General features: G+C 47.0%; 2 protein-coding genes across 6 annotated transcripts in view; one reads left to right on the forward strand and one right to left on the reverse strand.

Annotated features, from left to right (window-relative positions):
• Positions 1–11,392: 11,392 nt before the first annotated feature.
• SKIC2 (SKI2 subunit of superkiller complex) lies at positions 11,393–94,086 on the reverse strand. Of its 2 annotated transcripts, none has more exons than XM_068117951.2 (29): positions 93,788–94,086; positions 90,174–90,307; positions 89,693–89,802; positions 89,345–89,462; positions 86,550–86,664; positions 86,244–86,318; positions 81,040–81,093; positions 80,551–80,729; positions 76,458–76,652; positions 74,534–74,679; positions 74,064–74,210; positions 73,766–73,850; positions 66,004–66,110; positions 65,628–65,774; positions 65,228–65,324; positions 52,578–52,790; positions 47,289–47,399; positions 37,659–37,770; positions 36,759–36,877; positions 35,528–35,665; positions 35,222–35,359; positions 34,569–34,673; positions 34,243–34,396; positions 33,817–33,943; positions 28,574–28,784; positions 28,287–28,397; positions 26,752–26,970; positions 20,814–20,954; positions 11,393–11,879 (listed from the first exon to the last, which is right to left on the reverse strand). In XM_068117951.2, exons 1-29 carry the CDS (start codon positions 93,828–93,830, stop codon positions 11,679–11,681), a joined length of 3,852 nt encoding a protein of 1,283 aa, XP_067974052.2. In that variant the 5' UTR covers positions 93,831–94,086; the 3' UTR covers positions 11,393–11,678. The 2 variants fall into 2 exon arrangements, with proteins under 2 accessions (XP_067974052.2, XP_067974053.2); XM_068117952.2 differs by having other exon boundaries at positions 89,693–89,833.
• Positions 94,087–116,963: 22,877 nt separating this feature from the next.
• LOC137428029 (acetylcholine receptor subunit delta) overlaps positions 116,964–117,149 on the forward strand; it is a 69,479-nt gene continuing 69,293 nt past the window's right edge. For 3 of the 4 annotated variants that reach the window (XM_068117949.2, XM_068117948.2, XM_078777503.1), the window contains exon 1: positions 116,971–117,149. This exon is cut by the window's right edge and continues 99 nt beyond it. The gene's annotated coding sequence lies outside the window, so the exon portion shown is untranslated. The other variant, XM_068117946.2, reaches the window with a different exon arrangement.

Consider the following 117,149-nt stretch of genomic DNA (forward strand, 5'->3'; position numbering starts at 1 on the left):
CTCCCCTCCAAAACTCCCCCCTCACACATCTCCTCCTAAACTCCCCTCTCACTCCTCCCCTCCAAAACTCCCCCCTCACACATCTCCTCCTAAACTCCCCCCTCACACATCCCCTCCTAAACTCCCCTCTCACTCCTCCCCTCCAAAACTCCCTCCTCGCACTTCTCCACCGAAACTCCCCTCTCCCTCCTCCACTCCGAAACTCCCCCCTCACTCCTCCCCTCCTAAACTCTCCTCTCACTCCTCCACTCCTAAACTCCCCCCTTAGCCCCTCCACTGCTAAACTCCCCCCTTTCTCCTCCCCTCCTAAACTCCCCCCCTCCCCTCCAAAACTCCCCTCACCCCTCCCCTACAAACTCCCCCTTCACTCCTCCCTTTCAATTATCCACCCTTGCCCCACCCCTCCTAAACTCCCCCCTTTCCCCTCCCCTCCAAATCTCCCCCTCACTCCTCTTCAAATCTCCCCCATCACCCCTCCTCTTCAAAACTCCCCCCTCACCCCTCCCCTTCAAAACTCCCCCCTCACCCCTCCCCTTCAAAACTCCCCACCCCTGCCCTTCAAAACTCCCCCCTCACCTCTCCCCTCCAAAACTCCCCTCACCCCTCCCTTTTAATTCCCCTCCTCACCCCTCCCCTCATAAACTCCTCTCGCCCCTCCCCTCCGAAACTTCCCTCTCCCCTCAAACTCCCCCCTTTCCCCTCCCCTTCAAATCTCCCCCCAACCCCCCCCCCCTGCAAAACTCCCTCCTCACGCCTCCCCTTCAAAACTCCCCCCTCACACCTCCCCTCCTAAACCCCCCCTCACACCTCCCCTCCTAGACTCCCCCTCACACCTCTGCTCCGTAACTCCCCCCTCACACCTCCCATCCTAAACTCCCCCCTCACACCTCCCCTCCTAAACTCCCCCCTTCCACCTCTCCTAAACTCCCCCTCACACCTCTGCTCCGTAACTCCCCCCTCACCCTCCCCTCCTAAACTCCCCCCTCACACCTCCCCTCCTAAACTCCCCCTCACACCTCTCCTCCTAAACTCCCCTCACACCTCTGCTCCGTAACTCCCCCCTCCCCTCCTAAACTCCCCCCTCACACTTCCCCTCCAAAACTCCCCCTCTCACCCCTCATCTTACCCTACCCCTCCCCTCCTCGCCTGTAACTTACCCTACTCCTCCCCTCCTCTGTTCTGCACCCGATGCTCCCCCTCCCTCTTCCCTAACGGTATGGACCTCAAACATCCGGGGCCTTCGCTCGAACCTAGTTGATCTCTCCATACAGGTTGCTTCTGACAACCCAGACGTAATCTGCTTAACAGAAACTTTCCTCCTTCAAGATGTCTCTGATTCTTTAATTTATCTTCCTGGTTACTCCCTCCTCCGGTATGATAGACCTGAGCCTCGACCTGGAGGTGGGGTTGCTATCTTTATCAAAAACTCTCTTCCTCACTCTCCCTGCACTGCCCTCTCTCCCCCTCATCCCCAGGAGTACCTCTGGCTGCGGCTTCCTCTCCGCTCCCACCTTTTGTTCATATGTGTTGTGTACCGTCCTCCAAAGAGCGACGACTCCATTTACATCTCGCTGTCTGACAACATGGACCAACTTCTATCCACTCGTCCTAACTCTCTCTTCCTCATTTGTGGCGACTTAAACTGTCATAATGCCAGCTGGCTTGGTGTGGGTACCTCTCTCACCAGCCATGGCACCTCAGTAAAGGACTTCTGCGACTCACTGGGAATGATGATCTGTAAATTTCCCTACCCGGATCTCAGTCAACGGAGTATCTTCTCTTCTAGACTTGGTTATGACTAACTTCCCTGCAAATGTCTGCTGCTCTTCATCTGCTCCAATTGGCTCATGTGATCATGTGCTTATTGAAGTGGACATCTCCCGGACCATTCTCAGAGAGCCTCCTCAGCGTCGACGAGTCTGGCATTTCACTCAGACCAAATGGCATGGTCTTCAAGCAGCCATCAATCATCTGGACTGGTCTCCCATCTCTTCTGTCTCTGACATCAACTCTTCCTGGGAATTCTTCCAAACCAAATTGCTCTTTCTCTCATGCACATATTTATCCCATCTTGTTTTCAGTTGTCTTACCCTTCCTCCCGTCCATGGTACACTGAATCTTGTGGTGAGGCAGTTGCCCTGAAACAACTTGCCTTTGCCTCATGGAAGGCTAATCCAACTGAATGTAATCTCAGTTCCTTTCACAAAGCTGGGAACAAGTGTGTGTCCACCCTCAGGAGAGCAAGGAAACAATATCTCTCCACTCTCAAGACTGAGCTCTCAAACCTGTCTCTCTCCTCCGAATCCTTGTGGTGTCTGGTCAAATCTGTTTCTGTTGTTTGTTCCCCCTCCATCCCCTCCCTTACCTCAAACGGCTACACAGCTGACTCCGCACGTGACAAAGCCGAATGCCTCAACTCTGTGTTTGCCTCAAAATCTTGTGTCCCAAACGCATCCCTCTCTCTACCCACCGTACCCAGTCGTACCCAGCTGCTCCTGGACTCTGTGTCCTTCTCCCCTGACGAGGTGGAGAAGTTTCTGTCAATCCTCGACTCTGATTCTGCAACTGGACCAGATGGCATCAGCCCACGGGTCCTAAAACCCTGTTCTGCTGCTCTTTCACACCCTGTCTCTATTCTCTTCACCCTCTCTTTTGCTCAAGGTCTTCTGCCATCATCTTGGAAATCAGCCAACATTGCCGCTTTACACAAAAAAGGTGCAAAAACAGATCCTTGCAACTACAGACCAATCAGCCTGCTCCCAATAATTGTTGGGTTTGCCCCCCAAAGAATGATCATCTGACCAAGCTCGGACTGTTGCAAAATAATTTATTATAGGAATATATCTATATTGTTGCGGTTTTGCCATAAAGGCAAACCCCCTATTGTTAATTGCACGACAACATGTAGCCTGCAGTAGTTAGTTATTTCTTATTGAATGTAAAGATAAGCCCCTTTCCATTGTGTAATAATCGAGACCAATATGCGTTGATTTAGGCAGGATTTCAAACCTCCGTCTGGTGGAGGGAAGACATTTTTATGTAAAGGAGGGCGTGGCCAAAAGCTAAGCACACGTGACCAATGAGGGGTCGGTGACACGTCACCAGCAAGCGACCAATGGGTTGTGAAACCTCCCCGAATGAAAGAGGGAAGGAGGACTGAAACCTTCCTCGGGGGAGGGGGGATTGAATTCCATCCAGCACATGACCAACCTCAGCCAATGGGAGGATGTGGAACATTCTGGAAGCTTTTCGGGTCTGATAAAAACCCCCGCCCATCGCATTTTGACCCTCTTGCTCTTGCTCTTGCTTTTTGCTTCGCCGACGCCCTCATCAGCTTTGACTTCGCAGACGCCCTTTGTCTATCTGATCCGACCTGCAAGTGTTGAACCATCGCTCTTCGCCGATCCCTCGCTCTGATCCGGCTGACCTGCGAGCGTTGGCCCCTCCCGCGACTCATCTTGAAGCTGGTCGTCCAACCTGCGTTGAAGCTCGTCTGACCTGCGTTGAAGTTCGTCGTTCGTGCTGACTTTGAGGTGGCGGTTCGTCCTTCGGACCTTACCTCAACCAGGCTGCATGTCTGGATCAAGGATCGAACTGCGCATTGCGCACACCAAGCGGCCACCCTCGAATCAGTCCCTGCAAACCACCATCGGTACGAGAATAACCGGTGTGTCATTCCCTGTGTGAGTGTGTGAAGGCGCCTGTGGGGTTTATTATAGGTAAGGAATTAATAAGGCTGCATCTTCGTCTCTTTCTATTGCATTGTAAATAAAAGGCTGTACATTTTGTTGTTACTTTCAAACCTATTTGGGTACGTCTTTTCGCCATTGGCCTAGCATCATCCGAGACCGAATTTGGCTTGAATCAGGTCCGTAAATCACCCCAGGCAACGCCGCTTTCCACACCGTGCAAATCCACTGGTTTGGCGCATGTGTGTGTTGGTTTGGCGCATGTGTGTGTTGGTTTGGCCCTTTTTTTTCTTGGTTTGGCGCATGTGTGTGTTGGTTTGGCCCTTTTTTTTCTTGGTTTGGCGCATGTGTGTGTTGGTTTGGCGCATGTGTGTGTTCTGTGTTGTGGTCCACCAGCTCCCCCTGGTCCACCAGCAACCCCCCCCCCCCTGGTCCACCAGCAACCCCCTCCCCCTGGTCCAACCCCCCCCCTGGTCCACCAGCAACCCCCTCCCCCTGGTCCAACCCCCCCCCCTGGTCCACCAGCAACCCCCTCCCCCTGGTCCAACCCCCCCCCTGGTCCAACCGCCCCCCCTCCGCCTGGTCCACCAGCAACACCCTTCTGGTGAAATTGCCTAAATCCAGAACCACTGCTAACCTCCATTCATTTATTATTCTCTTTTTCCACCTGTGGAACCGCCTTCCACATCCTATTCAATTCAATTCTTCCTCCAGGTCTTCAAGACAGCTGTTCCCCACCATCTCAGGTCATCCCCTATTCAAAGCCATGATATTTTATATACCTATTAAACCACCCCAACCCTCTCAACACCTTGCTTATGCATCCCTATCATGTCCACCACTTGTGTTCTCCCCTGCCCCTCATCGTTACCTGCACCCCCTGTGTTCTCCTCTACCTATCATCATTACCTGCACCCCCTGTGTTCTCCTCTACCTATCATCATTACCTGCACCCCTTGTGTTCTCCCCTACCTGTCATCATTACCTGCACCCCCTGTGTTCTCCCCTACCCCTCATCATTATCTGCACCCCTTGTGGTCTCCCCTACCTGTCATCGTTACCTGCACCCCTTGTGTTCTCCCCTACCTGTCATCGTTACCTGCACCCCTTGTTTGTCCGTCTGTCTATCTTATTTTTCTCCGTCTGCTTTTGGCGTTTCCTGCTGTTCTCTTTGTTTTGTTGTGTCTTGATCTGTTCTGTGTTGCTCTTCCATGAGCCTCGACAATGTATACAAAGAATGGGGGCGCTCACCTGGTAGAATAAACAGTATGCTCCACCGACTATAGGTATTTTAACCAATTTCAATGGTTGCTTGGAGACACGGCAACGTAGAGAATCAGACTGACGTCATCATAAGACTTTAAATAAACAAACAAAAAGATACCTATTTTGGGCCCTAAACTCCCTTTGGTCCCGATGTTTTTCTCATGTCGTGAACAAACGTTGGTACCGTATATATTGTTACGGTACGCGGTTAAGGATGTTATATTTGCCGAGCGGAGGCTCCGCGACCGAACAGTTGTTCCCCGACTAAACCCGATTTACCCAAACGTTGGCCGTATCGCGCCACCGCTATTCAATGAGGGAAAAGACTAAGACGACGGATGTGAAGAAAAGGAAGACGAAGGCAAAGAAAGGTTTGAAATACGATTACTATTTATTACTATTTACAGGCTCAAAGTAACCAAGGAAAAGGAAAGATAATAAAATAATATACAGAAGCTTTTAGAGACACAGGGAAAATACTAGCTTATACAGACTTAGTTACTACCCAGGACAGCACGAACAAAACAAACTCACGTACGCAAATGGGGAACTTGCAGGCAGGAATGGCTGGAAAGGATGAGCAGGTGGGATCACAGGGCACAGCGAGCAGGTCCACTCCGGGCGGGAAGCGGGGAGCCGGCAGCTCCTTGTAATCCGCTTTACAGCGCACGCCGGCAGCTCCTGGTATTCGGCTTTACAGCGCACGCCGGCAGGGTCACTCGCTGCTCCGTCAGGGCTTCACGCGGCTGGTTGAAACGGGGCTGCACTCATCTGCCGTATCTCTTTGCAACTCGTTCGTAAAAGTTCCTCTGCTTTCTCTTGGACCCTTTCTTTGTCGTGTACCTCTCCACGCAGCTCAGCTCGTATTCCCTTCCTCTCACTTCTCTCCAGCGCAGGACTGACACGCCCTCTCACGCACCTGGACTCATCTGCCGTATCCCTCGTGTAGCTTGTCTCCTTATTTGGGCATGGCGCCGACGGCACGCCCCTCGTGGCGAGCCACGGGCTTGTTTCCTTATTTGGGCATGGGGCTGAACAGCCCCGCCCTTCGTGGCGCGCCCTGGGCTTGCCTCTCCCGGGCGACCCCGCCCCTCCTGTTCAAACAGAGCACGGAGCACATATTCACTATAGCAGCGAAATGAGAGGGCGTGCACCCCACGCTTGTGAACTGCTTTACCCGCAGATGGAGAGTTTGGCTGGGAAATGGAAGTATCGAAGGGGAGCTATTCTTAATTGATTCGGTGCAATGGAGTATTATTCTAATGGAAGACAAGGCCTTACTCTAAAACACATAATAAGATATAAGGTACTGAACAAGGGTTTTATCGGGTCCTGCAATGTGGTGTTTCATGGAATAACTACCGGGACGCCCTTTTTACCTTTACACAACTCTGGAGGCAGGAGGGGCCATATTCAACCAAGGTTACACAACAATTTACCACTACAATACACACAATAAAAAAAATGCAATCCTCATATCCGCAACAATATTATATCATGAACGAAGAAGGTTGTGGACAAATATCACAATCAAAATGAAATCAAACAATCAAATTCGTGTGTGTGGGTTAAGAGAAGAAAGCAATACCTATTTTGAGGGGTCACACCTGCACCCACTTTGACCCCTGGTCGGCCCATTTAGACACCGATTGTTTTAATGAAGCAAACTTGATTGTAACATTTCAAATATAATTTTAGACAAATTTGTTCACAATCCCATCAGAAGTTTCGGAGAAGAAGTTGCAAAGTGTTTACGAGCGAACAGACTGCTGGACGGACTGACTGACTGATGGACGGACGGATGGATGGACTGACTGACTGACTGACGGATGGATTGACTGACTGACTGACTGATGGATGGGTGGACTGACTGACTGACTGATGGATTGACTGACTGACTGATGGATGGATTGACTGACTGACTGATGGATGGACTGACTGACTGACGGATGGATAGACTGACTGACGGATGGATGGATTGACTGCCTGACTGATGGACTGACTGACTGATGGACGGACAGACGGATGGATGGATGGATGGACTGATGGACGGATGGATAGATGGACTGACTGATGGATGGATGGATGGATTGACTGACTGGCTGACTGACTGATGGATTGACTGACTGATGGATGGACGGGTGGATGGATGGATGGACTGACTGATGGATGGATGGATGGATGGACTGACTGACTTATGGATGGACTGCCTGACTGACAGACAGATGGGTGGATGGATGGACTGACTGACTGTCGGATGGACTGACTGACTGCGTGACGGATGAACGAACAGATGGACTGATGGACAGACTGACGGATGAACGAACAGACGGACTTTTTCTTTCTTTTTTTCGATTTTTTCCAAGATGGCGTCTGTACCACGTGACCTATGACGTTGTAATTATCATTTAAAAATCCACAAGAGGCGCTCATATTCTGAAAATTTAGTGTCCATCGGTCTAACAGTTGCAGAGGAGTTTTTGTTTTATTGATACTGATCAGATCAATCGTTGAACTTGTCGAATTATGACGTCATAACGAAGGCACCGATGACATCACCATCAACATATCTTATTGCCCATGGTGAGTACTTGACACTGAGCCATATTTCCATTGAGTGGTTTGGGAGATATGGAGGTGTAACATTTTTGCAAGATGGCGTCCGTACCACGTGACCTATGACATCATTATGAATAAAAAATTATACAGGCGGAGGCGCTTCTCTGGTAAAATTTCGTGTCAATCGGACCAACGGTTGCCGAGAAAATTAATTTTTAAAATGCAAACACGTACAGCACATGGCACACGTACGCACATGAATGCTTAACCCCGCTTTTCCCTTTGCGAGCGCAGGGTAAAAATGGAACCATGAGGTCATGGGGCCCGCAAGGCTAACCCCCCCTTTGCGGGGAAAAATGGCCTGAAAATGATCATTCATATTATTCATTCATTCATATATATGGGCAGGAAGAAGGGGAGCATCGATGAGATAAGATGGACTTGTGCATCTTTGGTTGCACATTGAGGAGATAAGATGGACTTGTGCATCTTTGGTTGCACATTGAGGAGATAAGATGGACTTGTGCATCTTTGGTTGCACATCGATGAGATAAGATGGACTTGTGCATCTTTGGTTGCACATTGAGGAGATAAGATGGACTTGTGCATCTTTGGTTGCACATCGATGAGATAAGATGGACTTGTGCATCTTTGGTTGCACATTGAGGAGATAAGATGGACTTGTGCATCTTTAGTTGCACATTGAGGAGATAAGATGGACTTGTGCATCTTTGGTTGCACATTGAGGAGATAAGATGGACTTGTGCATCTTTGGTTGCACATTGAGGAGATAAGATGGACTTGTGCATCTTTGGTTGCACATCGATGAGATAAGATGGACTTGTGCATCTTTGGTTGCACATTGAGGAGATAAGATGGACTTGTGCATCTTTAGTTGCACATTGAGGAGATAAGATGGACTTGTGCATCTTTGGTTGCACATTGAGGAGATAAGATGGACTTGTGCATATGTGAGACTGAGAGTACGTTTCTGTGGAAGAATTCCCAGGCTGAGTTGATATCAGGGGCAGCAGATCTTGGAGACCATCCTAAAGAAAGATGGCTGCTTGCAATCACTCACACTCATCAGTGCTGAGGTGACTCTCTGATAATGGGTAGAAAGATATTGACTCTCACAAGCAAATGATTAGATGAACCAATTGGAGCAGACGAAGAGCAGGAGACATTTGTGGGAAAGTTAGTCATCACCAAGTTCATAAGGCAGGATTTGCCATTGGGAGACATCCGGGTTGGAAAGTTCACAGATCAAATCAGTCCCATGGACTTCACAGAGGTCCTTTCCTGAAGTGCCATGGCTGGTGAGAGAGGTACCAACACCCAGCCAATTAGCATGGGGACAACTGAAATCGCCACATATGAGGAGGAGAGCGTTGGTTGTTGTTGTTTTAAATGCAGCCTGTGACTGCTGGTTGCATCATTTTTCCAGGGGCATGGCCGAGATGCTTATGCAGTGCCCCTGTTACCAGAAAGCTGATACTATAATTCTGCCAACTTCTGAAGGATGGCAGGCTTAGTAAACCCACCTGGTGTTATTTCAGGCACTACAGGAGCTCAAACTCAGGACCATGATATTTTAAGCCAATTGCCTTAACCCTTAAACCAACACCAGGTTTAGATCGTTCGTTTGGGCGAGTTAAAAGTTGGTCCATGTTATCTGAGAGAGAGATGTAAATTGAGGTGTCATTGTTTGGAGCAGGTACAACACAAAGACAAACAACAGATGCAGGTTGTTGCGGAGTTTGGAGCAGGTACAACACAAAGACAAATTACGCCTCGGTCCCCCGGTCGGTGAAGTGATGTGTTGACAAAGTGGAAGACGCACGGCGGCCATCTTGGATTTTGACGTGGCGACCCAATTTTCAATAGCGTTCTTCTTTATGCCTAGATACACCCACATACCAGATTAGAAGTTGGTACTTCGCTTATGTTTCAAGATATTCTGCTCACAAGGTTCAACGCACGCATGCACCGACGCACATACGGACGGAGGGGAAAAACCATAGTCACCCTTTCACTCCGCGGTGCGACGGGGGACAACAACGGATGCAGGTTGTTGCGGAGTTTGGAGCAGGTACAACACAAATACAAACAACGGATGCAGGTTGGTGCGGAGGGGAAATTGGCACCAAAGTTACTGTTGGGGGTTCAGAGGCATAAGAGCAATACACCCACAGTGAGAAATGATGTTCTTGTTTTAGAGTGCAACTCTGCCACCAGGAAGGGGCTCGGGCCTATCAAACCAGGGGAGACAGAAGCCAGGGAGAAACACGATAAGGAGTTAGCAACATCTTGTGGAAGGAAAGATTCTGTTAAACAGATGATGTCCCCTTTATCATCTGCATTGACATCTGTAAGGTTGGACCAGATGCCTTGCATGTTTGAGGTGCACACATTTGGGGACAGGGAAGGTGGTGCTGTTGGAAGGGTGCAGGAATGTATAAATAAGCTACCAGAGATGGTGCGGAAGGGCGGGGGCAGGGCTGGTGGGGAAGCTAGGAGAAGGTGGTGGTGGAGAGGGAGGGTACAACTCGGGGTTGGGGTGAGGGTAAAGAAGGGAGAGGGTCAGGTGTTGGCGAAGATGGAGTGAGGAGAAGACGGGAGGATGCGAGGAGGAACGTTGTGTACATTTCTATGAATCTGTTATTTTACACTGATTTCAATTGGTGAGTTATCATATCACACAAAATCAGGTCAGGTGTATTGGGTGCTCCAACATGGATGCAACATGTAACCCAGTGCTACCTGATGCACGTGTGGAGGTCCTTTTTCACAGACTTCCTTATTATTGAGAGATCAATAATGTCCCTGTGAGAGTTTTTATTCACAGCTAAAATTGTAAATTGTGCTTGGAGCTTTGTTTAATGCAGAGTACTAACAGAGACATGGATATTGTTTGTATAATAATTACTAAGATGCTATAATCTTTAGAAATATGAAATGCCAATACAACTACATTTGAATTATATGAATATGTGAATTGGGAAGGGAGGTAAAGAATGGAGCCCATGCAGTGACCTATGACCTCGGTGTGGAGGTCAGCATTTGGAGATTGCAGACTCAGCTCTTGCCTCCAACCAAGAACCTTTGATCTGAGACAAGGTCCAGATGACTCCATGCCCCCACTTCTTCTCCTCGTGAGACCTGAAGATAAGAATGACTACCAGCCTGGATATACAAACATACGTCTTGTGGCGTCGGGCTGGCGGCAATTTCAATGACCTTTTAATTACTTTACTGCCCTGGCATGGACTTCAGATAGCTACAGAAAGTATAAAGAGAGCTGTATCCTTGAATCGGGGAAGAAACTCATTCGACGTCTTGTGTGCTGTATATTCAATGAAGTATTTTGTTCTGAAAAGGAATTGAGTTTGTTCCAGCAAGTTTGATTAAATCGTTCACAAGAAAGTGATGGTCTCTGTGTCTCAGTTATCTTAAAAGAGTGGAGATTTGACCTACAACACATGGTCGGGTTGTCGGCGACTAAACCGACACCGCTCACTGGCTTTGCAAGTGGGGATGGTGCCTGTGACACCTGCCAGAACCAAAAACAACACCTGGCAAAGGGGGATGAGCTCCCTTTTGAGAGCCAATGGCCACCCATTAAGGACATGGTGTCCCATAAAAAACACCCTTCCGGATTGGATCGGTTTGTGGCAAATCAGGTAGCTGATATGGGTAGTTGGAACCATTATAAGCACAAGGGTACACCCGTAGCGAAGAGGGTGGTACACGGTGTCGCTGCTGTGGAAGGCATGTTTCTCGTCCGGTGGATGACACTGCAGTCCAATTATTCCCCAACTTTTGTTCATACAAAATGGTTTGATGGTTGAGAAAGTACAAAGCATTGAAGAAGCACATTGTTTGAGGGCCATCTACCACGATGATCTCCACTTCATTGTTTCATCAAAATACAAGTCATTTCACAATTGCCCACAAGGTGCAAACATAATTCATATTAATCCTCCTTTTAGAGATAATGCAAACATATCAAAGAAAGTTTTATTTTTGACTTTTTTGGTGGAATCGATGATATCTTGTATGGAAAGTTCCAGAACTCCACTGCAACCAAAAATAAAATGGCCAAAAGTTGATGCGAAACAGGAAGCCATAACTCCCAGGGCAGAGTATACAGGAAGTGACCACTCAATGGGTGTACAAGCTGGCAGCAAAAACAATATCGCGGCGCAGAGCTTCCGAAGCCGCTTCCATCTTTGTGTAGAGTCCAGGGTCTCCCACGACCCTTGCTGCTTTACGCACGGCTCTGCAGGCCTCATCCAGCCTTTGCATGCACCGCACCACGATGCCCTCCTGCACGTCCGTAAGCTTTGCGATCTTCTCGAAAGGCTGCGGAATGGCAACGGTAAACCCCCGTAAGAAACAGCGGAACGACCGAACAAGCCTCCAGAAACAAATTAAACAAGAAAAAGAGCAATCAGAAATTGCAAACCCTCACCACCAGGATGTATTTTCACTGGTTTTAAAGGCTTTTGGGTTAAAACAAATATGGTGACCGAACCACGTGACCGATGACGTCATCATTATTTTTCTTCTCCACCAATTTATCCCTAGATTATGCTCAATAAATTTCATCTTGATCGGATGAAGTTTTGTACTTGTTGAATTATGACATCATTGACAATGTTATTCCACATGGAGAGTTCTTTACAATGAGCCGTCTCAATTTTTTCTATGCAACACTAAGATATAGAGGTGCAATTTTTCCCGTTTATTGAAGATGGCGGCCGAACCACGTGGCCGATGACATCATTCTTTTTTTTTTTCTCCACCAGTTTATGCCTACATGGCGCTCAAGAAATTTCATCTTGATCGGATGAAGTTTTGTACTTTTCGAATTATGACGTCATAATGGAGGCACCAATGACATCATCATTAACATATGTTATTCCCCATGGAGAGTTCTTTCCAATGAGCCATGTCTCAATTTTTTATATTCGGCGCTTTCCGAGATATAGAGGTGCAAAGTTTTTCGCTTTTTCCAAGATGGCAGCCGAACCACGTGGCCGATGACGTCATAATTGTCATTAAAAAATTCTACAGGTGGTCCTATGGTGAAAATTTCCTGTCAACGGTTGCAGAGAAAATCATATTTATTCTGTGCGGACATAACAGACAAACAGACAACCAAACAAGAAGACGTCATGCAGAGCACGATACTTGCAAAATCCGCTCCCACCCCCAAGAAAAAAATTCCATTGATTCAGCAAATTGTCCATTTCATCAAGATTAAAATTGACAATCTTGATCAAAGCTCGGGTCAATAGGAAGAAAAGTGACGATTTTTCAGATGAAAAATGATGATTTTGGAAGGTTTACCTTGAGTTGACCTTTGACCTTTTGACCTCAAAAATAGTTCGTTTCCCTATTTAGTGACTCAATTTGCAAATGCTGTTCAATTTTCAAGTTAATTCTATGAAAATTGAGCATTTTCGAAATTTGGCCTATGTTGACCTTTTGGCCTATGTTGACCTCAAGTATACTTGGTGGCTGAATTCAGTGACCAGATATGCAAGTCCTCTTCAAATTTCAAGTCAATCAGATGAAAATTGAGGATTTTAGAAATGTGGCCCATGTTGACCTTTTGGCCGATGTTGACCTCAAAAATACTTGGTGGTTGAATTCAACAACAACAACAACATGCATTTTAAAAGGCCATTTTCCCTGCTAGAGCGGGGGTTAGCCTTGCAGTCCCCATGACAATCTTCTCCACTTTGCCCTATTTTCTGCATCTCTCCTTGTTAACCCCCTTGCCCGCATTTCTTCTTCCACCATCTTTAGCCAAGTCTTTCTCGGTCTTCCCCGTCTTCTACTTCCTTCTACATTCATTTCCATCACTCTTCTCAACCAGTCACTTTCATCCTTCCTCAACACATGACCAAACCATCTCAACCTGTTCCTCTTCACAGCATCAATCACAGGCTCTATTCCCATCATCTTTCGCAATTCATTTGTCTTCCTCTCTCTCAACGATACTCCGCACATCCGTCGAACCATTCGCATTTCCACCCTTTCCAGCCTTCGTTGCTGCTCTACGTTCATTACCCATGTCTCGCTCCCATAAATCATAACACTTCTCACACATGCAGCATACACCTTTCCCTTCAGCTTCAACGACACTCCCCTCCTCGTCAGCACGCCACTCAATTCCCGAAACTTCTTCCATGCACATCTCACTCGAGCAACCGTTGCCGAGTCTGATCCACCTTCTCCAACGGACTCTCAATGATGAGATATGCAAGGCCTCTTCAAATTTCAAGTTAATTGGATGAAAATTGAGGATTTTAGAAATTTGGCCTATGCTCACCTAAAATATAATTTGTGGTTGAATTCAGTGACCAGATATGCAAGTCATCTTCAAATTTCAAGTCAATTGGATGAAAATTGAGGATTTTTAAAATTTGGCCTATGTTGACCTTTTGGCCTATGTTGACCTCAAAAATACTGGGTGGTTGAATTCAGTGACCAGATATGCAAGTGGTCTTCAAATGTCAAGTCAATCGGATGAAAATTGAGGATTTTAGAAATTTAGCAAAGTTGGTGACCTTTGGCCTATGTTGACCTTTTGACCTTTTGACCCCAAAAACAATAGGCTTCTTGCTTTTGACCAACTCTACCATTCGGTGAAGTTTCGTGAAGATCGGTTGAAAATTGTGACCTGTAGGCCGGTGACAAACAAACAAACAGACAGAAAAACAGACAAACGGACTCAAATGCAATACCCTCTCCTCAGGCGAGGGTAACAACTTTGTTGTATGATGCGGTGGCCCCGACTCGACTCGGTGAATTGATCACACCTGTAAGCTATTTCCCCCAAATAGTAAGCAATTGCGAAATTGTCACATCATTCGTACTCTTTTCTAATGAGGTGAACAGAGTCTCGTTTATCATGTCTCTTCGTGTTGGTAAAATGCATTTCCTCCTCCAGTCATTCCTCACAAAGCAGTTCGACCTCCAATTTGACGTCCATTACAACAACGTAAAATGTCACCACACGTTTCTGTTTCACACAACACAGCAGGTTTCCAACAACAACAACAACAACACAGTCACACAGTCGCTAGATTAGAGGACATCAGCATAATCGACAATAATGGTTGTAATTCTCAATGTTCAAACAGAACTCTCATGTGACAATTATGTTTTCATCTCCAATTAAAATAAAACTAGAGGTTCCAGGGAACCTGAACTCAACTGGTCTATATCAATATGGTTAGAATATGCATAATAGAACCACAAACTATATAGTTTATATGTGCTAAAAATATATGACAAAAATTGATTTTTAATATGGCCGTCCTGCCACGCCCATTTTTGGGCGTGCAACGCCCCAATGCAATCCCAAACTAGTTTATGTCTTAAAGATGCTGCATAACAAGTTTCATCAAATTTCATCAATATTTGTGACTTTTAGAGCGTCGCCGTCAAATTGTTTACAGACGACAGACAGACAGACGACAGACGGACGACGGACACCGGGTGTCGACGAAAACTCAGCTGGACATAGTCCAGTTGAGTTAATAAACTGAAAACATTCAAGGCCTTCCTAATCATTACAACCTCAAGGTAGAATGTGCATGCCCAGAGACTCTCCCAACAGTGTACAAGTTTCATATCTGGCCTTGCTCCTCCTGCAATCACCTACCTCTGCCCTACCGACGACACCACAGGTAACCCGTGTTCTTCTTGAAACCTTCATCCGCTCACTGTTCCAGAGTCCAGACTGACTCCCCACCTGCACTCATTCATCCCCCTATTCTCCCAACTGTAGAATAGTCACATTGTGTCTGTTGCCTTGTCCTTTTTACTCCATAATGTTAAACGTGCTGTCAATCACGACCTCATGCGCTCACGCACATTCTCGATCCCTGCATGCACATTCTCGATCCCTGCATGCACATTCCCGATCCCTGCATGCACATTCCCGATCTCTGCATGCACATTCCCGATCTCTGCATGCACATTCCCGATCTCTGCATGCACATTCTCGATCCCTGCGTGCACATTCCCGATCTCTGCGTGCACATTCCCGATCTCTGCATGCACATTCCCGATCTCTGCATGCACATTCCCGATCTCTGCATGCACATTCCCGATCTCTGCATGCACATTCCCGAGCTCTGCATGCACATTCCCGATCTCTGCATGCACATTCCCGATCTCTGCATGCACATTCCCGATCTCTGCATGCACATTCCCGATCTCTGCATGCACATTCCCGATCTCTGCATGCACATTCCCGATCTCTGCATGCACATTCCCGATCTCGCTTCCACACTCGCTCATCTATTACTAGAGTAGCATGTATCCGTCCGTCCGTGTGTGCCATGCTTTATTCAAAAAGGTCCCTACTGTCATAGCAAAATAGACATGGTGCCATTGGCAATACTAATAATTGATTTACTGAGTTAGAAAGTTAATAAACAATTTACTTGGAACAAAATTTTCAAATTTCCAAAAAGTGGTGTTCGTTTAATCAAATAAATGCCTTTTATCAGCACTTGGAGCTAGAAGCAGCGTTATCATTTTTATCATTCTAAGACAGCAGGAACCCTTTAGAGTAAAGTGGGACGGACACAGGAGGAGCACAGAATTATATGTAGTAATTCTTCTCGAAAAATATAAAAACACAGGAGGAATATACAAATATATATATATATATACACATAAATATATATATATATATACACACACACTACATGACCAAAAGTATGTGGACACCCAAACATCGAACATCTCATTCCAAAATCATGGGCACCAATAAGGAGTTGGTCCCCCCTTTGCTGCTATAAGCTTTAACAGCCTCCACTCTTCTGGGAAGGCTTTCCACTAGATGTTGGAACATTGCTGCGGGGATTTGCTCCCATTCAGCCACAAGAGCATAAGAGAGGCCCGGCACTGATGTTGGGCGATTAGGCCTGGCTCGCAGTCGGTGTTCCAATTCATCCCAAAGGTGTTTGATGGTGTTGAGGTCAGGGCTCTGTGCAGGCCAGTCAAGTTCTTCCACACCGATCTCAACAAACCATTTCTGTATGGAACTTGCTTTGTGCACAGGGGCAGTCATGATGAAACGGGGAAGTACCTTCCGCAAACTGTTGCCACAAAGTTGGAAGCACACAATCGTCTAGAATGTCATTGTATGCTGTAGCATTAAGATTTCCCTTCACTGGAACTAAGGGGCCGAGCCCGAACCATGAAAAACAGCCCCAGACCATTATTCCCCGTCCACCAACCTTTACAGTTGGCACTATGTATTTGGGCAGGTAGCGTTCTCCTGGCATCTGTCAAACCCAGATTCGTCCGTCGGATTGCCAGATGGTGAAGCATGATTCATCTCTAAAGAACGCGTTTCCACTGCTCCAGAGTCCAATAGCGCCGAGCTTTATACCACTCCAGCCGACGCTTGGCATTGCACATGGTGATCTTAGGCTTGTGTGCGGCTGCTTGGCCATGGAAACCCATAACATGAAGCTCCCGACAAACAGTAGTTGTGCTGACGTTGCTTCCAGATGCAGTTTGGAACTCGGTAGTGAGTGTTGCAACCGAGGACAGACGATTTTTACGCGCTACACGCTTCAGTACTCAGCGGTCCCGTTCTGTGAACTTGTGTGGCCTACCACTTCGCAGCTGAGCTGTTGTTGCTCCTAGACGTTTCCAGTTCACAATAACAGCACTTACAGTTGACCGGGGCAGCTTTTGCAGGGCAGAAATTTGACGAATTGACGTGTTGGAAAAGTGGCAACCTTTGACGGTGCCACGTTGAAAGTCACTTAGCTCTTCAGTACGGCCCATTCTCCTGCCAATGTTTGTCTGTGGAGATTGCACGGCTGTGTGCTTGATTATATATACCTGTCAGCAATGGGTGTGGCTGAAACAGCCGAATCCACTAATTAGAATAGGTGTCCGCATACTTTTGGTCATGTAGTGTATATATTGTTGTGTGTCTACCCTGTAGTGAACACCGCAGGGCGACATGGATGACCAAACGAGCTTTAACTCCATGGCATTCAATCTAATGGCGAACCTTCGTTATACGCACGGGAAAGGAGAATGATGAACTTACCTGGACGGCTTCCACCAGACGTCTTCGCACCTGCGATAATTAACTCAAACCGACACGGAATTTAAAATGTACAAAAATACCTGCTTTATTGAAGAAATGGTGGTAACAAAATACAACACGGCAAAATACGATTCCTAAATGGGACGTCCTCAAACAGACCCGTATACAGACAATGGGGGAAAATAACTGGAAAATAAATATGTGTGTGTGGTTCTCAACTCGGCACTTAGCTCTGAGTGTCTCTTGAACCTCGTCAGGAATCGTCCTGGATTGTCGCAGGCCTTCACATCCTTGCACGGGAACCACAGGCTGCACTGCCGCGAGCGGAAACTAGGCCTCGCTGTGCAGTCCGCTCCTCTCCCGCAGAGTGCGAAGTCAGCAGCCCGCGCCCGTTCCACTCGACCCCGCTCGTCCCCGTCGATCTTGTTCACCAACACCGATGTGCCAAGGAAAAGAAAATGAGACCGTGCCTTCAATCGGAACCCCGCACAAAGAGAGCACGCAAATGCGTTCGCCTTCCACCAACACCTTCAAGTTCAGCTCAAAAGGCACCGTATGTGTGACCATTTGCTATGGACCAGCCCGGAGAGAGAAAAGCCACGAGAAGACAAAATGTCGGGGAGACGACCGCTCGCCACCAAACCCAGAAAACGAGAGACAAAATGTCTGCCCTCCAACTCCTTTGTACTCAAGGCTCTGACATCATTCCGATGACGTCTGCGTATCCACTCTTATCAGCTAGTATCCATCTCATCGTCCTTGGTGTCCTGACCAATCGCTGCTCTTCGGGGCGTGGCCTTACGGGCCTGCCTGCTTGATGTGGTGATGTGGCTGCTGGCAGCGCCAGCAGTATTGGTCAATGTCTTGTTCCGGTCACTTTTATTTGGTGTCATAAATGCACTATTTCTTAGCTTGTGTGTGTGCTGCATTGTCATGAGGAACAGAGGAAAAATAACAGAGGCCATTACATACAGAGGATGAATTACCCATAATCCCTACCTAATTAACATAACCCCACCCCTCGTGATGGGAACGAAGATACGCGCTTGCACGACATCTGGTCTAAACAAATTTCCTACTTATGATACATGAGGTTTCTTCTTCTTCACAACAGTTGGAGCACACGACCTATACAATTCTACCTGGCTCTAAGATATTGCATTGTCTACCCCCATAAATGTAACAATATATATATAAATATACCACCAAGTTTGGTGCGAGACCTTTAAAAAATAATACCGAAAGTCTAACAGCGGCGTAGCCTGGCTTGTAAAATATTATAAACGACAAACACGCATTATTAGCTTTTTAAAGTCGCTAATGCTGTTTATAACATTAACAAGCGTTACGCCTAGGTCCCCCGTCGGTGAAGGGATGCGAGTTGACAAAGTGGAAGACGCAAGGCGGCCATCTTGGATTTTGACGTGGCGACCCAATTTTCAATAGCGTTCTTCCTTTTGCCTAGATACACCCACACACCAGATTAGAAGTTGGTACTTCGCTTATTTTTCAAGATATTCCGCTCACAATGTTCAGACAAACATGATGTCAGACATACATGGTGGCGGCCATCTTGGATTTTGACGTGGGTTGCACCCACACACCAAATTAGAATTCGGTCCTTCGCTTACGCACGCACGTACGTACGCACGCACGCACGGGAAAACCATAGTCCCCCTTTCGCTCCGCGGGTGCGACGGGGGACAAAAAAAGACATTTGGAGGAATCCCGACATCCGTGAGGGAAGTTTTACTTGCATAACTGAGGGAAGATATACTGTAATCTATATACCCCTGAATGGTTGGGTTAATAACATGCTATAAAAAACCAAGGCGAATTCCTTACTTTCGCGGTTGTTAGTACTGTGCATCGCTTATCATCGATTCATGAACAATACACCGCTTCAACCCATTAACTTTGTATTCACGACATTGGGAATAAAGTGTTATGGTCATATTTACTCTATTATTATTATTATTACTATTACGAAAACGATACTACTGAACCGATACAGTACTGTATTAACCCTTTGAGTACGGGATTTTTTTTTGATAAAAATACCCCCGGTACGGGATTAATTTGGCATTACGGGAATGCAACCACGTACTGATGATCTATTTATAGGTATAGTCATGACGTGTAGTAACGTCATCCGTACACAAAACTTTTTCACGGGTTGCGGCACTGGACGTCATCCGTACTCAAAAGGTTAAGAAACCTGGGCTTGATTTGTCCGAAGCGGTCTGAAGGGTAGGAATGAAGCCGAAGGCCTATACGTACCATTTTGATGGAAGTTCCGTAACATCTCTGGTTTTGATATTTGATGGTCATAAAGGTAGAGCATGGCGATTGTGATACATGACAGTTTCGACGATATGTTCGGCCTGAACGACATTGGAATCAAAATGCCGGAGTGTGGAGAGTCAGCCGTAATGACATCAGGCGTAATGACATCTCGCTGTCATGTGACCAGATCCTCAGCTCTGATTGGTATACGTTTGAGGAGACATACATACATACATACATATGGACGGACAAACGGTTCTAGACTGCTTTACCCTACAGGCTATGCCTTAAAAAAAGGTTTTGAGAATTTTTTCTGAAAAGCCCATAAAATTTGGTAAAAGTCCATGAATGAATAAAGGTGAAAACACGAGGGGGGAAGAAAAAAAAAGAATAATCTGTACAGAACCACTCGGGAACCTCATAAAAGCATGATATAAATAAAAACGTAACATGCAAGGTTAAATGGAGTACTCTACGTACTGACTGATGATGATCGTGGATGAAGCTTGTAGAGGTAGTGTGTGAGGAAAAATGGTGCGAGAGTACGCTGTTGTGAGGAGGAGGATAATGGAACAGAACCCACCTACCACAACGGCTCTATATCGTGACGTTTAGCAAAATTTCACTTCACAATAAAAGAGTAAGTAAGTTCACCGGGTGGATGCTGAACAAAGACAAAAGCTTAGCGGAATTTCACTTCACAATAAAAACATACTGAAGGGAACCAACGATGTTATATGGAAACGTAGCGACATTGTTAGAAAAGTGTTTACCCTATGTTATAGCAAAACGACATTGTCAGAGGCGACGACGCAGGTAGAACTTATAGACCAATTAACTTAAAAGCCATGATGGTAAATTAATAAATGGATTGTACGGATATGTATGAGAAAAATCACTCTATCTCGACTCACCACACCATTGGCCCATTCAAACACGACCTCAATCAGTCCAAACTTGAACTGATGCACATAATCTTCAACCGACTCGGCCAAACCGCATTCTCTCTGCACCACAGCAATGTGCTCAGCCAACTTCCTCAGTCGATCAACTCCCTGCGTGCATAGACAAAATATAATACACACATTACTATACATTACCATACACATCACAAAATATACGACACATTACTATACATTACCATACACATCACAAAATATAATACTGTTGCGTTCCTGGAAATTAAAATCTTTCCAAGGAACGGATAGCCGAACAAGCTGTTACTCCGAGGCGTTCAATCAAAAATACAGCGTAGAATACGCAAGGGGGAGCAAGCGGGAGGGCGGAAACCGGAGCTTACCTTTTCGGATCCCACTAGAGTCCTCGACCCTGCAATAAATTAACTCAAACAAAAACGGAATTAAACTGTATAAAAATAATGGTTTTATCTATCTATAATTCCAGTAATCTCTGTCTGTACGTTTGTCTGTGACCGCTGTTTCTCGACAACCACGGGTCCGATATACTTTTAACTTGCCAGGTATATTGCTGGGGACCCGAGGATGTGCCTTTTCAAGGTTTCATATTAATCGGACAATTACTTACCGAGCTATGTCCAAAAAACGATTCAACCAATCAGAGAGCAGCGAACGATCGCGTGTGCCGGCGTTGCGAATGGACCAAACCATTCCATGTAAATAGAGGGGGGGGGGGGGGTTCTGTGGTCGTTGCGAATGGACGAAACCATTTCATGTAAATAGAGGGGGGGGATTGTCACTGTACTCGCAAGCCGTTCGCCGTTCGCTTTGGCGTTGCGAATGGACCAAACCATTTCATGTAAATAGAGGGGGGGGATATAATTTTAGATAGATATATAGTACGGGCATATATATAGTACGGGCATGCCCTAGTTAAAGAAAATGCCGGTAACAAAGAAATTGCATGATCAATAAAAGTAAAATCCTAAACTGGGACGTCCCCACAAACTTACCTAAAGACAGACGAAAGGGAAGGATAACTGAAAATAAATATGCGTCTGCATGCACTTAACGCTGATGGTGTCCTAAATCTCGTCAGGATCGTCCAGGCCCCCCCACCCGAGCACGTAGTCCGGACGCGGCTCTGGTGTTGGCGGGAAATGCACTCGCTCGCACGCTGCTTGGTCTCACCGCACGTCCGTTCACTCCTGGCCTCGTCACACTGCAGCAAGCAAGCAGCACTCGTTGTTCTCGCTTAGAAAACCCAGCTCTTCTTCATCACAACCACCAGCAAGATTTTACAACACTGCCGCTCGTGGCGGCGTCCAAATCAGAAGGGGCAACAGCGGCAACAACGACCCTTCGCTATTGGTGTCCAGAACGAGAAGAGCAAGAGAGAATCACGGCCGTTCACGATGGTCTCCAGCACCAGAAGGAAAAAATGTCTGCCACTCCAACTACAGACTTGGCATTTAATATGGAATATTTTTTTTGTGGGGGTGAACTTACTTTTCAAGACGACTTAGAACCAAAAGTTCATTGGAATTATGTTGAAATTATTCGAGATTTTGTTGATGTGACCTTTAAAAGAAACAAAAACCACATTTGACATTTCGAAGCAAATAAATTGATCCTTGAAAGTGATGTAAACTGATATCGAACTCAATTCACGGACAGTACTGTGTTAAACTTCTGTACGTTTTCCAGAAGTATCTCTTTATTTTACACATGAGCCAAAAAAAATTTCAACAAAAACAAAAGCTAAATTATGACTGGGATTACGGACAGTAAAATTACAGTTCAGTACTTCGTGTAACCCCCACGAGCATTCAGGAGAGCACGCACACGTTGAGGCATGCTGTTCACGAGATTTGCCAAGGTTTGGACAGGAATCGCTTGCCATGCAGTGACAATAGTCTGCTGCAATTCACGCACAGAGGTAGGCTGCTGGTCCAAGTTGTCGATTTGACGCGTTAATTCTGCCCACAAGTTCTCTATCTGATTCATATCCGGGGACATGGCAGGCCACTCCATATGCTCTACACCACGGTCAGCAAGAAAGTGTTGGATCATGCGAGCACGATGAGGCCGTGCATTGTCATCTTGGAAGACAAAGTTTCCTCGAAAGGCTGCACGAGCAAATGGAAGCAATGTTTCTTCCAGAATGACCCAGTACTTGAACTGGTTTAGGTTTCCATTCAGAACAACCAGGTCAGTTTTGCCCCCTGCATGAAAAGGAGCCCAAATGGTAACCCCACCACCTCCAGCTTGGACTCTTGGCACTATACAATCTTCATTGTGGGCTTCATGCACTTGTCTGCGCACTCGGACGTGGCCATCTTGACGATAGACCAGAAATCTAGACTTGTCACTGAAGGTCACGTGATTCCAGTGTCCTGGCTGCCATTGACGGTGCTCTCTGGCCCACTGCAATCGGCGCTGGCTGTGTTGTCTGGTCAGGCGTGGCTTTCTCAGGGGATGCATGGCACGATAGCCTGCTTGAACCAGTCGTTGGTTGACTAGCCTTCTGGATACAGGCACATTTGTCAGTTGCTGCCACTCAGCCCTAAGCCGATTAGCTGACTTGGTACGGCCATTGCAGACTAACCGGTGAAGCTGGCGATCATCTCTCCTTGTGGTTCTGCGTGGGCGTCCTGGCCTCGGTATTGGAGTAGGGACACCCCTCTGAGCATTTCGTTTCAGGATCTTTGACACCTGACCTTGAGTGATGCCATACTGCCGAGCAACAGCACGCTGTTTCATGCCAGAATTTCGTAAAGCCACCACTCCATGACAAACAGCATTGTCAAGTTGACGGACCATCTCCAGAGGAAGCGGCAATAGCTTTTGTAGACGTGCAGCAGTTGTTTTCCAATACAGAACGCAACAACCCTTATATACCTGATTGTGAAGCCAATCGTCAAATGTACCTGTCTTTACATTTTGTCACGCCACCTGTGATATAATCCTGTTATTGACTTCTTGCTGCGAACGACAATCAGTGACATGGTTCTTTCAACAAAGACATCACCGAAGGGTAAAAGAAACTCACCAGATTGATATACTGAGTTCAGAAAGTAAACCCAAGTCAAGAAAAAAAAAATTCCATATTAAATGCCAAGTCTGTATTTTGTACACGCCGCTCTGACGTCATCTGTCATGCTTCACCAACCAGCGTGGGCCACCTCTTTGTAGTCCATCTCTGCTCCTATCAGCAAGTCCCATCTTACGTGGGCTTGTACCAATCAAATCCCCCCCCCCACCCAATTACGGCTTTTCGGGCCTTGCCCGTTCTGTGTCTCTTTCCAGTTGGGGTAATCAGCATGAGTGTTTCATCTGGGTTTCTGGTGGCTGTTTAATTTGTGAGCTTAATGGGGAGTCGATTGCGTCGCTTGTGCCTATGGTGTGGTGCCAAAAGGGACATAGGAATACAGTACAGAGGTAACAACATTAAAAAAACCAATTTAAAAAACCACCTTTAGAGGCCATTTTTCCCCGCAAGCGGGGGTTGGCCTTTTTCGGGCACCGTGGTTGTTGTTGTTTTTTGGTCCCCTTTTTGAAGCAATGTTTTACGGCCGGATGCCCTTCCTGCCACCAACCCTTTTTGTCGCCTTTTTACGACAAACAGGGAATTACCAGTGAACTGGTACTCAATTAGCCGACCTCGGAAGGATGACAGGCTGAGTCAACCCCCCTGGCGTTAATTCAGCGATCGACCGGGATTCGAACCCAGGATCCTAGGATCCTAAGCTGGCACCCTAGCCGCTAGCCCAACACCAGAGAGGTAACAACATACAAGGGATAAATTACCCATCATCCCTAAGCTAATTAACATACCCCACTCCTCCGATGGGGATGAAGATACACTTAATCCGAACACACAGAGCTGACTTATTTACATCAAGGTTTCTACACGACATTCGGAGCACCTACCTATATATTCTACCTGCACTAAGGTATATCTACTGTTACGGATTCGGCCCTAATTATTGTTGGTACTATTATTATTGTTGGTTCTCAGTAAGGGTTATTGTGGTTAAAAGGTTTAAAAGCGCTCCTGGTAAAATGTGACCGGAAATCGGATCGTGACCCGGAAGACCAAGGGAGCGAGGAAGAAGCGCGCGTGAGGCAGAGGTGAAACGAGGCGTTTGGTAACAGCTCCGCACCCAGCGTGGTCGAGCGTCCATGGAGAGGGAACTTTGAGTCTTGGAAAGGAATCTCGTGCGATCGTTGATATCGCTGGTCGCGGGGAAAAGCCTGCGAAGCCAGGTACAGGTGAGAGATTCCGGAGAATCTTCGCCTAGCGGCTGCGGCCCGAGGAAGAACCGACCGCCATTTCGGGGACCTCGTGCGTCGTTGGTCCAGCCCTCTGGTGGTTTGCCGAGGATGTGTGTGCGCGACAGCGGCCTTTGAAGAATACGGTGTGGTTCGCGACTGCACGGTGTATGTGCACGTCTGGATAGCGTCTTTGGGATTCCTCTTTCCACCGCCAATTGGGGTTGGCTGGGACCACGTGACGGTCCCCGCCTTACCTACATCTCCATACCCGCCTCATCGCCATCGCCTCTTCGCTGGGAGCACCGTTGTGTTCTAGAGACATTGAGAAGGGCTCTGCTTCAGTCCCTGGGGGTGCCGTGAGTCTGAGCTAGGGTACCATCTTAAGATTGGATTGCAGGGTTGATTGCCCCCATTGTTGTATGGTGCTTTTTGTGTGCTTTTAATATATTGTTTGTTCATAACCCTTGGTGTGGTTTCATTATTGGTTAATTTCAACCAAGGATAACATATCTTTCTGCCGGGGACCCTCTCGGGGTTCGGCGGTTTACCGAGACCAGGGGATAGGGGAGGACCCCGTAACGCGTAACACTACCCCCGACAAACGTAACAATACACACATTACTATACATTCCCATACACATCACAAAATATAATACACACATTACTATACATTACAATACACATCACAAAATATAATATACACATTACTATACACATCACAAAATATAATATGGTACTGTAGCGGTTCCCGCTGAATGTACACAATCGCCTTGCACCTGCCAGGACGCGGCCAGGGCGCGATCGCCATGCCGGGCTCGTCCGGACGGGCCCAGACGCGCCTCTCCTGGGCATGCCCGGACTCGCTGTTCTCGGGCACGCCCGAACCTCCCGGGCACGCCCGGTCTCGTCTTTCCCGGGCATGCCCGCTCTCGCCTTTCCAGGGCTCGCCCAGAGCGCCCGGGCACGCCCAGCCTCGACTTGCCAGGCCGCGTCCAGGATGCCCGGGCATGTCCAGACTCGCCTTTCCAGGGCTCGCCCAGAGCGTCCAGGCATGCCCGCTCTCGCCTTTCCAGGGCTCGCCCAGAGCGCTCGGGCACGCCCAGCCTCGACTTGCCTGGCCGCGTCCAGGACGCCCGGGCATGTCCAGACTCGCCTTTCCAGGACTCGCCCTTGACACCCGGGCATGCCCGGTCTCGGTTTTCCCGGGCAAACGCCCCGGCATAAATGTGTATATATATTGCTGCCCGATAAACGGGCTTTGGAGAATACCTGAGCTGTTTTGTTTCAATAAAGCAACTCGGACGAATTCCGTCTTTGGTCGCGTCAATTCTTTCGACTCGCGTTGGAGCGCAGCTCCTTCAGTACTTTATACATATCAAACGTCACAAAATATAATGCTTTACCCTGCCGGTGCCCGGGATGCCCTGTGCACATTAAAAGGACAAAATGAGACTACATCACAATGGAAAATGAGACTACATCTGTGGCTGCTCAATATGTTTCTCTTTGAATGTTGTATGTGGTGTGTACATGATTCATGCCAATTGACGTTTGGAGCTCAATGATGGATTCATCACTTTCACAATGGAATACTTCAGGGAGTTTAGCGTGAACGTAACTACCGTGTTAAACATCGGCCTGACGTGCTCCTCATCACCTTGGTCAGGTTTTCGCCCATCTTGGGCTCCACATTGGTTTTCTGCGTAAAGACGAAGCAAGAGAGGAGAGCAGCCGCTTCTGCCGGGCTCAGGGGGCCGAGCATGCCATCAAACAACAACTCGGTGAGTAACAGTTCGTGGTTCGTCAACTCACATGCCACACGGCCTTTCAGCTGCACTGCTCCGCTCTCATCCACGTAACCCAGTGTGCGAAGCACCTGGAAATCGGAAACAGCAAACTGAAATTTGCATCACCTGTTCACATTTTACATCATTGAAACAGTAGCCTCAGTGTTTGTGTGCAGAGGTTCAGTGCGGGATGTTTGTGTACACGTTGGTTCAGTGCGGGCTGTTTGTGTACACGTTGGTTCAGTGCGGGCTGTTTGTGTACACGTTGGTTCAGTGCGGGCTGTTTGTGTACACGTTGGTTCAGTGCGGGCTGTTTGTGTACACGTTGGTTCAGTGCGGGCTGTTTGTGTACACGTTGGTTCAGTGCGGGCTGTTTGTGTACACGTTGGTTCAGTGCGGGCTGTTTGTGTACACGTTGGTTCAGTGCGGGCTGTTTGTGTACACGTTGGTTCCGTGCGGGCTGTTTGTGTACACGTTGGTTCAGTGGTGGATGTTTGTTTGTGTGGAGGTTCATTCAATTGGTCATTGTTACGTCCACCACCAAAGGTGGATGGAGGTTATGTTTTCACCCCTGTCCGTTTGTCTGTGAACAAAATATCTCAGAAAGTTGTGGACGTATTCAGACGAAATTTGGCACAGATGTAGCGTATGTGACAAGACGAAATTATTAGATTTTGGTAAAGATTCGGATTCGTATCCGGCTACTAGAATTTTTTAATTGATTCTTCACCATTGGGAGATAGGGCCAAAAACTATACATAGCAGGATATCTCAAAAAATAATGGACGGATTTGGACGAAAATTTGTGGACAGGTTGGGTGTCTGACAAAGACGATTCTATTCGACTTTGGTGAAGATCTGAATATTGATTCGGATATGAGAATTATTTAATTTTTAAAGTGATTCTTCACCATTGGGAGATAGGGCCAAAAAGGATACAGAGCGGGATATCTCAAAACGTTATGGACAGATTTGGACGAAATTTGGTGGAGAGGTTGGGTGTCTGACAAGGACGATTCGATTTTGGTGAAGATCCGGATTCAGATCTGGATCCAGCTAGTATAATTTTTAAAGTGATTCTTCACCAATGAGTGATATGGCCAACCAGGTGGAGGTATGTTCTCTACTGAGTGCCGTTCTAGTATTAAATATGCATTTATTTACTTGAACATATAATTCTCACCTCAATTGTGTTTTGTTTGAGATTATTCAGTTAATATAACGAGAGATTTGTCTTCTACTTTCATTTTTAAAAACTTGTTGCTGTCCACCTTTTCCTCTTTCCAGATTTGATTATCCCAGGATGATCCCAAACACTCCCACCACTCCCTTTCCCGTCCCCTCCCCATTTTCACACTCATCCTCTCCTCCATAAGAACTCGGATGCGAGTTATACTTCACACACCTGAATGCGCTGTTGGTAGTCAGGTAGCAGCTGTAAACTACGGTCAGACAACAGGAAGCGCAGAGAACCGATCTCTGTCTGCAGGTCTGAACGACAAGCAAGCCTGGAGAACTGCATCACGTGACAAGCAAATGGGGCACAAACAGCACAACCATTTATTTACTTATCGTTACACTTGGGTGTCATATGGGTGTTTAAGCAGCATGTAATACTCACATGAAGGCAACTACTGCACTTGTTTTTCGGAAAAATAAAAAGCCTTTCGGATGCTCTACGGTGTAATTTACCTGTGTGTTAAGCTTGGGACTATGCAAGCAGGTAAAGCCGGGAAGAATATCGGTCAAGGAACGCAAACGAATAGCCATCTCCATGGCAACAACATCCTTCAGCTGAAACGACTTGATGGGGTTGAGGGGCACGAAACATTGAACACCTCCTTCTGCGAGTCTCAGTAACTCCTGTGTCACGGCAACTGTCGACGGACCTGGAGGATCTTGTCTGGGGCACAAATATTAAACACATTAGCATAATTAGCCCCCTTTCCATGCTCCCACCGCAAAGCGGGATATGGGGTTTTGCATTCCTTTCTGTGCGTCTGTCTGTCTGTCTGTCCAGGCCATAACGTTTTTACCATTTTGGGTTTTGTCTTCAAATCTTCAACAAACCCTTATCTATCTATAATTCCAGTAATCTCTGTGTGTTTGTATGTGTGTATGTGTGTGTGTATGTTTGTCTGTGACCGCTGTTTCTCGACAACTACCGGTCCGATATACTTGAAACTTGCCAGGTATATTGCTGGGGACCCGAGGATGTGCCTTTTCAAGGTTTGAAATTAATCGGACAAGTAGTTACCGAGCTATGGCGATTTCTTTACCAAACACTGCAAGCCGTTCGCTTTGGACCAAACCATTTCATGTAAATAGAGGGGGGGGGGGGGTTCTGTGGTCGTTGCGAATGGACCAAACCATTCATGTAAATAGAGGGGGGGGTTCTGTGGTCGTTACTGCCACGTGGTTTCAAAGTTTTTTTTTGTTGTTGTTGTTTGCACGCATGTTTTTTTGCACCCACGTACGGGCACGCCCTAGGATGTTTACACACACACACCCCTACACAAATTTTTTTTTTTTTTTTTTTTTGGCAAGGAACGGGCACCCACGTACGGGCACGTCCTAGCTTATATATAGTACGGGCATGCCCTAGTAATGATAATACAACCACCTTTAGAGGCCATTTTTCCCCGCAAGCGGGGGTTGGCCTTTTTCGGGAACCGTGGTTGTTGTTGTTTTTCGGTCCCCTTTTTGAAGCAATGTTTTACGGCCGGATGTCCTTCCTGACGCCAACCCTTTTTGCCGCCTTTAACGACAAACAGGGAATTACCAGTGAACTGGTACTCAATTAGCCGACCTCGGAAGGATGACAGGCTGAGTCAACCCCCCTGGCGTTAATTCAGCGATCGACCGGGATTCGAACCCAGGATCCTAGGATCCTAAGCTGACACCCTAGCCGCTAGCCCAACACCAGGGCCCTTATAATGATAATATGAATAATAATTGAAAAGTGGGTCCAAATGTCAAAGGGAAAAGTCACAGTGAGCACAAATCAGCATAATCAGCCCTTCCTCGTTTTCTTTATTTATTTAACATTGAGTTTCAGTGTGTTTGTCCAGAATAAAAGCATATTTACCTATTGAGCTTTTGTCTTCAAATCTTCAACAAACCCTTATTTATGAGAATATGGAGAAAACAAATGAATAAAATGTACAATTTTTTGAACCGTAGTTAGCATCAAGTTGAGTTTTTTTGGGGGGGTTTTTCTGTATACAAGATCAAGGCTCATGTAAGAGCTAACATTAATCACAAAAAAAAACACATAAAACATATAATAAGGGGAGCGGTAGACAAGATGGGGACAGAGGGGGAAGCACACAAACACAACATTTGAGAGCAGGAACATCGGAAGATCTGTGGGAGGGAGAGGGCTTGTGGGGAGGAGGCGTGGGAAAGGGGGGGGCAGGGGGTTGGAGAAGTATAAAACACAAGGACACTGCAAGGACTTCCAGGAAAGAAGTTGGTATTTCAAAAAAGTGGATCTGGGGTGAATTAGCGGGGGTAGAAAAGATCAAGGTTTTGGATGGGGGAAGACAAGAGATGGTGGTGAACAGCTATTTTAAAGACCTGGAGGGATGAGAGGGATTGAAGATAGTGAGGGAGTTTGTTCCAGAGGCGGAAGAAAAGAGGAATGAAAGAGTGAAGATGAGCAGAGAGCCTCAATTTTGGCAATTTCACCAGAAGAGGGTTGCTGGCAGATCTTGTGCGACCTGCATGAATATTTGGGGGATAGAGCACAGACAGAACAGGGGGAGCAAGGCCGGAGAGGACTCGGTAGAAGACAGAAAGACCACCAACCTGCCTGCGGTGAGTAAGTGAAAGACCCTCAGAATAAGCTTCATCGCGGGAAATTCCAATGATTCTGAATGCTTTGGCTTCAACCGTGTGAAGCCGAGCTCGGTGTGCGGCAGCAGCACCGGCCCAGAGGGAAGACCAGTGTTCCATTGAGCTGCGGATGAAAGCCTTGTATGTGGTGAGGAGGGCAGGTGTGCTAAGGAAGGACTTCGCACGACGGAGGATGCCCAGTCGGCGACTGGCTTTGGAGGCCAGCTTGGAAATGTGGTTTTCCCAGGAAAGATCATGGCAGATAGTGAGACCCAAAAGCTTGAGTGACAGAACTTCTTCAAGAGGATTGTTCAGAAAGTAGATGGGAGGGATGTCCAGACAGTCTTTTCGGAGAGACAAAGTGAGAGTGTAAGATGTCAGGGTTGAAAGACATGTTCCACGTGTTTGACCAGTTTGTGATGTTATCCAGGTCTGCAGAGAGTTAAGAGGCTGCAGACTGCCGATCTGAGGGTTGAGATATGGAGCTGCAGATAGTGGAGTCATCAGCAAAGAGACAGAGGGGATTTGCCAGAGATCATTTTCCGGAGAGTCGGAGAGATCATTAATGAAGACTAGAAAAATCACAGCGCCCAGAACACTGCCTTGTGGAACTCCAGCCTGAACAGGAAGGGGAGATGAGAGAATTCCATTCAGGGCCACACGTTGACTGTGACCATTGAGGAAGTCGGCAAGCCATGCATGGAGATTTCCATGGATACCACAGGGGGAGAGTTTTGTGAGCAGGGCTGGGTGCCAGACCATATCGAAGGCACGTGAAATGTCAAGGGAGACAACTCTGATTTCCTGTTTGGCATTGAGAGCCTTCATCCATTGTTGAGCCAGCAGAAGCAGCATGTCCAGAGTAGTGACCTGGTCTGAATCCAAATTGATGATCCGAGATCAGGCCATTGGAGAAGAGGAAGGATTTGATGTCAGATGCGATGATTGATTCCATGACCTTGCTGATTATTGGGAGCAGGCTGATTGGTCTGTAGTTGCACGGATCTGCTTTTGCACCTTTTTTGTGTAAAGCGGTGATGTTGGCTGATTTCCAAGCAGATGGCAGCTGACCTTGAGCAAAAGAGAGGGTGAAGAGAACAGAGAGAGGGAGTGAAAGAGCGGAAGAACAGGATTTTAGGACCCGTGGGCTGATGCTGTCAGGTCCAGTTGCAGAATCAGAGTCGAGGGTTGACAGAAACTTTTCCACCTTGTCAGGAGAGGACACAAGAGTCCAGGAGCAGCTGGGTACGACTGGGTACGGTGGTTACAGAGAGGTATGGGTTTGGGACACAAGATTTAGAGGCAAACACAGAGTTGAGGCATTCAGCTTTTTCACGTGCGGAGTCAGCCATGTGGCCGTTTGAGGTGAGGGAGGGGATGGAGGGGGAACAAACACCAGAAACAGATTTGACCAGACGCCACCAGGATTTGGAAGAGGGAGACAGATAAGAGAGTTCGGTCTTGAGAACGGAGAGTTATTGTTTCCTGGCTCTCCTGAGGGTGGACACACACTTGTTTCGGGCTTTGTGAAAGGAAATGAGATTTCCCTCCGTTGGATTTGCTTTCCAGGAGACGAAGGCAAGTTGTTTCTGGGCAACAGCCTCACCACAAGATTCCGTGTACCACGGTGACCCAGTGCACTATGACACGGTGACCCAGTGCACTATGACACGGTGACCCAGTGCACTATGACACGGTGACCCAGTGCACTATGACACGGTGACCCAGTGCACTATGACACGGTGACCCAGGGCACAATGACACGGTGACCCAGTGCACTATGACACGGTGACCCAGGGCACAATGACACGGTGACCCAGTGCACTATGACACGGTGACCCAGGGCACAATGACACGGTGACCCGTGCACTATGACCCAGTGCAATGACAATGGTGACCCAATGCACTATGACACGGTGACCCAGTGCACAATGGCACGGTGACCCAGTGCACAATGACACGGTGACCCAGTGCACAATGACCCCGCACACTATGACACGGTGACCCAGCGCACTATGACACGGTGACACAGTGACCCAGTGCACTATGACACGGTGACCCAGTGCACTATGACATGGTGACCCAGCGCACTATGACACAGTGACCCAGTGCACTATGACATGGTGACCCAGCGCACTATGACACAGTGACCCAGTGCACTATGACAGTGACCCAGCACACTATGACACAGTGACCCAGCGCACTATGACACGGTGACCCAGTGCACAATGACACGGTGACCCAGTGCACTATGACCCAGCACACTATGACACGGTGACCCAGTGCAATATGACCCAGCGCACTATGACACGGTGACCCAGCGCACTATGACACTGTGACCCAGCGCACTATGACCCAGTGCACAATGACACGGTGACCCAGTGCACCATGACACGGTGACCCAGTGCACAATGACACAGTGACCCAGTGCACTATGACACGGTGACCCAGTGCACAATGACACGGTGACCCAGTGCACTATGACACGGTGACCCAGTGCACTATGACACGGTGACCCAGTGCACTATGACACGGTGGACCCAGTGCACTATGACACGGTGACCCAGTGCACTATGACACGGTGACCCAGCCCACTACGACACGGTGACCCGGCGCACTATGACACGGTGACCCAGTGCACTACGATACGGTGACCCGGTACACTACGATACGGTGACCCGGTACACTATGATACGGTGACCCGGTACACTATGATACGGTGACCCGGTACACTATGATACGGTGACCCGGTACACTACGATACGGTGATCCGGTACACTATGATACGGTGACCCGGTACACTATGACACTAACGAGGAACGAATACGGTTTTGATCTGAATAACAACGAATCAGAGCCCTTGATGACGAGCAAAATCACCTTATCGATTAATTTGGAAGTGAACATGTTCTTATTGGCCAAAAGTACAAATAAAGTTAAACAAATGCAATTAACATGAGACATATTATAATGGAGATATATGAAACATAATCATTCATTAATATAATGTTGATCTCAATATTTAGCTTCTTCTTCATCCCCCTTGAGTTGATCAAAATGCTGCATAGAAACGTACAATTTTGAGAGCTCAAGATTACCTGAATCTTGGAATCTGCCGCTTGTTCCAATCATCAAGGATGCGCTCACTGGAAATCTTGAACGTATGATCCACAATCATCACAATATCTTCTGGTTTCACTTTCAGCACAACATGACCACATGGACCTGCATACATAAAGCATGTTATATCTCCGGCTTAGTGTGGAGGAAATACTCGGTTCACTCCGGCATTGTCCATCATGACCTCTCATTTTTCTCCTGAACCCACATTCGATCTCATTCTGTCACAGAGCCACGCCTTCATGTTAATTTATTTTCCTCCCTCTTCTGTTCAACTACTCACGTGCATTGTGTTCTGCATTTTTTTCGGTCTGCCTGTTACCATGTTACCATCTGTGAGTGAGCTGTTACTCGTGCATTGTGCTCCTCCATGAGCTAAGACTTTTGTTGCGAAATAAACTTACCTTCTGGAACAAAAACCATTGTGCCGAGCAGCTCGTCCAGTCTAGGGGCGTCGTACTCGGAGTGAGAGTTTGAAGCAGAGTCTTTTTCCCTCACTTCAGTGTCGCTTAAGGCCAAAACCATGAACGTCTTTGCACGGGAAGATTCACTTAGAGCCTGCAGAAAGAACACCACTGTGTTACAACAGAAAGTGAGACCACATTTACCTGCAGAAAGAACGTAGGTCGTCAGAAAATGAATAAATTAATGCACAACTCCAACGACATCGGAAATGTCAAAAAACCAGTTGCTAGAAAAGGAGTTTGGACCACGGTAAGATCAACATTACCTGCAAGATAACCGCGGGGGCACATGGATGGTGTGTCGTCACGACAATGAGTACACGACCAGGTGACAGCACCTTCGCACTCGCAGCGGAATCCACAATGGTGCGCTAAATGGAGAGATCGAGATTTATCTCTACCAAATAATATGTCTGGAGAGAAAGAAGGCCGGAAGATGACGTCGTGCACATGAAGGAAGAATTTTCAGACGGCACATTCCAAAGCAAAAGATAATTTCCCTTTTTGGACGGAAAATCCTCCACGAGATGAAAATGGTGGTTTCATCCCCACCTTGATGACCTTGTATTGTTTCCGGCATTTTATCTCCTCTCTTACCACAGTTAATGTCTATCTCCCGATTTATTCTCCGATTCGGCCATCTCTCCCACAGCATATTTATCCACTGCATTACCATTTAAGCTTTTGTCATCAAATTTGCAACAAACCTTAATAATGAAAACATGGAGAACACCGATCAACAAATTGCACATTTAAAAAAAAAAGAATATTTCGCTGTTGATTTCGTTGTGTTTCGTTTGCGTACAAAGTGGATTTTGCATTTGCATTTGCATTTGGAGATGCTTTGCAGCTTATCTTGTTTTGCATTCAGCGCGGTACAGGGTTCAGTTATAGTGAAAAAAATGGAACGAAGCTCCACCTGAAAGCGAGCGTGAAGAGTACGATATTCGGTGATGGCAGCATGGTATTCTGGAAGATCGGAGAGCAAGCCGGAGGTTTCTGGTGCTGGTGCGGAGGACAGCTGGGACACCAAATGTGCCACGCGCTTCTCCTTTTCCTGAACCGGACAAAACATGCATGGCTGTGTCAATGTTTAATTTCCTGTTGAACGTCAATATCGAAGATATAAACGACTGCGATGACATTTGGTTCATAACTAATTTCCTCAAAGGTTCAGGGTAAGAAATAGAGCACATTGATCACGACGAACGCGATTATATAGCACCTTGGCGTCCTTGCGGAAATGGAACTCAGAAAAGCTTCTCCTCATCATATCCTCCACGCGAAGGGACTCCACTCGGAGGAGATTAAGGATCATGGAGTATGTAAGACGGAAGCGAGACTCCAGCTTCGTAGGTTTTCCCTATGTAACACAAGCAGCTGTTACACACTCCATCGTATCATGTTACGTAATGTACATTGTGGCGCTTGTAACAAGTGGGATGGCTTGTTTAGTGTTCTCAACTGAACCGATGGCTCATGGTGTTCAGTGCTCAGATGGAGATTCCAAATATTAATAAATGTTTCTCCATGACGAACAATCATTGGAACTCGCATTAAAGTACAATGTTGTCTCCTCATGTTTATATTCTGCATGTGATTGATGCACATGCTCCTCCGGGAGACTAAGATAAAACAATGACATGAGGGCTCAACGGATCCTGGAGTAGTGCTCAAGCAGGAGAGACAGACACAGAGAGACAGAGAGGAGACAGAGAGGAAACAGAAGAGAGACAGAGGAGAGAGACAGAGGAGAGAGACAGAGGAGAGAGACAGAGACAGAGGAGAGAGACAGAGACAGATACAGATACAGAGAGACAGAGACAGATAGAGACACAGATACAGATGGAGAGAGAGATAGAGAGAGACTTTGACAGGGAAAAGAGAGACAGAGAGAGACAGGGACAGAGAAACAGAGACAGAGAAAGACAGAGAGCAAGACAGAGACAGAGAAACAGACAGGGACAGAGAAACAGACAGGGACAGAGAAACACAGACAGGGACAGAGAAACAGACAGGGACAGAGAAACAGACAGGGACAGAGAAACAGACAGGGACAGAGAAACAGACAGGGACAGAGAAACAGACAGAGACAGAGAAACAGACAGAGACAGAGAAACAGACAGAGACAGAGAAACAGACAGAGACAGAGACAGAGAAACAGACAGAGACAGAGAAACAGACAGAGACAGAGAAACAGACAGAGACAGAGAAACAGACAGAGAGCAAGAGAGACCGAGACACAGAGAGAGACAGAGAGAGACAGGGACAGAGAAACAGAGACAGAGACAGAGAGGGACAGAGAAACAGACAGGGACAGAGAAACAGACAGGGACAGAGAAAGAGACAGAGACAGAGACAGAGACAGAGAGAGAGAGAGAGAGAGAGAGAGAGAGAGAGAGAGAGAGAGAGAGAGAGAGACGGAGAGAGAGAGAGAGAGAGGTCGTGCCTTTTACCAACATCATCTTGTGCAGATCAGACATTTCTGGCACAGCACTCTTGCAAAGGATGATGACTGTACCAGTACAGTCCAGACCCCGACGCCCTGCACGGCCAGCCATCTGCACATACTCTCCTGATGGATGATAGTGTCAAAATAAACAAGGACCAGGGACAGTGGGGGTGTGGAGGGGTGGGGAGAGGAGTGTGAAGAAATAAGGAAAAGGATGTATGGAGAATATCAGAGAAAAAGGAGGTAATTTGCAAAATGCTCGAGATATTCAAGGGCAGGGGCAGGACTGCCAGAGATTCCAAAACAGAGGGTCTGTTGGCCTATAACACACGTAGAAGGCCCACATCCTTGCACTCCCACCTACTGCAGGCCGTACAACTGCAGCTTATTCCAAAGAGGAAATTTGGTCAAGTACAAGAAAATATGTGACTAACCTTTTCAATATACACTGGGAGACCTTCCACGTACATAACCTGGTGACCAAACAGCCTACTTCCTTTCGGCATTCAAAGGATGCTGTGTAATGAGATGCAGCACCCCCTGTAGGTTAAGGCAGGAATTTAGAATTCATTCACGGTGCCACCGATAACTCGCCTACTCTTGCTGAAGGCCATTGTGGGGTCTTTAACATCCATCAACTAATGTCGGCAAACGGGACTCCCAGTTTAACATGCCCTGAAGGACGGCACATCCATCGATGCCTCCACCTCCATGAAAAACACCAGGATAAGAGTTTATAGTTGGGTCAGGATTTGAACCTAAGCTAGACAGCCCAGAGGTGAGTGTGGGTTCCTCTAGGATACTCCACCTACACTCTCAATTTGATGGTCGTGTTTCCCAGTGCATCATAATCCAGTGATACAGATGTTCTGCAAGCTTTCACCAAAGTTAAATGAAAACTTACCAGGTAGCAGGTCACGGAATGCGACACCATCGTGCTTCCGGGTGGAGTCAAAGACCACGGTACGAGCTGGCATGTTCACTCCCATCGCAAACGTCTCGGTGGCAAACAAGAGCTGGGACCAGAAAAATAAAAGCACGCCTAATCGGTGAACTTCTACAAGACCACCAAGATTCAAACGATCAATTCACTAGCAAGGTACCCGTGCTGTGCACAGGTGGGAGCTCAACATCTCAAAAACGAAGTGCTGTGAGAAATTTCATGAGAACACCCACCCACTTTACGACATGTGTACGAACCCCAAAAGGTGCACGGAAAATGTTGTGACGCAGGCCTCAAAACTGTGGGGGTAGTAACAATGATGACGTTGGCTGGGGAGAGGGGATTGGCTTTCATGTACCATGATGAAGAAAATGGGTTACTACAGAGACGCAGCAAAAAAAATCTCAAGTGATGGTGATGTCGACGGAGAAGTCGAGACTCGAATAATGCGGAAATCGTGAAACTGCTAAATGCCGAAACCGTGAATGCAAGTTCTCCTCAACCCGATGTGAGACGATTGAAGAAGAATTTTTTTTTCTTATATACAGAGTCGAGGCTCATGTAAGAACTAACAAATGCAACACAAAAACAGAAACAGAAACAGAAGCACACATAAAACAAATAATAAAGGGAGCGGGAGACAAGAGGTGGAGAGAAAGGCAAGCACAACAACAGTATAGAACAGGGACATCGGGAGATCTGTGGAAGGGAGAGGGCTGGTGCAGGGTACACGGGATAAACAAGATGGCTACTACTAAGACTTTCAGGAGAGAAAACAGAATTTGAAGGAGAAGGATTTGGGTTGAATTAACGGGAGTAGAAAAGATTAAGGTTTTGGATGGGGGAAGAAAAGAGATGGTGGTGAACAGCTGTTTTAAAGACCTGGAGGGAGGAGTGGGATTGAAGGAGTGAGGGAGTTTGTTCCAGCGGTGGGAGAAAAGAGGAATGAAGGAGTGAAGGTGAGCAGGGAGTCTTGATTTTGATAGTTTCACCAGAAGAGTTGCTGGCAGATCTTGTACATCCTGAAGGAATATTTGGGGGGCAGAGCACAGAAAGAGCTGGCGGAGCTAGGCTGGAGAGGAGTCGGTAGAAGACAAAAAGACCACCCCACCAACCTGCCTGCGGTGAGTGAGTGAAAGGCCCACAGAATCAGCTTCATCGCGGGAGATTCCAATGATTCAGAAAGCTTTGGTCTCAAACGCGTGAAGCCGAGCTAGGTGTGAGGCAGGAGCACCAGCCCAGAGAAGAGAGCAGTATTCCATCAAGCTGTGGATGAAAGCCTTGTAAGTGATGTGGAGCTCAGAAGTGCCCAGAAAGTACTTCGCATTACGGAGGATGTCCAGTCGGTGACTGGATTTGGAGGCCAGCTTGGAAATGTGGTTTTCCCAGGAAAGATCATGGCAGATAGTGAGACCCAAGAGATGGAGTGACAGAACTTCTTGGAGAGGATTGTTGAGAAAATAGATGGGAAGGTTTTTGAGATGGTCTTTTCAGAGAGACAAAGTGAGCATGTCAGATATGTCAGGATTGAAAGACATGTTCCACTTGATTGACCAGTCTGTGATGTTATCTAAGTCTGCAGAGAGTGAAGAGGCTGCAGACTGCCAATCTGAGGGTTGAGATATGAAGCGGAAGAGAGTGGTGGAGGCATCAGCAAAGAGAAAGAGAGTATCTGCAGCATCAGATCAGATCATCAGAAAAGAGATTTCGAAAGAGTTGGAGATCATTAATGAAGATTAGAAAAATCACAGGGCCCAGAACACTGCCTTCAGGAACTCCAGCCTGGACAGGAGAGGAAATGAGAGAATTCCATTTAGAGCCACACGTTGACTCCAACGGGAGAGGAAGTCCGCAAGCCATGCATGGAGATTTCCATGGATACCATAGGAGGAGAGTTTTGTGAGCAGGGCTGGGTGCCAGACCATATCGAAGGCACATGATATGTCAAGGGAGACAGCTCTGATTTCCTGTTTGGCATTCAGGACCTCCATCCATTGTGGAGACAGCAGAAGCAGCATGTCCAGAGTAGAGTGACCTGGTCTGAATCTAAATTGATGATCCGAGATCAAGCCATTGGAGAAGAGGAAGGATTTGATGTCAGATGCGATGATTGTTTCCATGACGTTGCCGATTATTGGGAGCAGGCTGATTGGTCTGTAGTTGCGAGGATCTGTTTTTGCACATTTTTTATGTAAAGCGGTAATGTTTGCTGATTTCCAAGATGCTGGCAGATGACCTTGAGCAAAAGAGAGGCTGAAGAGAACAGAGAGAGGGTGAGATCGAGTAGCAGAGCAGGATTTCAGGACCCGTGGGCTGATGCCGTCTGGTCTCGTTGCAGAATCAGTCGAGGTTTGACAAAAACGTATCCACCTTGTCGGGAGAGAAAGACACAAGAGTCCAGGAGCAGCTGGATTTGACTGGGTACGGAGGGTACAGAGAGAGATAGGTTTTGGACACAAGATTTTGAGGTAAACACAGAGTTGAGGCATTCAGCTTTGTCACGTGCGGTGTCAACTGTGTAGCCATTTGAGGGAAGGGAGGGGATGGAGGGGGAACAAACACCAGAAACTGATTTGACGAGACACCACCAGGATTTGGAGGAGGGAGACAGGTTTGAGAGTTCATTCTTGAGTGTGCAGTCTTGAGAGTAGAGAGATATAGTTTCCTGGCTTTCCTGAGGGTAAACACACTTGTTCCGAGCTTTGTGAAAGGAACTGAGATTGCCTTCAGTTGCATTATCCTTCCATGAGGAGAGGGAAAGTCGTTTCACGGCAACTGCCTCTCCACAAGAGTCAGTGTACCATGGAGGGAAGGAAGGGTAAGACAACTGAAGACCAGTTGGGATAAATCTGTGCATGAGAGAGAGCAATTTACTTTGGAAGAATTCCCAGGAAGAATTGATGTCAGAGGCAGTAGAGATGGGAGACCAGTCCAGATGATTGATGGCTGCTTGAAGACCGTGCCACTGTGCCAGTCAGCCTGAGTGAAATGCCAGACTCGTCAACGCTGAGGAGGCTCTCTGTGAATGGCCACAGAGATGTCCACTTTAACAAGCACATGATCAGAAGAACCGATTGGAGCAGAAGAAGAGCAGCAGACATTAGCAGGGAAGTTAATCATCACCAAGTCGAGAAGAGAAGATACTCCATTGACTGAGATCTGGGTCGGGAAATTGACAGATTGTGTCAGTCCCAATGAGTGGCAGAAGTCCTTTGCTGAGGTGCCATGGCTGGTGAGAGAGGAACCCACACCCAGCCAGCTGGCATGATGACAGATTAAGTCGCCACATATGAGGAAGAGAGAGTTTGGATGAGTTGCTAGAAGTTGGTCCATGTTGTCAGACATGGAGATGTAAATGGAGTCATCACTGTTTGGTGGATGGTAGAACACATATGAACAAAAGGTGGGAGCGGAGAGGAAGCCGTAGCCAGAGGTACACCTGGGGGTGGGGTGGAGAGAGGGTAGTGCAAGGAGAATAAGGAAGAGAGTTTTTGATAAAGAGGGCAACCCCACCACCAGGACGAGGCTCAGGTCTGTCATACCGGAGGAGGGAGAAACCAGGGAGAGATATTGAGGAATCAGAGACATCTTGAAGGAGGAAAGTTTCTGTTAAGCAGATCAAGTCTGGATTGTCAGAAGCAACTTGCATGGAGAGATCAATCAGGTTTGAGCGAAGGCCCCGGATGTTTTAGGTCCATACCATTAAGGAAAAAGGAAGGGGAGCATCTGATTCAGGAAAGGGGAGGGGTAAGATAAGATGAGGGGTGAGAGGAGAAGGTTGGGAGGACTGTTGACAGTGTGTCAAAGATTGCAGAAGAGCTGGGAGAAAGGGAAGGATGAGGCAGACAAGAGGCTAGGTGGTGATGGGGTGAGGCAGAGTGAGGGGTAATATGTGTGGGGCCAGAGGGAAATCGAAGACTGGATGAGGTGGAGGTATGAGTTGGAAGAGAGGGAGAGGGGTGAGAGGGGAGATTTGAAAGGGAGGCGTGAGGAGGGCGATTTGAAGGGAGGAGTGAGGTGGCAGATTTGAAGGGGAGGATTGAGGAGATTATAAGGGGAGGCGTGAGGATGGAGATTTAAAGGGAAGTGTGAGGTGGCAGATTTGAAGGAGAGGGAGGGGTGAGGGGAGATTTGAAGGGGAGGAGTGAGGGGAGATTTGAAGGGGAGGCGTGAGGGGAGATTTGAAGGGGAGGAGTGATGGAGGAGATTTCAAGGGAGGGGTGAGGTGGCAGATTTGAAGGGGAGAGGTGAGGAGAGATTAGAAGGGGAGGAGTGACAGGGGAGTTTTGAAGGGAGGAGTGAGGTGGCAAATTTGAAGGGGAGAGGTGAGGGGAGATTAGAAGGGGAGGAGTGAGGTGGCAGATTTGAAGGGGAGAGGTGAGGGGATATTAGAAGGGGAGGAGTGACGGGGGAGTTTTGAAGGGAGGAGTGAGGGGGAAAATTTGAAGGGGAGAGGTGAGGGGAGATTAGAAGGGGAGGAGTGAGGTGGCAGATTTGAAGGGGCGAGGTGAGGGGAGATTAGAAGGGGAGGAGAGAGGGGGAGATTAGATGGGAGGAGTGAGGAGGGAGATTTGAAGGGGAGGAGTGACGGGGGAGTTTTGAAGGGAGGAGTGAGGTGGCAGATTTGAAGGGGAGGGGTGAGGGGATATTAAAAGGGGAGGAGTGAGGTGGCAGATTTGAAGGGGAGAGGTGACGGGGATATTAAAAGGGGAGGAGTGAGGTGGCAGATTTGAAGGGGAAGGGTGAGGGGGATATTAGAAGGGGAGGAGTGAGGTGGCAGATTTGAAGGGGAGGGGTGATGGGGGAGATTAGAAGGGGAGGAGTGATGGGGGAGTTTTGAAGGGATGAATGAGGTGGCAGATTTGAAGGGGAGAGGTGAGGGGAGATTAGAAGGGGAGGAGTGAGGGGAGATTAGATGGGAGGAGTGAGGAGGGAGATTTGAAGGGGAGATGTGAGGGGGGGGAGTTTTGAAGGGGAGGAGTGAGGGAGGAGCTTTGAAGGGGAGGCGTGAGGAGAGTTTTGAACGGGAGGAGTGAGGAGGAGTTTTTAAGGGGAGGAGTGAGGGGGAGTTTATAAACGGCAGGGGTGAGGGGAGATTTGAAGAGGAGTGAGGTGGGAAATTTGATGGGGAGGGTTGAGGGGGAGTTTTGAAGGGAAGTAGTGAGGAGGCAATTTTGAAGGTGAAGGATGAGGGGAGTTTAGAAGGGGAGGAGTGAGGTAAAGTTTTGAAGGGGAGGAGTGAGGGGGGAGTTTAGAAGGGGAAGGGTGAGGGGTGGGGGGTGTTGGGAGATTTGAAAGTTTTGAACGATTAATGAAAATCGAACATTTATTACAAAATGAGTTTCTTGAGATGTTCAAGTCAGAGACCCATTTGAAAACGTTAGAGAAGGGGTGGAATGAAGGTGAATTTGGAGAATGTAGAAAGAAAGGGCTGTAAGAGATTGAATAATTTTAATGGGAATGATTGAAGGAGCGATTTGAAGACAGCCCTTTGAAAAGGAAGATGAAGAGTGAGTTGTAATAGAGAAGAGTATGGAACACCGGAGAATGAAGTTTAAACATTTTAAAATAAAACCGTGAACAGTGTCTGGGTATTCACTGAAATAAGGGCAGGGAGGCTGATGGGGATGATGATTGCAGAGCAGGATCAGAAGAATAGGAGATTAACAAGCCAGGTGGGGAGGGAGGTGTATAAGCACTTTGTTAGTATGGGGGGGGAGGGGCATCCTTTTTATTGGTTCAGGAGTTATCAAACAGAGTGACCACTATATTCGTCATGGGTGTGTGCCTGTCTGTGTGTCTGTCTGTGTGTCTGTTGGTTCAAGAGTTATCAAACAGAGTGACCACTATATTCGTCATGGGTGTGTGCCTGTCTGTGTGTCTGTCTGTGTGTCTGTTGGTTCAGGAGTTATCTTATCACACAGAGTGACCACTATATTCGTCATGGGTGTGTGCCTGTCTGTGTGTCTGTCTGTGTGTCTGTTGGTTCAGGAGTTATCAAACAGAGTGACCACTATATTCGTCATGGGTGTGTGCCTGTCTGTGTGTCTGTCTGTCTGTCTGTTGGTTCAGGAGTTATCACACAGAGTGACCACTATATTCGTCATGGGTGTGTGTCTGTCTGTCTGTCTGTTGGTTCAGGAGTTATCAAACAGAGTGACCACTATATTCGTCATGGGTGTGTGTCTGTCTGTGTGTCTGTCTGTCTGTCTGTTGGTTCAGGAGTTATCATACAGAGTGACCACTATATTCGTCATGGGTGTGTGTCTGTCTGTGTGTCTGTCTGTTGGTTCAGGAGTTATCAAACAGAGTGACCACTATATTCGTCATGGGCGTGTGTCTGTCTGTGTGTCTGTCTGTCTGTTGGTTCAGGAGTTATCAAACAGAGTGACCACTATATTCGTCATGGGTGTGTGTCTGTCTGTGTGCCTGTCTGTTGGTTCAGGAGTTATCAGTGACCACTATATTCGTCATGGGTGTGTGTCTGTCTGTGTGTCTGTCTGTCTGTCTGTTGGTTCAGGAGTTATCACACAGAGTGACCACTATATTCGTCATGGGTGTGTGTCTGTCTGTCTGTCTGCAGCATAACTACCCGATGATATCATCCGATCTTGATGAAACTTGGGTGGGAGGTTGATATCATGATCTAGTTGTGTCCTGCCTCGAGTGGGCGTATTGCGCCCATTGTGGGCGGAGCCACGCCCGAAAAAGATGTCTTTTTAGGGGGTAATCGAGTTCAAGCTACATCTTCTCGGAGGGAGTTGGTGGAATCTGACAGGGGTTTCGGTATTTGGTTAGGCCAATGTCACGTGTCTCGCCCCACGGAGCTCGATTTTTCATTTTCGCCCCAAGGTCAAGGTCACAAGGTCACGAAATTTAGAAAAGTCGATTTTTGATGGTTTTATTACATTGTTCGCTTCCTGATGGGGTGAAATGTCATACATGATCTTATATTATCACATACATCATGAAATACAAGTTTTCCAACAAATTTCAGAATCTTCGACCTTTGACCTTTGAAGGTCACAAAGGTCAAATTTTCAAAGTTGTCGGAATCGAACCGAATTTTCGGTATTGTGTAGCTAACTAACCTCATAACTGATTATACATTATTTTCTATCTAATTTCAAGGTCAGTAACCTTCGTTTTGACATTTCCGGGCCTGCATGACACACAATTACGTACAGCTGGCTCTTAAAGGCCTGCGCACGCAGCGCATTGGGGCCCTTTGTAAATAGGCATGTACACCGCATGTCGGGGGCCGACACCTGCCACGTGGGCCCCCGACCCCCCAGTCCGGGCCTGTTTTGGTTATAGTCCGTCCTTCGTCATTGAATACCGCTCGCTCGTGAACCATCGTAATCTCCTGACTTGTTTTCTTTATTATTGTTATTATATGATTTTTTCTTTTTTGAAGGTAAGATGAAAACAGATTTGAGTAAAAAGGAGAAAGTTTGAAAGATCGTGAAGGAGTATGGTGAATTACTTCACAAACAGAATGGGGGAAAGAAAGGTGAAATCGGCTAGAAAATATGGAGATGGAGGAAAGACAATGGGAGGGCGAGACAACACGTGGTCACGGGCAGGGGCGGGGGTTTGTGAGGTGAGAAGGAAATTATTATTATTATTAATTTTTTTTTTTTGTATTTAAGACATGAAGCAAAGGGTAAGAAGTTCGGAGGGAGTAAGGGGTGAAAATAAAAGGTAGTACAGAGAAGGGACAATCGTGGACACTCAACGACTAACAAGGAAAGTGGATACCTCTAGAAACACAGTACGAAAAATCCGACTAATACAAGAACGTGTGAATTTTAAAACAAAACCGAACTAGAAGCCGTAAGCACAGTAAACACATACTACTGTGTTCAAAAAGTATCCGACCTTTATTTTTCATGCGTAAAAAAGAAGAAGCTAGGGAGGCGTTGATTGGTGCACGTATGTAGGCGATCCTAATGCGCACGCGTGAATTTTTTCCCACCTGCAGAAGCTGTCATTCGACGGCAGACCGCCGATGAGTGAGGACATGTAAGTGAGCGCCGTCGGATTTTCGTTTTTGACAAAATGACAGAAAAACTTGAACAACGCTACTGCATCAAATTTTGTGTAAAGCTTGGCGATTCCCAAGTGGAAACGATCCGCAAGATTCAACACCGTTCATTCCATTATGAAGGAGGATTTGGGCTTCAGGAGAATCTCAGTGAAGTTCGTACCAAAGCTGCTAACGATTGAGCAGAAGCAACTCCGTTTGGAGATCGCACAGGACATGCTGGAGACTGTGAACAGCGATCCCAGCTTCCTCAACACAGTGATCACTGGCGATGAGTCCTGGGTTTATGGGTACGACCCAGAAACCAAGTTGCAGTCATCACAATGGAAGCATCCAACATCCCCGAGGCCAAAAAAAGTTGTTACACAAAGTTACACAAAATTTGATGCAGTAGCGTTGTTCAAGTTTTTCCGTCATTTTGTCAAAAACGAAAATCCGACGGCGCTCACTTACATGTCCTCACTCATCGGCGGTGTGCCGTCGAATGACAGCTTCTGCAGGTGGGAAAAAATTCACACGTGCGCATTAGGATCGCCTACATACGTGCACCAATCATCGCCTCCCTAGCTTCTTTTTTTACGCACGAAAAATAAAGGTCGGATACTTTTTGAACACACTACGTACACAGCAAAATAAACAGTAGAAATTCGACAAAAACGATCATGAGAAAGTTATCTTTGATGAAAGCACAGCAGCCACAAGACACCAACCAAGCCCAAGTAATTCTCCCAAACAAGGACTGGAAGACCCGTGTTGGTGATAGTTCAAGCGGACTTCAGCAGCTATTATAATCGCACATGAGGGGTGAATAAACGCCCGACTCTTCCATTCCGATCGGAAAAAAAAAAAAAAAAAAAAAAAAACCACGAAATTTTCCTTCTCCGCCCCCCATTTCTCACTTCATTTCGTCATTCTTCTTTAAACTAAATCTCTCTATATTTTAATTTCAAACAGCATCATTCCAATCACAAAGTAATACTACACCATTAATATACTAAATGACAATGTTACAAACACTCATGAGGTAAACAAATATAAATTCCATTCTAACATCGAAACCAATAGACAAATCTACCTGCGAGCAAGGGCTGACACGAAACATTTTGTAAGGGTGGAAACTGGAAACTCAAAATCATCGTTGTATTGAAATATTATCAAACCAGCGAATGTTTCCACATGCAGTAAATGGCGAAACTGCGAATGTCGAACCCATGATTGTGTTCACATCCAGATAGGGAGCAGTTTTGTACAGGTGGAAACTCAAAATTATAATTGTATTAAGAAATTTATGAAACCTCCCACACACCTTACGACACCCGCGGGGACCCCAAAAGGTTCCACGGAAAGTTTGGAGGGGCTAGCCCAAAAGGTGAGGGAGTGGTTCAGGGACAGACAGACAGAGAAGCAGACAGTCCAGCTTTATAATATAGATTCCAAGATTCCCCTGGCTTTCCCCTCTCTGCCCCCACATTCACCACTTCAATCATATTGTTACTCATTTCCACATTGTACCTTTGTTATGTCCCACCAAAACCCCTTCACACCTTGACAAGGCCATGAGCAAACAGCATCTCCACACATTCCTTGAGGATCGGGAGGATCCCGCTGTGATGCACACCAATGCCTCTCGACAGCAGCTCCGACAACACCAGAACCTAAGGAGGGATGCAGTGTGGTAATCGGTCACCGTGAAAATTGGGACTGTGCACTCGACTGGACCATCATCTATTTTGATCCTTTTTTTTTTTTGGTCCATTATATTTTCTGTAGATTGATGCCATTGGACTCCATGTTCTTTTACTCTTTCATCTCTTCATCCAATAATCTTTCATCTTCCCTTGCTTCTTCCGGTCCTCCAGGTTTCCAGTTTGTTGTAATCATTGTTCACACATGGCATGTGGACTTCCTCTCCGGTCGCAGTCAACGTGTGGCTCCAAATGGAATGCTCTCGTCTCCCTTTCCTGCCCAGGCTGAAGTTCCTCAAGGCAGTGTTCTACGCCCTGTGCTTTTTCTGGTCTACATTAATGATCTCTCTGGCAAATCCCCTCTGTCTCTTTGCTGATGACACCACTCTCTGCCACTCCACATCTCGACCCTCAGATCAGCAGTCTGCAACCTCCTCATTCTCCTCTGCAGACATGGGTAAAATCACAAACTGGTCAAACAAGTGGAACATGTCTTTCAATCCTGACAAATCTCACACTCTCACTTTGTCTCTCCGAAAAGACCATCTGGAAAACCCTCCCATCTAATATTTCTCAACAATCCGCTCAAAGAAGTTCTGTGACTCAAGCTTTTGGGTCTCACTATCTGCCACGATCTTTCCTGGGAAAACCACAGTTCCAAGCTGGCCTCCAAAGCCAGTCGTCGACTGGGCATCCTCCGTCGTGCGAAGTCCTTTCTCGGCACCTCTGAGCTCCTCACCACATACAAAGCTTTCATCCGCAGCTCAATGGTATACTGCTCTCCCCTCTGGGCTGGTGCTCCTGCATCACACCTAGCTTGGCTTCACGCTGTAGAAACCAACGCTTTCAAAATCATTGGTATCTTCAATAATGAAGCTGATTCTGAGGGCCTATCACTCACTCACCATAGGCAGGTTGGTGGTCTTTCTGTCTTTGATTGACTCCTCTCCAGCTTTGCTCCCCCTACTCTGGCTGTGCTCTATCCTCTAAATATTCGTGCAGGATGCACAAGATCTGCCAGCAACCCTCTTCTGGTGAAACTATCAAAATCAAGACTCCCTGCTCAACTTCACTCTTTCATTCCTCTTTTCTCCCTTCTCTGGAACAAACTCCCACACTCTTCAATCCAGGTCTTTAAAACAGCTGTTCACCACCATCTCTTATCTTCCCCCACCCAAAACCTTGATCTTTTCTACCCCCGTTAAAACCAAAGATATTAGAGCAGAGCAAGATGAACTACTCGGCCATGACGGGAAGTATCCAATGGGTGTGCTCGGCCGCCATTTTAGCAAGCAACTGTGCAAGCAATGCTAGCTTAGAGCAGGGCATGACAACATTAGACCCTATAGGGCTACCTACAATCATGGACATCCAAAGGGGAGGTTGCGGGAGGTGGGGGGGGGGGGGATATGCCCCCCCTGGACCCTTCCCCATTTTCCCTGACGCTGAAGCACATAAAATAAAGATAGCAGGTCCTTGGACCGACTTTTATGTGTTGCACACTCCAACTTAAAACGCAATTTATCTGGCGAATGGGGCCTCTGAAATTTATCTGGCGAATGCCCATGCCTGCAATGTAAGTTAGAATCTCAATCTCCATGGCCATGCCATCCAAAATAATTAATAATAATAATAATAATAATGATGATAACTTACCATATTTTACGTAACACAGTTGTGCGAGCAATTTCAATCAGATTTTGACTTGAAATATTTATCCACTTCTCATCTGAACCAGAACGTTGCAGAGAACCTCTCCTCAACCATAAAGGAGGAAAGGTGGGTGCAGAGACAAACCATCTGCAAAGGAATTCAGATGTGCGTTGAGGATGGTGATGGTCGCTGAATTAATCAAACCGGCTGATGGAGCAAATTGCTCACCAGACTCGGACAAATTCATTCTGACGCTGCAGCGTCTCGCCAACAAGAAAATAACGAGTCGATCAGTGCAGTTTGTCACACCCGTTCAGCACAGATAGAATAAATGTTTAATTTCGGAATGTTCAACTCAGGCCTCCTCAGCAGAACACATCAGCATACATCTCTGGTTATCTGTGTCGCAGAATCCTCAGTGGACATGAATTGCTGTCATCGTGTCTGGTTTGCAGAAAGGCTCTTCTAAGAAGTGGTGCTGAATTGGATGATCCCGCCCTGCTCTTTCATTCACAACAGGGAATACGACACATCCAATTCCAACTTTCGATCTCTGATAGTCCCATCAGATGAGTTCCTCACTTTTTGTTCACACTGTGAGGAAGCGTTTCGTACTGAATTCAGTGAATCTAAGATGACGAGAAACAATATCTGTCTCCTGCTCAATGAAGCCATGCATCAGCTGGATGTCTACAAGGGTTTGTACGTTTGCAGTGAACAAAGGAAATCCAGAATAGTTGCAACATTTGTATGTGTCCATCATGCCACTGTCAAGAGGAAGTGTAGAAATGTTAAAAAGGTGTCGCACAAATAAGAACCAATATATGGGCAGTTGCAAGTGGTTCTCGAAAATACGATGGACAATGTGCACATGTAGGGCAGTGTGGTAATCTTCATCTTGATGAAGCAGAACTTATACAGAAGAAAGAAAGTAATGTCAATTTACATACACTTGACTGTGTGGTTGATCAGTTTGTTTGTATCAATAGACCGATCCGACGGCGGGTTCAATGGATGGGCGTCCTCTATAGACGCCGCCATAGTTGTGAGGCGTCCGCTTCATTCGGCTTGCTCTCCAGTGTTCAGATTACATGCATTTACCGGTCTCAGTTCACTTTGCCGAAAGAATATCGATACAAAATATATTTGTTTGTTAGATTCATCGGAGAAGATGGAATCGTGGAAGATACGACCGGTCCACCGAGCTATACGACCGGTGAGGAGCCAGTGTGGCAGCCCGCGCGGAGGTGGACTCTGAGGGAAGAATCCATGCGGGGCGGCAGTGATACACCCACCATGACCTGGCCGTATGGAAGAGTCGATGAAGCGATAAGGAGCCGGTGAGGCGGCCCGCACGAAGGGACGGAGGCCCAGTCGGGTCTGCCAGACAAGTCGCGACCATAGTGATCAAGGAACTTGGGCTCGGCAGCGGCCACTCGGGGCCTAGCCGTAGTTGCCAGAGGTGGCCGGCCCTGGCGGAGGTGGACTCTGAGGGAAGAATCCATGCGGGGCGGCTGTGGTACGGCCGCCAAGACCTGGCCGTATGGAGGAGTCGATGAAGGGACGGGCACCTAGTCAGGTCGGTCAGAGGAGTCGTTATCGTAGTGGTCGAGAAACTCAGGGCTAAGGCGGAAGGAGGCTCGGCATGGCGTACCATAGGGTACGCGGTTGCTAACAAAATAGGTTTGGTGCAGGTGGAAGTGGAAACCGGGTCCCCCCAGGTGCCAGGTGCCTTCAGGGCGGCATGGCCGTGCGCCTTCGGCACCCGGCGATATCGCCGAAAACGGGGTTGGTGTCGTGTGCCTTCAGGTGCCAGGTGTCCACGACCGCTCCACACGTATAGAGAAACACTTGAGAACGATTATCACGGACACTTTTCATGTACGATCGCGATGATAGTTGTGCTGGCGCAGCCAGCTGGAGTTAAGTTTGGATCGGGATGCCTCCCAGTAATGGCGGACGCAAGAGCGCCGCCTATCGGCGAAGGGGGCACGATCGTCCTTATCGGATCGGTCTGTAGAAACTGTAAAGTTGATGCTTGATATTGAAGGATGTACATTGTGGAGATTTTGCAAGTTCTTTTCTTCTTAGTAAATATTTGATGGATGGTTTAAAGAAGATAGGTGGTGGTCCATGCACTCTGAAAAACCTGTCAGTATAGTAAATAAAATGATACACAATTAAAGTGAATGGTGGTGATGTGCATTGTGGTATTTTGGAAATGTAAGACTGAAGAGAGAAAAGCCTGCTGTAGAAGTCCGCATGGACTTCTGATTTTATTGAAATGTCCCTCTCCTATTGAGTAGGTGAGTTATCACTTGCATCCTGTGCAAATCTGTTCGTACTCTGCTCAATTTCAGGAAAGCTGGGGAACATGGGTGTTGCTTTATAATATAAATCGTGATTCACAGCAGTATTACAATCTTTGGAATATAGAATGCTAATAAAGTGAAAACATATACTTAGTAATAAATCTTTGAGTAATATGCAGTATGAATTATAGATATTGTGTGTTGCTGTAGTTTGAAATACTACGGATTCTTCAAAATGTATATTGCCAATAAAGGTCAAGAGTATAATTAGTGATAAATCTTTGAGTAATCTGCACTATAAATTATAGAAATTATGTGCTGTGCTTAGATATACTTTAAAAGGAATAAAGCTTACATTGATAACTATCTGTGCAAAGATGGAATACAATATTTCTTTAAAACCATTAAACTGTTTTTCCAGACAGAGTGGAATGCCAGGACTTTTCTCTCAGGTGCTTATCTTTATGGCTTTTGTTGAAATGTAAAACAGATGCTTCACCGCACCAACTTGTCTCAAATCCCTGACCCCTTGTTCGAACTCTCAACGTTCAGTCAGACGCCTCAAAGCACAGAAGAATTCCTTTTGTCTCTTCAAACACGATAAAAGACAAGATGCAAACCGAATCAGGCAGAAGATTTGCTGGATACGTTGTATGGAGTCCAGTTTGAGTACACCGGCATAGTACTGTTTAAACTGTGTTGTAATCCTTATTATATTCGAGTGAGTCTTCTCCATTGAATTAAATATTTGACATTGTTCTTGAGGTGTGGACATTCTATTAGTGTACACCCTTCCACAACAATTTGGTGCCCAATATGGGGCCACTAACGCCCTGGGGTCAGAGGCACGGTACTCTATCTTTGTTCTGACTGCTGCTATAATCAGTAACTTGAGAGCTGCTGGGGACCCCGGGGACATTTCTCAGAACATAACACGCTGAGTTTTGGTACACTCTCTCCACTTGCCAATGTGTGTCGAAGGAGGAAGCTCCCTTTTGCTGGTCCCTACACCTTTGACCTTCTTGGCATGGGTGGCACAAATAAATGATATGGCCGGTACAGCTATCAAAATCATTGGAACATGAAAAGAAAAGCCCCATGGTCAGATGAAGCTCCAATGCTAAAAGCTAGTACATGATGAATTCCAAACAGATAGACATTGGTACAGAATACTCAAACATACCTGAGGAAGTTTACCATCGGAACCCTTGAGTCGTGACAGACAGCGTTTGAGAAAACAGCGGACTTTGTGCTTCTCCTGCATGCTAGTGAGGTCAAGTGTCGTCAAGGTCGAGGCTGAATCGTCACAGCGACCTCGAGACAGAGTGAAAGCGACGACCGGCAGTTGGTCACGCTTCCGTAGCATGTCGATGAGCGCCAACCACACATTCTTATCCTGCAAACATACGAGAGCTTTTATAGCTCGAGGGGGTGAAGGCAAAATTCAAAACATTCCCACAATCTGCCTTCAATTCGCATTGGAATCCCTCGGTTACTGATGAAGCTTGTTTTGCTCGTTGGAACCTGAGAGAGGCAGCAGTTAAAGATTGAATTTATTTGTAAACTGACATTGAGATTATGAAAATTAACATTGAGGCCCGAATTAAATCTCATTTGGTTGAAGGGGATTCATTGTTGAGCACTCCCAATCCTGCTTCCTCCCACAATTGGTCGTTGTGCTGTTCAATCACGAATGAGTTTGTGATGACCTTATTTAAGGGTTTTTAATTTTATTTAAGTGAACATCAAATGTGTTGCTACGTGGTTTCATATGTGCTGCTACAATGTTTTTGCACATACAACACCCTTGTGATGTCCCTGTGCAAGTCTGCCCCTACTCACTCCCCTCACCCACTCCCACCTGTTCGATTGAATTAATGCCGTGCTGATACAGTGCAAGCATGATGGGCCAAATGGCCCCCTCCTGCATCAATGTTCCTTGTGCAAAGGGAATTACATTTGGAGCAAATCAAAAACGTTTGCTTCACTACTCAGTAACCCAAGTACCATTGATGGATACATTTGTACCAGGGTGTTGTTTGATTGTTAAAGCATTGAAAAATGTATACGTTCAATACTGCACCTGTAAGTTCCACCCATCCTTGTATCTACTTTGTGTTACCAAGGCCAAGCAGTCTTTCTCCCATTCAAGTCAAGTGTTACTTTGTATAGGCCAAGCAGTCTTTCTCCCATTCAAGTCAAGTGTTACTTTGTATAGGCCAAGCAGTCTTTCTCCCATTCCCTTTGCCCTGCTCAATGTTAAGGTACATTTTTTATTCTCTCCCAAACTCTCCCATCCCAACAATAATTAAATTAAATTAAATGCATCTCACCCCACACACACCGTCATGTTCATGATCACCGTTCTGAACTCGCTGCTCTCTATCACCCCGTAAACATCCTCCTCCTGCCCCCATCTTACAATTTTCTTCCTTCTCTCTCTCCATCACCTGCCTTCTATGAATTGACAATTGGACAGTGTGGCAACAGTTGGATACAATAACAAAGGGTACGAACGAACAAGGAAAGGAAAGACAGAAGGGGAGGAAACACGGTAACTTGAAAGTTCAGGGTTTTGATGGACATGGTCAATTGGAGTAAAAAGGATCGAGGTTAAGGACAGAGGACGATACGAGATGGTATAGTGTAGCACCTGCTCGCAGCCGTGAAAAGAAGAGTGGGATTGAAGTCTCAGGGAGACAGTTCTACAGATGAGAGAAGTGAGAATGTCAGAGTGTAGGTGTGCGGTTAACCTGGACTTTGGAAGTTGAACCAGGAGGGGTTACTGGAAGAACACATGCATCCTGCATTTGCTGGGGATGGTGGGACAACTGAGAGAGAGAGGGCAGAGGGAACAATACTGTAGAACACATGGTAGAAAACGGAGAGACCACCAACCTGCCTGCGACTTGAGTGCAACAGACCTTGTGCTTTGGCCTCGTCGTGGGACATTCAAGAAATGTTACTTTTGGATTCAAAATAATATAAGAGCCAGATGTGATCAAGCTTGGGCGCCAGGAGAACAGTACTTCACTGACCATCAGATTGGCTTAACGCCCAGGTAATCGCACCTTGAACATACTGACAACAGGTGGATGCCTTCGATTTTGAGTGAGAGGTCAGTGCCCTCTCACTATGGACATCTCCTGTACATTTCCTTCTGTTCAGGCACCCTGCCCCGACTTCCATACCATTAGCTGATGGAATCATTGGATCCCTCCTCGACTGGATTTCAATTTAATGTGTGCTCGTCAAAAGAAGCTTGCTTTGACCAGATGGGCCGCTCTCCCACGTTCGATCTGTACAAGCTGGCAGATCTCCAGATGGCAGTCAGTGATCAATCCTGGTCTTTATATACATCAATCATGTCTCTGTCATTGGAATGATCCATTTCCACCAATTTTCAGATGCTCCAACCAGTGTCATGCAGTTCCTCACCCCTCAAACAGTCCGAGGCATCAGTCGTCTGTGCCAATGTCGAGAAGGTAAGCAACTGGTCATAGACGAGTATGTAATTTGAACATCGTTTTTCTGGAAGAAAGATCTGCAGAAAATGATGTCCCTTGAGATATTATAGTTTTAGTCAGCCCCTGAGAAATAAATGGTCGCTCGATCTCCTGGCTCTCACTATCAACAAGAACTTTTCTTGAGCGGATCATATCTACAAACTGGATCTTGGAATTCTCCACACGACCAAGTATTTGCTTTGCCATCCTCAACCTGTAATGGTATTCAACATCTCATCCAAAGTGTCATTATAATATTCCCTCCATCCCTCTGCGGAACTGGTACTGCTGCCTCCCATACTCGCACAATCCCCCATTAAGGCCATGATATACAAGGACCTCCATTCCATCATCACCCACTCTCTTTTTTTTTCTTTCTTCTTCTTCTTCTTCTTCTTCTTCTTATTCTTCTCTCTCTCTCTCTCTCTCTCTCTCTCTCTCTCTCTCTCTCTCCAAACGAAATGGTTTGGATTTATGCCAGGAAGAGGAACGACAGACGCGCTTTTTATCGTGAGGCAGTTGCAGGAGAAGTACATGGAGAAGAGGAAGACGTTGTTTCTTGGGTTTGTTGATCTGGAGAAAGCATTCGATAGGTTTCCATGCAAAGTATTGACATGGGCATTGAGGAAGTTAGGAGTGGAGGAATGGTTGATCAGAGTAGTGATGGCAATGTACAAAAGAGCGCGCACAGCTGTAAGGACGAAGGACGGGAACAGTGGTGAGTTTGAGGTGAAGGTGGGCGTGCATCAGGGGTCAGTACTAAGTCCACTACTATTTGTAGCTGTGATGGAGGTGCTGGCTCGGAAAGAAAAGGAGGGTTTACCGTGGGAGTTGTTGTATGCAGATGATCTTGTGTCGATTGCGGAAAGTATGGATGGACTGAAGGAGAAGATGAACAAGTGGAAGGAATGTATGGAGACAAAAGGTCTGAAGGGGAATATCGGAAAAACGAAGGTGATGGCAAGTGGTAAAGCATGTGGTGAGGTGGAAAGAACTGGGAAGTGGCCGTGTGCTGTGTGCAGGAAGGGTGTCGGAGTGAATTCCATTCAATGTACAATGTGCGCTGAGTGGGTTCATCAAAAATGTAGTGGTCTGAGAGGGTCATTAACCAGTGTGGCAGCTACATTCAAATGTAAGGTGTGCACAGAGGGAGCTGCAGATGGAGGAAATGTTGAGTTGGATCTTGGAGACGGCGTGAAGCTGGAAGGTGTGAAAACATTTTGTTACCTCGGAGACATGCTGAATGGAGAAGGTGGATCAGACTCGGCAACGGTTGCTCGAGTGAGATGTGCATGGAAGAAGTTTTGGGAACTGAGTGGCGTGCTGACGAGGAGGGGAGTGTCGTTGAAGCTGAAGGGAAAGGTGTATGCTGCATGTGTGAGAAGTGTTAAGATTTATGGGAGTGAGACATGGGTAATGAACGTAGAGCAGCAACGAAGGCTGGAAAGGGTGGAAATGCGAATGGTTCAGTGGATGTGTAGAGTATCGTTGAGAGAGAGGAAGACAAATGATGAATTGCGAAAGATGATGGGAATAGAGCCTGTGATGGATGCTGTGAAGAGAAACAGGTTGAGATGGTTTGGTCATGTGTTGAGGAAGGATGAAAGTGACTGGTTGAGAAGAGTGATGGAAATGAATGTAGAAGGAAGTAGAGGACGGGGAAGACCGAGAAAGACTTGGCTAAAGATGGTGGAAGAAGAAATGCGGGCAAGGGGGTTAACAAGGGGAGATGCAGAAAATAGGGCAAAATGAAGTACATTGTCATGGGGACCGCAAGGCTAACCCCCGCTCTTGCAGGGAAAATGGCCTTAAAATGCCTGTTGTGGTGTTGTCGTCCGTGTCCATCTCCCTCTTCCTCTCCCTCTCCCTCTCCCTCTCCCTCTCCCTCTCCCTCTCTCCCCCCCCCCCCTCCCCCTCCTCTCCTCTCCTCTCCTCTCCTCTCCTCTCCTCTCCTCTCCTCTCTCTCTCTCTCTCTCTCTCTCTCTCTCTCTCTCTCTCTCTCTCTCTCTCTCTCTCTCCCATATTGAGCTCTTCCCTCCACAATTTCAAATGAGTTGCCCACCTGTACCTCATGGTCACTCAATCTACCTCTGCACTTTACAATGCCCATTGAGACCATGATCCCACTATTCACCTGATATTCCTCTTATGCTCTGATGTATTGTATCCGACTGATTCTATGATCTTGTCCTACTGATTTTGACTTTATGTATCTTAACTCTTCACCCCATTGTATGCGTCTATTGACCCTTTAGCCATTGTTATTCTGCTCTTCTAAGGGCCTTGACATCTGTATAAAAATATGGGGGTGAATACACCTTTTAGGGTACTCGCTAGATTATGGATAGTTTTATGCTTTAAATTAAACAAAAACAGTTTTACAAACACTGAACTCTCAAATGTATGGATTTGATACTCAGCATCTGATTGTTAGAGTTGGATTCTATCTTTTGAACAGCGCAATCAGCAAATTATTATATAAGAGGGTAACCCCTCAAACGAGCTCTTCCTGAACGTGAAGCAGGGGTGATCTGCACGCACTCGCGTGGGAGGTGTGGGGTCAGACATTAGACTAACGTTCATGGTGTCGGTCGGTTATCATCCCCATCCTGACATGGAAGCCAACTTTGTGACAGTTCAGTTACCCATTCTCGTTACCATAAACACAAATACATGTTTGACGATGTATGCCCGCATATTACCGTCTTTACTACTTGCAAGATCAAAGATTTTCACGAAGTATATTGGTCGGTCAACTTTGTGATTCTGTCTGTTTGTTTATCAATCGCCTACAGGTCACAATTCCAAACCAATCATCATGAAACTTTACCAAGCTGTAGAGCTCGTCACAACTCAGAAGCCTTTTGAGGTCAAAAGGTTAAAAGTCAACTCGAGGTCAAACCTCTAAAATGAGCAATTTTCTTGTGTAAAGTAATCAATTTGCATCCAATTAACCTTAAAATTCAACAGCATTTGCATAGTGCATCACTGAATTGGGAAACCAGCTATTGTTCAGGTCAAAAGGTTAAAGATCAACTCAAGGTCAAACTTCTAAAATGAGCAATTTTCTTGTGTAAAGTAATCAATTTGCATCCAATTAACCTTAAAATTAAACAGCAATTGCATAGTGCATCACTGAAATGGGAAACCAGCTATTTTTGAGGTCAAAGGTCAACTCAAGGTCAAACTTCTAAAATCAGCAATTTTCATCTGATCTTATTTCATCATCTGACTATCCCTAAACCGAAATTTGATCAAGATGGTCAATTTAAATCTTCATGAAATGGACAATTTGATGTGTCCGTGGAAACTTTTTTGGGGGGAGTGGGGTGTGAATGTTGCAAGTGTCATGCTCTGCATGACGTCTTCTTCTTTAATCTCTCTCCACGTTGCTTTCAGGATCATGGTGGAGCTTCGACACAACTCCATTCATAGTCCAGCGGATAGGTGCTAACAAATGAGCATATTGTGCATTTTATGATAAAAGCATGAAACTTGGCAGACTCGTACTAGACATCATGGGGAACATTTTAAAGATTGGAGGCATTCTGGATCTATCCTGTGTCAACCGTGGCAGCAATTTTTCCAAAATGGCGGCCATCGAAAAATATATATATATAATGTATCGTATGACCAATATAGGTCATTTGATGCTCAAAATAAAGAAAATTTGAACAAAAGGCTTAATAATCATAATGATTCACGATCCTTTCGGGATCACAACATATATTTTCATGAATGGTACATTCACAAAACACACACCATGGTTGGATATATCTACAGAAACACACATAGTGATATATATGTTATATGTTTATGTTTTATGTTATATGTTATATGTTTATATAACATGTTTTATGTGTCGGTTTGTTATATGTTTTATGTTATATGTTTTATGTGTCGGTTTGTCTTTCTGTGTGATTAATGTTCGCTCTTTCACGAGCCTCGACCTTGTATAGAAAAAAAAAAAAAAAAAAATAAAAAAAAAATGTCAAAATATTCTATAATGTTCCTCGATCAAGAAACCAACATCAACAGCTATTTCAGGAGTGTTCATATTTTTGATTTTTGGATATAAACTTTTACTACCTATACTACAGTCTCCAAGATCCAACTCAACATTTCCTCCATCTGCAGCTCCCCCATAACCCCCTTGCCCGCATTCCAACCCTGGTGTTGGGCTAGCGGCTAGGGTGCCGGCTTAGGATCCAAGGATCCTGGGTTCGAATCCCGGTCGATTGCTGAATTAACGCCAGGGGGGTTGACTCAGCCTGTCATCCTTCCGAGGTCGGCTAATTGAGTACCAGTTCACTGGTAATTCCCTGTTTGTCGTTAAAGGCAGCAAAAAGGGTTGGCGTCAGGAAGGGCATCCGGCCGTAAAATATTGCTTCAAAAAGGGGACCGAAAAACAACAACAACCACGGTTCCCGAAAAAGGCCAACCCCCGCTTTGCGGGGAAAAATGGCCTCTAAAGGTGGTTATTTTTTATTTATTTTACTACAGCACGATGATATTGTCGTCCGAATCCCTCCGGTTAATACCAGGGATACCAGGGATCGGAAGACCGAACGGATTTAACGGAGGCGACGACCAAACACGGATTTTGCTATCAACCGCGGGAAGAAGAAGGGAAGAGGAAGAGGTGGCAGCGCTTACCGAGAGCGAACCGACGGCAGCTCCAACCCTGCAGGGAATTAATGAACTCGAACAACAACAACAACAACATGCATTTTAAAGGCCATTTTCCCTACTAGAGCGGGGGTTAGCCTTGCGGTCCCCATGACAATCTTCTCCATTTTGCCCTATTTTCTGCATCTCTCCTTGTTAACCCCCTTGCCCGCATTTCTTCTTCCACCATCTTTAGCCAAGTCTTTCTCGGTCTTCCCCGTCCTCTACTTCCTTCTACATTCATTTCCATCACTCTTCTCAACCAGTCACTTCCATCCTTCCTCAACACATGACCAAACCATCTCAACCTGTTCCTCTTCACAGCATCAATCACAGGCTCTGTTCCCATCAACGTTCGCAATTCATCATTTGTCTTCCTCTCTCTCAACGATACTCCGCACATCCGTCGAACCATTCGCATTTCCACCCTTTCCAACCTTCGTTGCTGCTCTACGTTCATTACCCATGTCTCGCTCCCATAAATCATAACACTTCTCACACATGAAGCATACACCTTTCCCTTCAGCTTCAACAACACTCCCCTCATCATCAGCACGCCACTCAGTTCCCGAAACTTCTTCCATGCACATCTCACTCGAGCAACCGTTGCCGAGTCTGATCCACCTTCTCCATTCAGCATGTCTCCGAGGTAGCAAAATGTTTTCACACCTTCCAGCTTCACGCCGTCTCCAAGATCCAACTCAACATTTCCTCCATCTGCAGCTCCCCCTGTGCACACCTTACATTTGAATGTAGCTGCCACACTGGTTAATGACCCTCTCAGACCACTACATTTTTGATGAACCCACTCAGCGCACATTGTACATTGAATGGCGTTCACTCCGACACCCTTCCTACACACAGCACAGGGCCACTTCCCAGTTCTTTCCACCTCACCACATGCTTTACCACTTGCCATCACCTTCGTCTTTCCGATATTCACCTTCAGACCTTTTGTCTCCATACATTCCTTCCATTTGTTCATCTTTTCCTTCAGTCCATCCATACTTTCCGCAATCAACACCAGATCATCTGCATACAACAACTCCCACGGTAAACCCTCCTTTACGTTCTGAGCCAGCACCTCCATCACAGCTACAAATAGTAGTGGACTTAGTACCGACCCCTGATGCACTCCCACCTTCACGTCAAACTCACCACTGTTCCCGTCCTTCGTCCTTACAGCTGTGCGCGCTCTTTTGTACATTGCCATCACTACTCTGATCAACCATTCCTCCATTCCTAACTTCCTCAATGCCCATGTCAATACTTTGCGTGGAACCCTATCGAATGCTTTCTCCATATCAACAAACCCAAGAAACAACTTCTTCCTCTTCTCCATGTACTTCTCCTGCAACTGCCTCACAATGAAAAGCGCGTCTGTCGTTCCTCTTCCTGGCATAAATTCAAACTGCATTTCGTCGATCTTCACTTTCTTCTTTATCCTCCTCTCCAATACCCTTTCCAATACCTTCATTCCATGCTCCAATAACTTTATCGCTCGTTACGAGCCACACTCCAGAGGGTCACCTTACCCCTTGTATAGAGGGACGAGTGTACTCAATTCCCAATCCACTGGAATGCGGCCTTCTTTCACCACCAGATTACAGATCTCTGTCATTCTCTTCACACCCCAACTTCCTGCTGCCTTCAACATATCTCCCACAACTCCCGTCGGCCCTCCCGCTTTTCTACCCTTCATTGCTTTTATCGCTTCCTCAACTTCCTTCTCAGTTATCTTCTCTGCCGGTCCTAAAACTGGGTTACTCTCCATGTTGCCATCCCGTTCATTCTCTGTATTCAACAGCATTTCCATATATCTTTTCCATCTTCCTTTAATTCCATCTGGGTCGACAACGATTTGTCCCACTTCATCCTTCAAGCAACTCACCCCCATCACATCACACCTCTCTTTCGCTATCTGCTTTGCAATCCTGAATACTGCTTTCTGACCCTCTTCCGAATCCAAGCGTTCTCCGAACATTTTCCTACATGCCTTCTGCGCCTTTGCTACCTCTTTCTTTGCAGCCTTCCTGGCTGCCTTATAACTTTCATGCTCTGCTGTTTCTGCTCCCGTACCCTTCGCCTTCTGCCACTCCTTGAACTTCTTCCTCTTCTCGTCAATCCTCTTTCCAACTTCATCATCCCACCACCATGTTTCTGAGTGCCTCGGTGGTCCTTTTGTCCATCCACATACCTCACCAACGGCTCCCAACAGACTAGCTTTCATTGACATCCAACCACTTTCAAGCTCAACCACATCATCCTCGACCCTACTCAGCCTCTCTTTTAATGCCTCCCTTACTGTCACCTCTTTCAACCTCCACACCTTCATTCTCGGTTGGTACTTCACCCGCCGAGCTCTCCTCGCACCTTTCACCCTTATGTCGCAGACAACCCTAATGAACTCGAACAAACACAAGATTTAATGCACAAAAAGAAACACGTTTATTCCAGAACCCGAGACAATGAAACGCGACGATGAATAAATAATAATCCTAAATTGGGATCCCACACACCTCACTTCAAATACGACACACAGGAATGGATTACGAAAGGAAATGTCTCGTCGTGTACTTGTAAAATGTTCTGTGGGTGCGGCCTTATCTGTCTGTCATGCGGCCCCGTCCGGCTCCAAACTCCGAGTCGATCGCACCCGAGGCCCCAGCACCACTCCAAGCTACAGAAGCACCGAGCACCGCTCCAAGCTCCACGAAGATGGCGAACCAACGACCACCAGGACCTCTCAAGACCAAGAAGGAAAGCGCAGAGACAAGAGACCAGCGAGGAAGCCCAGAGCGAAGAGAGAGAATGTCGTGCCGCGCGTTCTTTTATAACCTTCGGCGGTGACATCAGCCTTGGCGCGCCACCAACCAGTCCCTTCAAGCTTCCCGCCATCCACCGAACCTTCTCCCACCTTCCCTCCAATGAACCACCTCCTCCTCAGTTGCGTCTTTCGCGCCTCCCGCCCTGATTGGCTGGAGGTTCGCGCCTTTCGTGCCAACCAATCACCTATTCCCTGTGGCGTGGTTATAGCTCGTGTCACGCGATGTTGCCAGGCTAGCTGGTGGTGTAGCTGGCGGCGGCCATCCGGCAGTGCCCCGATCTGGCTTCCTGCCCGTCTTCTTCCGAATTTATTGTAAGGGAAGGGAACTAATTAATGTGTGCACGAAAGGGCCTATCTAAGCGTTTATATGTGCATGCATTGCCATAAGTGACAAAGGAATGATTACCAGGTCTGACACACAAGGGGTGTTATCTTATTCCCTACACTATTTAACACCCGAACATCCTGGTATGTTCACAGGTATACTCTTATCCCGACAAACCGCCTAAAAACACAGAAATTACAGGGTAGATTCCCTATCGCGACAGTCGAATACCTACCTATACAGATCTACCTGGCTCTAGATATTCCTTTACCCCCCAGACATAGCACAGCCCCCCCCCCCCCCCCCCCAGAACCATAGCTCCTGCTAGGTTCACTACAGGCACTACCATTCCAGTCTTCACACTTACTGTCTCATACTTAATCAGCCTATGAAATAAATCAGGAGTGCTGTGGGAAGTGAGCCGGAGCTACTTACCTATCCTCCTCAACAAGCTAATCCCGTTAACAGTCATGCAAATATGTACAATGATCTTATACAGACAGGGAGTTTGTAATCAAGTAATCAGCAGAGGTTGGGACACCTGCAGGAATTGTTTGCATCAACTTTCAAGGCTTAATTTACTTACATTGCTGCAGAACAGCTGTAAGTTGTTAACTCATTACTTGTTCCCTGAAGAAGGCTTTTTTCACAATATAACTGTGCAATTTACATTATTTTCCCGTTTTTGCTAACATAAACTTCTTTTTTTTTAACCTCGAGCAGTTTACCGCTTATCTTTATACCATTTCAGGTTATTCACTGGACATTAAACTGTATAAATTTCAATAAAAACTGGAAAAATTGAGATGTTCTAAAACTTTTGACCGGTAGTGTATGTGTAAATCCATTCAAAATTTCACTGTCATTCCCCATTCCCTTGGGAACAAAATTTCATGTTGTTATTTCAAATGTCCCTTCCATGATCCACCATCTTGCTCACGTGATCTTGCTTTGCTGGCCGATCTCTCAAGTGTTAAACGAAGGCCACAAGAAGAACGTGACGTATTTCCGTTTTATTTTTCTACTTCCGGCTTTCTTCAAATTAAGGCTTAATTTCCGTTACGCAATGACAGGAAACAATCCTGAATACACTTTAACTACCTTTAGAGTCGACACCACCACGTAGCTCACATCTCTCAACTAAACAATATAAAAAAACGATCCTTAATAGAGCCAACTGCGCTAACGATACACCTTTCATCACCGACATTTGCATTTACTTAAGCCTTAATTTGAAGAAAGCCGGAAGTAGAAAAATAAAACGGAAATACGTCACAGCTCTCTCTACGCAATGCGTATTTTCATATTATTGCTCTATGCTCGCAAAATAATGATTCTGACGCGATTGACACAGGACAGATCCAGAATGCCTCCAATCTTTAAAATGTTCCACATAAAGTCTAGCATTAGTGTGCCGAGTTTCATGCTTTTATCATAAAGTGCACGATACTTTCACCTATCCGCTAGGCTAGACTATCAGGAGAAAGACGTGAAAAATCAATCAACTTTTACATTAATTACAAGGCCATTTGAGACGATGGGCAGACGTATGCTCTATCTGGAATTTGAACCTGGGTTTCTTACTGTGATCCAACGGTTCACAATGTCCACAGGTCAACCCAGGTTTTTCTTTCCAAACCTGTAGAGAAACGAAAATACAATTTGACCTGAAATTTGAATTCCAACAAGCCTGCTCTCAAAGTCTCTTTCACAAACACATTGACGGTCGCAATCTACTGTTTATCTCTAGTTTCAGTTTTGGTCACCAATGACATCAATACACCTAAACAAAGAAAGCGTCTTCGTGAAAGGAGAGTCGCATAGAGCTCAAACATATTGTAACTTTCAGATTTGTATTAAAATCGATGAATACCTTTAAGGTGAGTTCACAGGAGTTCAAAATGAAAACACAGTATGAAGAGGGAGAGAAATCGTTTGCAGGTAAATCATGAATGAATGAAAATGAATGATCGTTTTAAGGCCATTTTTCCCGCTAGAGCGGGGGTTAGCCTTGCGGGCCCCATGACAATCATGGTTCCCTGTTTTGAGGCAATGTTTTCATGACCGGATGCCCTTCCTGACGCCAACCCTTGGTCACGCTCTTACGATGCGCAGGGATACGGTGTACCTATTCTAAATCGGGGTACACACCGTGATCATTCGTCCCAGCAAGCTGGTACTCAATTTGCCGACCTCGGAAGGATGACAGGCTGAGTCAACGCCCCCGGCGTTAATTCAGCGATCGACCGGGATTCGAACCCAGGATCCTGGGATCCCAAGCCGGCACCCTAACCGCTAAGCCAACACCAGACTCTTACAGGTAAATCATGATTGAAGTATAAATTAAATTAACAAATATAACACAACATTTGATTGAACTACCGATATCTCATAACACAAAAATGATCACGATCATCACGAAACCCAATGGTTAGAACAACACCTGTGTAGTAATAAAAACTGTTGCATTATACCAAGATGTAGCGCGGCAAGTACGGAGGTCATGCCTGTTTGGGTCCACCAAATGCTTGTGGCTGGCGTGCTCCGAACGTCTGCGCACGTTTGCTCATCCGTTCCTTTTTCGCCTCAACTGCTGCATAATACCTGCAGTCAAAAAATATATATACAAAGCCAAAAGGTGTGTAAGTATGGGCCAGGCCACAAGGTGGCACTACCACGGTGGTGCATCGAGCAACGTCTCAAATAATAACGAATATCGAGAGGTATCAGCCCCAGAACGCCAAAAGGCTTGGAAGAAGTGACGACGAGTAAGCACACAAAGCACAGTGTGAATAACACCAGCGGACAAACTAAACGGTCAATGAAAGGTACAACATTTTGGGCGATGTTGTGAACTGAATGAAAGTTGCGATTGGAAGTATCACGTCCATGTGGACAAAACCTGACCCCTTGGTGAGGAAGTTTCCAGAAGAATCAAGAAGTTGAAACAGTTCGTTCTGCGTTTTGGTGCTGTTTCCAGTATAGAGATGGTGTTCCAGGGGAATAGGCCGTTTCTGCGTGCTGATCACGTAGATCTTCTTGCGTTTGGTACGTCTGCGCAATGGAACCTCCGTGTCAATACATGGTGGAATGTGCAACTTTAAGTGGCTTTAAAGGCATAAAACAGGTGAAAGGACTGCACAAGGAGAGGAAATATAACAGCACAACTTAATGCTCCAAAAGTCTTGATTGTCATTCAACGATATGAACAATTGTACAGGAAACTCCAGGTGCAGGTGGAAGCAAACATTCCGAGATGGACAAGGGGACGCCACGTGCTCACCCGACCCAGTCTGCAAACTCCATCGTGTTCGGGACGGTCGCGCTGAGCAGAATGAAACTCACGTGATCAGGTAGCATTATCAGAACTTCTTCCCACACGACACCTCGCTGAAACAAGCACGCGCATGCAACGAGTTTTGTAAACAAAACAGATCATCAATCCATAAAGGTGGGCGCGATTCGGAAAATTTTAAGTCCGCTTACCGCTTATCCGCTCCGCCAGCCCGTGTAGTCCGATTCGCTTATCCGCTTCAGTGGCCGAAAATCTTAGTCCGCTTACCGCTTATCCGCTTCGATTCGATTTTTTAAAAGCGCTTCGACGTTTTTAAAGCGATTTTTGACGTTTCTAAAGGGAATTTAATGCTTTTTAAGCCTAAATAGCCATTTCTAACTACTACAAAGACAAACAAAGCTTTTAAGATCAAAAATATACATTTTTATTGAAATAAAATTTATTCAAAATGTTGTTGTTGTTGTTGACCGCCGGGTTGTGGATGTCGTTGTGCTGGGACTGCTGGTTTGCGTCGCTCGTGTGCCTGTCCCTGGCACTGCCGCTGGGCTGGAGAGTCAGAAATCTCTCCATCTTGACGTTATTGCCGCTCTAGCGTCCAATAAAATATTCAGTTTTCACTTATTATTCACTTAAATAAATATTCACAATTCTAGAGTAACGGCTCAGGCTAACAGCTGATTTGGCGAATCGCGATGCGCTTTAATTTTTCGGTAGTCCGCTTACGCTTATCCGCTTCGGTTTCCGGGGGTTGTTCCGATTCGCTTATCCGCTTCGAAAACGTTAGTCCGCTGCAGCGGATAAGCGGACTTTCGAAGCGGACCGCCCACCGTTGTCAATCCACAATATGCCTTGACTGGTTAAACACTTTCCACATACTTTTACTTCCTCACTAAAGATGTCCAATCACCTTTAATAGTTACATCAATAATAACATTAGCTCAGCGTTTGTCAATGGCTTTTCAGGGCTACGCTGATGTACCAAAGACACAAAGTTTGAAAAGTCGACCTTTTCTGGGCTACACCGATGTACCAAACCACAAAGTTTGAAAAGTCGACCTTTTCTGGGCTACACCGATGTACCAAACCACAAAGTTTGAAAAGTCGACCTTTTCTGGGCTACACCGATGTACCAAACCACAAAGTTTGAAAAGTCGACCTTTTTGGGGCTACACCGATATACCAAACCACAAAGTTTGAAAAGTCGACCTTTTCTGGGCTACCAAAGCACATTTGGAAAAGTCGACCTTTTTGGGGCAACACTGATGTACCAAAGCACGAAGTTTGAAAAGTCGACCTTTTCTGGGCTACACCGATGTACCAAAGCACATTTTGAAAAGTCGACCTTTTCTGGGCTACACCGATGTACCAAAGCACAAAATTTGAAAAGTCGACCTTTTTGAGGATACGCCAATGTACCAAAGTACATTTTGAAAAGTCGACCTTTTTGGGGCTACGCCGATGTACCAAAGCACATTTTGAAAAGTCGACCTTTTTGGGGCTACGCCGATGTACCCCTCCAAATCTTCCCCATCACCCATCCCTTTCAAATCTCCCCCCTTGCCCCCTCCCTCCTAAACTACCCCCTCACCCCTCCCCGCCAAGACGCCCCCTCGCCCCTCCCCTCCTAGACTCCTGCCTCACCCCTCCCCTCCAAATCTCCCCCATATCCCATCCCTTTCAAATCCCTCCCCTTGTCCCTTCCCTCCCAAACTCCCCCCTCACCCCTCCCCTTCAAATCTCCCCACCCTCATTGCTTCTCAATTTCCCCCCTCTCACTCCCCCTCTTCAAAGCGTCCTCCCCGCTTCTTCCCCCTCCAAACTCTCACCTCCATCTCCCCCAACCTTCTGCCTCGCCCTTCCCCCTCCTCAAATAACACCTCATTGTGGCTCACCCAATCACCATCAAACCTTTTGTCCGCCCCATCCTTCCCTTTCTCCGAGCTATTCTGAAATCTCTGACACACCTTCATCAGCTCTCCCTACCTCTTCCACCTCTTCCACATCTTACCCTACCCCTCCTCCCCCCTGTTCTGTATCTGATGCTCCCCCTTCCTCTTCATTAACGGTATGGACCTCAAACATCCGGGGCCTTCGTTCAAACTTAACTGATCTCTCCATACAGGTTGCTTCTGTCAAACCAGACGTGATCTGCTTAACAGAAACTTTCCTCCTTTATGATGTCTCTGATTCCATAGTATCTCTCCCGGGCTACTCCCTCCTCCGGTATGATAGACCTGAGCCTCGTCCTGGAGGCGGGGTTGCTATCTTTATCAAAAACTCTCTTCCTCACTCGCCCTGCACTGCACTCTCTCCACCTCACCCCCAGGAATACCTCTGGCTACGGCTTCCCCTTCGCTCCCACCTCTTGTTCATATGTGTGTTGTACCGTCCACCAAACAGTGATGACTCCATCAACATCTCGCTGTCTGATGATATGGACCAACTTCTATCTACTCATCCCAACTCTCTCTTCCTCATATGTGGTGATTTCAACTGTCATCATGCCAGTTGGCTGGGTGTGGGTACCTCTCTCACCAGCCATGGCTCCTCAGCAAAGGACTTCTGCGACTCACTGGGACTGACACAATCTGTCAATTTCCCGACCCGGATCTCAGTCAACGGAACATCTTCTCTTCTGGACTTGATTATGACTAACTTCCCTGAAAATGTCTGCTGCTCTTCTTCTGCTCCGATCGGATCATCTGATCATGTCCTTGTTAAAGTGGACATCTCTCTGACCATCCTCAGGGAGCCTGCTCAGCGTCGACGAGTCTGGCATTTCACTCAGGCCAACTGGCACGGTCTTCAAGCAGCCATCAATCATCTGGACTGGTCTCCCATCTCTACCACCTCTGACATCAACTCATCCTGGGAATTCTTCCAAAGTAAATTGCTCTCTCTCATGCACAGATTTATCCCATCTCGTCTTCAGTTGTCATACCCTTCCTCCCGTCCATGGTACACGGAATCTTGTGGTGAGGCTGTTGCCCAGAAACAACTTGCCTTCGTCTCCTGGAAAGCAAATCCAACGGAAGGAAATCTCATTTCCTTTCACAAAGCCCGAAACAAGTGTGTGTCCACCCTCAGGAGAGCCAGGAAACAATATCTCTCCGTTCTCAAGACCGAACTCTCTTATCTGTCTCCCTCTTCCAAATCCTGGTGGCGTCTGGTCAAATCCGTTTCTGGTGTTTGTTCCCCCTCCATCCCCTCCCTTACCTCAAACGGCTACACAGCTGACTCCGCACGTGAAAAAGCTGAATGCCTCAACTCTGTGTTTGCCTCTAAATCTTGTGTCCCGAACCCATCCCTCTCTGTACCCACCATACCCAGTCATACCCTGCTGCTCCTGGACTCCGTGTCCTTTCCTCCTGACAAGGTGGAAAAGTTTCTGTCAACCCTCGACTCTGATTCTGCAACTGGACCCGACGGCATCAGCCCACGGGTCCTAAAATCCTGCTCTGCTGCTCTATCTCACCCTCTCTCTGTTCTCTTCACCCTCTCTTTTGCTCAAGGTCAACTGCCATCTGCTTGGAAATCAGCCAACATCACCGCTTTGCACAAAAAAGGTGCAAAAACAGATCCTAGCAACTACAGACCAATCAGCCTTCTCCCAATTATCAGCAAAGTCATGGAATCCATCATTGCTTCGGATATGAAATCTTTCCTCTTCTCCAATGGCTTGATCTCTGATCATCAATTTGGTTTCAGACCAGGTCACTCTACTCTGGACATGCTGCTTCTGCTGTCTCAACAATGGATGGAGGTCCTCAATGCCAAACAGGAAATTAGAGCTGTCTCCCTCGACATATCACGTGCCTTCGACACGGTCTGGCACCCCGCTCTGCTCACCAAACTCTCCTCCTTTGGTATCCATGGAAATCTCCATGCATGGCTGGCGGACTTCCTCTCTAGTCGTCGTCAACATGTGGCCCTGAATGGGTTTCTCTCATCTCCTCTTCCTGTTCAGGCTGGAGTTCCCCAAGGCAGTGTTCTGGGCCCCGTGCTTTTTCTGGTCTTCATCAATGATCTCTCTGACTCTCTCGAAAATCCTCTCTATCTCTTTGCTGATGACTCCACTCTCTGCCGCTCCATTCCTCTTCCCTCAGATCGGCAATCTGCTGCCTCCTCACTCTCTGAAGACCTGGACAAAATCACAGACTGGTCAAACAAGTGGAACATGTCTTTCAATCCTGACAAATCTCACACTCTTACTATGTCTCTCCGAAAAGATCGACTGGACAACCCTCCCATCTACTTTCTCAACAATCCTCTCCAAGAAGTTCTGTCGCTCAAGATTTTGGGTCTCACTATCTGCCATGATCTTTCTTGGGAAAACCACATTTCCAAGCTGGCCTCCAAAGCCAGTCGCCGACTGGGCATCCTCCGTCGTGCGAAGTCCTTCCTCGGCACACCTGAGCTCCTCACCACATACAAGGCTTTCATCCGCAGCTCAATGGAATACTGTTCTCCCCTATGGGCCGGTGCTCCTGCCTCACACCTAGCTCGGCTTCACGCTGTTGAAACCAAAGCTTTCAGAATTATTGGAATCTCCCGCGATGAAGCTATCTCTGAGGGCCTTTCACTCACTCACCGCAGGCAGGTAGGTGGTCTTTCTGTCTTCTACCGACTCCTCTCCGGCCTTGCACCCCCAGCTCTCTCTGTGCTCTGTCCCCCAAATATTCCTACAGGTCGCACAAGATCTGCCAGCAACCCTCTGATGGTTAAACTGCCGAAATCTCGGCTCTCTGCTCACCTTCACTCTTTCATTCCTCTTTTCTCCCGCCTCTGGAACAAACTCCCTCACTCCCTTCAATCCCACTCCTCCCTCCAGGTCTTTAAAACAGCTGTTCACCACCATCTCTTATCTTCCCCCATCCAAAACCTTGATCTTTTCTACCCCCGCTAATTCACCCCAGATCCACCTTGTTTGAAATTCCAACTTCTTTCCTGGAAGTCCTGGCAGTGTCCATATGTTTTATACCTCTCCCACCGCCCCCTTCCCATGCCCCCCCCCCCCCAAAGCCCTCGCCCTCTCTCAGATCTCTCGATGTCTCCATGTCTCTCGGTCCCTGCTCTCAAATGTTGTGTTTGTGTCCTTCCCCCTCTCTCCCCATCTTGTCTACCGCTCCCGATGTTATATGTTTTATGTGTCGGTTTGTCTTTGTGTGTGATTAATGTTCGCTCTTTCACGAGCCTCGATCTTGTATACAACAAAAAAAAAAAAAGAAAAAAAAAGCACATTTTGAAAAGTCGACCTTTTTGGGGCAACACTGATGTACCAAAGCACATTTTGAAAAGTCGACCTTTTTGGGGCTACGCCGATGTACCGAAGCACATTTTGAAAAGTCGACCTTTTTGGGGCTACGCTGATGTACCAAAGACATGAAGTTTGAAAAGTCGTCCTTTTCGGGGCTACGCTTATGTACCGAAGACAAGAAGCTTGAAAAGTCGACCTTTTTGGGGCTATACCGATGTACCAAAGCACGAAGTTTGAAAAGTCGACCTTTTTGGGGCTACGCCGATGTACCGAAGCACAGTTTGAAAAGTCGACCTTTTCTGGGCTACACCGATGTACCAAAGCACAAAGTTTGAAAAGTCGACCTTTTTGGGGCAACACCGATGTACCAAAGCACGAAGTTTGAAAAGTCGACCTTTTTGGGGCTACGCTGATGTACCGAAGACACGAAGTTTGAAAAGTCATCCTTTTCAGGGCTACGCTGATGTACCAAAGCACGAAAATTGAAAAGTCGACCTTTTCTGGGCTACGCCGATGTACCAAAGCACGAAGTTTGAAAAGTCGACCTTTTTAGGGCTATGTCGATGTACCGAAACACGAAGATTGAAAAGTCGACCTTTTCGGGGCTACACCAATGTACCGAAGACACGAAGTATGAAAAGTCGACCTTTTTGGGGCTACGCTGATGTACCGAAGACAAGAAGTTTGAAAAGTCGACCTTTTCGGGGCTACGCTGATGTACCAAAGCACGAAGTTTGAAAAGTCGACCTTTTTGGGGCTACGCCGATGTACCGAAGCACAGTTTGAAAAGTCGACCTTTTCTGGGCTACACCGATGTACCAAAGCACGAAGTTTGAAAAGTCGACCTTTTTGGGGCAACACCGATGTACCAAAGCACGAAGTTTGAAAAGCCGACCTTTTTGGGGCTACGTCGATGGACCAAAGCACAAAGTTTGAAAAGTCGACCTTTTCAGGGCGACGCCGATGGACCAAAGCACAAAGTTTGAAAAGCCGACCTTTTCGGGGCGACGCCGATGCACCAAAGACACAAACTTTGAGAAGTCGACCTTTTTGGGGCTACACCAATGTACCGAAGACACGAAGTATGAAAAGTCGACCTTTTTGGGGCTACGCTGATGTACCCAAGCACAGTTTGAAAAGTCGACCTTTTTGGGGCTGCGTCGATGGACCAAAGCACGAAGTTTGAAAAATCGACCTTTTCGGGGCTACGCCAATGTACCAAAGCACGAAGTTTGAAAAGCCGACCTTTTCAGGGCTAAGCCAATGTACCAAAGCACGAAGTTTGAAAAGCCGACCTTTTCGGGGCTACGTCGATGGACCAAAGCACAAAGTTTGAAAAGTCGACCTTTTCGGGGCTACGCCAATGTACCAAAGCATGAAGTTTGAAAAGCCGACCTTTTCGGGGCTACGTCGATGGACCAAAGCACAAAGTTTGAAAAGTCGACCTTTTCTGGGCTACGCCGATGTACCAAAGCACAAAGTTTGAAAAGTCAACCTTTTTGGGGCTACGCTGATGAACCGAAGCACAGTTTGAAAAGTCTTGTCAAACAACCATTTCCTCCTTTTTATGTTTGTCCAGGTTTAAACATTAATTTGTGTGCCATTACAGCGTGACCACCAAGCATAAACCAGAACAGCACTCGGTAAAGTGCATACCTCCACCAGGTTGAACAGATTTTTTTGTAAACTAAGTCGAGGCTCGTGTGAGACCTAACATATAAAACATATCAAGGGAGCGGGAGACAAGAGGGACAGAGAGATGGAAGTACAACAACAGTAGAGAACAGCGACATCGGGAGATCTGTGGAAGGGAGAAGGCTGAGGCAGGGAACGCAGGGTAAACAAGATGGACACTTCGAGGACTTTCAGGAAAGAAAACAGAATATGAAGGAGGAGGATTTGGGGTGGATTAACGGGGGTAGAAAAGATGAAGGTTTTGGATGGGGGAAGATAAGAGATGGTGGTGAACAGCTGTTTTAAAGACCTGGAGGGAGGAGTGGGATTGAAGAGAGTGAGGCAGTTTGTTCCAGAGGCGGAAAAAAGAGGAATGAAGGAGTGAAGGTGAGTCTTGATCCCACTGTTTATGTTTTGTATCCCACTAATAAGCCGGATCTGCATCCAGGCCTGAACCACAATCCAATCGGCTTGATCTTGTCACTTACCCAAACCATCAACCTAGTTTCGTTTGAATCCATCCAAAACTTTTAGAGATATTGTGCTATATATCGTTTATAGCCCCATTTCTCTGTGGTGAAGAATCACTTTAAACTTGCAGTATCTGGATCCGGATTCAGACCTTCACCTCACCAAAAATTCATTCTCTCACACCCAAACTGTCCACCAAATGTCGTCCAAATCCGGCCATAACCTTTTGAGATATTATGCTCACAGACAGACAGACACACAGACAGACAGACTGACAGACAGGAGTGAAAACTTAACCTCCATCCACTTTTGGGGGCGGGGGTAAAAATGAAACGGGGCCTCTCAAACCTCGGCATCATTGATGTAATGGACCTCATCAAAGATCACCCACTCCAAGTCTCTGATGACGTCCGAACCGTTGTACAACATCGATCTGCGGAAGGAAACATTTATTCCGGATTGATTACGAGACTCAACACCGAAGTATAAGGTAACGTCGTACAGATCGCCGAGTTGAAGTCATTCACACGTTTCCCTCAGCTGCAACTACCCACGAATGCTTAAGATCCATAACATAAAACTGCTGCATGTTGCTTGTTAAGCAAATATCATGTCAAGCACTCGACAAAGAACATTTTATAATCACCGGAGGATCTCTGTGGTCATGATGAGACAGGTAGCCTCGGGATGGAGCTGCACGTCTCCGGTCAGTAGGCCCACATCACCAAACGTGTCTTTGAAATCGCGAAACTTCTGGTTGGACAGCGCTTTGATCGGAGAGGTGTATACCACGCTGGCAGGGATGAAGGGGGAACGGGGAAAAGGTGAAAATGAGGTGCAGGTGGACAGGATACAAGAAAGAATATCAATAATACTTCAAACGGTGAGACGGGCAAAAGAGGAAGCCCAGGTACACATGATTATTATTACAACCATAAACAAATTGAGGAGGGATCGTCTTCCACCATTTAAAAAGAGTGCCCACAGGATCCTCGCCCTCCTGGTGACAGACAGATAAGACCGACCACCGGGGCCTATACCAACATCCTCACTTTCAACCCCTCATGCGCAAGCTAGAAAATGGAGTTAAGGAGGGTTACTGGTCACGTCAACTACCGGGTCATGTGATGCTGTGATAGGGCAACCGCGTATTCGGCCACAACCGTCTTTCCGGCCGATGTGTGCGCAGCAACGAACACGGACTCGTGGTTTTCCAGGTGCAAGATGGCCTGCTTCTGGAACGAGTCCAATTCAAACGGCCACTGCAACAAACAACAACAGGCATTTTAAGGCCATTTTCCCTGCAAGAGCAGGGGTTAGCCAAACGGCCACTGCACAACGCACAAACGGCCAGACACACGTGTGACTGCCCGATTTGGGTACACTCTGACCGCAAGGTAAAGTATTACAATATCTAACCACAATAGGCTGACCTGTACAATGACATGAATACAATTACTGGGTGTGTACCGGCGTCACATGTATTTGTATTCATCGAGATGCCCGAATGATCCTTGCGGTTTCTTCGAAAACCTTCAAGAATGACAACGTGCCGGATGGTAAAGGTGTTTGCACTCTTCACGAGCGCAGAAATCCGACTACATGAACCGAACAGACTGGGAGAGGAACTTCGTTTGGGTCTACCATCAAAAGTGAAACGAAACGTGCTCTGCACGCACGCAGTACGCTGCGGCCTACTCCTTACAACGGGCCATCAATTAGTCACACGAGTGGCAATGGGGGTGATCGTGTATGAATGAATCATGATTGTTATATTTATTGCATTTTGTGGAAATATAAAAGTTTTAAAGTCCATTGTACACCTCTCCTTTCCCATACCATCTCCAAATGCTGCATGACGTCATTGCCGGGCACCGAAGGGCGCTGAAAGGGAGTACTCAGTTTTCACTCCGGTTGTTTGTTTTCTTGTTTGTTTGTTTGTTTGTCCGGGCGATAACTCAGCCATCCTTTGAGCTAGGAAGCTGAAATTTGGGCACAATCGTGAGAAAGTGCTTTGGCAAAAACAATGTTATTTGTTTTTGATTAATCAATTAATTGATTAGTTACTTAATTATTATCGATTAATTAAGTACTTATTTATTTCCTTTCTCATGTGGGCATTATCTCAGCACAAATATCAGGCTAGGAAGCCGATATTTGGTCGTGACAATGACCGTGACTTGGCTGTAAAGAGTATTTTTGATTTATTGATTAATCAATTAATCGACTAATTATTTAATTATTCGATTAATGACTTCTTTTTTTTAAGGTTACAGATTCGGATGAAACAGTTGTGGTTTAGGTATTCCAGTTGAGCCAATTGATAAATAATTTAATTATTTTACGAATACTATTTATTTATTTTAATTATGAATCACATTTCTTTTCTTTCTCATCTGGGCAATAGCTCAGGCACCTTTTGAGCTAGGAAGCTGATATTCGGACATGACAGCGACCAAGTATTGTGGCTATAAAGGATATTTTTGATTTATGGATTAATCAATTAATTATTTAATTTTTGATTGATTAATTCATTTTCAAAAAGTTACAGCTTCGGATGAAACACTGGTGGTTGAGGTAGCTATTAGCTAATTGATTAAGAAATTATTTTACGATTATTATTTATCGATTTTAATTACACAATTAATCAATCAATTATTGTACACCTCTTCCTCCCAATACCGTCTCGATGTGCTGCACAGCGGTATTGCCGGGTGCCAAATGCGCCCCGGCAATGCCGTGCTGGAGGATGTTATTTATTTACTTGGCATGGGGGCGGTGTACTTTGAATGTAATGTACTTGTTTCTGCTTTTGTTTTGCCATCTTTTGAGTTGTTTTCAGGCTAGGACTTGGCATGATCCCAGGAAATGGAGCCAGAAGGTATACCTGCTTTTTGGTAGTACTCAGACTCAAATTAAGACTTGTCCAGCTGACTAGTCTCTCCAGCCATCTCCAAGTTTTACACCTGTTCAGAACACTGGGATTTACACCTGTTTACCTGTATCAAAAGAAAACCGTTTTCTAATTCACAACACATACTGTGAACGCAGGTTTAGGGACTCGCTGGTGAAAATCGACCACAGGAGCAGACGTGTCCACAGGAATGGCCCATTGCTCTGGAGGTTCTTCGACGGAGACCGCATCCCCCTTCGCCTCACCGACCGATGGCGTCACCTTCCCCACTGAAGGCATCGCCTCATGTTCTTTGGTTTGCACTTGTGCAGTTTCCATCACCTGTATCAATAATACTGTTACGTTTATGGGGGTAGGTCATGAAATACCTCAGTCCAGTTAGAAATGTATAGATTACCATGCTCCGAATGTCGTGTAAGAACACCTTGATGTAAATAAGTCAGCCCACATGTCCGGTAAGATCGTATATGTGTCTCCATGCGAGGGGTGGAGCTATTCTAATTAGTTAGGGGAGAAGGTAACTTTCCCTGTATGATCCGGACATTCGTTTTTCCCTTCGTTCCTTATGCCACACGCAAAACCAGCCAGGCGATCAGCGCTTAAATTAAACTAGAGAGGTTCCAGGGAACCTGAACTCAACTGGTCTATATCAATACGGTTAGAATATGCATAATAGAACCACAAACTATATAGTTTATATGTGCTAAAAATATATGACAAAAATTGATTTTTCAATATGGCCGCCCTGTCGCGCCCATTTTTGGGCGTGCAACGCCCAAATGCAATCCCAAACTAGTTTATGTCTTAAATATGCTGCAAAACAGGTTTAATCAAATTTAATCAATATTTGTGACTTTTAGAGCGTAGACGTCGAATTGTTTACAGACGACAGACAGACGACGGACACTGGGTGTCGACAAAAACTCAGCTGGACATAGTCCAGTTGAGTTAATAAACCACACAATCACCAACCGGATCCGGACATTCGACTACCCACCGACACCACCAGCCGAGTTATCGCAAGGAGGGCCGTGGGGGCCCGCCCCTAGAGGTGATGATTGGTTGTGGCCGTGCAGCGATGCGATGGCGCTTGCTGATTGGTGCACACGTGACGTCATCACAGAACGTTCCAGCACGAGGGACAAAAAGGCAGAGCTCCACCATTTTCGCTATCTTGGTGGTCAGATTTTCAGATTTTCTCATTCTCTCTTTCATTCTCTCTCTCTCTCTCAGTCTCTCTCTCTCTCTCTCATTCTCTCTCTCTCTCTCATTCATTAATTCATTCATTCCACATTCATTCTCTCTCTCTCTCTCTGGCTAGGTGGAAGGACGCATCCTACTCTCTGATCCCGGTGGTGCTGGCTTCGTGACGGCTGTGTTCCATGGTGCGTGCGCTTGAGAGACCTCTGCACTTTCTGGAGCGTGGGACCGCAGAGGAGAGAGCTTTGGCTGCCTCGCATGGGCGGCTGGCGGCAGCGCGAGTTCGCGCCATTGTGCGTTTCCCGTGCAAGGACTCAGGGACCCGTTCGGCGGCCGGCGGGGTTCAGGGACCACTTGAGGAGACCAGAGCGGAGTAGCAGGCAGATGCACCACACACATTTTAACTTTCATTTAATCCTCCATGTGTCCGTATTTGAGTCCGCATTGAGGGTCCCTCGGTTAGGAATTTAGGTTACTGTGCATTCATTTTCGTTGCCTGCATTATTTTATTAAACCCTTTATTTGTTGAATTTCAATTCCTCGTCTTGTCCGTTTATTAACTCAACTGGACTATATCCAGCTGAGTTTTTGTCGACACCCAGTGTCCGTCGTCCGTAAACAATTTGACGTCTACGCTCTAGAAGTCACAAATATTGATCAAATTTGATGAAACTTGTTATGCAGCATCTTTAAGACATAAACTAGTTTGGGATTGCATTTGGGCGTCGCACGCCCAAAAATGGTCGCGGCAGGGCGGCCATATTGAAAAATCAATTTTTGTCAATCTGGTACTTTCTAATGTAGCTAGAAGGCTGAAACTTGGTGTGTAGACAGTATGTAACAAACCTCAACACATATAATACATTCAAGTCTGAAATCTGAGAAAAGTAATTGCAGTTTTACTTTTCATGCCTCACTTAAAACTCTATTTTTTCTAGTTTCCTGTTTAAACATGAGATACCTTCAACGTTACTGTACCTCTTTAGCACATATAAACTATACTACTCAAAAGAAGTCAAGGGTCAAAAATATTTGTGCATATAAATATGAGCTAACGAGCTAAAATGGTGACGATGAATGACAAAATAATTCTTTGATGGCTCAAGAACAGAAAACACAAAACAAAAACTTTTGATTAGACACTAGTTTATTACCCTGATGAAAAAAAGTCATGCACCCCCCAAAATGATGTTCACACAAGTCGCAGAAGCTTCAGTAACTGGTGTAGCCACCGTCAGCATTCACACATTCTTGACAACTTTGGCGCATGCTGTTCATCAGGCGTTGGAAATAACGTTGAGGCATCGCTTGCCATTCTGCGACTAATCGCTGAGCCAGTTGCCGGAGGTTGACGGCAGGGACGTGATGTGATCGAACTCGCCGCCCTAGTTCATCCCACGCATGCTCAATGGGTGACAAGTCAGGTGAATATGCAGGCCAATCCATGTGCTGAACGTTCTGCTGCTGCAGGAAGTCGGTCACCACCCTGGCACGATGAGGTCTTGCGTTGTCTTCCTGGAACCAAGCTCCTGGTCCAATCCGTTGCAGAAGTGGAATTACCAGAGGTTGAACAATCTCGTTGAGATAACGCTGACCAGTCAAATTTCCGTTGACGAGGTACAGAGGGGTTCTGTGGTTCATGGATATCCCCACCCACACCATCACACTTCCTCCTCCAAATGGTAGACGTTGAACAACGTTGAGATAAGCAAATCTCTCTCCTTGATGACGATAAACACGAGCCCGGCCATCATTGAACTGGAGCGAGAAACGTGACTCATCTGTGAACATTGTCTCTGCCCACTGACCACGGTTCCACCGGATATGACGTCTGCACCAATCTCGGCGAGCCCTTCTGTGACGGTCAAGTAGCAGTGGTTGGACTGCAGGACGCCGGCATCGCAAACCTCGGTCTCGCAGACGATTCCTAATGGTCTGGTCGGACACGTTGGTGCCTCTGGCAGCTCCGAGTTGATCCCGAAGATGCCGTGCGGTAACAAAGCGCTGTCGCAACGCCGTTATCATCAGGAAGCGGTCTTCTCGTGCTGTTGTTGATCAGGGTCTTCCAGAACGGGGGCGATTCTGAACAGCATTAGTTGTCCTGAACCTCTGCCAGAGTCTGCCGATCACGCCTTGGCTTACATTTAGACGCTGAGCCACAGTTCTCTGAGTTTGTCCATCTTGTAGCCAGCCAATGGCCCTTCCCCTGTCTTGGATGCTGAGTTGTCGTCGAACCATCTTCAAATTTCAAGTGATTATGAATGGAAAATGCTCAGCCATTTTATTGCTAAAATTGGCATGCATGGAATGACACTCATGCAAAACACGTGCAAATGGTGCATGAGGTGTCACAATGGGTGTTTCGAGGCAGTTTGTCAGTTTAGTCTGACTAAGTTCGTGCTTCAAATCCATGAAAAGGAAATCTGGGTTAACTTAAAAAGTTTCTAAAGATAAGTGCAATGATTGCATGTCCCACAATAACGTGATGTCTATAGTCTAAATGACAACCCAAAGGGCGATATTCTAACCCTATCTGGCTTAAAAAGACACTTACAAAAATGATCAAAAAATTTCCTTTGACCCTTAAATTCTTTTGAGTAGTATATATAGTTTGTGGTTCTATTATGCATATTCTAACCATATTGATATAGACCAGTTGAGTTCAGGTTCCCTGGAACCTCTAGTTTGTTGTGGGAATCGGATAACCCCTGTGCCGCGTCCATCCGTACAGGTAAGCTCTAGCTGCCCTTCACTACCCTCCCCCCCCCCCACCCCCCCCCCCCGCGCGTGCTGAAGAGATAACATCGACATAGTTTGAGTATCCGCCTCGGAGTTGAAGCTCGGTTGGCCATCTGTCACCCAGGTGTGTTAATCCCGGCGGTGAACGTGACAATACTTTGCAAACATGCAACACTCATGCAATGATCACCAACCTGATGATTGGGAAACCATGATGTGACATTAATGTTCAAAGAATCATGTTTTATAGCAGAGTATCTGAAATGTAGAAGGTGAGAACCTCAGTCTGAAGTTCCTCTAGGCCCTGAACCAGTGCTGGAGTAGGAGGTACAGACATTGGTTTTCCAGCATCAACAGCCTTGTTCATCTGTGCAGGTTCTTCCTCCCAAGAGTCAAAGTCGTCAAAGTAATCTTGTAAATTTGCCAGACTCAAGACGCCGACAACTTCACCTGTAACTGCTGTTTGAGAGGGTAAGAGATTATTAGGGGAGTGATGGGGGAGGTTAGGATCGCATTAGGAATCCATATACATCCCATAAGATGTCATTACACGTTTCCCCCCTTACCCTTGCACTTCACATTGAGCTTTCCTTACGCCAGTCTTACTTCCCTTTTGCCCATGTATTCTTTTATCAGTTTGACATCCCACCACTGCTTGCAATGCTGTGCCCCAGCTTCCAGGTGTTAACATTGGCCAGGTGGCTTACAAAGGAAATGTTTTGTTAGTTTGAACACGACCATGATCATTGCTTTTGGAGAGAACACCTACCAGGTTTGGTGAAATTCATTCCTGCCTTCATTCCTGGAGCTACAGTCAGCAAATCTAGAACAGTGACACAAGAGTAAATGTTAGTCGTGATGCTTATTTGTGGAAGCCATGATTGTGTGTTCATATGCACAGAGTTACATGGGTGTTCATATGATTTCACAAATGATATCGAGCACCTTCAGAAAGAAACTATTCATACTCCTTGACTTTTTTCACATTTTGTTGTCACAGCCTGAATTGAAAATGGACTAAATTGAGATTTTTATTTATCACTGATCGACACATTATACCCCACTAGTGAGGTACCCGTGCTACGCACGGGTGGGAGGCCAGAAGCAAACAGACAATGCAGAAACGGCGAATGCTAAAGCACGAAACCAATAAATTCCACATTCCTGTTGCACCTTCAGTCGCACGTCAGACATGGACAGCAAGTTCGTGAAGGACTTCCATGAAAAACGTACCCGTTCGCAAACAAACGGGTACATTTGTTCCATACCCAGTCAATGGTGAATCTGCATATGGCGATCCGCGAATTCACGTTTAGAAAGTAGAAACCATCACAGCATTTCGTCATTCACTTGAACTCGATATCTCTTTTTTCATCGATATCTTCGCTCATAACACCAATTATGCATATGAAAGAACAGCATAACACCAATCACAAATGAAATAACATTAATATAAAAAATAAACTTTTAACAACATTCGTCGTGACATAAACAAATATTTAAATCCTGAGGTGAAGTTCCGTACGGTTGGGTGAACACAATTACGAATTCAAAATCGTAATTGTATTCACTCAATTCCAATAATCAATTGATACTTTAACAAAACGATTAACACGATTCATATTCAACGATTTAACATTACGATTGAATGATGGTTGTATTTGGATATTATCAAACCCGCGCATTGCCGTCATCTGTCCACTTCCGCATTCGCGGCAGGTTCATAATTGTCATCAAAATCTAAACAGTATTTGTAGAATTTCAATAAAAGCCACATCACTGTTCATATCGGTAAATATTATTCCATCGTGTTTGGAAAAACTGGAAAATTGGAAAACTTGGAAAAACAATATAACCTATTTTACTCCCAGGGGTCCCAGGATTACCCACCCAAAATATCGTTGCGATCGGTTGAGCCGTTTTTGCGGTACCTTCGATCGGACGGATGGACATTTGGTGAATTATAGTAAGATGATGTCAAAGTGGAATTTTGTTTTTAGAATTTTTACAAATTAATTAAAAATGAAAAGCTGAAATGTCTTGAGTCAATAAGTATTCCACCCCTTTGCTATGATATGCCGATTAGGCTCAGGTGCATCCAATTTCCTTTTATCACCATTGAGATGTCTCCACAACTTCATTGGAGTCCACCTGTGGCCAATTCAATTGATTGGACATGATTTAGAAAGAAACACACCTTTCTATATAAGCTCCCACAGTTGACAGCGAATGTCAGGGCAGAAACTCTACCATGAAGTCCAAGGAACTGTCCGTAGAACTCCGAGAGAGAATTGTGAGGAGGCATAGATCTGGGGAAGAGTATGAAGCAATTTCTCATGTTGAAAGTTCCCAAGAGCAGAATGAGCTCTATCATTAGGAAATGGAAAGAATGTGGATCTACCCAGACTCTTTCTAGACCTGGCTGTCCAATCAAACTGTGGAACCGAGCAAGGCCTTTTTTTGCTCTTTTTTTTGTATACAGGATCGAGGCTCGTGAAAGAGCTAACATTTAGCACACAAAAAAATCAAACAGACACACAAAACATATAATAAGGGGAGCGGTAGACAAGATGGGGAGAGAATGGGAAGGACACAAACACAACATTTGAGAGCAGAGACATCGGGAGATCCATGGGAGGGAGAGGGCTAGGGGGGGGTGGAGGCGTGGGAAGGGGGGAGGGGGGAGGGAGAAGTACAAAACACAAGGACACTGCAAGGACTTCCAGGAAGGAAGTTGGTATTTCAAAAAGGTTAATCTGGGGTGAAATTAGCGGGGGTAGAAAAGATCAAGGTTTTGGATGGGGGAAGATGAGAGATGGTGGTGAACAGCTGTTTTAAAGACCTGGAGGGAGGAGTGAGATTGAAGAGAGAGAGGGAGTTTGTTCCAGAGGCGGGAGAAAAGAGGAATGAAGGAATGAAGGTGAGCAGAGAGTCTTGATTTTGGCAGTTTAACCATAAGAGGGTTGCAGGCAGATCTTGTGCGACCTGTAGGAATATTTGGGGGATAGAGCCCAGAGAGCTGGGGGAGCAAGGCCAGAGAGGAGTTGGTAGAAGACAGAAAGACCACCAACCTGCCTGCGGTGAGTAAGTGAAAGGCCCTCGGAGTTAGCTTCATCGCGGGAGATTCCAATGATTCTGAAAGCTTTGGTTTCAACAGCGTGAAGCCGAGCTAGGTGCGAGGCAGGAGCACCTGCCTCACACCTAGCCCAGAGGGGAGAACAGTATTCCATTGAGATACTGAAAGCATCTCCATAGCATGGCCTTGGTCAGGGAGGTGAACAAGAACCCAATGACGACTCTGACAGAACTACAGAGTTCTTTGGCTGAGATGGGAGAACCTGCCGGAATGACAATAGTCTCTACAGCACTTCACAAATCTAGGCTTTATGGGAGAGTGGCCAGACGGAAGCCATGCCTGAGAAAAAAGCACATGACAAGCACGCCTGGTGTTTGCAAAAAGGTACGTGAAAGACTCTGAGAGCATGACGTAAAATATTGTGTTTTGATGAGGCAAAAATTGAACTCTTTGGCCTGAATCAAAAGTGCGACGTCTGGCGGAAACCGTGCACAGATCACCCATTCAATGCCACGAACATGAAGCATGGTGGTGGCAGCATCATGCTGTGGGGATGCTTTTCAGTGGCAGGGACTGGGAGGTTTGTAAAGATAGAGGGAACAATGAATGGAGCCACATAGAGGCAAACCCTTGAGGAGAACCTGCTTCAGAGTGATAGTCGAATCAGGAGAACTCATGATAGTCGAAGACACTGTACATACTCATGATAGTTTAAGACACTGTACATACTCATGATAGTTTAAGACACTGTACATACTCATGATAGTTTAAGACACTGTACATACTCATGATAGTTTAAGACACTGTACATACTCATGATAGTTTAAGACACTGTACATACTCATGATAGTTTAAGACTGTACATACTCATGATAGTTTAAGACACTGCCCCCAACCCCACTCCACCTTTCTTGCACCCTTTCACCCCAAGAGGGTATAATGAAGTGTAAATAAATAATTCATTTGCATGTTTTCTTGTTACACTTCCACAGCCGAAGGTCAGAGGCATTATGTTTTCAGGTTGTCCACACCTTTGTGTCCATAGGCAAAAGGTGCTACACAAATATTATTATTATTATTATTACGAGCAACGGTACCCGCCCTATGGGCGGGGCTTCAATTGGGAGGCCCAAATGAAAAGGTAAAATATCAGAAATTGAAGGCTTTTTTATTTTAAACGATTCATATAAACATCCGTTAAATCATATCACACGCAAATCATCATTCCACGTTTCTGATCCTCCTTCATGCCGAAGTATCCCACCACTTCTCCAAGCATTCCACTCTTCAGATCCGCCATGAGAGATTTAAGCTCGATACTGAAGACGCGTGCAGTTAGTGCAGTGCAGTTAGTTAGTGCATTTAGTTAGTCCCGGTGTGTACCCTGGTTTAGAATAGGTACACCGTATCCCTGCGTGTCGTAAGAGGCGACTAAGAGGGTTGGCGTCACGAAGGGCATCCGGCCATAAAACATTGCCTCAAAAAGAGAACCATGACAATTACTGAAGAAGCGTGCAGTTAGGTCAGGCCGGTCACAGGGCTGCTCTTCTGGGAATGGAAGCCATAGCATCTTGAAAGGCTTCAGCGTACCATCGAGGAGACTATAGATCGATGGTGGTAGGATAATCTTTGTTCCAGCCTGCATCTCTTCTTGGTGATCTATAGCATCCATCAGGCCTTGGTACTTGCCTGCACGGATCGTCTTCTGGTTGTTCCTTGCCCACCGAAGTCTTGACACTTCAGCCTTGGCATACTGATCGCATGCGTACTGCTGAGTAAGTCGTCGACACCTCATGACCTGATTGAAATTTTGATCTCTGATCTGAAGGCGGACCCTTGCGAACTCACTTTGGGATATAGTGCCTCGGCCTTTTGCATGAGGGATGTCGATCTTGAATCCTTCTTCACCATGGCGGAACATCAGCACATAGTGAAGAGGGTCGTAGCTCCGGTGCAGCTCCGTGATCGTTTGAAGTCTACCTTCACGCTTATAGAGGATGACGTTCAAATGGTCCAGATGCTCGCCGGGTATGATGATGGATACCTCGCCAGCCTGCGGGAGGTTGTAACGTCGAGCATGCTCACCTGAAGGCCGCTTTCTTGCATCCAGAACCATGGTGATGTTGTTGTCTGCTTCCATCAACTCACGGGCAGATTTCAGAGACTGGATGTAGGGATTGTTCTGACGCAGACAGTCTTGGAGAGTCTTCAGAATGTCAATATTACCGTTGAGCTATTCATTAAATCTCAGTCGGTTCATTAAATCGCATGGCCGTGATGGCGGGGAGAGGGTTGGAATTCTCTCAAGCAGGGATTCAACCCATGTCCTTATAAAAAGTCTTTGTCCGAGGTCACCGAGTTCAATCGGTGCAGCCGTGCAGAGATCGGTGCAGCCGTTTCTGCGGCACCCGGGAAAACAACATCGTCACAATGAACGTTATGCGAACGCGAATGTTATGCGGGAGTCCAAACCTGAGAATGCTGGAGACGAAAGCTGAAATTGGGAAAACTAAATAGCCTATTTTACTCCTGGAGATCCCAGGATTACCCACCCAAAATATCGTTGAGATCGGTTCAGCAGTTTTTACGGTACCTTCAAACAGACAGACAGACAGACAGACGGACGGACATTTGGTGAATTATAGTAAGATTATTTATTGTCCGTCCAGATGTCCGTGCAGACATCCATCCTTTTTTGTTTTTTTTGTATACCACAATAACTTGTTAACCACTGAAGGGCTTTCAACCACATTTGGTACAAGTATTGAATTTACTCAAAGATGAACTGATTTTTTTTGTGGTTCAAAAGGTCAAAGGTCATATGCCCTTTCCAAATTACTTACACGAACGTCTCCACTCAATAAATCCGATCCGCACGCCCATCATTTTTCACTTGCCTCTCTCAAAATCCACTTCTTCTTCTTCATTTCCTTTCGCTTTCATGACTTCCAAGCTGGGCTCATCCATCCCTCCTGCACCATCGTAATACAACCAACTTATTGGCAGCACATTGAATTATTACCGTCATCTCAAAGGTTAAATTAATCAGGTGAGATCCCCAAAACAGCAGAGATGACTTCCGTTAAAACAACACCGAGAGGTTGCTCTATTAAACACCAGTCAATCAATCCAGCTTCGGGAGTCATCTGTGCCTCCCGCTGTGAACTACAAATTACATCACCCTGGGCTGAGAGTGCACCCACCGGGCCAGAAGGGGTAGTTGGTAGCATTTCCTCGTAGTGCCTCGCCTGGTGGGCCGGGCTTGCGTAGAAATGACAGAGAGTTCTTGGCCGTCTTTCCCACGTCTGGAGCCCACGTCTGGTGAACAATGGTTCATGGGAAGGTCATTTAAAACAAGTTCAAAACACGATGATCAAATGGTTTTCGTGGTTGATTATTTAAGAGGAATGTTGGAAGTGAGGTGACAAGGTGCACAAAACTTATTTTTCTGAGGGCCTTACACCAGTGAACTCGGAGACCATTAAACAGTTGTTTCACCTCTGGGGCTCTACTTCGACAACATTTTGATGATCAGACAATGAAGACGTAGGATTGAAGGAGCTACTGAAGATAGTTTGTTCAAACATGGAAAGCAAACCTACCTGTGTATCAGACTATCAGCTGTGATCAGATTAGAGATATTTAGAAGATGTAGGAAGGAGTTGAATACGCCATGCAAACACGAGGCTCGGTCGGTCGGCTCTTGTGGGTTTGCATCAAATTCTAAAGTAGATGGCCAGGTTCATTAAAGTACACATCTGTGATTTCATGGGCGAAGCTAGGATTACGCTGGTCCAAGGGTGGGATTCACCTCGGTCCCCGAAAGTTCTGGGGGTCCAGATTCTCTGAGAGGCCATTGGAGCATATGTAGGCCTTAAATTCAGTTATCCTACGGTATCCTCGGAAGAAAACTCTTTGATTTGTTACATAAATGTGATTAGTGAACAGTTTTTAAATCCTGATCACCCATTTAAGATTGTCCTCCACGAAGAATAATAGTCTTACTGATGTACAGTAGTTGTTGACTTGAGAATATAATAATAAAATGGCAAGTTTGCAGGCCCTAGATTACATGGGAGGCAGTCTGGTCTCTACTCTAGACTGAGGATTACCTCGGTAGTGAAACGATCTGCTATCATCATCGTTTTCATCGCACACCTTGAATTCATAAAGTTCACATTTTTCTGCCATCTTCTTCTTGTCTTTTGTCTGTGTCGAATTTTCGGAAAGACACGGTCACCGTCAAGTATTTGCATCATTCAGTTGGAAAATAGTCATCAGGTCCAAAACAAAAAGTCGAGTCATGTCCCCAATGGTTCGGCAAACCAACGGATTTCCATTCAACGATCATTTGAAGTAAGCAGTTTGTGCGTGTACTAAATAATAATAAACGAGGGAAAGAAGCATCATGTCGGATTTCCTAATAAAAACAATTTCCCACCACGATCACTTCCAGGACAGTGTTCCATTCCTGAAAGTTCCCATGAATACACCAATTGATCGATTGTTTGTTGAAGGCCGACATAACCGCAAACCAAGTCAGATATGAAAAGTTTCTGCTCCATTTACGGAGATGTGGAAGAATGGCTCCGACATGTCGAGCTTGATTCTGTGTCTCAATGTTGTTTTAACTCTAACAGTGGATCCACCTCTCTCTGGACTTGCATTCCTTGCAGGAAGGAACAGACATTTCCATCATGTGGATAGCCGTTGGTATCTAATGCTGGGATGTTCCACACGTCGAAATTCAAAAGGATCTTCTCCAAAAGACTTTCTGTTGGAGATTGGGAAAAACAGGACTTCTGCCCAATAATTTTTTTTGGGAGGGGGAGATGCAACTTCTAAATTTGAGGGGTCCACTATTACCAGTTTGGTGGGTGTTTACAATTCGTGATTCAGAGGGGGAAGGAGGAGGGTTACAACTTCCCAACTTCCCAGAGGGGTGAGGATGAATATCCTCAAAGCTTTGACACATAATGACAAAAGAATTCCTTGGAATACTTCAATTTCATGACAGCATGTATTTTTAACAGACTCCCAAACCCATCGCTCTCTGTACCCACCTTACTCAGTCGTACCCAGCTGCTCCTGGACTCCGTGTCCTTCTCTCCCGATAAGGTGGAGAAGTTTCTATCAAACCGGACACGCTGCTTCTGCTGTCTCAACAGGGGATGGAGGTCCTCAACGCCAAACAGGAAATCAGTGACATCTTCCTTGACATATAAACCTGGAGTTAGCTTAGCGGTTAAGGTCTTAGCTTGGGATCCTAGGATCCTGGGTTTGAATCCTGGTCGATCGCTGACTTAACGCCAGGGAGGTTGACTCAGCCTGTCATCCTTCCGAGGTCAGCAAATCGAGTACCAGTTCACTGGTAATTCCCTGTGTGTCGAAAGAGGCGACTAACAAGGTTGGTAGCAGGAACTTCTAAAGAGGCGACTAACAAGGTTGGCAAACTCTCCTCTTGTGGTATCCATGGAAATCTCCACACATGGCTCGTGGACTTCCTCTCCTATCGCAGTCAACATGTCGCTCTAAATGTAATTCTCTCATCTCCTCTTCCTGTCCAGGCTGGAGTTCCCCAAGGTAGTGTTCTGGGCCCTGTGCTTTTTCTGGTCTTCATCAATGATCTCTCTGACTCTCTGGAAAATCCTCTCTATCTCTTTGCTTGAATGGTAGGAGGTAGTAAGGTTGATCGGCTTCCTTCGTCTGTCCTGGAAGTTTGGCGTTCTTAAAGCAAGAAAACAGAATGGTTTCACGAGGTAGGAGAATGAAACGACGCAGGGATGTTATTCTGTGTTCGAGTCACGCATCGTCGTCGTTTGGTCCATGTCATGCAGTGCCCTTTATTTTGTAAAAACAAACACTTAGCAAGTAGCAGGTGGTAGATCGGCTGACAACCACCGGAGCTGTGACGGTAGTCGGCTTTTAATGAAAACCAGGCCAAAAGCACATCAGTGAAAGGTTGACAAAGCTCAAGGTTAACGAGACATCGACTCACCTCGTGGAAGCCCAATAGCTCACCGGTCGTAGGGTTCCGATCGACGGCGAGCAAAGTGGGTACGGTGCAAACGTCACCTTCAAAGAGCGATTCGGGATCGATCTCGCGAGGAATGAAGCTTCAAAACAAACACCAGGTGTGTATTGGTTAAAACCATGATGGAAAGAAACGTAGAAGAGATTACAGTGCGCTGAATAGTCCCTTTGAAATAGTCGATTGGACGTCAAATCGAAAACTCCTATTTCCACAGGGAATAATGATACAAAATTGAATTTAGTCACCAGTGTGATCGAAGCAAAATACGACGAGCGAAACATTACCGGGACGAGTGAAAGGAAGGAGCTTCACCTCTGTAGTCGCTCAAAGTGATGGAGGGACAATCGTTGTGGGGAGAGGAGGAAGCGAGACTCTGCATCGTGTGAAGGGTCGGCAGCAAATGGGGGGAGTCCAAGAGGCAGCTGAAGGCAGAAAGAACAGTGAGCCGTGGTACTGCAAACGGGAAAGATTAAGGTTACTACTAGCAGTTAATGGAGCGGATTCGCAGCAAGAGGAAGGGTAATCTGAAGAGCCGTGGCGTCCCTATGCCGTGGGTAACTCGCTTTCTCTATGGTTGGCAGCGAGTGCACCAGAAGCAATGACGGAAATAGAGTGGCAATCATATGTGTGGGAAAACTGCATGCTTGGTCAGGGTCACCCAGGTAGCTCAGATGGCAGAGCACTGGTACGGTTTTCCAGAAGACCTGGGTACGATTCCTGGTCTGGGCCTGTAATTTCCCCACGTATATAAAATTAATTATGTGAATCCGTCGACCGCTCATTAACTACTCACGGTAGCCAAAGGTTGGCGAGCACCTTGTAGCACATCGTTCGATTGGCTCAACTTCAGCGTCACCTCAAAGTCTCCATCAGCTCCGACGTGCAGGAGGTCGAAGTCGTCATCGAAGGGATCTCGTTTGGACAAATCTGGAACAATCACAACAGCTGTTTCTGTAATGGGATTTGAGGAGGGCAATCGACATCGTTTTCACTTCATAAAATCACACCGAGGTGGAACCGAGCCTCGGTCACCTACGAAGTCCATTCTGCTCTTGCAGAAATCCCAAAAGGTTGTGAATGTAGGTGGGTCAATTTATGAAAGAAAAAAAAAACCCTAACCCTCAACAAATTCCAACAAAAGGTTTTTCAGTTTTTTTTTTTTTTTACCTACTGGGTGTTTTAAATGACAGAAAAAAAAAAAATACCACAATCTGACCACCGGAAGTAGGTTAAAACTGGGTCAGTTCAAGATGGCCACCGCTGACCCTGAAAATCAAGAAGGTGGCTGTAACTTCCTTATCGTTAGGTGTAGAACAATATGTTTTTTTTTGTTTGTTTTTTTTTTTTTTTTTTTGGATACTGAATCGAGGCTCGTGAAAGAGCTGACATTTACTTCACAAACAAATCAACCAGACAAACAAAATATATAAAAAGAGGGAGCGGAAGACAAGAGAATGGGAAGCACGCAAACACTTGAGAGCACACAACATTTAAGAGCAGGGAGATGTGTGGGAGGGAGAGGGCTTGGGGGGAGGAAACTAGGGTTTTAAGGGTCAAGGAATTCATTGGTGCCAATGGATTTATGAAGCCTGGTGTTGGCTTCCCGGTTAGGGTGCCGGCTTGGGATCCTAGGATCCTGGGTTCGAATCCCGGTCAAATCGCTGAATGAACACCAGAGGGGTTGACTCAGCCTGTTATCCTTCCGAGGTCGGCAAATTGAGTACCAGCTCACTGGTAATTCCCTGTGTGTCGCAAGAGGTGACTAACAGGGTTGGCGGCAGGAAGGGCATCCGGCCATAAAACATTGCTTCAAAAAGGGGACCACGGGGCCCGAAAAAGGCCAACCCCCACCCTGCGGGGAAAAATGGCCTCGAAAGGTGGTCTCAATGGATTTATGACTTGGTCCATCAAATCTGTAAATCCAAGATGGCGGCCAATATTCCTAAACAGTTTGATATAGGACAGTGGTTTTTGCTTCATTGTTTTCTTTATTAAATACTAGGGCATGCCCGTACGTGGGTGCCCGTTCCTTGCCAAAAAAACAAAAAAACGCTACCCGTACGCTCTACCCCGCCCGTACGCCCGTACGCCCATAAACAAAAAAAACAACGCTCTTCGCTTCCGCCCTTCGCTCTGGGAGAAATAATGCGCATAAGAAATCGAGAAATTATTATTTTCTCCGGAAGAAATCGAATTACGAACCGTAATGGCGCACGCGCTCGGCTCGGCTCGCAACAACGCGTTCTGTGATTGGCTGCCGGAAGTGAAGTCTTCACTGTCCGGAAGGTCGCAAATCGCAGTTACGATGAATCGCAAATTAGTTTTAATTAGTTTTAAAACATAGTTTAACGGCAACATAGTTTGCCAACGTGAAATAAATGAATACGCTCTCAAATGTGCCGTCCGAGGCAGAGTCTGTTCGGCACGTTCGGCACACGTGATAGCTCGCTGCTCTCTGATTGGTTGAATCGTTTTTTGGACATAGCTCGGTAACTACTTGTCCGATTAATATGAAACCTTGAAAAGGCACATCCTCGGGTCCCCAGCAATATACCTGGCAAGTTTAAAGTATATCGGACCCGTGGTTGTCGAGAAACAGCGGTCACAGACAAACAAACAAACACACACACAGACACACAGACACACACACACACACACACACACACACACACACACACACACACACACACACACACACACACACACACACACACACACACACACACACAGAGATTGCTGGAATTATAGATAGATTACTTATTTTGACCTTCTTTCAGCGTTATTTTCTTGAATATCGAATGTTTCTATTTCTGTTTCATGTTTGGAACACGAGTGCTTCAAGCTTAGCCCATGAAAGTTGTCCGATCTGCAAGGAAAGGATTGAAGATGGAGATGGCGTAAAAGTTCGTCAGAAGCACGCTGATGGCATCAATGCAGCAAATGTTAGGAGAGGTGATAGCATTGCTGTGACGGCTGACTGTAAAGTACACTTGGACTGTCGTAAACAGTCCATAAATCAACATGACATTGAGAATCAAAAGAAGAAAAGTGGTTCCTCCATAGTCTCACTGAAGAGAAGTGCACGTGTGTCTACTGGGCCTTTCAACAGCAAGTCTGATTGCCTTTTCTGTGGGACCCAGGTTGCTATTGGAGGTTCGGACTACAGCTACGTCAAGACAGACTCCTTTGCCAGGACCATCCTGGAGTGCTGTGAAAGTCGTTCTGATGATTGGTCATGTACTGTGAAAGGGTGGGTGGAGTACTATGATGGAGATCTTCATGCTGCCGATTGCATATACCACCATACATGCCTTGTCAATTTCCGCAATGGGTATGATGCACCGCTGCACTTTCGGGGTGGAACGGATGCAAAACACAGAAAATCTGGACGGCCTAAAGATGCTGATCAAGAGCAGACATCTTCAGGATGTGTGCATATCGAGAGATGAACGATGAGGGACAGTTGACCATTTCATACCTCAAGGACAAAATGAAGGAGTTTTTGAATCGTGAAGATTCGTTTCCTTATGGCCATCACTATCTACAGAACAAACTCAAGGAACAATACGGGGACTCCATCAAAATCGCAGAGGGAAATGGCTTAAACGACATAGTGACATTTAAAGAGAAAACATCACACATACTTCGGTCTCACTACACGGATGCGCAAAACAGTCTAACTACAAGAGTGGTTAGACAAGGTGCCCTCAATCCACCTGATACGAGAGTGGCTAAACCAAGTACCTTCAATCTACCTGAAACGAGTGGTTAGACCAAGTACCTTCAATCTACCTGATACGAGAGTGGCTCAACCAAGTAACTTCAATCTACATGATACAAGAGTGGTTAGACCAGGTGCCCTCAATCCACCTGATACAAGAGTGGCTAAACCAAGTATGTTCAATCTACCTGAAACGAGTGGTTAGACCAAGTACCTTCAATCTACCTGATACAAGAGTGGTTAGACCAGGTGCCCTCAATCCACCTGATACAAGAGTGGCTAAACCAAGTACCTTCAATCTACCTGATACGAGAGTGGCTAAACCAAGTATGTTCAATCTACCTGATACAACAGTGGTTAAACCAGGTGCCCTCAATCTACCTGATACGAGAGTGGTTAAACCAAGTACCTTCAACCTACCTGATATGAGGGTGGTCAAACCAAGTACCTTCAATCTACCTGGTACGAGAGTGGTCAAACCAAGTCCTTCTCTTCACTTACTGACTTCATTTCTCTGCTTTCACTCCCCTTGCCCGTGGTGTAGACAATTTACTGATTCCTTCTTCCATAATCAACAACTTTACATTTTGCCTCATTCAAGGGACAAGGTGTAAACTTAAAGTGTAAAGAGTAAAGGTGAGGTGAGGTAAACTAGCACGGGGGAAGGGAAACCAGGACTCACTCACCAAACTGAAGTGATTCAAATTCTCTCAATTCGGAAACCATCATGATCACGTGACACGATTACGGATTACTCCTTGTTTATAAACGGAGAATACTTCGGCATTTCAAAAAGGATCCAAAAAAAAGAGTAGATCTGTCCACCTAAGTCGTAATAAATCAAAGTGCGGAAAGGGAAATTGCCGTTTTTACACCCATTCCAATGAATATCGACGTCTCGACAGACACGAACGTCAAACTATGCGCGACATGACAACGTGGGTACGTACAACACGCGATTACACCGACATGGTCATCATACTATGCGCGATATTACAACGTGAGTACCAAAACGCGATTACTCTGACATGGTCATCATACTATGCGCGATATTACAACGTGAGTACATACACGCGATTACACTGACATGGTCATCATACTATGCGCGATATTACAACGTGAGTACCAAAACGCGATTACTCTGACATGGTCATCATACTATGCGCGATATTACAACGTGAGTACATACACGCGATTACACTGACATGGTCATCATACTATGCGCGATATTACAACGTGAGTACCAAAATGCGATTACTCTGACATGGTCATCATACTTTGCGCGATATTACAACGTGAGTACATACACGCGATTACACTGACATGGTCATCATACTATGCGCGATATTACAACGTGAGTACCAAAACGCGATTACTCTGACATGGTCATCATACTATGCGCGATATTACAACGTGAGTACCAAAACGCGATTACTCTGACATGGTCATCATACTATGCGCGATATTACGTGAGTACATACACGCGATTACACTGACATGGTCATCATACTATGCGCGATATTACAACGTGAGTACATACACGCGATTACACAGACATGGTCATCATACTATGCGCGATATTACAACGTGAGTACATACACGCGATTTACAATGACATGGTCATCATACTATGCGCGATATTACAACGTGAGTACATACACGCGCTTACACTGACATGGTTATCATACTATGCGCGATATTACAACGTGAGTACATACACGCGATTACACTGACATGGTCATCATACTATGCGCGATATTACAACGTGAGTACATAAACGCGATTACACAGACATGGTCATCATACTATGCGCGATATTACAACGTGAATACATACACGCGATTACTCTGACATGGTCATCATACTATGCGCGATATTACAACGTGAGTAAATACACGCGATTACACTGACATGGTCATCATACTATGCGCGATATTACAACGTGAGTACATACACGCGATTACACAGACATGGTCATCATACTATGCGCGATATTACAACGTGAGTACATACACGCGATTACACAGACATGGTCATCATACTATGCGCGATATTACAACGTGAGTAAACACACGCGATTACACTGACATGGTCATCAGAGTATGCGCGATATTACAACGTGAGTACATACACGCGATTACACTGACATGGTCATCATAGTATGCGCGATATTACAACGTGAGTACATACACGCGATTACACTGACATGGTCATCATACTATGCGCGATATTACAACGTGAGTACATAAACGCGATTACTCTGACATGGTCATCATAGTATGCGCGATATTACAACGTGAGTACATACACGCGATTACACAGACATGGTCATCATACTATGCGCGATATTACAACGTGAGTACATACACGCGATTTACAATGACATGGTCATTGTTGTAAGAATCAGAGTTCCAACATTGGCTCATATCATGAGTTGAATCTCAATCGATCCCTAACAATACCTGTAAAGAGAACCAGCGAACTGTGGCGTACACGAAAGCCCACTGGCGTGGTGACATCATTCGCGCACCAAGTGTGCGGGGGCCACGCCCGAGGGGTAGGCGTGGCCTCAGGATATACACCGGGCGCGCAGCCCGGAGCGTGCCAGTGCTACAGTGACCTCTTTGGAATAAAGAACTATAAACTTACCACGTTGTCCGCTTCCTCCTTGGTAGCAAGTCACGCGCGTAGCACCGCGTGCTTTATTGGTGACCTCCGACGTTCGAGTCAGCCGTCGCTGACTACCCGAAACCGCCGCAACAATGGCTACCAACGCGGTCTCCATCAAGCTCCCCGAATTCTGGGAGTCACAAGCCGAAGTTTGGTTCCTGCAGGCGGAAGCCCAGTTCCGACTTCGAGGCATCACGGTGGACGAGACCATGTACTGCCACGTGGTCGCCGCCCTCCGGCCCGGCACGGCCACCCGCGTCGTATCGGTCCTAAGGGATCCACCTGCCGACGGCAAGTACGAGGCGGTCAAGCGTCTCCTCCTCGCCACGTTCGGCCTTACGGTGGACGCACGGGCCGATCGCCTCTTGGACCTCTCCGAGATCGGGGACACGCGACCGTCGGTCCGTATGGACCATATGCTGGCGCTCATGGGCGATGAAACCCCGAACGCTCTATTCTGGGCGTTGTTTCGACGCCAGCTGCCAGCACGAGTCCGCCTCGCTTTGGCTGGTTCCGCGTTAACGGAACCCCGTGCGCTCGCTGCTGAGGCCGACAAATACTACGCGGCTTTGGATGCGCAGGCGAGTCTTGGCGCGGTCGCCGCTCCCGAGGCTCCCGAGGCTTTCCCCGATGCACCGCACCTCGTGTCCGCCGCCACGCTCCGCCCACCACCACCGCCGCCGCCGCGAAGAAAACCGCGGCCTCCGACGCCGCAGCTGCCCGCCTGGTGTTTCTTCCACGCCAAATTCGGCCACGAGGCTCGGCAGTGTCGCCCGCCGTGCTCATTCGGCAGGTCGGGAAACGGGCGAGCCGGCGCTCGGTGGCAACGGTGAGCGTCGGCAATTCAAACAGCCTTCTATACATAACGGACACCTTGTCCGGGCGCCGTTACCTGTGCGACACGGGGGCGCAGGTGAGTGTCGTTCCTGCCGGTACGTCCGACAAGCACACCGTGGGCCGAGGTCCCGCACTGCTTGCGGTCAATGGTACGTCTATACGCACGTACGGAAAACGTTGTCTCTCCCTGCGGTTCGGAGGTCAGGTTTTCCGTTGGTCGTTCGTTACGGCCGACGTGCCCATGGCACTGCTCGGCGCGGACTTCTTATGTGCTAATGGATTACTGGTCGATGTAAAGCGCAGAAGGCTTGTCCAGGCTGAGACGTTCAGCTCACTCGCGTGTGCGCTGCCCGCCTCGTTGAGCAGCTCACAGAGCGGCTCACTGAGCGGCTCGCCGAGCGGCTTGCTGAGCGGTTCCGTTCCGGCCAGGTTCATCTGTACGCTTCCGGCAGCGGACGAATTCGCCCGCCTCCTCGCGGGTTTCCCGGCCCTCACGCGGCCCACCTTCTCGGCGGGGACAGTCAAGCACGGGGTGGAACACCACATCCCCACCGCCGGGCCACCGGTCTACGCCCGGGCACGCCGCCTCGAGCCGACGAAGCTCGCCGTAGCTAAAGCGGAGTTCGCTACGCTGGAGCGGCTCGGCATCGTGCGGCGCTCCGAGAGCGCGTGGGCGTCCCCGCTCCACATCGTGCCCAAGCCCGGCGGGGGATGGCGACCGTGCGGGGACTACCGGCGCCTCAACGATGCCACCACCCCCGACCGCTACCCCGTCCCCCACATCCAGGACTTCTCCGCCCGGTTGGCGGGGATGTCCTTCTTTTCAAAGGTGGACCTCATACGCGGCTACCATCAGGTCCCTGTCAGGCCGGAGGACATCCCGAAGACGGCTGTCATCATGCCATTCGGGCTTTTCGAATTCCTTTGGATGCCCTTCGGTTTGAAAAATGCGGCTCAGGCGTTCCAGTGCCTCATGGACAGCGTCTTGCGCGGCTTGGATTTTTTGGACGTATACCTGGACGACATCCTCGTCACCAGCGCGTCCCGCGAAGAGCACCTTCACCATCTCCGCACGCTCTTCAAACGTCTGGGCCAGCACGGCCTGATCGTGAACCCCGCCAAGTGCTGGTTCGGTGTCGCTGAAATCGACTTTTTGGGGCACCACATCACCAGGCACGGGGCCGTCCCCCTACCGGCCAAGGTGGAGGCAGTGAAGGGGTTTCCGCGCCCCCGCATGATCAAGGGGCTCCAGGAGTTCCTGGGCATCGTAAACTTTTACCATCGGTTCCTGCCCCGCATCGCCCAGCTCCTGCGCCCCTTACACGAGGCCCTTCGAGGGAAGCCGGGCAAAGGTGACGTTACCTGGACTGAGCAGATGGACGTGGCGTTCTCTGGCGCGAAGCTCGCCTTGGCCAACGCCACCATGCTCGCGCACCCAGCGCTCGATGCACCGATCGTCCTCACCTCCGACGCCTCGGACTACGCGGTGGGCGCGGTGTACGAGCAATGGGTGCATGGAGCTTGGCAACCGCCGGCGTTCTTCAGCCGGCAGCTTCGCCCGCCCGAACGCCGTTACAGCACCTTCGACCGCGAGTTGCTTGGGCTTCACCTGGCGGTCAGGCACTTCCGCCATCTGCTCGAGGGCCGTGCGTTCACGGCCTTCGTCGACCACAAGCCGCTGGTTTTCGCGATGGGCAAGGCCGCCGAGCCGTGGTCGGCCCGGCAACAGCGTCACCTCGAGGCCGTGTCCGAGTACACGACGGACATCCGGCACGTCGCGGGAAAGGACAACCCGGTGGCCGATTGCCTTTCCCGGGCCGTCGCCCACGCAGTCCACCTTGCCATCGACTATGCCCGGATGGCAGCGGACCAGGCCACCGACCCCGGGGTCCAGGCCCTGCGGACCGCCGTCACGGGCCTCCGCGTCACCGAGGTGCCCTTCGACGGCGCGGGCACGGCCCTCGTTTGCGACGTCTCCCTCGGGCGGCCTCGCCCCATCGTGCCCGCAGGCTGGCAGCGCCAGGTTTTTGACGCCATCCACGGCCTGTCCCACCTGGGCACGAGGGCCTCCCAGCGGTTGGTCGCTGACAAATTCGTCTGGCATGGCCTCCGGAAGGCCGTCCGCGGCTGGACCAGGACGTGCCTCGCGTGCCAGCGCGCAAAGGTGCACCGACACACCCAGGCCCCCTTGGCCCCGTTTACGGTGCCGGAACGTCGGTTCGACCACGTTCACGTGGACCTGGTGGGACCTCTGCCCCCCTCACGGGGTTTCACCCATGTCCTCACCATGGTGGACCGCACCACCCGGTGGCCGGAGGCCGTGCCTTTGGCGGCGACGATGGCGGCAGACGTCGCGCAGGCGTTCATCGCCACCTGGGTCGCCCGTTTCGGTGCCCCCTCGGACATCTCGTCCGACCGCGGCCCCCAGTTCACCTCGGAGCTCTGGGCCGCGGTCGCGCGGGGGCTCGGGGTCCAGCTGCACCGAACCACGGCCTACCACCCCCAGGCCAATGGCCTGTGCGAGCGATTCCACCACTCGTTGAAGGCCGCGCTCCGGGCCACCCTCCGCGACGGCGGCTGGGTCGACAGGCTCCCCTGGGTCCTGCTGGGCCTCCGGACGGCGCCCAAGGAGGACCTGCGCGCATCCGCGGCGGAGTTGGTCTTTGGACAACCGCTGCGGGTGCCGGGCGAGTTCCTCCCCGACCCCACGGCACCTTTGTCCGCGGCGCAGGAGCGTTCTGCGCTGCAGGAGACCGCCCGGAGGTTCGCCCCGGTGCCGACGGCGCACCACGGGCACCCTCCTACACACGTCGCCCCAGAGCTTCGCACCGCGGAGTACGTCTTCGTCCAGCACGACGCCCACAGGACACCACTGCAGCCCCCGTGCGACGGGCCTTTCTGTGTGCTGGAGACCGGGGTGAAACATTTCACCCTGGACATCGGCGGCACTCCTGACCGGGTCTCCATAGACCGCCTCAAGCCGGCCCACCTCGAAGTGGACCACCCACCGCCGGTGGCTCGGCCCCCGCGTTGGGGCTGCCCCCCGGCACCGCCCAGCACCGCAGGCACGCCGCCCCCCGGTCCGGCACCCATCCCGGGTACAGCCGGGGCATCCCACCTGGCATCACTGCACCCCGGACGCCGCCGGTCGCCAGAGGGCGCTTCGGCCGGGTCATCCGTTTGCCCCGCAAACTGGCCCTCCATGTGCGCGGGAATTCTGGGGGGGCGCGTGTGGGGTACACGAAAGCCCACTGGCGTGGTGACATCATTCCGCGCACCAAGTGTGCGGCGGCCACGCCCGAGGGGTAGGCGTGGCCTCAGGATATACACCGGGCGCACAGCCCAGAGCGCGCCAGTGCTACAGTGACCTCTTTGGAATAAAGAACTATAAACTTACCGCGTTGGCCGCTTCCTCCTTGGTAGCATGTCACGCGCGTAGCACCGCGTGCTTTCGAACATCATATCAATATTCAGCATACATCTGAACTAGTAATGAGTTTACAGATGAGCACAAGCAAGCCGTAACAAAGTGGCGGTACGTACCATCTATTTATGCACCAGCATAGCATACGGTAAATGTCTCGGGTATGATCATAGCGCTGAATGACCGAGTTCTTATAACGGCCGCGTAGCGGACAAAAGACGCATGACACCTGGGTTCAGACGTCAGACAGAATTTCATGATATTCTCCCCGGCGTTAAATCTACACCTAGGGGTGAAAGCAAGCGGAATAGCAGTATAGAAAACGTCAGTTAGCAGAAGGGTACATCGAGTAGCAACGCATGTCAGTCCCAGCCGTAGCGATCGGGGCGGCGAATTTCTCTTCTGGCGCATGTTCGGTAAGCCTTAGGAGCTTCATCCGCGAGACCAAAATCCCCCACGTCGGAATAACCGCCTATCTCGGGAGATGGCGGCGGCGGCTGAGGGCCGACCGGATCGGGCGGGAGCGGAGTCGACGGTGAATTCCCCGTCAACGGGTCCCCCGGGCTGAGTTCCGGCCGAACGGTATCCTCGCACGGAGCAAGATGACGCACCGAGTCTGTACATAATGCAGGACTAGGCCTGTAGACAATGCAGGACTAGGCCTGTAGACAATGCAGGACTAGGCCTGTAGACAATGCAGGACTCGGCCTGTAGACCCGTACGCAAAATGGTGTTGGGGGAATTTCTCACTTGAACTGAGTTAGTGGGCCCCTAGAGATGAAAAATCACCGAGGTGCTTGTCCGTCATGGTGTCACGAATGGCGCTATGGCTGAATCCAATATGGCCGCCGTCGGCCATCATGGAAATCTAACTTTTTTGTTTTTGAGAGTATATGAAAGTGTAATACCTCTATTTCAACTAATTCTGGGGTGTAGAATTCATTTCTGATGTTGTTTTGGCCATTCTGGATCATCTTCACCTACAAAGGTCATGGTCAAGGTCATTTTGTAACAAAATGACCTTGGCCATATGTTGGCTGTTTATAGCAGTAGAAACAGGTATAATACCCCAAATTCAACTAATTCTGACACATAGAATTCATTTATGACATTGTTATTTTAATAGAAAGTCATCTTGACATTGAAATATTCACACCAATGACATTTTTCAAAAACTCAATATTGTTTTCTCCATTACATATATGCATAGTACCATTATATTCTATACTAATTTTAAGTAACTACTATTATATACATACCAATTTTAACTAATTCTATTCTATTCTAAATTTAACTAATTCTTTTCTAATACTACATTCTATCGGCTATTACTATACCACCTATTTTGTTGGCTTTTGACTATGGCAAATATGACTATACTATGTAGGAGTACAAGTGAAATACAAATTAAATCATAAAACAAAATCGAGTAACCAATTCCTTCAAAGTACACCATATTACATGTGGATGAAAGTTAGTTATTCCGTGGAATGTTTATACAGGATGCATTATCCATCTTTCCATGGCAGAATATTACGCACTGAAGTCCAGCAGGACGGCACTCACAGCGTCGAGTGTTGCACTTGCCTGAACACTTGCACATTGTGAGCAGATTTGACGGCAAGGGCTTTAGGCATTTTGATGGCAGAAGTGTGCCAAAGTGCTCCTCCCATCCATGTCCCACTGGATCTAGTCTTGCCTCATGTTCATTGGCTGTCACAAGCAGTTGGCATGCCCTGTGCACCAGAAAGCCTCCACGGTGGATGTGACCTCTGATCACAATGCTTGTAGGAGGGAGAGAATCAATTCCAGCACTGGCACTGGTATCGTTTTCTACCCTGAGCTCGTCGAATGTATCAACAGTTGTAGTTGACCTGACCCCTGCCCAGACACGTACCAAGTACTTCTCTGCTAGAGCTGCATCTTGTTCAGACAAGGTTTCTGCCTCTCCAAAGTTTGTCAGATATTGTACTGCGTCAGAAGCCATAGCTGCATGTTTGGTCCCCACCATGCTCATGCAGTCATCCCCGGTCAATATATGTGCCTTGATCACTGTCTTGGCAAGTGGTGCTCCAAGTTGAGAAACTGCTTGATGAAGGGGAAGCATGCGGCGCTTCTCACCAGTACCATACTCCTGCCAGATCTCTTTCAACCCCAGATCTTGGAGGTATGGGGTATAGCGTAGCAGTAATGCAAAGGTGTCTGTGTCATTGGAGACTATGACAACTCTCTTGCATTGTTTAACACGAACAGCCCACTGCACATGCACGACCAGCCTAACATCTGCCTCGTCAATCCAATTTGACAGGTCTGAGATCTCTTCACCACAACCTGCTTTTGCTGGAAGCACCTCGTCATCAGAAACAACAGAGCCGGCAATGATGGTAGCATTTCCATAGGTTTTCTTACACACCATATCTCGGACCAGCATCTGGAGATTCTGCTTGTTCTTCTCAGATGCCCAAAACTTGTCATGTTGATGGGGAATGGGTGTGTCTGTGTTCATTCCAACGATGTCAATCCCTTTTGTCATGTCAGTACGCCGCATACGCTCCCCTTCCTTCAGAGACATCTCAATGTAGGAATCTAGAACAAGATGAATGAACTCTGTCTCTTGGCAGATGCATGATGCTGAGGTGATGATGGCATTGATAACAGCACCCAAAGTAGAGAATTGTCCTCGAGGCATCTGCCTCATCTTAGACATGAAGTCTACCACAACATGAGTTGCAAGTGCAGACTTCTTACTCCATTTGGTCAAGTCAAGTCCAGGTTCAATCTCACCAACAAGTTTTGACTTGTGCACATGAGCTGCAAGGTCACCATCAAACAGTGGAGACATTTGGAGCACATCATGACTTAGTATCTGCTTGAGGTTCATGCCCCGTTCCTTAACAATGTCCATACTCCTCTGTGCCTCTGACACATCTTTGGATGAGAGGTTCTTTTTCTCCCTTTGAATGGTTGCTGACGTCTTCTGTGGCTGGTTGGTGAACTGGGGCAGCTTTCTCTTTGATATGCTTGTGCTCATTTTCTGGTCTTCTCAACCAAACGCTCTTGCCTGTATGAGCGGTAGACATGCTCACCATTCCCAAGACACTTGAGCAGATGCACAGCAACCTCTTGGTCAACAGCTAGCTTTGTGAGCAGATTGTGCAGTGGCACAGGCCCATCGACCATAACTGAATATGGATTCTGCCGCTCTAGCACAAAGTTCAGCAGCTTTGTCACATTCTGGTTGAATGTGAGATGCCGAGTTCCACTGAGTGCATGCTGGAGATGGCATTCTGTGTGAATCATGGGGTGGTTGGTGGTGAGAAGGTTGAGGAGACTTGTGATAGACCCAATCTCATGGAAGAGGAGCTCAAATTCAGCCACAGCACTGGCATTGCGTGTGGCACCCACCACATAGTGACCTCCAGGACCCTTTGACACTCTCTGGATGGTCTGCTCGACCTTCATGTCACCTCCAACAGCACAGAACCAGCCTGGACGGTCCTGAACAACCCATTGGCCCATAGAGAAGCGTCGGTAGACTTCTGGATGTGTGAACTCCAATACCTTGATTTGTTCAAGGTACAATGAGCCATAACGCAGTTAGTTGACGCAGTCAAATTCTGCAAAGATCGGCATAGAATCCTCAACAGTAGCCACAAGTAGATTCCAGTTTCCTTCTCTTTCAGAGACGACAGCATTCTTGATGACAGCAACCAACTGCAGCCAAACACCAAAGAACTGGCAGAGTTCAGACTTGGCCTCACACTCCTTCTCAAACTCCAGGAAGTCCTGATGTAACTTCTCCATTTGTCCAATCAGGGCCTCAAACTCCTCTGGGCAATGTTGGTTTGCAGCTAGTGTAGATTGTAGTGTCTTCACCTGCTCCAGCACTGGATATGCTGTTTTATCCTTGTGATGCCAGAACATTTGACACTGGAATGACCAGATTAGGTCCTCCACAATCAGCATCCCAGTGAGTGCCCGAACATAATGGCTGCCATTCAACACTGACTCTATTACACCAGGTCCAAACACACCACACTCAATCAGTGCATCATCAGGGCCGGAACCTCGGAGAAGTTTGCCTTGGCATCTGAGCAGAACCCGGGTCCAATGGAAAGGGCCCAAACAAAGGATTAGATCCCTGAACTGTTCCATCTCATGCAGGTAGACATCTTCAGCCAGGGCAAACACCCCTTCATCGCACCATACCACCATTGATGCTTGATTTAACTGTCTTCGCACACTCTGGAAGTTGGTAAGGCAATGCCGTACTGTAGCACGCTCAGTGATGGGTTTTGGTATGACAGGGAGGAAACCAACACGCATCATTGGCACCACAACAGATGAGACAAGTGTGTGCACAGCAGCCCAGATCTGAGGGTTTTCTGTTGATGCACCAAGACGTAACAAACTGATCAAAAATTCCCGCTTTGTAGCTACACTTCGAGCAGTCTGCATGTCAAGTAATGTCACTTGTTTGTTTTCTGGATGCAGCAGCATGTCTGGTGGCAGGGTGGGTCGAACCACTGGCTTGGCATGGGGAGGTACCTCTTGACATGGCAACTTGGTCTGCGTTATAGGATCAGCACGGCTCAATCCTGTACTTGACACTGGAGGTTTATGGAGAGGCCTGTTCACTGTGGCATCTGGAAACAGTACTAAGGCTGCATAGTGTGAACCCTCTGTACCAGAGAGTGATGATTTGTCGGCATAGTCCGAATTGTCCATGCCTGCCATCGTGTAATCCTCCCTGGTGAAAGTACTTGGCATGGGTGTCTCTCCATCTTCTGAGCATTTCACAGCATAGCTAGCAAGAAGGCTGTGGGCTGATCTGATGGTCTGGTAGCTTGTACATGAACCAATCCTGTTGAAGGCTGTGAGAAGGCTCCTGCTGCGATCTCTTGCATAGAGGGCATGGCCAAGCATCATAGGCAGTGGTGTTCACCTCACCCCATTGTGAATATTGTATACAAGCATTTGCAATAGACAATGCAGCTGTATACTCTTGTGATCTCTCACCCAGTTCTCTTGTTGTTCCAGTGGAGGCTGCTGACTACCGTATTTTCCGGTGTATCAACCGCGGTTTTTTACCGACGGGAAAACCCTAAAAAATGGGGTGCGGTTGATACACAGTAACAGAAAAATTTGTGCATTGAAAAACTGTCATATCAACGGGACGTAATCTTTATATTACTTTGGGGTTGCGGGGATACAATGATGAATGATCGTCAATTACGTTACTAATGTAGGTTCAATGCCGATTGCTGCTGCCAGTCAAAATACAAGAAAGTTTGAAGTTTGTAATATTTGATTTTTCTATGCGTGTTTGTGAAAATGTGTACTTTCACTGGTCCTCTTTGAATGACAGGTCACATAGTGAATAGAGTGTGCTAAATAAAGACAGGATTTAGTCACAAAACAAAAGCGTCAACATGGTAAACAGGATGTTTTGCATGGGACATTATGACGTACCTATTGTCTAACCAACCTATTGTATTACCTATTGAAGTCGGCTTTGATGCCGCCGCATGGGCTGGGCGAATGTATAAAACGGAGAGGTCAACGGGGAGTTTCACCATTCGTTCTATCCTGTTCGAGCTATCAAGACCAAGATTCACCATTCGCTTCTATCCTGACCAAGACCACGAGATGGCACCGCGATCATTCACAGCAGCTTTCAAGCTCTGTGCCTGCAGGTTTGCAGAAGAGTTTAGTAATCGGGCGGCCGGCCGACACTTCGGAATCGACGAGTCCGTCATTAGACGCTGGCGGACTAACAAGCAGACGCTGGAGACGATGCCGAAGAAGAAGAAGGCGATGAGGGGCAAAGCAGCCCAGTGGCCGGCCTTGGAGGAGAGACTGCTAATGTGGGTGAGAGAGAAGCGAGCCGAGGGACACGCCATCACGACACTAGCATTGCGACTCCAGGCCCGACTCATCGCCAGGGAAACAGGGGTCGATGACTTCATGGCCAGTACGTCTTGGGCGTACAGGTTCATGGGTCGTCATGGCCTTTCCATTCGCCGGCGAACCCACATCGCACAGAGTCTCCCTGATGACATAGCAGAGAAGACTGCTAATTTTCAGAAGTTCGTGATCTAGTTCCGCAAGCAGCACGACTATCCCCTAAGCCGCATCGGCAACGCAGATCAGACGCCGCTGACCTTCGATGTGCCTCGAGGGACAACCATCTCGGCCAAAGGTGACAAGTCGGTGTCCATCACTACAACGGGTCATGAGAAAGATCGTTTTACGGTTAGGCTAGCGTGCACCGCTGATGGGGGAAAGCTGCCGCCGTATATCATCTTCAAGAGGAAGACGCTACCAAAGGATAAATTTCCTCCGGGTGTAATCGTTCGTGCCCAGGCCAAGGGGTGGATGGACCAAGCGCTGGTAGATGACTGGCTCCACGTCGTGTGGGGGAGACGAGTTGGTGGGCTTTCGCGGCGACGGAGCATGCTCGCCCTCGACGCCTTCCGTTGTCAGAAGACAGAAGAGACCAAGTCAACGCTGAGGGGGCTCAACACTGATCTGGTGATGATCCCGGGTGGCATGGCGTCGCTGCTGCAGCCGCTAGACGTTTCAGTCAACAAGCCGTTCAAAGACGGTCTGCGGCACTGTTGGTCAGAGTGGATGCTGTCGGGGGACAAGACCTTCACCAAGACTGGGAGGATGAGGAAGGTGGACCTCCCGACGATCTGTAGCTGGATACTGAAGGTCTGGGAGGAGTTGCCGGCAGCCATCATCGAGCGGGCCTTCCTCAAGTGCTGCATATCTAATGCCCTTGATGGTACTCAAGATGAGATCATCTGGGAGGATGAAGTGGCAGTGACCGACGATGGAGAAGAGGATAACGACGACGATGATCTCGCCTACCCAGACTCGGATGATGATCTTTGTAATGACTTCCCTGAAGAAACAGATGACGAGGACTTCTTCGGATTTTAGAGCCTAAACCCAACGGCCCTTTTCCGACGATGGAGAAGAGGATAACGACGACGAGGATCTCGCCGACCCCGACTCGGATTGGACTGAAGAAACGGATGACGAGGACTTCTTCGGATTTTAGAGACTAAACCCAACGGCCCTTTTCAGGGCCCCACATTGGCAAGAGCCAAAACCCAACGGCCCTTTTCAGGGCCCCACATTGGCAAAAAAGAATAATTATAATGTTTTTTAAATTCTCTTTCAACTCATTTAATGTATTTTCACTGTTTCTCTGTCTTCAGTTTCTCTTTCCTTTCATCATATTTCGCTTTCCATTTTATTTATTTATTCTCTTCTCTTTTTTAAATTTTCCTGATTTTTTTTTTTCCCTCGAAAATCTGATTTTTAAATTTTTTTTGGAAGTCGAAAATCGGGGGTGCGGTTGATACACCGGAAAATACGGTATGTGGATGTTGATGTTCATGTGAAGAATCTTCTCCCTGAGTGGGCTGTTGCTGCTGTGGCAGCTGTTCATCTGCTGTCTGATCATATTCTTCATCCTCAAGAGGCTGGAGAAGCTCCTCCAGGTCTCTCGCACTGCTTCGGAACAGCTTGTACCTGGGAACTTTTAAACAGAGCTGCTAAGAATGTGAGGAGAGATGCTGGCATCGTTGTTCTCTCCCATGATGCCTTCAAGTCAGTACTGTCACAGAAGCTGTCTTGCAGACCAAAATCAATGTCCATGAGGTTTTCTCTCAACATGGTTCCTGCCTCTTTCATTATGTCCTGATTCTTCAGCTTGATGGCTAGGTCAGCAGCACTGATGTCAGATGAAAAGAAAATTTCTGATTCATTCACCCTACTATTAGGAGAGATTGCAACTGACTCTCCATAGTGAGACATGATCAGTTGTTTCATATCACGGTCTTGGAAGGTACTGGTAAGTACCTCGCCTTCTTCCAACAGGCTAGATGCAAACTCAACAATATCACCCATAGTGCAACACTCTCCCTTTGCCAAAAGTTTGTCAATATATGGAAGAGCACGAGTGAAGAGCACAAGCTTGATATTGGTGGTGGCGGACTTCTCAAACGATTCTGACTTGATGTCACGTTCATATTTACGCATGTAAATTTGACGACAGAGGTTGTGGCAATACAAGTCTGCAGAGATGACTGATTTAACAGAGCTGTCATCATCATCTTTTAATCGGTCTGCGATTCGTGTGAAAACTTCATCTTGGTTATGCTTTGCAGCATCAATAAGATTTTTAGCACTTTCATACTCACAGATTCTGTATTTGTCACAACACTTCCTGTGTGAGATGAATCCACATATAGCACAGGGCAATTTTCTGGGATCCTTGTTACAACTCGGAGGTGCACAAGGTACAACATAACTACGTAGGTATTTCCGGAATCCCTCACTTGTCGAAGCCTCATCGTCTGTCCCACCCACCATATGTTCTTCCTCTGTTGCCCTTTTCTCCTCAATCATTTGCAGTTTGCCAGAATGTGTGTACCATTTGTAGCAGGTGTTGGTATTATGGTAAACAAACATGCCATTGTCACTATCCTCATCATTATCTCCCACAATTTTGATACGCTTCATAACCATGGCATTTCGGATTTTAGCAGCTCCTTTCATGCTCAACCGTCCTAGTTTTTGACTTGTCACAGGAGTTTTATTATCTTCTTGGCAGATAATGCGTAAACTTGGATCAAACGCATCATCCTCTACCATTGAGGTGACTAAATTCATCCTCCTGGGGCCAGGTATACAAGAATGTTCCATGGTAATCAATTTCTGTGGTGCACAATCATAAGATGAAGACTTCAGGAACTCCTCAGCATTATGCAGGCACCTGGAAAACACAAGAGAACTAAGAACAAACTCAATGTTTGTGTAGTTAAAGATAACAGCACACAGGAAAAACCATTATGAGTTTTATGTTATCATTTATTAAGTAATAATTGATGGTTTAAAGGTAATTTTAGTACAACAATTACCATTTACCTACTAATAGCCAGCATTCATTCTCAGTTGTGAAAAGACGACTTGGGAAACTCTGGAATGCCTGTCGTAGTCAACGTGTGGCCCTGAATGGGTTTCTCTCATCTCCCCTTCCTGTTCAGGCTGGAGTTCCCCAAGGCAGTGTTCTGGGCCCTGTGCTTTTTCTGGTCTTTATCAATGATCTCTCTGACTCTCTTGAAAATCCTCTCTATCTCTTTGCTGACGACTCTACTCTCTGTCGCTCCATTCTTCATCCCTCAGATCGGCAGTCTGCAGCCTCCTCACTCTCTGCAGACCTGGACAAAATCACAGACTGGGCAAACAAGTGGAACATGTCTTTCAATCCTGACAAATCTCACACTCTTACGATGTCTCTCCGAAAAGACCGACTGGACAACCCTCCCATCGACTTTCTGAATAATCCTCTCCAAGAAGTTCTGTCACTCAAACTTTTGGGTCTCACGATCTGCCATGATCTTTCCTGGGAAAACCACATTTCAAATCTGGCCTCCAAAGCCAGTCGCCGAATGGGCATCCTCCGTCGTGCGAAGTCCTTCCTTGGCACACCTGAGCTCCTCACCACATACAAGGCTTTCATCCGCAGCTCAATGGAATACTGCTCTCCCCTCTGGGCTGGTGCACCTGCCTCACACCTAGCTCGTCTTCACGCTGTTGAAACCAAAGCATTCAGAATCATTGGAATCTCCCACGATGAAGCTAACTCAAAGGGCCTCTCACTCACTCACCGCAGGCAGATTGGTGGTCTTTCCGTCTTCTACCGACTCCTCTCTGGCCTTGCCCCCCCCCCAGCTCTCTCTGGGCTCTGTCCAGCAAATATTCCTACAGGTCGCACAAGATCTGCCTGCAACCCTCTTATGGTTAAACTGCCAAAATCAAGACTCTCTGCTCACCTTCACTCCTTCATTCCTCTTTTCTCCCGCCTCTGGAACAAACTCCCTCACTCTCTTCAATCCCACTCCACCCTCCAGGTCTTTAAAACAGCTGTTCACCACCATCTCTTATCTTCCCCCATCCAAAACCTTGATCTTTTCTACCCCCGCTAATTTCACCCCAATTCCACTTTTTTGAAATACCAACTTCTGTCCTGGAAGTCCTTGGTGTCCTTGTGTTTGATACTTCTGCCACCCCCCTCCCCCCAAGCCCTCTCCCTCCCACACATCTCCCTGCTCTTAAATGTTGTGTGCCCTTAAGTGTTTGTGTGCTTCCCCTTCTCTTGTCTTCCGCTCCCTCTTTTTATATATTTTGTTTGTCTGGTTGATTTGTTTGTGAAGTAAATGTCAGCTCTTTCACGAGCCTCGATTCAGTATACAAAAAAAAAAAAAAAAAAAAAAGACAAGAAACTCATTATTATGAAAATTCTTACTCAAGTTTGATGTTATAATGTAGTTGCTATAATCAGTGATCGATCTAATCACCCAACATGCAGCATCACAGAAATTAAGTCGCTGTTCATGTTGAAAAGCTGCAAGAAAAAAAAACAGATTTACCTAAATGTGGAACGATTTTCTGGTGGTGACAATTCGAAACAAACAGGGCAGCACGACAAACAGATTTAACGCACTTTTTTATTCACAGGAATCTCCCAACATGCGACACCTGAATATGTATTTCCCCATGCATCAAACTAAAATGTCAATATTACGATCGTTTAAATGAGAATGAACTCATTTGAACTCATTGAAAACATGAAATGGCAAAACAAACAGGAGGCAATCTTGAATTTTAATACTAGAGGATTATATGAGTTTCAGTCTTGTTGCTAAAGTGACGCTTTTTATATAACTGCATTTTCTCCGTTCAAAACAGTTTAAAAATATTTTTCTTTAATTTGGCAAAATAAATGTCAATATGACCTTGTATCATAAAAAACAATTAGAAATGAATTCTATACAACAAAATAAGTTGAATTAGATATATTATACCCATTTCTACTGCTATCAACAGCCAAGATAGGACAAAGTTCATTTGTGTAACAAAATGACCTTGACCATGACCTTTGTAGGTGAAGATGATCCAGAATGGCCAAAACAACATCAGAAATGAATTCTACACCCCAAAATTAGTTGAAATAGAGGTATTACACTTTCATATACTCTCAAAAACAAAAAAGTTAGATTTCCATTATGGCCGACGGCGGCCATATTGGATTCAGCCATAGCGCCATTCGTGACATCATGACGGACAAGCACCTCGGTGATTTTTCATCTCTCGCGGCCCACTAACTCAGTTCAAGTGAGAAATTCTCCCAACACCATTTTGCGTACGGGTCTACAGGCCAGGTACAGGACTAAGACTCGCGTCCATTTGGCAGCAGCACTCGAGCGTGCTCGGGATTGGCTTGGAGAATGTGAACCTTGTCGACAAGCGGGTCTTTTTTACTTTGACGAACAGCGCGTTTGAGGAAAGCCGGTCCGGGCTCAGCTAGCCAGCCCGGCAAAGGTCGAACAGCACCAGAACGGCGCGAGTAACGAAACAGACGATCGTGAGGAGTTTGATTCCTAGCCGTGAATAATAAAGTCCTGATCGAGTTTAACGCCCCGTGCACCATTCAGGTCCATCGGTCCAGTCCTAGTCCTCGAGACTTGTGTTTTTTTTTTGTTTTTTTTGTTTTTTTTTGTATACTGAATCGACGCTCGTGAAAGACCTAACATTTATTTCACAAACAAATCAACCAGACAAACAAAATACACAAAAGGAGGGAGCGGAAGACATGATGGGGAGAGAAGGGGAAGCACACAACCACAACATTTGAGAGCAGGGAGAAGTGTGGGAGGGAGAGGGCTTGGGGGCAGGAGGCGTGGGAATGGGGGGGGGGGGGGGTGGGAGAAGTATAAAACACAAGGGGACCGAAATTAGCGGGGGTAGAAAAGGCCTTCCATATAATGGAAGGAATGGAAAAGGACTTAAGGCCCAGAGTAATGGCCTTCCATATAATGCCATTAAATCTTTCCACCTGACCGTTCGCCTGTGGCCTGTACAGGGTAGTATAGCTTGGAGCAATATTGCGCTGGAGAAAAAAGGTCCTCACATCCTGGGACAGAAACACAGCACCTCGATCGGTGTGTATGTAAGCCGGATTCCCGAACATGGACAACAAAATCTGCAGACACCGGATAACCGTCGCAGCAGACATATCATTGCATGGGAATCATTGAGCGGCAGAGAGTGGAGCCATCAGCAAAGAGAAAGAGAGGATTTTCCAGAGAGTCGGAGAGATCATTGATGAAGACCAGAAAAAGCACAGGCCCCAGAACACTGCCTTCGGAAACTCCAGCTTGAACAGGAAGGGGAGATGAGAGAAACCCATTCAGGGCCACACGTTTTCTATGAGGAGAGAGGAAGTCCGCAAGCCATGCGTGGAGATTTCCATGGATACCAAAGGAGGAGCATTTGGTGAGCAGGGCAGGGTGCCAGACCATATCGAAGGCACGTGATATGTCAAGGGAGACAGCTCTAATTTCCTGTTTGGCATTGAGGACCTCCATCCATTGTTGAGAAAGCAGAAGCAGCATGTCCAGAGTAGAGTGTCCAGGTCTGAAACCAAATTGATGATCAGAGATCAAGCCATTGGAGAAGAGGAAAGATTTCATATCAGAAGCAATGATGGATTCCATCACTTTGCTGATTAATTGGGAGAAGGCTGATTGGTCTGTAGTTCCTAGGATCTGTTTGATCTGTTTGCACCTTTTTTGTGTAAAGCGGTAATGTTGGCTGATTTCCAAGATGATGGCAGACGACCTTCAGCAAATGAGAGGGTGAAGAGAACAGAGAGAGGGAGTGAAAGAGCGCCAGAGCAGGATTATAGGAACCGTGGGCTGATGCCGTCTCGTCCAGTTGCAGAATCAGAGTCGAGGATTGGCAGAAACCTCTCCACCTTGTCAGGAGAGGACACAAGAGTCCAGGAGCAGCTGGGTACAACTGGGTACGGTGGGTACAGAGACGGATGGGTTTGGGACACAAGATTTAGAGGCAAACACAGAGTTGAGGCATTCAGCTTTTTCATGTGCAGAGTCAGTTGTGTAGCCGTTTGAGGTAAGGGAGGGGATGGAGGGGGAACAAACACCAGAAACAGATTTAACCAGATGCCACCAGGATTTGGAAAAGGGAGACAGGTTTGAGAGTTCGGTCTTGAGAGTGGAGAGATATTGTTTCCTGGCTCTCCTGAGGGTGGACACACCCTTGTTTCGGGCTTTGTGAAAGGAAATGAGATTTCCTTCCACTGGATTTGCTTTCCAGGAGACGAAGGCAAGTTGTTTCTGGGCAACAGCTTCACCACAAGATTCCGTGTACCATGGACGGGAGGAAGGATATGACAACTGAAGACGAGATGGGATAAATCTGTGCATGAGAGAGAGCAATTTACTTTGGAAGAATTCCCAGGATGAGTTGATGTCAGAGGCGGTAGAGATGGGAGACCAGACCAGATGATTGATAGCTGCTTGAAGACCGTGCCAGTTTGCCTGAGTGAAATGCCAGACTCGTCGACGCTGAGGAGGCTCTCTGAGAATGGCCAGAGACATGTCCACTTTATCAAGCACATGATCAGATGAGCCAATTGGAGCAGAAGAAAGAAGAGCAGCAGACATTTTCAGGGAAGTTAGTCATAACAAGTCCAGAAGAGAAGATACTCCATTGACTGATATCCGGGTCGGGAAATTGACAGATTGTGTCAGTCCAAATGAGTCGCCGAAGTCCTTTGCTGAGGAGCCATGACTGGTGAGAGAAACCCACACCCAGCCCACTGGCATGATGACAATTTAAATTATGAGGAAGAGAGAGAGAGAGAGTTGGGATGAGTGGATAGAAGTTGGTCCATATTATCAGACGGCGAGATGTAGATGGAGTCATCACTGTTTGGTGGACGGTACAACACACATATGAACAAGAGGTGGGAGCGAAGGGGAAGCCGTAGCCAGAGGTATTCCTGGGGGTGAGGTGGAGAGAGGGCAGTGCAGGGCGAGTGAGAAAGAGAGTTTTTGATTAAGATAGCAACCCCACCTCCAGGACGAGGCTCAGGTCTATCATACCGGAGGAGGGAGTAACCCGGGAGAGATACTAAGGAATCAGAGACATCATGAAGGAGGAAAGTTTCTGTTTAGCAGATCAAGTCTGGAATGTCAGAAGCAACCTGTATGGAGAGATGTCAAGTTTGAGCGAAGGCCCCGGATGTTTGAGGTCCATACCGTTAATGAAGGGGAAGGGGGAGCTTCGGATACAGAACAGGGGGGTGGGAGGGTAGTGTAAGATGTGGAAGAGGAGGAATAGGTAGGGAGAGCTGTTGAAGGTGTGTCAGAGATTTCAAGATAGCTTGGAGAAAGGGAAGGATGGGGCGGACAAAAGGTTTGATGGTGATTGGGTGAGGAACAGTGAGGTGTTGTTTGAGGGGGAGGGGGGGGGGCAGAGCGGGGAAGAAGGTTGGGGGAGATGGAGGTGAGAGTTGGAAGGGAGAAGAAGCGGGGAGGATGCTTTGAGGAGGAGGGGTGAGAGGGGGGAATTGGAGAAAAAAGGAGGGTGGGGAGATTTGAAGGGGAGGGGTGAGTTGGGAGTTTGAGAGGGGAGGGGTGAGGGGGGAGTTTAGGAGGGAGGGGCGAGGAGGTGTTTAGGAGGGGAGGGGAAAGGGGGGAGTTTAGGAGGGGAGGGTGAGGGGGGAGTTTAGGAGGGAAGGAGCGAGGAGGGAGATTTGAAAGGGATGAGTGATGGGGGAGATTAGGAGGGGAGGGGCAAGGGTGGAGTTTTGGATTTTGCATGTATATTTGCATGAATTACATGTATATTTTTATGTATATTTACATGTATTACATTTCTATTTATATTTACATGTATAGTTAAATGTATAACATTTACATTTATATTATGTGTATATTTATATGTATTACATTTACATTTATATTTACGTGTATATTGCCTTGCCAGCGGTAGACGGTGGTTATTATGTGTGGTTGAGTGGTAGACGGTGGTTATTAAGTGTGGTTGAGTGGTAGACGGTGGTTATTATGTGTGGTTGAGTGGTAGACGGTGGTTATTATGTATGGTTGAGTGGTAGACGGTGGTTATTATGTGTAGTTGAGTGGTAGACGGTGGTTATTATGTATGGTTGAGTGGTAGACGGTGGTTATTATGTGTAGTTGAGTGGTAGACGGTGGTTATTATGTGTGGTTGAGTGGTAGACGGTGGTTATTATGTGTGGTTGAGTGGTAGACGGTGGTTATTATGTGTGGTTGAGTGGTAGACGGTGGTTATTATGTGTGGTTGAGTGGTAGATGGTGGTTATTATGTGTGGTTGAGCGGTAGATGGTGGTTATTATGTGTGTTTGAGCGGTAGACGGTGGTTATTTTGTGTGGTTGAGTGGTAGACAATGGTTATTATGTGTGGTTGAGTGGTAGACGGTGGTTATTAAGTGTGGTTGAGCGGTAGACGGTGGTTATTATGTGTGGTTGAGTGGTAGACGGTGGTTATTATGTGTGGTTGAGTGGTAACTAGTGGTTATTAAGTGTGGTTGAGCGGTAGACGGTGGTTATTATGTGTGGTTGAGTGGTAGACGGTGGTTATTATGTGTGGTTGAGTGGTAGACGGTGGTTATTATGTGTGGTTGAGTGGTAGACGGTGGTTATTATGTGTGGTTGAGTGGTAGACGGTGGTTATTATGTGTGGTTGAGTGGTAATTAGTGGTTATTATGTGTGGTTGAGTGGTAAATAGTGGTTATTATGTGTGGTTGAGTGGTAGACGATGGTTATTATGTGTGGTTGAGCGGTAGATGGTGGTTATTATGTGTGTTTGAGCGGTAGATGGTGGTTATTATGTGTGTTTGAGCGGTAGATTGTGGTTATTATGTGTGGTTGAGCGGTATATGGTGGTTATTATGTGTGTTTGAACGGTAGATGGTGGTTATTATGTGTGGTTGAGTGGTAGATGGTGGTTATTATGTGTGTTTGAGTGGTAGACAGTGGTTATTATGTGTGTTTGAGTGGTAGACGGTGGTTATTATGTGTGGTTGAGTGGTAGACAGTGGTTATTATGTGTGGTTGAGTGGTAGACGGTGGTTATTATGTGTGGTTGAGTGGTAGACGGTGGTTATTATGTGTGGTTGAGTGGTAGACGGTGGTTATTATGTGTAGTTGAATGGTAACTAGTGGTTATTAAGTGTGGTTGAGTGGTAGACGGTGGTTATTATGTGTGGTTGAGTGGTAGACGGTGGTTATTATGTGTGGTTGAGTGGTAACTAGTGGTTATTAAGTGTGGTTGAGCGGTAGACGGTGGTTATTATGTGTGGTTGAGTGGTAGACGGTGGTTATTATGTGTGGTTGAGCGGTAGATGGTGGTTATTATGTGTGTTTGAGCGGTAGACGGTGGTTATTATGTGTGGTTGAGTGGTAGACAATGGTTATTATGTGTGGTTGAGTGGTAGACGGTGGTTATTAAGTGTGGTTGAGCGGTAGACGGTGGTTATTATGTGTGGTTGAGTGGTAGACGGTGGTTATTATGTGTGGTTGAGTGGTAACTAGTGGTTATTAAGTGTGGTTGAGCGGTAGACGGTGGTTATTATGTGTGGTTGAGTGGTAGACGGTGGTTATTATGTGTGGTTGAGTGGTAGACGGTGGTTATTATGTGTGGTTGAGCCGTAGACGGAGGTTATTATGTGTGGTTGAGTGGTAGACAGTGGTTATTATGTGTGGTTGAGTGGTAGACGGTAGTTATTAAGTGTGGTTGAGCGGTAGACGGTGGTTATTATGTGTGGTTGAGTGGTAGACGGTGGTTATTATGTGTGGTTGAGTGGTAACTAGTGGTTATTAAGTGTGGTTGAGCGGTAGACGGTGGTTATTATGTGTGGTTGAGTGGTAGACGGTGGTTATTATGTGTGGTTGAGTGGTAGATGGTGGTTATTATGTGTGGTTGTGTGTGCACTCAATATCCCAAGATCCCTTTGAGGATCATTTATGGAATGTCCGTTTAACCTATTTTTAGCAATCTGTGACCCAGACACACAAATAGCTCTGGATGTTCATGTAGCTTTGGTTTAACACTGCGCGACGTGACGACGTTGACAAAACGATGCAGTCGTTTACTTCGAGTGTTAACAGTTAACAAGACGAGGGGTCTCGACAAGACGAGGGGTCTCGACAAGACGAGGGGTCTGGACAAGACGAGGGGTCTCGA

Source organism: Myxine glutinosa, chromosome 5 (assembly GCF_964187855.1).
Source record: "Myxine glutinosa chromosome 5, kmMyxGlut1.1, whole genome shotgun sequence".
NCBI lineage: Eukaryota > Metazoa > Chordata > Myxini > Myxiniformes > Myxinidae > Myxine > Myxine glutinosa.

Bases quoted from the DNA above. Each gene is read 5' to 3' on its own strand.
- SKIC2 (XM_068117951.2), bottom strand. From the start codon at position 93,830: ATGATGGTTTCCGAATTGAGAGAATTTGAATCACTTCAGTTTG. The intron at 35,360-35,527 runs GTGCTATATAAT...TGTCCGGTTCAG, and splicing joins ATTTCCGCAAGGACGCCAAG to GAAAAGGAGAAGCGCGTGGC. The intron at 20,955-26,751 runs GTGATGAGGAGC...CTATGCACGCAG, and splicing joins TGGGCGAAAACCTGACCAAG to GGAGTTGATCGACTGAGGAA.